A 125000-nucleotide genomic window follows, 5' to 3' on the forward strand; every position below is an offset into this window, starting at 1 on the left:
GTCTGTTTGTTAAGCTGTCTGCTGTTTGTCCCCTGGATCTTGTATATATTTCTACAATAGACATTTAGAACCTACATTCAAGTTGTGTCCTTGCCCCTCCACTTAAGGTTAAGGAGTTTACCAACACATACATGGCGCAGTGAACTTTGGAAGTGTCGTATTGTTTGAAGCTTATCAAGACTTGGACATCGGGAACCGGACGGTCATCGCCATATTGGATGAACGTTCAATTCAAGTGCTTTCGTGTCCCAACTGATTTATTCTATGTCGTGTGCAGTGTAGTGCCTCAAGTACTCAGTGAAGTGTTGTGCAGTGCATTGTGCTTTTATAGTGCCTTTTTTGTGTGCTCAGTGATTTGTTATATCATTTTATTGAGTACCCATTTATTCTGTTGTGGCTTTGCCGGAGCACCGACTGTCACACCCGCACTCATGCCATGTCACGAGATGACTGAGTCGACTTGGCAACGTCGCCTTGGATATGAGCTGCCGTAGGCAGACACTATCGTTCATTAGTCCCCTCGTTGGCTGACGTATTTCTCGCACATACGCACACACTCACGCTTCAACGAATTTTATCTATTATTCTCGTATCAGACGTTTTGGAATAATTTTAATAATTTTGTTGAAACTTTATTCTTGCGCACTGCACATCGACAATAATGACGGACTCGAAAGGTACGCCTGCAGACCAATTAGAAGAGCCCACAGAACAGTGTGGCAATCCAGTAATGTGGGCGACCACACTCTGAGTGTTGGGGGAGTGTTGGAGCATCAGTCTCTCCCTCCCCACCACTCTTAAGCCCCCGCTACCAGCCCCCATCTACCTCTCAAGTACTGGGACAGATTTCCTCGTTTTGATTAAGTTTTTAGAGGAATCTCGCTTGTATGAGGATGAGAGAAGAAGAAGGGAAGATGAAACAAGAAGACAAGACAGACAACGTGAAGAAGAAAGAAGAAGGGAACAAGAAGCAATTCGCCTTAGAGAAGAGGAGAATGCAAGGTTTACTGCCCTCATTCAAACTCTTGCACCAATCATCCATTCTCGTTCAGGTACCCTTACACCTGGCACAGAGGTGGTGGTTTCGAACTCCAGTCAACCCTCCCTTCCACCACCACAGAAAGCAACCGCGCAAACGCCACCCCCACTGAAGGCAGATGCAACATTCCAGATGTTCAGGGAATGGGAGACGTCGATGGGGATGACTATGCTGTCATGGTGGATCTTTCTAAGCTTCCACAGGGAAAAACAAATGATCCAGATGAGGATGTGTTTAACCCTGGAAACGCAGCGTGTTTTAGAACACACACTTCAAAATATCTCCCTCTACAGATAAGCCTGTAGATGAAGTCCTGGACGCCTTACAGTCACATATAAAGGGTTTAAGGAATGAAGTACTTCGCCGAAGAGAGTTACTTAGCTGCAAGCAATTGGAAGGGGAATCTTTCGCTGATTTCTATGTGAAACTTCGACGCCTTGCGGAAGAAGTTGATTTATGCCCAGGTACCGCCGTCGCATGTGAAGAGACCCAGCTGAAAATGATTATCTTGATGGGCATTCGAGACGCGGACTTGGTTCAGAAGTTGATCGCCTTGGATGCCAATTCTTCTTTGCAAGATTTCATCACCACCTGTCGGTCGTATGAGGCGGCTAAAACTGCAACTTCTGCCATACGTGCCCCAACTAATCAGCTGTGTGCTGTTTCGGCCTACAAGAGAAGCAAGAAGTCAAGCGGAAAGCATCCACCTTCGCCGAAACCCTCGAACCCAGCAACTTGGTGCCAGTACTGTGCTCGTCAGCATGATCAAGACAAATGCCCTGCGGCCAACAGTACTTGTAAAAGCTGCGACCGCGTTGGCCATTGGTCCAGGACCATGAAGTGTCCTGCCAGCAAGGTCCAGTGCCGTCTGTGTCACCGCATTGGGCACTTCAATAAGTGTTGTAGGGAGAATAAGAAGAATCTTCGTCAGGACAGATCTTCAAGCAACAGTGGTGCCTCTTCAGTCAACAAATCGCAAGATTCAAGGACCAGCTAGTCGTCGCCTAGGATCGCCTCGCACCCATTTCCAAGACGCCCAAACCTATCTGTGTCCTCTTGTCGTTTGGCGATGTTAAGTCTCGCATTAAAATGTTACCAGACACAGGTGCCGATGTCACTGTTATTGGAAAGCAGCACCTTGACACATTGGGTATCTCCAGGAGCTGTTTGCAGATGGGTATCTCCAGGAGCTGTTTGCAGACTCCTCCGCAAAGTGCGACGTTCACCGCGGATGGATCTCCAATGTCACCTGCTCTGGGTATATTACAAGCTACCCTTACACTAGGCAAGCGATCCTGTCTCGCCAGGATTCAAGTGCATGAAAATGTGGAATTTCCACTTTTATCCTATGGTCATTGTGAGGAACTGGCCATAATATCTCCTGATTTCCCTAAACCTATTTTAGAGGTCAAACACGTTAACAGAGTCAAGGAGCTACCCATCTCAGCGACCACATCACCTTCAGCAGCAAAGAAATACTTTCTTCAAGAGTTTCAAGATGTGTTGGTCTCGAAAGAAGAGTTGAAGACAGCTCCTCTCAAGCCTATGGCTGGTCCTCCCATGAGAATCCACCTTAAGGATGGTGCAGTGCCTTTTGCCATCCACACCCCAAGACAGATTCCATTCGCTTTTATTTAAGGCCAAGTTAAAGAAGAGCTTGACTCCATGGTGGCCCAAGGGATAATCAAACCTGCTGGTGATGACCCGTCAGTTTGGTGCCACCCTCTCGTCGTCGTTCCCAAGAATGGGACAGGAGTACGAATTACCGTCGATCTGACCAAGTTGAATAGCCAGGTTTCTCGTCCAGCCCATCCTTCACCCACACCCTACGCCGCTATTCGCAGTGTAGGCCCGAAGGCTCGTTATTTCACCACAGCTGATGCTCTCTATGGTTACTGGCAGATGGAACTGGCAGAAGAAGATCAGCATTTAACCACCTTTATTACGCCATATGGTCGGTTCATACATTGCAGAGGACCGATGGGCTTCGCAGCTACTGGAGACGCTTCTGCCTGCGAGGTGATATGGCCCTTCAAGGTGTCCAAAACTGTGTTAAGGTCATAGACGACCTTCTCCTCCACGACGGAAGACTACGCTACACCTTCATCGTATCCACGAAGTGCTCACCGTGCCGCAAGTTTGGATCACACTCAACAAGGATAAATTTGTGGTCGCTGCACCCTCCGTGAATTTCTGTGGGTACAATCTCTCAGGAGACGGCATCTCAGCTGATAAGCAGAAAGTCAGTGCCATCAAGGATTTGCCAACCCCTGCTAACCTGACAGACCTCAGATCGTTTATGGGATTGGTCAACCAGTTAGCGGAGTTCACGCCTGACATCTCCATTGCAGCCCAACCTTTACGTCCCCTGATGAGTCCCAAGAGAACATTTGTTTGGACCCCCGACCATGATGAAGCATTTCAACGTGTCAAGTTAGCTCTCACCAGTCCACCAGTTCTCGCCCTCTTCGACCCAGACCTACCTGTTGTTCTTCAGACGGACGCTTCACGCCTCCACGGCATTGATATGCCCTCCTGCAGGACCATGGTAATGGACACCTGCGTCTAGTTCAGTGTGGTTCTCGTTTCTCGCTGACGCAGAGACACGATATGCCACCATCGAGCTTGAGATGCTAGCCGTTGTCTGGGCAATGTCGAAATGTAGGCTATATTTAGCAGGCCTACAGAATTTTACTCTGATGACGGATCACCGGCCCCTCATACCTATTCTGAACAGTTATACGCTGGATGCCATCGAGAACTCGTCTCCAGCGCCTCAAGGAGAAAATCTCGCCCTACATCTTTACAGCTGTGTGGCGTGCGGGTAAGTTGCTGTGCATCCCAGATGCATTGTCTCGCGCCCAGTCAGCCACCCCACACAGGAGGACGAGATCTCGGGTGCTTCTTCCGCTGCTCATCTTCGAACTGTCATGGCTGTGAACGCCGTTATCCTTTCAGACGAGTCTCCAGCTCCAGGATCCCGACAGGATACTTTCAGGATCTTCGTGACGCAGCGAAAGCAGATCTGCGTATACTCATCTACTCCGATTGTCACATCAGGGGGGAAAAAAAATTTTCCTCGCAACAGATATGACCTTCACAATTCCTTACTTCCTTATTGGAAACTACGTGAAGATCTCTACGCCGATGGTGACCTTGTCCTGTATGGAGCAAGGGTTGTAGTTCCTGCCGCTCTCCGTCGTCGCACCTTGTCCCACTTGCATGACAGCCACAGAGGTGTGGAAGCAACCAAGCGCAGAGCAAGGCAGTCAGTTTTCTGGCCTGGCATTGACTCTGATATTGCCAACACAGTCAGAGCTTGTGAGGCATGTCAGACATTGCAGCCATCTCAGCCGCAGGAACCTCTAATGAATGACGACACACCAACAAGACCCTTCGAGTCCGTCTCAGCCGACTTCTTTGTTGTTGCAGGGAAGTCTTTCCTCGTCGTCGTCGATCGCCTGTCAGGGTGGCCTGTTGTCGCACCCTGCCAAGGCGATACTACCGCTTCCAATACTATCAGGATCTTCTGCCGCTATTTCCGTGAAGTTGGTGTCCCCTTCGCCTAAGGACAGATGGAGGCCCCCAATTCACCAGCGCAGAGTTCAAGGATTTTATTTTTGAAGCGATGGGGACGTTCGACACATGGTAACCTCACCCCACTACCCACAATCGAATGGTCACGCTGAAGCCGCTGTGAAGTCGATCAAGCACCTCATCCTCAAAACAGCCCCATCTGGCAACATTGATTGTGAAGCATTTGACCGAGGCTTATTGGAGCTCAGAAATACTCCTAACTTTACTGGACGCTCTCCTGCCCAGATCCTGTATGGCTGTCCTCTCAGGTCATGTATCCCTGCCCACCCTCAAGCATTCTCCAAGGAGTGGCAGGTCAAGACCGAAGATTGTGACCGCCGTGCTGCCGCTCGTTACAAGCAGTAAAGACCAAGTACGACAAGCATGCCCCACCCCGTTGCCCACGTTGAGGCATTCGGGACAGCAAGTTCGGATTCAAGACCCGACCTCTCATCGTTTGGGGACAAAGTTGGCACTGTCATGGGTCATGGAAGGTCAAGAGACTTATCAAATTCGTCTCCCTAGTGGTCATGTGTGGTGGCGTAATCGTCGTTTTCTTCGCCTGGTGCCACCCACTAATAGTGACCCCTTTCTCCCTGTCCCTGTGGCCCTAGCCAGGACCTAGAAAGAGAGTCCTTAGTCAGTATTCCTCCAGTAAACCCACGTCGTTCCCAAAGACTCATGGAAAAGGAGTCCGCTCGAGAATGCACTACGAGCCAGAGGGGGAGGGAGGTGTAGGTACATGAAAAAGACGCATTTCACATGTACCAGTATTATTACGTTATTATTATGTTCAAACATTATTTCACATGTTGCGCGCCATTAGAGTATCCCATGTTAAGTCCAGTAATATGATATGGCAACATTTAAGTATTGGCAACATTGTAATTATTGCCTCGTGAGGCAGTCTCGTCTCGTCTGTTCGTTTGTTAAGCTGTCTGCTGTTTGTCCCTGGATCTTGTATATATTTCTACAATAGACATTTAGAACCATACATTTCAAGTTGTGTCCTTGCCCCTCCACTTAAGGTTAAGGAGTTTACCAACACATACAAACTTAGGGGTTTTTACGCCGCGCCAGAGGTTGCCACAGTAGTATATGCAATTATGCATTGCATAAGCCATACTTTGCATATATAAAAGGCATCGAACTTACGGGTTTTTACGCCGCGCCAGAGGTTGCCACAGTAGTATATGCAAGTATTCAACCTATTGTGCATTGCATAAGCCATACTTTGCATATATAAAAGGCATTGAACTTACGGGTTTTTACGCCGCGCCATAGGTTGCCACAATAGTACATGCAAGTATTCAACCTATTATGCATTGCATAAGCCATACTTTGCATACATAAAAGGCATTGAACTTATGGGTTTTTACGCCGCGCCAGAGGTTGCCACGGCAGTATATGCAAGTATTTAACCTCTATTGCATTATAAGCAACTTTGCATACATAAAAGGCATTGCCAACTTACAGGTTTTTACGCCGCGCCAAAAGGGGTTGCCTTTTTACCGGTTTAGGTATTATGCAATTATGCAATTTGCATAAGCCTACTTTGCATATAAAAAAGGCATTGAACTTACAAGGTTTTTTACGCCCGGCCCAGAGGTTTGCCCACGGTATAATGCAAGTATTCAACCTATTTGCATTGCAATAAGCCTACTTTGCAAGGACATAAAAAGGCATTGAACTTACGGGTATTTACGCCGCGCCAGAGGTTGCCACGGTAGTATATGCAATTATTCAACCTATTATGCATTGCGGTAGTATATGCAAGTATTCAACATATTATGCATTGCATAAGCCATACTTTGCATATACAAAAGGCATTGAACTTACGGGTTTTTACGCCGAGCCAGAGGTTGCCACGTTAGTATTTGCAAGTATTCAACCCATTATGCATTGCATAAGCCATACTTTGCATATATAAAAGGCAATGAACTTACTGGTTTTCACGCCGCGCCAGAGGTTGCCACAGTAGTATATGCAAGTATTCAACCCATTATGCATTGCATAAGTCATACTTTGCATATATAAAGAAAGGCATTGAACTTACGGGTTTTTACGCCGCGCCAGAGGTTGCCACGGTAGTATATGCCCAAGTTATTCACCCATTATTGCATTGCATATGACATACTTGCATATATGAAAGGCATTGAAACATTACGGGTTTTTACGCTGCGCCAGAGGTTGCCACCGGTCTTAGTTATATTGCAAGTATTTTTCAACCCAATTATGCCAACGGTTTAGTATATGCCAGTATTCACCCATATGCATTGCATTTTTTATGACATAATTTGCATATATGAAAAGGCATTTGACTTACGGGTTATTTTTACGCCGCACCAGAGGTTGCCACAGTAGTACATTGCAAGTTATTCAACCCATTATGGCATTGCATATGACATACTTTGCATATATGAAAGGCATTGAACTTACGGGTTTTTACGCCGCGCCAGAAGGTTTGCCACGGTCGTAGAATATGCAAGTATTGACAAACCCATTATGCATTGCATATGACATTACTTCTTTGCATATATGAAAGGCATTGAACTTAACGGGTTTTTACGCCGCGCCAGAGGTTTGCCACCAGTAGTACATGCAAGTATTCAACCCCATTATGCATTGTATATGACATACTTTGCATATATGAAAGGCATTGAACTTACGGTTTTTTACACCGCGCCAGAGGTTGCCACGTAGTATAGCAAATTTTGCAAATTATTCAACATTAGGTTGCCACGGTAGTATATTGCAAATATTCACCCTATGCGATGCATTATGGGACCATTCTTTGCATATATGAAAGGCATTGAACTTACGGGTTTTTTACGCCGCGCCAGATTGTTGCCACAGTAGTATAGGTGCAAGTATTCACAACCCATTGCATTGCATATGACATACTTTGCATGATATAAAGGCCATTGAACTTACGGGTTTTTACCGCCGCGCCAGAGGTTGCCACTTGGTAGTATATTGCAGTATTCACCCATTATGAATTGCATATGACATACTTTGCATATATGAAAGGCATTGAACTACGGGTTTTTTACGCCGCGCCAGAGGTTGCCACGGTAGTACATGCAAGTATTCAACCCATTATGCATTGGCATATGGGACATACTTTGCATATATGAAAGCATTGAAACTTACGGGTTTTTACGCCGCGCCAGAGGTTGCCACGGTTAGTACATGCAAGTATTCAACCCATTATGCATTGCATATGACATACTTTGCATATATGAAACGGCAATTGAACTACGGGTTTTTTCGCCGCGCCAGGGGAAGGTTGCCACGGTAGTAATATGCAATATTCAACCCATTAGCAGCATAGACATACTTTGCATAATGAAAGGCATTGAACTTACGGGTTTTTACGCCGCGCCCAGAGGTTTTTGCCACGGTAGTATAGCAAGTATTCAAACCCATTATGCATTGCATATGACATACTTTGCATATATGAAAAGGCATTGAACTTACGGTTTTTGGACGCCGCGCCAGAGTTGCCACGGTTAGTATATGTAAGTATTCAACCATTATGAATTGTATATAAATACTTTGCATTATGGAAAGGCAATTGAAACTTACGGGTTTTTTTTTTTTAACGCCGCGCCAAGAGGTTGCCCCGGTTTAGTACATTGCCAAAGTATTCAAAACCCATTATTCATTGCATGACATACTTTGCATATATGAAAGGCATTGAACTTACGGGTTTTTTTTGGGTTTTTACGCCGCGCCAGAGGTTGCCACGGTAGTATCATGCAAGTATTCAACCCATTATGCATTGCTTATGATGCCATACTGCATTATATACAAAATGAAAAGCATTGAACTTACGGGTGGTTTTTACTTCCCGCGCCAGAGGTTTGCCACGGTTAGGGTACATGCCAAGTATTCAAAACATTATTATGCATTGCATATGACATACTTTGCATAGATTGAAAACGCATTGAACTTACGTTTTTTAGCCCGCGCCAGAGGTTGCCACGGTATATATGCAAGTATTCAACCCATTAGCATTGCATATGACATACTTTTGCATATATGAAAGGCATTGAACTTACGGTTTTTTTTTACGCCGCGCCAGAGGTTGCCACGTAGTACATGCAAGTATTCAAACCAACCCATTTGCTTGGCTATGACATACTTTGCATATATGAAAGGCATTGAACTTACGGGTTTTACGCCGCGCCCGAGGTTGCCCACGGTAGTACATGCAAGTATTCACCCCTTATGCATTTTGCATATGACATACTTGCAATATGAAAGGCTGAACTTAAACGTTTTTACGCCGCGCCAGAGGTTCACCCGGTAGTATATGCAAGTATTCAACCCCATATGCTTGCATATGACATACTTTGGCATATATGAAAGGCATTGAACTTACGGGTTTTTACGCCCCGCCCAGAAGGTTTGCCACTGTAGTACATGCAAGGTATTCAACCCCATTATGCATTGCATATGACAATACTTTGCATGGATGAAAGCCATTGAACTTACGGGTTTTTTACGCCGCTCCAGAGGTTTGCCACGTGTACATGCAAGTATTCAACCCATTATGCATGCATGACCTACTTTTGCATATATGAAAGGCATTGAACTTTACGGGTTTTTTTTACGCCGCGCCAGAGGTTGCCACGGTAGTATATGCAAGTATCAACCCATTATGCATTGCATTGACATACTTTGCATTATGAAAGGCATTGAAACTTACGGGTTTTTACGCCGCGCCAGAGGTTTGCCACCCGGTAGTATATGCAAGTATTCAACAACCATTATGCATTGCATATGACATACTTTGCAGATATGAAAGGCATTGAACTTACGGGTTTTTTTAAAACGCCCCGCGCCAGAGGTTTGCCAACGGTAGTATATGCAGGAGTATTCAACCCATTATGCAGTTGCATATGACATACTTTTGCATATATGAAAGGCATTGAACTTACGGGTTTTACGCCGCCCCCCCACGCCAGAGGTTGCCACGTAGATATGCAAGTATTCAAACCCATTATGCATTGCATATGACAATAACTTTGCATATATGAAAAAGGCATTGAACTTACTTTTTTGGGTTTTTACGCCGCGCCAGGTTGCCACGGTAGTACATGCAAGTATTCAACCCATTATCATTGCATTATGACATACTTTTGGCTATATGAAAGGCAGAATTGACTTACGGGTTTTTTTTTTTTTACGCCGCGCCAGAGGTTGCCACGGTAGTACATCAAGTATTCAACCCATTATCATTTGCATTGACATACTTTGCTATAATGAAAGGCAATTGAACTTTTACGTTTTTTACGCCGCAGCCCAGAGGTTGCCACTGCAGTATATTACAAAATATGTTATTTAACATTGCAGTGGGCACATAATCCACCTAGGGTGATTTGGTATCAATACCCATTCCAGAGGGTATCATGTGGCAGGAGAGGGGGTCCCTGTGACCCTCTGAACAGCTTTTGGCTCTCATCCTGACAGTAGGGCCTCCTGCCTCCATCAGGGAGATGAGAGAATCGCCAAGGATGCCTGATGAAAAGCCTGTTCAGAAGACTTGTCTTTACTGCTACAAAGAAACAACCCATGTGAAGAATTTTGACTGGTCATCAGTGGATGATGTTGCGTCGTGTTCCAGAGGCATTGCGATTTTCTTGGCCCATCGATGGTTTTGATTGCAGGATTGGTGTGTAGGAGGTGGGGGGACCTCCCATTGTTGTTTGCTGCCGGGGGGAGCAGCAGAACACCCTTCTTGCAGTCAAGCTCATCGAATGGACCAAGAAGATCGCAGGGCCTCTAGCACACGACGCAGCAGCATCACCTGGTGACAAGACAAAATCCTTCACAATTTTGGTGAATCACAGGCTGTTTCTTCTGTTTGTTTCTTTCTAGTTTCCTTTAGTTTTCTTCCTCTTCGTTGTCCTTCCAGCTTTCTTCTTCTTTGCCTTCATTGTCTTCTGAGGATCTTCAAACACACTATCTGCCAGGTCCTTGATGAATTCCCTGACTGCCTTGTATTTTCTTCTTTCATCAGTATCACATAGGAGATCATTAGCATAGTTGACCTTGTGCATGATATCCATTCTGCGTTGTCGCTCGTCTTTAGACCCTTGGCAGTTATCAGGGTTAAACTTGAGTGTCCGCTTCTTGTAGGCCCACTTTATTTCCTTCAAATTAGCATCCTCGGCAATACCTAGGATGTAGTATGGGCAGCCATGACGTTGCATTCTTTGCAAGGTTCTGGCGGCTGCAACCAAATCTTCTTGATCAGCTAATTTCTCAAGCTGCGTCATAGCTTGGCTGTGTCTGCCAAGCAACAAGAGACATAATCCCAGTCTTCGCCTGCAGTCCACTTGATCGTCGTCCATATCCAAGACTCTGAGGAAACATTCACTTGCTTCTTCCAGTCGTCCTAGCTTATAGAACATGTTTCCTTTGACCTTGTTTTCTTCAATCAGAGCATCATTCTTATTCTTTTGATTTGCCATAGAATTGTGTACCACGGTAACTGGTGGTTCTCGTTCCTCTAATTCCTCATCAATTTTTTCATTCTCCTGTGGAAGCGACTGAACTGTGGTTTCCTGGATATGTACTTTCTTCTGATCGCCTAGATCCTTTCGTGCGAGAACAGATGATACTTCTCTCTGTGAGACTTGCAATTTCTCCTCGAGTTGTGCCGTCGCCTGGAACAGCCTCTTTCTTTCAGCCTCATGCGCCTTGACCTTCTCTTCAAGGTACCCACAGTAGAAGTCATTGTCCACAGCTTGCTTCTGGAGTTCTTCCAGTTTTTCTCGATGGTTCTCACATTCTTTCTCCTTCCGTGCTAGTTGTTCGTTTTATATTTTACACATCCTTGGCCTTCTGGAAAAATGCGTCTTCCAACTCTTCTATTTTCTTCTTTAGGAGTTTATTTTCCTCTTCAGCGTTATGCTTTTCATCCACGAACTCGTCAAGTAAATCTTGATTCGTTTTCATCAGAGCAGCCTCGTTGAAATTCATATCTTCGAGTTCATCTAGGAGGAAAAAGTTCTCCGACGTTGCATCCTTCCAATCTTCTTTCAAAAGCGAGATCATTTCCGTTGCGTAGTAACAAAGGTTCGTCGTCGTTTTTACTGTGCAGTGAGCATCTTGACCAATCTGGAGAGCCTTCTGGTCTACAATGCACTGATGTGCTCTGCCAAAAAGTGCTCCCAGAACAAGAGCTACTGCTTGTTTACTAATAAATAATCCGAGGTTTCGGATCCAATTTCCATTTATGAAAGGTACCACTGATCCGGTTGGGATCAGAGCCAATAGGTTTCACAACAAGTTAAATTTACCAAGGGCAAACATGGTTACCTTTCTTTCCACCTGATCAAATATTCTGAATTTGGATAATGCCACTAGAGATCCAGGGAAGTTTCCACCCCAGATCTTCAATTTGGCTTACCGAGGCCAATTTTCTTGATTAGGGGATGAGTTCCACACGGAGGCCCTTCGGAAGGGCTTGGAGTAAACTGAAAGGATCCTGAAGGACTGCGGACGATTCCAGAAAACATGCAAATGGAGACGACTTTTAAAAATGAACCAGTAAATAATGTCTTCCTCGAGAAAGTAACTAAAAAGAGAGCTGGAAATGTTAACATTTTAGTCACAGATGATTATGAAACAAAATAAATTATACAAAATTGAGAATTGACAAAAATTTTGTTGTTAAGGTTTTTTAATGAGAGAAGCGTAAAATTCTTTGGCCTTCCGCTCTCTCATCTCTCTCTCTCTCTCTCTCTCTCTCTCTCTCTCTCTCTCTCTCTCACACGTACATATATGTATAATGTATGGCCATATACATATACGTAGATATATTATATATATATATATATATATATATATATATATATATAAATACACACAATATATATTCATAACATATATATATATATATATATATATATATATATATATATATATATATATATATATTATATATATGTAAAAGGCCCATAAAGCACCATTTCACGTTCCAACAATAGATAGATTTCAGACGCTTTCGTCTGTGCCCTCTTTTTCACTGGTAAAAATATTTTTCCAGTGAAGCACCTGAATTGCATTGTTGCAACGTATAAATAGTGTTTATGGCCTTTTATCTTCATATGTACTACTGTATTAGAGTAATCTATATATATATATATATAGTATGTATATATATATATATATATATATATATATATATATATATATATATATATATATATATATATATATATATGTATATTTATATATTTAGTTGTTCTTACATAATAATGAGGCTATGCTGAATATCATGCTTCTGTATTTGGCATATACTGGCTGCCGATGAGTGCAATTCTATCTTCATTGTATATCATTCCTTATACTCTTTTTCTCATGCCAGAGGCTGTAGTTTTCTGTAAAAGAATACTATTGAGATGGGTATTTGTCTGTCCATCCGCATTTTTTCTCTCCCCCCTCAGATCTTAGAAACTATTGAGGCTAGAGGGCTGCAAATTTGCATGTTGATCATCCACCCTCCAGTCATCAAACATACCAAATTGCAGCCCTTTGTCCTCAGTAGTTTTTATTTTATTCAAGTGTTATGAGTAATGTATAGTTTTTCCATATTAGTTATTATTATTATTATTATTATTAGAGTTATGAAAAGTCGGTTTGCTATTTCAATTAATAAATTCATGTTTAATACTTTACTGTATGGAATTGAAGTGTTGAGCTTTTATTTTTTTTTTTTTTTTTATTTTATTTTTTGAAATATCGTAGGTTACCAAATGCATTTAACTGTGGAATTCACGTTTGTTATTTAGTTTTTGTTTATTTATAAACTAAGGTTTTCTATATTGGGTATTTAAAACAGCCTAATGCGTAAATTCATTGAAGTTTTACTTTTTAAAACCAAGTCAATGCTAAGAGAGAGAGAGAGAGAGAGAGAGAGAGAGAGAGAGAGAGAGAGAGATGGTCTGTGTAGCATTAAAACATAAATTTTGGCGGTTTGGTTGCAATAAAACCATGCTTGATATTTCTCTTGAAGAAATTCATGGTTTGTATTTTGATGAAACCAGTCTTTTTACTTATTATTTTGGTTACGTTGAGTCCACAGTTGGCAATCCGGTTTAATAAAACTCAGCTCATGATTTAGATTTAATTGACCTACTATTGTTGTTTCCCTTTGAAAAATGCAAACTTTATTTTTTTATGTTCCAAACTTAAAAGTTTGACTTACTGAGCTGAGTTTCTAAACCTCATCGCAATAGTTTGATTTTATAAACCCAATCGTTCATCCCAGTCATGATATGTGTTTGCAGAACAAAGTTCGACATTTCGGTTTATTAACTTCAAGTGTAAATGTAGATACAAGTTTACTGAACCCAGGCTTGTAATTTCAGTTTACTGAGCCTCAGCATGTTTCGCTTTACTAATCCCAAGCTTAATTATTCCGGTTGACTGAATCTTAGCTTGAGTTGACTGAACCTTAGGTTGATATCTCTACTTGAACCTAACGGTTTCAGTTTGGTATTTCGTCTCACTAAACCCGGACAGGATATATTGGTACACTTAACTCAAGCTTGAAATATCACTTTACAGAACTTCAGCTTGATACTTCTGCTAATTAAAACCGGTCTTGATAGTTGTTTTCTGAACCCAAGCTTATATTTCGGTTTAATATGTCAGGTAATTAAACCCAAGCTTGAAATTATGATTTATTTATTTATTAAATAAAAGCTTAGTATGTCGCTGTACCAACCAAATCTTGACATTTCAATTCGCTGTGCCAAGACCTCTTTTTATATATATATATACAGCTTTCTGGTTGGTTTTTCACCTGTGGGGCCAAGGGTAACATTACTTTAGGAATGGCAGGAATAAGAGACTGGGAATTGGGGTTGGATCGGAGAACACACGCGTTTCAGGGGGAATTGGCGAACATTGCAGCGGCAGAGAGAAAGCTCCCAAATTGGGCATGAGCACATTCAAAAAAAAAAAAAAAAAAAAAAAAAAAAAAAATTCGCGTGGGCGGGGGTTGGGGGGTGGGATGACGGTGGGCATTGACAAAAACAGACGTGAGAACGGGATGCAACTACGTATGATCTGAGAGCGAGGGCATGGGCATATGGATCAAAATTAAAGCAGATGTTCGAAGAATTCTTAAAGGAAAAACAGACTTCCAAAATTACCGAGAAAGGCAAAATCGAAAGAGGATGAGGCTTTTTTGGAAATAGGAAGAGGTGGAGGAGAAATAGGAGGAGGAGGAGGAGGAGGAGATGGAAGAGGTGGAGGAGAAATAGGAGGAGGAGGAGGAGGAGTAGGAGTCAGAAGAAGAAAGGGTGGCTGGGTGGAAGCTGATTGAAGTTAAAAAAGTTCAGTATATCTCCAGGGCTGGCCCGAAGGATTAAATATTTTTACGTGGCTAGGAACCAATTGGTTACCTAGCAACGGGAACTACAATTTATTGTGGGATCCGAGAAGTGAATTTTTATCACCAGAAGTAAATTCCTCTGATTCCGCTTTGGCAGAGCTGGGAATCGAACTTCGGACCACCGGATTGGCAGCCGAGCTCGAAAACCACGCATCCAGTGTGGAACTATATGTTGATTGAAGTCACGTGATTACTATGTATACCACTGTTCGTTCGAATAGTAAAATTCATCAATGTCAGGTCTGGATAGTACTTGGACTGGTGACCACAAGGAAAGGCAAACGCCGTCGGATGATTCATTATTCGTCATCCTTGAGTTTCAACCGACTTCCTTGTGGGTTTTCATTTATTTATTCCTTTTTGTACTTATTTTTTTATATAGTTTTACTCCCATTTACGTATTCTCTGACTCATAATTACATTTAATCTTTTGAGAGGTAGGTTTTTATCAAGCTTTTGGTATTTTAATCCACACTCCTCCTCCTCCTCCTCCTCCCTATTTGTGTGTGTGGTGGGTGAAGGGACAGGGATAGGTAAGGGCCTCCTTGGGTTGACCATCCCATTGGCTATTGCACGTTGACAGTTTTTTTTTCTTTTGATACAGGTGTTTGTTAAAATCATATACCTTGAGAAAACTATCCCGCCGTTACACGCTATATTACTACAAACCCGCGTTGATTGCATTGTTTGTCATGAAAATCATTGGAATTTATCGTTCTAAATTTGACTGCAGTGTTACTAAAGACTCGGTTGTTTTCTACATTATATGTAATTTGGTTTTGCTATTTGTTTGTTATTTACTGCTCTTTACTGTGCTTTTTTTTCATAGTATTCACGACTGCGCGGAAAATAATTCCAAGTGGTGTATAAAAAAAGACAACCAAAGTAAATGGGAAATAACCAATAAATATACCGATGGATATATGGATGGAGAACTGAAAAGAAAAATTCAAGGCGATGGGGCGTTGCTTTGAAGTATTGCTGCAGTCTTTGTAAAGTAGCATTACAAATCTTTTAAAATATTATTGAAGCCTTATGAAAACTTGAGATTATCAACATTCAAAACACTGCTGGGAGGATGTTTCCATATTTTATCGTAAAGGGAAAGGTAAAAAAAAAAAAGAAAAAAAAAATTGAGACTACTTGTGGCACCCTGGCGTCTCAACAGAATGTTGATGATGGACAAAACGAGTTACACCCCCGTAGCGGGGTGTAACTCGTAAGGCTCTTTGCAACGTCCTTTTGTCCCCTAGCTGCATCCCCTTTCATTTCTTTTACTGTACTTCCGTTCATATTATCTTTCTTCCATCTCACTTACTACCCTCATGTTACACCTTTCAAACATTTTTACTCTGAACTCCCTTTCCATCGCTGAATGACCTCAGAGGTCCCAGTGTTTGGTCTTTGGCCTAATCTTCATATGCCATTCCTATTGACCACCATTGTTTGGAAGAAGGAAACCACCACTTCCAGCAGTTTTATGGAGACAATAAGGACCCTTGGAGGATTTTAGCTTCCGCACAAAAGGTACCAGAATGAGAAGAGGCTTCATGGATGACAAAATGAGATTTTCGTCAGATGAATCGAGTATTAGAATAAGCTGACTAATGCTAGGCACTTTTTCCTAGCCATCAGTAGAGTATGAACGTTGGTGTAACCTAGCAACCTCGTCTTATAAATCAAGTTTTTTCCTATATAAATTAGGAATTGAAAGTTGCATCAGACCTTTAGAGTCTGATATTAGCTGCATTTGGTTACAGGGTGCTTCAGAAACTAACAAAAGTGCTTGTCAGAAAGTCCGATACTGTAGAATTCATCATTCCTCTGTTTTGTGTCAAGATTTTCTCGAATTTCAATCCGATTTTCGATCATACAGACTAACATATCCAGGGATTTCAGTAATCGTATTTTGATAATCCTTCCTTTTAAATGATTACAGTCATCATTTACATTTCCCTTTGGGGGGGGATGGGGGGCGGAGGGAGTGGTAGTGCACCTCAGGGTGTACGCTGTAGGCACTACTGAAGGTTCTTTGTAGCATCCATTCGGTCCCCAGCTTCAACCCCTTTAATTCCTTTTACTGTAGCTCCATTCAAATTCTCTTTCTTCTGTCTTGCTATCCACCTCCTAACAATTATTTCGTCGTGCGACTGCGAGGCTTTCCTCCTGTTGCATTTTTCAAACCTTTCCATTTTCAATTTCCCTGTCAGCACTGAATGACTTCATAAGTCCCAGCGCTTGGCCTTCCTTACCATTATTTATATCCTACAAAATCTATATATATATTTCTTGTTTTTTCCTTCACGACTCTTCACTTGCAGTGTTGCAATGCGCAAGTTAAGAGACAGTGGCCATCATCAGTGCTAATTAGAAAAAGAAATGTTTAACATCTTCATTCTTCCTTTTGTAATTAATTTTTCTGGTTTAATATCACCCGGCAGTGTCCATCACAAATTCGTGGTCTTTTGTCTCTTTATGAAAGCATTCATCATCTCTCAGAGTTCTCGGTATTTTCGCACATTTATTCCCTCAACGTCCAGGTTATATAGATGTACAGAAAGTCCAGAAGTGAAGCGACAAATCTCAGAATTGATCGTACTTCTATAGAAACTCATGGGATTGCCAGTTATTATATTTTATTCCAATTATTGTCATCCTATTTATCTGATAATACGTATCAGTGATTAACTGTATAAGCGCACAAAGTATTTCCCCAGTGAATGATCAAAGTTCAGTAATTGTTTATTAATAGAAAAAAAAAAAAAAGAATTTCCCCAAAGAAACATCTGCGGCTTCCAAAGTGTGATATGAAGTGTTCATCATAGAGTGGCAGCAGGAACCCTGTGCATAAGCATTGGCCTAATATTTGTAAATTAACTTTCTACTTTTATTGCGTTATATCGAAAGTTATTATGATTTCTTTTGATAAAGCTCAGAGAAGTTTAGCATCTGATTAAATGAAATATAAATAAGACAAGTTGGTGTAAAAGAAAATTTGTACTTCGAAAACGAAATTAACGTAGACTTAGGTGTTTTCTACTATGGTAACTTTAGTGGTCACAAAAAAAAAAAAAAAAAAAAAAAAAAAAAAAAGACAAACATTCAGTTATGCTTGTTGGTAATATTCCTTTTTAAGGAAATAATGATTGAATCTTTTTCTTAAAATGAATAAAATAGTCTTAATACGTTTATACTGCTTACCGTGCACATTATAATGTAGTTTTATGTGACCCCTTTTGCCACAGTGCACATAGAATAACAATTATTTCACTTTGCAGTGAATGGGATAGACTGATTCGAATTCGGTTTTCTTATTTTTTCCATGATGTAAAGGTTGTTAGCGTATGGCTTCAAAGTAATTTAGATAGATTCTTTCAAATCCCGAGGAACTGCTGTATGACAATGAAGGGAAATCTTAATGTTTTAAATGTAGTACATGAGTAACAGGTGGTAATGGTCTGCAAATATTCATATTTATTGTAAGAATCAGTGAAAGACTTTACTATTACACGATGTTTTTGTTAGAATATGGTCAGAACTTTTTCCTCGCTTGAGTTTTCTGCAGTGTACGAAAAATTGTGAAGTGCCAAGGAAGTAAACGTAATGACCAATACAAATTTTAATGCCTGACTAAGGTAATAATCAATGTTTACTTACCTATTCTAATAATAGATTATGACAAGGAATAGAAAATGCACATTTTTTCTTGAAGCAGGAAAATAAGTGACTCAGGCATTCCCACTTTCTATTACTAGATGAAAACTTTCGTTTTCTGTTAATGATTCCAATGGGATACTCCTCTATCAGCTTGCTGACATAAACGACGTTCTTTCCCGTCAATATTGCTGAATAATTCAGTGGGGCTACGTCGACGAAGTACCATTTTCACGCACTTCCCGCTATTCCGTTGGCTCCACCCAAAATTACTAGGTTGTTAACCTATTACCTGATTACCCTCCCATTTTCTAATATATCTGTCTTATTATTCTAGGTCATCGACGTCAAATACAGGAAATGAAACCGTCACTTATTAGTTCGAGTCACGGAGGTTGCTTATCGTCGTCCTACCTTTAGTTTACATCAAAATATAGAACTGAACCCAATTAACCTATGCATTGCTAATGTGACAATCTTTAAGCCTGGAAGTTTAATGATTCAGTGGCACCAGAAGCTTACCATTAACTTCCAGATGAAAGCAAAGTGTAAAGTAAGTGGAACAATGTAACAAAAAACTCCTTACTTTGAACTGTTTTTAGATGGTCAAAATGATCTTAAAACCGATAAACATCTGAGATCGATATCTACATCTATTGGACCAAAGTCATCGTATCTCTTCTTTCCCATCGTTATCCCTACATTAAGGGGTCGGTTGTCTGATGTCACCAGGTATGGTTTATTGTTTGGCAAATGGATTTTTACGACAGCATGCCATTGCTGTCACCAACCACAGTTATTGACGGTGGGCCTTGCCTTTGACTAAAAAGTCCAGCTACAAGGCAGCAGTTTCCACAGTTACTGGTTGTGGGCCTAGCCTCCTATTCAAAAGCAAGGCAGCAGCTGTCCTTTTAGTCGCCTGTTACGCGCAGGACCTAGATGTTTATCATTTTATGAAAGTGCTATCATATAGACTTTTCAATGGAATTGTTCAGTCAGAAATTTTTACAAGCATACTTTTACACCATCACCGTAGTTGTGGATTTTTAGTTTTTTTTTTCCTGCCTATATTTCTCCACAATATTAAAGAGTTATCATTGGAATTTGAAGTAATTTTCCAGCTTAGCTGCAGATAGTTATTATAATTTACTTATCAATAATTTATTTTTTGTGATTGCGTTGGTGTGTGTAAATCTGTAGATCTATTCGGAATTTATAGAAAGTGTTCATAAAAATCATGATCTTTGTTTACACCGAATGTTTTGCTTCCAAGTTTCATTATTTACGAGGCTGGTTTATGAGCGAACCTTTACAATAAAAATGTCATTTACTCACGACAGTTTATGACTTCGAGAAACTTTTATTCTTATTCAGGTGTCTTGCATTTTTAAGGAGAAAATATGATCTAAATAATATACCTTGGGGCACAAAGACTCATGCATGTATAGATATAATATATATATATATATAATATATATTATATATATATATTATATATATATAATTATATATATATTATTATATACAATGAAGGTAGGGGAAGCACACCAACAGGTCAAGGAAACTCATATTTATTAAGTTGCAACGTTTCGAAGCCAACCAGCAGGCCTCATTTTCAAGCTAAAAAGTAACAATATCTAAATTAGTACAATAAAATTAAGCTACAATATTAAAATACACAATGTAAAAGTACAATAAAACAATCACAGTTAAAAACACAAATAAGGACCAACCGTTGAGTGTGAAGACAGAGGAAGGACTAACAAAAAACGTAAGCAGTTCACGAGAGGTAAAGAGGTGTAGACGTGGCATGGGTGTTCAGTGAGGGGACCAGTTTTTTAATAAACAAAGATTCATTAATTGTTAAAACCTTGTGATTGGAAGCTCTGCCCAAAACCTGAAAGTCTTTGTACTGGATCGAATACCTACATTTATCGTATGATCCCTTATGTTGGAAAATTCGGGATTCGAAAGCTTAGTGCCAGTTCTATAGCTGAGCTCTATGACTGTCGATTCGGACCTTGAGTAACCTATGTGTCGATCAATATAGGTTCCTCGATTACATCGAGGACAAGTAAACTTGTAAATGACACATGAGGTCATCAATGGATCCAAACGGTCCTTGAAGTTGAAAAGGCTACCGATATTCAGTGGGTTTGTAGGTATAATTTTGATTTTCATGGCAGGGAGATGACCAGACATTAAAGCGTGGAGTTCCTTATATAAAGTTGTATTATGAATAAAAGGAAGGCTAGCATAGAAACGGTAATTTAGGAACGTGAGGAGTAGGATGACGTGGAACAAAAATATTATTTAAAAATTTGGAGACATGCTTAAAGAACAACTGGGTGGGAAAGCAGTTGCTGTTAAAATATTTTTGCAAGAACGTGACTTCATTGTGAAAAAGATTGCCAACTAGAAGACAAAGCAAAGGCTCGGTGAAGCATGGTTAATAAGGCATTTATCTTAAAATCAAGAGAACAAAAACTATAAAAATTTGTACCAAGACCAGTGAATGTCTTTTTTCTAAAAACGGAAGTTGAGAAGCCATGAGAGGAGCGTGTAATTAAAATATCTAAAAAAGGCAACTGATTGTTGGTTTCGTGTTCAATGGTGAATTTGATGTTAGGGTGAAATGAGTTGATGAAAGTTAAAAACCTCTCGGCGTCAAACCGACTTCTAAAGAGTGCAAACGTGTCGTCAACGTACCGTTTATAAAAAGTGGATGGTAACTAAGGGGACAAGAATCAAGCATTTGCTCTTCCAGCGAGCACATGAAGATACCGGCAAAGATGGGTCCAAGAGGAGAGCCCATAGCCATACCATCAATTTGCGAGTAAGAACAACCATTAAAAACAAAAACGGTGTCCCGCACCGCCAGATCTAAAAGTTTCCTAAAATCATTCTTACAGAACCCATTAAAAAGAGACTCATCCGTAGGAAAAAGCTTACTTAAAATTATATCAATGGTCTGTTGTACAGGTACATTTGTAAATAATGACTCTACGTCATAGCTTACCATAATAAGGCCGAGTCCTGAGCAAGAATGGAATTTTTGAACTCGTATGAATTCTTTAGGTTATAGATTTTCAGCTAAGGGGGCAAGCATGGGAACTAGATATTTTGCCAGTTTGTAATTGGCGTTATTATAAGACGCTAAGATAGGACGGATAGGAACATTATCTTTGTGGGCCTTCGGGAGGCCGTACATTAAACCATACGATGACCCCGAGCTGTATAGGGACTGATAGGTATTTTCAGTAATAATGCCACGGTCTTTTTAAGCTTTTCAGAAATCGGTTAATACGATCTTCTATTTTAAACAGTGTTTGAAAACTCAGGAGTTCCCAACTTCAGGAACTTTGAATTACTCATTTAAAATTGTTTCCACCTTAGAAATATAATCATCCTTGTTGAGAATAACAACTCCCTTACCCTTGTCTGGACGGGTAATAATAATATCCTTATTTTTTGCAAGCGATTTGAGAATATTCATGTCTTCCTTTTTAAAAAAAGGAGCCCAATATGTAGACAGTTTAGTATAAGTTTTATGTGCTAGGCCTTGAAGTTTTGATCGAAAGTTAGGGACATCAAGGCTGAGATCGAGGTTGATCAATCTGGAAAAGAGGAACTCTAGACTTCCAAAAAACTGTACAAATGAGGGTCTGTAACATGGCAAAGCAAAATCCAAACCAAGAGAAAGGAGGAATTCCTCTCGTTTCGATAGGGAGTAGTTGGAGAAATTTAACACAGTTTTATAGTCTTGCTTAAATTTAGGAACAGAAACACCTATTTTACGTAGTTTTCTCTCGTGAACCTCTTGGACATGGAAAACAAAGGAATTTATACATTTATTAAACAGGTAAGTGAAAATGTAACGGTCGAGGTTAGATAGTTCGTTAATAACACTTTCATAGAGAGTATGATTAGCAGTGGACAGCTTGTTAATAGTATTTTGTTTACAAGAAATCTCCATATTGAGAAGGGTAACAATGGACTCGGAATAGAAATGAGTGTTATACAAGGATTTCTTATATAATTTAAATTTAACAAAATTTGGCGTTACTTTGTTAAGGACACAATATTGTAGAAATTCCAGGTCACATTCTGCCTTCCGAAGTTTTTTGGTATTGCGTTCCAAGGATCTGAGTGTTGTCTTGAGTGTTGGTCCATATTTGTGAACGATGTAGGTATGGAAGTTCTGACATCGGCTAAGTTTCAGTCGTATACTAAAAAAGAAGGCGAACAGAAAACGCAGAGGTGGCATCCTTCAGCGAAGAGGAGTCAGGGCGAATCGGAGGAAAAATCCCAATGAATATTAAACAGGCGGAGGTTTCTCTAAACCCAACTATACAATGAAGGTAGGGGAAGCACACCAACAGGTCAAGGAACTCATATTTATTAAGTTGCAACGTTTCGAAGCCAACCAGCAGGCCTCATTTTCAAGCTAAAAAGTAACAATATCTAATTAGTACAATAAAATTAAGCTACAATATTAAAATTACACAATGTAAAGTACAATAAAACAATCACAGTTAAAAACACAAATAAGGACCAACCGTTGAGTGTGAAGACAGAGGAAGGACTAACAAAAAACGTAAGCAGTTCACGAGAGGTAAAGAGGTGTAGACGTGGCATGGGTGTTCAGTGAGGGGACCAGTTTTTTAATAAACAAAGATTCATTAATTGTTAAAACCTTGTGATTGGAAGCTCTGCCCAAAACCTGAAAGTCTTTGTACTGGATCGAATACCTACATTTATCGGTATGATCCCTTATGTTGGAAAATTCGGGATTCGAAAGCTTAGTGCCAGTTCTATAGCTGATAGCTCTATGCCTGTCGATTCGGACCTTGAGTAACCTATGTGTCGATCCAATATAGGTTCCTCGATTACATCGAGGACAAGTAAACTTGTAAAGGACACATGAGGTCATCAATGGATCCAAAACGGTCCTTGAAGTTGAAAAGGCTACCGATATTCAGTGGGTTTGTAGGTATAATTTTGATTTTCATGGCAGGGAGATGACCAGACATTAAAGCGTGGAGTTCCTTATATAAAGTTGTATTATGAATAAAAGGAAGGCTAGCATAGACGGTAATTTAGGAACGTGAGGAGTAGGATGACGTGGAACAAAATATTTATTTAAAAATTTGGAGACATGCTTAAAGAACAACTGGGTGGGAAAGCAGTTGCTGTTAAAATATTTTTGCAAGAACGTGACTTCATTGTGAAAAAGATTGCCAACTAGAAGACAAAGCAAAGGCTCGGTGAAGCATGGTTAATAAGGCATTTATCTTAAAATCAAGAGAACAAAACTATAAAAATTTGTACCAAGACCAGTGAATGTCTTTTTTCTAACGGAAGTTGAGAAGCCATGAGAGGAGCGTGTAATTAAAATATCTAAAAAAGGGAACTGATTGTTGGTTTCGTGTTCAAATGGTGAATTTGATGTTAGGGTGAAATGAGTTGATGAAAGTTAAAAAACCTCTCGGCTCCTTTTTTTAAAAAGGAAGACATGAATATTCTCAAATCGCTTGCAAAAAATAAGGATATTATTATTACCCGTCCAGACAAGGGTAAGGGAGGGGTTGTTATTCTCAACAAGGATGATTATATTTCTAAGGTGGAAACAATTTTAAATGATAATTCAAAGTTCCTGAAGTTGGGAACTCCTGAGTTTTCAACACTGTTTAAAATAGAAGATCGTATTAACCGATTTCTTTCTGAAAAAGCTTTAAAAAGACCGTGGCATTATTACTGAAAATACCTATCAGTCCCGATACAGCTCGGGGTCATCGTGAATGGCTTTTAAATTGTACCGGCCTTCCCGCCGAAGGGCCCCACAAAGATAATGTTCCTATCCGTCCTATCTTAGCGTCTTATAATAACGCCAATTACAACTGGCAAAATATCTAGTTCCCATGCTTGCCCCCTTAGCTGAAAATTCTTATAACCTAAAAGAATTCATACGAGTTCAAAAATTCCATTCTTGCTCAGGACTCGGACCTTATTATGGTAAGCTATGACGTAGAGTCATTATTTACAAATGTACCTGTACAACAGACCATTGATATAATTTTAAGTAAGCTTTTTTCCTACGGATGAGTCTCTTTTTAATGGGTTCTGTAAGAATGATTTTAGGAAACTTTTAGATCTGGCGGTGCGGACACCGTTTTTTGTTTTAATGGTTGTTTCTTACCTCGCAAATTGATGGTATGGCTATGGGCTCTCCTCTTGGACCCATCTTTGCCGGTATCTTCATGTGCTCGCTGGAAGAGCAAATGCTTGATTCTTGTCCCCTTAGTTACCATCCACTTTTTTATAAACGGTACGTTGACGACACGTTTGCACTCTTTAGAATCGGTTTGACGCCGAGAGGTTTTTAACTTTCATCAACTCATTTCACCCTATCATCAAATTCACCATTGAACACGAAACCAACAATCAGTTGCCTTTTTTAGATATTTTAATTACACGCTCCTCTCATGGCTTCTCAACTTCCGTTTTAGAAAAAAGACATTCACTGGTCTTGGTACAAATTTTTATAGTTTTTTGTTCTCTTGATTTTTAAGATAAATGCCTTATTAACCATGCTTCACCGAGCCTTTGCTTTGTCTTCTAGTTGGCAATCTTTTCACAATGAAGTCACGTTCTTGCAAAAATATTTTAACAGCAACTGCTTTCCCACCCAGTTGTTCTTTAAGCATGTCTCCAAATTTTTAAATAATATTTTTGTTCCACGTCATCCTACTCCTCACGTTCCTAAATTACCGTTCTATGCTAGCCTTCCTTTTATTCATAATACAACTTTATATAAGGAACTCCACGCTTTAATGTCTGGTCATCTCCCTGCCATGAAAATCAAAATTATACCTACAAACCCACTGAATATCGGTAGCCTTTTCAACTTCAAGGACCGTTTGGATCCATTGATGACCTCATGTGTCATTTACAAGTTTACTTGTCCTCGATGTAATCGAGGAACCTATATTGGATCGACACATAGGTTACTCAAGGTCCGAATCGACAGTCATAGAGCTATCAGCTATAGAACTGGCACTAAGCTTTCGAATCCCGAATTTTCCAACATAAGGGATCATACCGATAAATGTAGGTATTCGATCCAGTACAAAGACTTTCAGGTTTTGGCAGAGCTTCCAATCACAAGGTTTTAACAATTAATGAATCTTTGTTTATTAAAAAACTGGTCCCCTCACTGAACACCCATGCCACGTCTACACCTCTTTACCTCTCGTGAACTGCTTACGTTTTTGTTAGTCCTTCCTCTGTCTTCACACTCAACGGTTGGTCCTTATTTGTGTTTTTAACTGTGATTGTTTTATTGTACTTTACATTGTGCTTTTAATATTGTAGCTTAATTTTATTGTACTAATTAGATATTGTTACTTTTTAGCTTGAAAATGAGGCCTGCTGGTTGGCTTCGAAACGTTGCAACTTAATAAATATGAGTTCCTTGACCTGTTGTGTGCTTCCCCTACCTTCATTGTATAGTTGGGTTTAGAGAAACCTCCGCCTGTTTAATATATATATTATATATATATATATATATATATATATATATATATATATATATATATATATATATATGTATATATATATGTGTGTGTGTGATGTGCGTGTGTGTGTGTGTGTGTGTGTGAGATGTGCGCGCGTGTGTGTGTGCGTGTGTTAACCAAATATTCTCTTATTTTGCAGGACAAACACTGCCTGGAGGTTGTCTGGCAAGATCTCCAATGGGTCAACATTGAGTGAGTAACTGTTCTCCATTTTATTTCAGCAATTCACTACCGACTTAAAAAAAATTCCTCAAAGACTGCGTCTTTTCTTTGGTTGTTTATTCGTTTGTGAAGTAGGATAATAATATTCCTTCATATTCTGTATACTGTAAAAGTAGGCTTTGATGATTATTTAATTAATCAATGATGTTTTGTGTGATGTGAAGGCAGGTGAGGAAGATTCACTTAGTTTTAATGGTTATTCCCATAATTTACAATGGGCGTCCGTGTGCTATGAAGGCAATTTTTAGAGATTCCCTTATATATTATTGTTTTCTGTGTGCTATGAAGGCAGGCGTTATAGATTCCCTTGTTATTAATACCTTTTTATCACGCTTTGAAGACAGGCACTGGAAATTACTTTGATCTTAATTGTTTTATGCATGTTGTAAATATGGCGTTGAAGATTCCTTGGCTATTAATGGTTTTATGTTAGTGCTGTACGAGCATGTGCTGAAATTTTCCAACTAAAAAATATATATTTGTTATGCTGTGAAAGCAATCTGTGAAGCTTTCTTTACTGTTTACTGTTTCTTGAAACCGTCCTTTATTTTAAATAATTTTCGTTTATCTTATTTATAGCAACTACGTATTGGCACGATAAAGCTGAATTAACCTCATCGTGTGCGAATTTCATCAAAAGCCCCCAAACGTTCAGTTGCAATCACAACCTCCCTAATGTTTACAAACGTTTTAATCCCAAGTTAATCCTGGACGGAGGGCAATTAAACCGAGAGTACTGTGCTAACTGCGCACTTTATAACTTATTCAGTGCGAATGAAACCTACAGTTGCTTGATGTTTGATTAAGCTGCCTTTATGCCTGCGCTGTCTCATACATACGCAGAGCCTGTTGGGGTATTGTATTTCTCAGCGGTTTTGACAAAGAAATATACGGGCGGAAAGGTTAGATTTAAGCCACTTACGTTAGACTTTAAGCATGAGGTTAACTTTTGTAATTTTCTATCTGTACACGTTGTTTCTCAAGAGATGGAATAATATAATAGTAGAAAAATTTTTCTAAGCATTTCTGTAAAAACTGCAAAATCGGAATTGGTAATGCCTAGTGTATAGGTGTAAAGGTATATTTTAAGAAAACGCACTTGGTTGATTTAAAACGCGCTTCAGTTATCTTGATATTCATTTCAGTAATGGAATGGAATGGAATATAGAATTTTGGCCTATGGCCAAGCGCTAGGACCTATGAGGTCATTCAGCGCTAAATTGATAGTCGAAAGATTTTAAAGGTGTAACCGGAGGAAAGCCTCGGAGTTGCACTGCGAATCAATTATTTGGAAAGGGTGGAAAGTAAGATGGAAGAAAGAGAATATGAACAGAGGTACAGAATAAGTTATGAAAAGGGTTGCAGCTAGAGACCGAAGGGACGCTGCACCTTAAGTAATGCCTACAGTGCACCGCATGAGGTGCACTGAAGGCACTATCCCCCTACGGGGCATTTCGGTAATGGTCTGGAAATGGACGATGCCACAACCAATCAAGGGCAGTTTTCACGAAGTGATTGTGGTGTCGTTAAGTATTGGGAATATCGATTACGAGAAGTTAAACCAAAATTGCCTCTCTGACGACTCATTGAGTAAGGTTATAGGTCATTCTCATAACATTATCAGTAAACAATGAAACGAACTATTATAATATGACGAAGAAAAAGATTTTCGAGCAATTCAAGAGCATCGGGGTCTGTTAACCAATTTTTTAAAAGTCTCGTTTACGACACATATTTTTGCAGTATTTTGATGCCAATATCTGCAAGTTTATGACTGCTTGTAGTATTGCTTTGCGAGCCATGAACGATTGTTTTGCTTTCCATTTTATTATATTATATTTATTAGCTCCAATATTTTAGCTTTTACTTGCTTTCAAAGTCTGTGATGTTTGCTTTTATGTTTGTTCGTTTTGAATCCTAACATACGTATATATATAGAAATAATAATAACCGGATATGTATAAAAATCATCGAGGATGAAATAAAACTTGACAGTAACCGAGAATGACAGTCGGGAACTGAAAGGTTGGGGTGGTTCGGGGACTTTCCTTTCTCTTGATTCCAAGATTTTAGAACTTTTTTCCTTCAAGAAGGCGATCCTTCGATTTCGTCGCGATTTTTGTTTCTTACGTTTGTTGTGAAAATATACATCTACAGTTTCTTAGATTTATAATATTATATATGCATTACAATCTATTTACATACATAAAATTAGTAATTATCAAAATAGTAATGGAGATATTTTGAAGTAAAAAATATTTTGCCTTTATCCCCAAGTGCTTTTAACAATATAAATCTTGTTTTGAATAATCTACTTTTTAGTGTCTTTATTCGCATCTTTTTCCTTTTTCTTTTCTTGATTATTTCGAGCCTGGGCTGCATGAGGGTGTGGAGTTTGACGTCAATTTGACATTTGTGTAAGATAAACATTAATCGTGAATTAAAGATTACCATGATAGTTACAGATGACTAAGTATTCATCAGAGTTAGTACATTTTCGTTTGAAATAGCATTTTATAACCAGTAATTTATTCTACTGCAAATTCAGGACAAAGTCATTTTGCTTAAAGCACTAATTAACAGACCAAGTCATTTACATTAGATCTTTCAAGCGGCCAAATTAATGTCCACGAGAAAATAACTAACTGGATGTCGCCTGAGACGAACGGACAAACAGAAAGAAAGGCTTACTGATGAACAGAGTGTGAGAGAGATTCAAACAGGCACATATAAGGACGCCTAAACCTATATACAAACTAACATTGAATGGCAAAGAGAGAGAGAGAGAGAAAATTTCGTTTATGACAAAATTGTAATCCAGAAAATACTGACTTACGAAGCAGCCAAGATTGTAAATCTAGATATCCATCTGCAATTTGACAGAAGGTGACACATGACAATAAACTGCTCAAATCTCAAAGCAAAATGTAACGTGAAAACAGCAACCAAACACCGTTTAAACGCTTGAACGAAAAGCACTGGTATCATTCGTCAAACACTGCATGGTAATGGACCTGTAAACTATGGTGCAATTTTGGCCTGTTGGCATTCAGGTCTCATTGTCACCCATTGCCGATTTGACTAGTTGTTGCAAGTTACTGTGTATTTTTCCCACAAAGCCATGGCTTTAAACCTAAGTAAGTTCGGTCTCTCCCCTTTTATTAGAGTCTAGGGGCCGGCACATTTTAAATTATAACCTTGCCATGAAGTAATTTTTCTTCGATAGCTATCTCAAGTAAAGGGGTATTAATCTTCTTGTCAAAACGGCGATTGTACCATGTACCAGTCCGCTGAAGTTGGTTGCTAGTTTCAGTAACAATTTTTGTCAGTTTGAAGGGGAGTTGCTCATATCATTAATCCTCTTCTTTAATCCGAGCATGGGATCGATATGACTAAATATCAGTATGGAATTTTTATTATCACAGGTATAAACCGAACACACCTGTCAAAAATGATAACGCACTGAGCGTTACGGATCGCCAAAGTCTATCAATTTTAGTTATCCTTCTGAAGATTCATTGAGAGAGTATCGTAACGTTGATAAATGGAATTCGCATTTTATCTTGATATACTCTTTAAAGTTGGTCAGACGATAAGTCGCCTTTGCCTTTGGTAATAACCAAGCCTAAAATACTGAATTGTGTGATACATTTGAAAATCAAAGAGCGTTTATTGCATCACCCTTTTGAAAAACGTTCGTCTATTCATACCTAACAACCAAGTCTACCAGGCGAGCTAAGTAAAAATGTATAAAAAAAAAATCATCGCATACAGAATCAACTCACAGTAACATAAAGTAAACAATTGAAAATATAAGTGTCGGGAGAAAGGTACTCTCATTACAAAAGCCACCTACTGTTAATTGTAATATTTCATTCAACTTCAGAGAAAAAGGTATTTTGAGTAATATCATACTATGTCGTAAGAGGCAAACTTCAGCTTGTGTGATGGTTTTAACGATTGTTTTTTAACTATCTCCGCCTTCGGTGTCACGGAAGACTGATTAGTATTGAAGGTGAAGTATAAATCAATGTGTCATTTTTACGAGGCTAAAGCATGAAATCCCTGAGTAGAGATCAATTATCAATGAAGGGGATAAAAACAAAACAGTGGGTTAACGGACTTGGCTGAAATTCTTGGAAGTGAGTGGAGCGGTAAAATTAAACCTAATGCTTTGTAGGCTTATACACGCATATATATATATATATATATATATATATATATATATATATATATATATATATATATATATATTTTATACACACACATTTGTATATATATATATATATATATATATATATATATATATATATATATATATATATTATATATGTATAATACACTCATCTGCACACGCGTGTGTATGTTCGTGTATGTATGAGGGATTTGGCTTCATAAACTGACGTTAACAGTGACGGTAATGAGGTATGCATATTAAAAAGCCTCCTCATAGAGGACAGACGCTAAAAGAGAGAGAGAGAGAGAGAGAGAATGATAAACGTGCAGCAGGGTCCTTTCATGAATAATCATTAAGATAAATGAAGGCTAATAGGCTTGTTAGTGAGCTGGCTCTTAACCTTGACTTATATATCACGAAAAACAGATTTATTTACGCGAGAATTTCCCCCCTTTTGAGTCGACAGTTTATAGGTGTCTCATTGTGCTGTTGTAACTAATTACTAGCTTCATAAACATGTAAAGAAAGGGAATAACTTACGTGTGTTTTCACAGTGTAGAAAGAGAGAGAGAGAGAGTGTGTGTGTGTGTGGTAATTCAGCATTATGAAATATGAACGATTTGGCAATAAATCAGATCAGTTAACCCTTGAGTTAGCGATCAGACTATAAGACTAGGAAACCTTGATGCAAATAGTGCTTACGTTATAATGTTGTCATTCCTGTATGATTGTATATACTTAAGTTCAGGGACCAGAATTTTTCGTTAACTAACCTTGGTATATTACCCACCTGTATACAAAATTTCATTGGAATGCATCTAGCTTTTTTTCTAGTAATATTAGTAAAAACAAATACATCGCCTATACACAAATTCCATTGAAATTTACCTATATCTTCTTATTAATAATAATGGTAATAACAGATATGCCTATGCGGTTGAGTACATAACCTCGGTTCATTTTCTTTTAAAGGAATGACAGATAATAAGTATTAAAAATTCGTGCAAAAGGAAGACTGATTAATCATTGCCAAAAAAAAAAAAAAAAAAAAAAAAAAAAACTGAAACTGAGTGTTGTGAGTACATAATCCCGGTTCATTTTCTTTTATAGGAATGACAAATAATAAGAAATAAAAAATCGTTCAAAAGGAAGACTGATTAATCATTGCTTAAAAAAAAAAAAAAAAAAAAAACTGAAAATGAGTGTGGAATGGAACAGAGAGATTAAGCTATCAAGCTCAAAGCTGCAAAAATAAATTGAAATAAAAAGTGAGCGAGCAGAGCGGAAAAGCTTTTATCATTAATCATCCGTGTAGCAGAGAAGGCCCCACCATGTAGGTCATGGGCTGATTAATAATGAACCGAAGCAACACAAACAGCGATGCAAATCACTGGCGTCAAATCACGCCATGTGTTTTTAAACAGGAGGAGGCCGCGTTATGAAAGCAAGATAAAAGAGAAAAGGAAACTATATCGAAACTTTCCGATACTTCATGAAGTAAACAATGAATGTGTATGATTTACTCCCCGTAGCGAGTTTGTGCTGTCAGTGCACCTCACGTGATGTAATGTAGGCATTACTTGAGGTTCTTTGTAGCGTCTCTTCGGCCCCGAGGTGCAACCTCTTTCATTCCTTTTATTGTACTTCCATTCGTTTTCTCTTCCACCTTACTAACAGTGGTTTCGTTGTGTAACTGCGGGGTTTTCCTCTTGTTAAACCTTTAGAATTTTCTCTACTGTCAATATCCCTTTTAGCGTTGAATAACCTCATAGGTCCCAGCGCTTGACTCTTTGGCCTAAATTCTTTATTGTTATATGATTTTCTGGTTCTTTTGGGCTTCTATCTCAAATTGTCTTTTTTTATTATTAAACTGCTAGGAGGTTCATGCTAGTTTTATCATTGTGTAACGTTATTATTTTATATTTTATTTGTGAGTTATTTTCCAGGGCATATCATTGTGGACACAACATTTCGACTTCAGTGGCTTATTAACTGCTTGATATATAATTTGATGTTCTTCAGTTATTCATCATTTTCAGCGATTCATTATTTATATATGTATAATTTTCCCTCAAAAGCACGGACCAATGACACACGGAAACCAGTGTCTGAATGTAGCCCATGGCCGTAGAAGGTAACGAAAACACTCGATAAGGAAAGAACAGGACATTTTTTTTTTTTCAAAGTCGGACATTGAATAAAAGAATATAATTAAATATTCTGGATGGCAAATGCCGAACTGCACTTGACTACATTGTGCATTCTCTTAGTGCTTACCAGTTCATCTGTGCATCTCTGCATTAATCCATGCAGAAAGAAGCGCATCATGAATATTAATACTTGACGACCGGTGTTCGTTATTCTTTATGCATTCAGATGATACATTACTGACTTCATCCCGATAATGAGCTGCTTAGTCGCACGGGTGTCATTTTGCGTTAGTGCCAATTATATTCATCGTTGCCCTGATAATTGCTCGCATTATGAGAAGTGGACCGTGCGGAGATTAACGGCATCTGGCATAATACTTTCTATCTCTCTCTCTCTCTCTCTCTCTCTCTCTCTCTCTCTCATTTTTAAAATTTATTTGTTTTATTTTTTATTTTATTTATTTTTTTTATTTTTTGGCCGAAATAGTTTCCTTAAGTATAGGTTATTAAACAAACCAAGACGACACTCGAAAATGGATATTAATTTTTTTTATGGAAGTGAACCTCGAAAAAGTGAACCTCTGAAAAAATAATCCGCTCAATCCTGCACATAATTACTAGTGTATGATTTTTTTTCAACAGATTAAGATATTTAGGTAACGCGCCATCTTTTTATTCACTCACTTCCAAGGTAAACAATTCACTCACTTTAAATATCTATTATTTTCTCACTTTGAATGTAAATGATTCACTAACTTGAAATGTAAATTATTCACTCACTTTCCATGTAACTTATTTGCTCACATTAAATTATTCACTCACTACATGCAAACTATTTGCTCACTTTATATGTAAATTATTTGCCAACTTTAAATGTAAATTATTCACTCACTTTACTTGTAAATTTTTCCTCACTTTAAATGTAACTTATTCACTCACTTTACATGCAAATTATTTGCTCAATTTAAATGTTAATTATTTACTCACTCTACATGTAAATTATATGCTAACTTTAAATTTAAATTATTCACTTACTTTAAATGTAAACTGGAAACTAACCTTAAATACATATTTTACTTATCATAATAGTATGTATATTTAAGGCTTATATATGAAAGATTTGAGTGCATCTTTGGTGATAACCAAAATATACGTAACCTTTATCTAGTGAAGAACCGTAATTAGGTAAAGGAAAAAATACATTATCTTGCTTCAAGCACACAAACGCAAGAATTGTACCGCCGTGCAAATAAAGAGAAAAGCAAATACTTCCCAACGATTTGCGTCACCAGTTCACAAACTTGTGCAGACATAACTTTTATTGCCCCAACATTGATGCAATAATGATTGCAATTCCGTGCCTTTATGATGGCAATTATAAACAATCACAGTTGTGGTAAACAATGGAATTCCTGGCTCAGTGAGCTTACTGCTTGAAAATATGTAAGTTTCTTTTCATTCATATTAGAGGATTCAAAGGATACAAAAGATATCAATCTCTAATTTTAAGTGAAATTAAATGAATTTTAGGATAAAAACCTTGCATGCTGCGTCGTGAATGATTTTATTAAATAAAAGGAAATATGTGGCAAGTCGTCCCAACTGATTTTATGTCATTTTAATGAGGACTGAATATAATAAGAGATACAAACCTCTTCGTCATATTTTTGTTTTTATTTGAACTGAACAATTTAAAGGATGCATATTGTTCTTCATTTTTTTCTTAACAACAACTGGAAGTAAAGCATGGAAACCATTGTACATCAGAGGTGCCTAATACTCAAATGTTGACAAGAGGTTGAAGTTCATATATACTTATATACCATATATATATATATATATATATATATATATATATATATATATATATATATATATATGTGTGTGTGTGTGTGAGTGTGTGTGTGTGTGTGTGTGTTAACGGGATATTAATCTCGTTATTTATTTGCTAAACATGTAACTCTGAGCGTCAGGCATACCGACACATAATCTCTCTCTCTCTCTCTCTCTCTCTCTCTCTCCAAGCGACCAATGGCTCGCGAGTTTTCTTTCTCTCTCTCTCTCTAAGCGATCCCTCTCTCTCTCCACCTCTTTCTCTCCATTCTAACAGGTAATCAAATGAGAGACGAAGTTATATAAAAATAACTATTTATTTAACAATGGAAAGTTAATCAATCAAGTCTAAATCAAGTCTCACAGACTAACTTAACTCAGTTACCCGCCCCCAACATTAAAATGTCTAAACAGTAATTGTCACACCAATTGTCTATTCTCCCATCGGGACCCTCGGTCCCCCTTTGCCAGAACACATAGTTCCTCGCCAGAATCGTCTGTTTCAAAGACACGAGAAACACACTCGTAAGTACACATAAGTTTAAAGACATAGTTAAAGATTAGATATTCTTACAAATGTCAAACAGACAACAAGCCACCCCTTTGGCTAAAGTAATGCAACTCACCCATGCAGCCGGAATATTTCACTCACTGAATACAAATAAACTTTCGCAGAGCTCCCCCGGCATCTTGCCTTTCTCCCACAGACGTCTCTATGCCAGTCTCCCATAGACTTGGCTGGTGATACATTAAGAATAGAAGAGGCGCACACACACATACGAATGCACACTTCGACAACGCCTCATATTACTGGCTACAACTAGTTTCCCAAAGGCACTTTGAAAAGAGCCCATGAACTGACGAACATTGACTCCCCTAACTATGCAGTTTCATATCACGCCACCACAGAAATCATTTATCAGCTTTTCTCGGGTCGTTGCTTCGGCTCTGTTCTCCACATTCCAAGAAGGTCACAACGAACATATTGGCAATATATAATTAATTATAACCCTAGGACTTACATAGCTCGTCCACGCACACTTGCTAGCTCCCGCCTAGCAAATGGTCGAACAAAACAGCTTACATAACATAAAAACATTGGCCGGCTTAAAATAAAATATAAGTAATAACTGCACATCTCTGACAGCACAAAGTAAAGTCTATCGCGCTTTATCTCCAAATAACACTAGAATTTTCTCTCTTCTTGGATTCTTGAATATCCCTCTTTGTCTGCAACTTCCTGAACTGACTGAAACATGCTGTAGGAAGACGGAATGCCTCCCTCATTGTAGAAGACTTCTAACGGCTTCTGCAGATCCCCAAAAGCGCTGTAGAACTTGTAGACTCGTAATCACCATGGACAAACGACAGCAACCACTCTGCACGGCTGGTGGACGTCTTGCTAGAGTTGGGGAACGACTTTTATGGTGTGTTAGTATGTCAGTCAAGTCATTGGTCAATCCAAGAAAAGAATTAACCCCAGACATACTACTTCTATCAAACAATGATCTCAAAAGGTCAGAAATACTAACTGAACGTCTCCCAATTAACTCCATTTAATACGACCACTAAATCATAAGTCATTATTATAACTCTCAAAGAAAAAAAAATATCAAGTTCTCTAACTCAATTCTCCAAGTCACACATCAGCACACACCATCCAAAACTCACAGTAACTCCACGGACTTCTGCACTCACATTTCAAACTCGAATGTTCTCATAAGTAAAAAAAAGGAAAAAAAAGACAATGAGCCTAAGGAAAAAAAAAAAATCACATAACACGCCCAGACCCAAAAAATGTTCTCTCAAGCTCTGATATTACAGCAACTCACAAAATCAGTAAAAATCTCCAACGTTTAATAGCAAAAAACCCCTTACTGCTCATATAATTAATTACAATGAGACTTAATGTCAAACTCCCATTTACGTAAATCTCAACCCCGATAAATTACATCTCCCGATAAATTACATCTCCCGTCCAAAAAGAAATGCTATTTAAGCTCAATCCCCAATTACATCTCTCGTAGGAAAAAGAAGAAGAAAAAAAAGATAATCACAAGTAAATTTCCCCCATCACAAAACACATAGTATATGCATAACATACATAATCCCCGTGTTTTTCCCCAAGAAATGCCCCATGTATAGTTACGGAATTTGCCATCGCAACTTTCATCGACTGACACGGACAGAAAGCAAACTCTCACACATGCGCTTTCGTGAAATGCTATTGTCAACATTTCCAGATATTGCAAAAACTCTGAGCAATCACCACCAGAGGAAAAGGAACCAGCACAGCGCTTGTCAGCAGAAAAATCCACCTGCGGACACGTATGCTCGACTGCAGCATAAAAAATGTCTAGTCAGACACACAAGTTTGGAAACTCATGATTCTATAGAAAAAGGTCTAACTGACACGAAGTAAGCACATTTCACAAAATTAACTCCAGGATATGACTAATGTGTTCAAAAATTTGTCTTAAAGACGAATTCTCTCACGTGACACTGCCCAATTATATGCCTCCAAAAATAATACACTTGTGAACATAAAAAATGCACACATCTCCATAGGACCACAATGCAGTAATGCCACTCGCCTCCAAATAGTCACAAAACCAAAAAAAAAAGAACCACAGAAATCTTCTCTTGGCTCGAGAAAAACTCCATAACCACAAAAAAAAGGTCACCCGCCAAAGAATAATTCCACCTCCATATATTAATATGAGACACCATATTAATAATAACACCACTCCGGTGATAAAAATATTTCCTCCATTTGGTTAATAACCAACCCCCATAGCCACATGTTAATAAAAAAAAACCACCACTCCAGGAATAACAAAATGTTCACCTGTTTCGGCAAATAAAAAATATTTACCTCTATTTCACCAATAATTCCACGTGTAATAAAACAAGGCTCCAAAGAATATATCTCCAAACGGGAATATAAAATAAATGAAATCCCATCTCCAAAAAAAAAAAAAATATGCACTCAAAGCATCTAACTCACACACTCACAAATATTGCCCCATGTATCTCCAAAAATGTGTCTCCATTTGCAACAAAGATGGCTGCAAAATAATTGAACTAAACATAGCTCTCACCACCATAGGCAAACATCAAATGGCCAAAAATATATCTCTAATATATTATATCTCAAATTATAGCTCCAAAATAATATACCTCCAATTATATTTCCAAAATAATATATCTCCAATTCTCCAGAGAATAACTCAATGTTATAGTAAAAAACTATAAAACACTCTCCATTTAGCATAACTTCTGAATAAGGGCAAAAACTCGGGAAATAAAATTGTCTAGGAAATTCTAGAAAAAATCACCAATGTGCCACAACTCATTATAACAGAACTCCAAATACACAGTGTCTAAGCCAAGACTTCTCCATATGCACTACGACATAGGCCACTAGAAAACTTAACCAAGTTTCCTATCTCTGGCAAAATTGTCACAAATACGACAAAGGTATTGTGCAAGAAAACTCACAATTTCTGGAACACAAATATCCAGAGAAAAAAAAAAATGTAGTGCCATTACGTATGCATTAAAAAAAAAAAAAAATTCTCCCATATATTTCTCTGCAGCATCAAATAGCTGAAAACACAAACACGTTCCCGAACAATGACTCTAAGTCACGAACTGAGACATTAAAAAAAAATATTTACACAAACTGGAGATAAAAAATAAATTCAAATTCACCCATGATATAAAAAAACTTGTGTCAGCGATGGCTAACTTCCAAAAAAGGAAGAAAGAAAAATCAACGGCATTGTTAACTATCTCCCATGACTCACGTATGTCAAGCAATTATCTGCTGAACTCATAAAAAAGAAAAACAAAAATAATGTGTTTTTAGTTCCTCCCAAATTCAAAAAAGATTTCACCACCTTTGATAGCATTATAGCACCCACGTATTAGTATAAAAAAAATCAGTATCAGAAGTATCATTATCAGCAAAACCACCAAAATTGCTATCATCAAAATCACTAGTATTAGTATAAAAAAAAACATCACCAATGTTAATGCTTATCCATTCTCCAAAAGTTCAGCACAAAATTCACCAAGATTCAGCAAAACTCGTCACTCATGAATTACTGAAACATTCTCCAAAGTTACAAAATTCAACAACAAATAATTAACCCCAAGATTTCTCCCATAACTCATTGTAATAATTCTCCATAAATAATTATCTGTAATAATTATAAAATAATCTCCCATGAAATATCTCAAATCTCTCGTAAAACAAGTCAAGTAATGATAAATCTACTTAAGCAACCCTCCCGTGACATCTCAAAAATTAATAAAAATTAATAATAATAATAATAATAATAATTCTCCATAGTAATAATTTTCTTGCAAAGATCTCAAGTAAGGGTGCAATTCAAATAGCATACACCAGTATTGCCAAACCCCATGATATCAATCAACACCAGACGCAACACCACTCATCGGCATTTTAAAGTAATCTCTCCAACACAATAAAAAAAAAATAATAATCTGTGTCCCCATTATATTTGTGTCTTCCAAAGAATAAGGAAAACTTACACCACATCCCATGCATGTCATTTACTTTTCTCTTCATTCACGAGAAAGAAAATCTCTTTTCTAAAAAAAACCCTATGGGTATCTCACGTCATCAACTAATCAATCAGCTGATACCCTGGCATTGAAAAATCATTTTCAAGGGCAAATTCTTCTCCCAACACCCCGACAAAGAAAAAAAAAGGAGTTCACCCCCACTGAGAAAAAAAAGTTTCACCCTCCCGTTAGAACACCCCCCTTGAACAGTGTCTGAGTATCCCCCCAAGGTATATACCAGCAATAGTAGCAGTACCCTCCTGGTAAGCAATGCCCTTTTGCATTCGTTAGCAGAAATTTGCTGAGCCCGCAGGAATGGGTGGGCGCTCTTTGTCTTCAAGAAAATGCAATACAAGCACAGTTCGCAGGCATGAAAAATATTCATATGCACTCACAAAGACGGATGCGTCTTTTTTAAACACGTGCCAATAATGAAAAACACGTCACTTTCTGCTACTATGGGGGAAAAAATTTGACATCTTAAACCAGTCCCATTACACTGAACTATTTCGAAAAACCCCAGGATTAAAAAAAAACACACCGTAACACTTACATCTTCAAAATAAGAGAAAACCACCCCGGAATCCGCGCAGGACACACTAATAACACATGCGTGGCATCTCGGGATGCATTCGATATCACACGCAAAAGTCACATTGAGTGAGGCATCTGCTTCTGGGCAGACTGCCTGGGCCAAATGCTGAGTCTAATAAAATCCTTCCCCTCCCTTCACAGTTACCGGACGGATATTTCTCATTTTCTCTCCCTTAATAACTGACATCTTAACAATTCAATAACTTTCCACAATTCCACAAAAGGCTTTGTCGTTCGAAAACTATCGCTAAACCATAACCCCTCTATGTTTAACTGGTCACCTATCTCTTCATTAGCGTACCTAGGCATAAAAAAAAACCTTTTATACCGCTCGTTACCCGCTGCCACCAAATCTGTTAACGGGATATTAATCTCGTTATTTATTTAGTAAACGTGTAACTCCGAGCATCAGGCATACCGACACATAATCTCTCTCTCTCTCTCTCTCTCCAAGCGACCAACGGCTCGCGAGTTTTCTTTCTCTCTCTCTCTCTAAGCGATCCCTCTCTCTCTCCACCTCTTTCTCTCCATTCTAACAGGTAATCAAATGAGAGACGAAGTTATATAAAAATAACTATTTATTTAACAATGGAAAGTTAATCAATCAAGTCTAAATCACGTCTCACAGACTAACTTAACTCAGTTACCCGCCCCCAACATTAAAATGTCTAAACAGTAATTGTCACACCAATTGTCTATTCTCCCATCGGGACCCTCGGTCCCCCTTTGCCAGAACACATAGTTCCTCGCCAGAATCGTCTGTTTCAAAGACACGAGAAACACACTTGTAAGTACACATAAGTTTAAAGACAAAGTTAAAGATTTGATATTCTTACAAATGTCAAACAGACAACAAGCCACCCCTTTGGCTAAAGTAATGCAACTCACCCATGCAGCCGGATTATTTCACTCACTGAATACAAATAAACTTTCGCAGAACTCCCCCGGCATCTTGCCTTTCTCCCACAGACATCTCTACGCCAGTCTCCCATAGACTTGGCTGGTGATACATTAAGAATAGAAGAGGCGCACACGCACATACGAATGCACACTTCAACAACGCCTCATATTACTGGCTACAACTAGTTTTCCAAAGGCACTTTGAAAAGAGCCCATGAACTGACGAACATTGACTCTCCTAATGATGCAGTTTCATATCACGCCACCACAGAAATCATTTATCAGCTTTTCTTGGGTCGTTCCTTCGGCTCTGTTCTCCACATTCCAAAAAGGTCACAACGAACATATTGGCAATATATAATTAATTATAACCCTAGGACTTACATATACGTATATATATATATATATATATATATATATATATATATATATATATATATATATATATATATATATATATATATATGACTGGTAAAAGTGTTCTGTAACAACAGAATTCCATCTAATAAAAGGAGCCCATAAAAACACCAAAATGTAGAGAGAAAAGTACTATATTTCAGAGACTGCTGTCTCTCTCTTCAGGTATATGAATGAGAAAAGTTTACAGAAAAGGTGGTATTTATACCAAGAGATTCGTCCACAAGTAAGCCAATTTAGGTCACCCCCGCTGATAATCTTCCTTTAATCTTCTTAAGCGTTGGTTGAATGAACACTGCGTCGACGATGTCCGATGTCCAATTCCCTTTTGAGATGTTCATTACTTGCTTCTCTTTTATTAAGGCCGATTCCATCATTTGACTCTTGTACCGGCAGTTGCTGCTATAAATTACACGTGACATATTCCAGTTTATTCTATGGTTATGTTCATTTATATGGTTGAAAATAGCTGAGTTCTGTTGTCCATACCTAACTGACCGTTTGTGTTGTATTAATCTCTGGGGAAGTGATTTACCTGTAAATCCGATGTAAGATTGGTCACAGTCCTGGCATGGGACCTCATATACCCCAGAGTCTTTGGGCGATGTCTTTTGTTGGACGTTAATCAGGGATTTGGCTAAGGTATTTGGGTAGGTAAATGCAAAAGGGTTGGATTTCCCAAGGGTGTGAGTTACTCTCTTAATCGTCTCCAGGTGGGGAATTTTTATTTTATTGTTGGGTGTGTCTCTGGTCTTGTCTTTAGGGGGTCGGTAGAAAATTACGTTTGCTTTTTGAATTGCTTTCTCAATTATATGGTCAGGATACTTTAAAGATGAAAGTTGCTTGCGAATTAGTTCAAATTCTTTTTCCAGGAAATCTGGGGAACAAATTCGTAAGGCTCTTAAGAACAGGTTGCTAGCTAGACCTATCTTGATAGTATTGTCATGATAGCTAAAGTAGTGAATATATGAAAGTGAGAACGTTGGTTTTCTGTATATGGTAAATTTGTATTCTGTCGTGTCTCTGATTATTAAAACATCAAGAAAAGGAATTTTGTTGTCTGTTTCCCATTCAACTTTAAATTTGATGCTGGGCACTAATGCGTTTAATTTTGAGAGGAATTCATTAAAATTACCCCACTTATTATCCCAAAATGTTAGTATGTCATCCACGTATCTCATCCACAGCATGTTTTTGGGTTTTATTGCATTTATTACTGTAGTTTCAAAGTATTCCATGTACAGATTGGCTAAAATAGGACTTAAAGGACTACCCATACTACACCCGAATTTTTGCTTGTAGAATGATTCCCCGAATGAAAATACGTTATTAGATGCACATAATTCAACTAACTTTATTATTTTGTCAAGTGCCAAAGGGAAATGATCTGAATAGGGGGATAATTTTTCCCTTAAAAACTGAAGAACGTCCTGTACTGGTACTTTTGTGAATAGGGAGTCTACGTCAAGGCTTAAAAGTTTTATGTTGTGAAGTGGTATATGTGCTTCTCTGAATTTGTGACAAAATTCAGAGAAGCACATACGTATACAACTTCACAACCTAAAACTTTTAAGCCTTGACGTAGACTCCCTATTCACAAAAGTACCAGTACAGGACGTTCTTCAGTTTTTAAGGGAAAAATTATCCCCCTATTCAGATCATTTCCCTTTGGCACTTGACAAAATAATAAAGTTAGTTGAATTATGTGCATCTAATAACGTATTTTCATTCGGGGAATCATTCTACAAGCAAAAATTCGGGTGTAGTATGGGTAGTCCTTTAAGTCCTATTTTAGCCAATCTGTACATGGAATACTTTGAAACTACAGTAATAAATGCAATAAAACCCAAAAACATGCTGTGGATGAGATACGTGGATGACATACTAACATTTTGGGATAATAAGTGGGGTAATTTTAATGAATTCCTCTCAAAATTAAACGCATTAGTGCCCAGCATCAAATTTAAAGTTGAATGGGAAACAGACAACAAAATTCCTTTTCTTGATGTTTTAATAATCAGAGACACGACAGAATACAAATTTACCATATACAGAAAACCAACGTTCTCACTTTCATATATTCACTACTTTAGCTATCATGACAATACTATCAAGATAGGTCTAGCTAGCAACCTGTTCTTAAGAGCCTTACGAATTTGTTCCCCAGATTTCCTGGAAAAAGAATTTGAACTAATTCGCAAGCAACTTTCATCTTTAAAGTATCCTGACCATATAATTGAGAAAGCAATTCAAAAAGCAAACGTAATTTTCTACCGACCCCCTAAAGACAAGACCAGAGACACACCCAACAATAAAATAAAAATTCCCCACCTGGAGACGATTAAGAGAGTAACTCACACCCTTGGGAAATCCAACCCTTTTGCATTTACCTACCCAAATACCTTAGCCAAATCCCTGATTAACGTCCAACAAAAGACATCGCCCAAAGACTCTGGGGTATATGAGGTCCCATGCCAGGACTGTGACCAATCTTACATCGGATTTACAGGTAAATCACTTCCCCAGAGATTAATACAACACAAACGGTCAGTTAGGTATGGACAACAGAACTCAGCTATTTTCAACCATATAAATGAACATAACCATAGAATAAACTGGAATATGTCACGTGTAATTTATAGCAGCAACTGCCGGTACAAGAGTCAAATGATGGAATCGGCCTTAATAAAAGAGAAGCAAGTAATGAACATCTCAAAAGGGAATTGGACATCGGACATCGTCGACGCAGTGTTCATTCAACCAACGCTTAAGAAGATTAAAGGAAGATTATCAGCGGGGGTGACCTAAATTGGCTTACTTGTGGACGAATCTCTTGGTATAAATACCACCTTTTCTGTAAACTTTTCTCATTCATATACCTGAAGAGAGAGACAGCAGTCTCTGAAATATAGTACTTTTCTCTCTACATTTTGGTGTTTTTATGGGCTCCTTTTATTAGATATATATATATATATATATATATATATATATATATGTATATATATATATATATATATATATATATATATATAGCACGTGTGTGTATGTATATACGTATATATTGTGATATTTCGGTTTTTTTATTTATTTCTTTACTGTGTTGTGCTTTTCAGGTTTTGTTCATACGAACATTCCTCTGTTCTTTTAGGCTTGTTTTGTAAGAATGTTTACATGCTGAGAATCGTGATAATTATAATAATAACAATAATAATTAATATCGTTACACCATGTACACTACTTACCACTGCAGCTCTAAAGCATTGGCTTCAATAATGTTCATTCTCAGGCTAAACCAAACGCTCTGTAAAGCTAGATCACGAACTGGAAATTTACAAATGACCAAAGTTGTGTTACGGAAAACTAAATTCCAGGGAGCTGGAATTCAGCCGAACACCTGGAAATTTATTTTCATCAAATAGACACATTAATCCTTTGTCATGTATGGGGTATTTCTTCTTTCCTTCGAATTCATAACACTTAACTAGGCACTTCTGTACCCTGGGGCACAACATATTTGTACCCCAATCCATTATTTTTTGGGGTTAGCTTTTGATGACAACATCCGAGAAAATAGTTGGGAGTTTATGAAAATATAAGTTGCGCAATTTATCTGAATGAAGCACATTAATCATTATCTCTTGTAAATGTTCACGTGCATGCGCAATAACTGTGCACGTTTAAACGTTCTCATATTCCATATTTTCCATTATAATGAACTAATTGCGTAGCTCGTATAATGAAGCAAAGCGGATGGAGAACGTGTCTTTGTGCGTATATCCAAAAGAAGAAAAAGTTCCATATTGGAAGATGTGAATTACGAGATGTTTGTATTCTCTGTCACACGAAAGTCAGCCTCTTCTATGTATTATTCCACATACTATTGATTTCCATTTCTGTTCGGGGATACGCTACATTTAGTTTCTGGTACTTGGATTTTATGAACTGGTTCAATACTTTATATATTGAATGTCGACAGAGCGATTGACTTGGACATCGGTAACTAAATAATGCATGTAAGACTACTCTTATTTTTGTCACTCGGAATAAATATGCGGAATGTACTGAAGCTGACAGTAGGGTTGATAAAACTCATAAGCAAAAGACAAAGATGTCTGGAGGCTCATCAAGATTCTTTTTTAATTTTCGGTTCTCAGAAATGATTTGCATCGTCTGCTGCGTTCTATAGCAGGTTATTGTATTCTGTGTGGGTTTTAAGAAAGAAATAGGTGGGAATGATTAACACATTAATTTGCCTGAACCTTCAACACTGGTCCTTGGAGTTGTTAAGTACATCATATGTTAATTATTATATATATATTATATAATAAGGATATACCTATATATATTATAATATATATATATTATGGTAAAAAACTATAACTATTATCATATATATTTATTATTTAAGATATATTATATATTATTATTTAATATATATATTATATATAATTATTAGATATATATATATCATAGATATATATATATATATACATATATATGTAAATATAATATATATTAATAATATATATTAATATTATATTATAATATAAATATATATATATATAGTATATATATATATAAATATACATACATACTTATATATAAGCGAATTCCACTGATGCTGTTTGAGACGTCTCAAACAGCATCAGTATTCAGTGAGAACTGGGCAAATATCGAATGCATTATTCGTACATATGAGAGATTTAGACCATCCTATTAACTGGAGTCAAGCAAGAGCCTTAATCCCATGTAATGACACAGTTAAAAGGAATATCATTGAATCTTGTTTCATCAAGTCAAATAATAGAAATGTTCTAAATTTAAGTCTTGGTTTGTTTAAACTTGATGCTTTCATAATGAAAAAAGTTGTAGATAAATATAAGCAACAAAATTAATATATTCAGTTTTTACATGTTTTGGACTGTAAAGAAATTTGTAATTTCGGTTAGGGTCAATCTGTTTAGGTTTGGGACCGTGTGATATCCGATAATCCTGGATTATCTCTTTTAATTTTTACCCTTTTGACAATTAACCATCTGGTATTCTTGATCTTATGTTGTACCTGAGACCTTTCTCTCCAATTGTACCTCATTAACTCCTTGACAATGTCTGAGTAAAGACGAAAGCGCTTGGATTTCTGACTATCATTTTCTTGTGGAATTCGCTTATTTATGAAGTCAAGTGCATCTACTGTAATTTTTTAAGCATATACGTATATATATTTATATTTATATACGTTATATTATATATATATAATCATATATATATATGATTATATATATCATATTATATTATATTATACTATGATATATATATGTGTGTGTGTGTGTGGTGTGTGTGTGTGTGTATCAGTAAATAAAAAAATCATACATAGCCGCTCCTCATATTAGGAAGATGTAACGTATTTCAGACGAGAGCTTGGAACAGCCGTTTCTAAACCTCTTCTAACTCCAGCATTGATCATTTCAGTGCACTGGGCAAAGATTTTCATTTATTATTTATCTGTTTTTTTAATCTTCTGGCAGGCTTTTGAACTCTTCCAGGACCCGGTTTTCCCGACCCTAAAGCTTTCATCTCGCAAGAGGCAAATATATCGTTTCCATAGGTGTAAAGCCTAGCTCTTGTTCCGCCCTTCTTTTTTTTTTTTGGGGGGGGGGGGGGGGGAGGAGAGGGCGGTGTGGGCTCCTGGGCTGAGTAAGGGTTTTAGTTTCTTCGTCCCAGTTACCTCCGTATTTCAGATTTCAGAAAAATTATGCATCAAAAAGGGCTTTCGGAAGGGCAGGTATTCGAGTACTTCTCATAGGAGGCGAGACAGGAAGTTGTAGCGATAGACTGTAAAATCAATTTAAGCCACTAATCGTACCATAATGATAAAATATAATTTTCTTTTAAAGTTGGAAACCTCTCAACAGGATTTGGTTTACTACGGTTTACAGTGGAAAATAATATTTTTCACCATTAAATGACCATTGTAGTTCTTATGCTCGACTGTGATATCGAATCAACTAATCGATATCACCTTATAGAATATGAAAGGTTACGTAAAAAAACGAATGTTCATACGGGTGGAAAATTTATTTATTGGACTTTTGTACAGGTTAAAATAACAAATCCATTGCATATAATTTGTATGTAATTATATACAGTTTATTTATAATTTGTAAGCTACAAGATATCATTGCAAATCAATTGCTTAAAAGAAGTTAGTGTAATATCACAGACCTAAAAGCACTGCAAAAACCTTTGTAGTAAAAGATAATAGATATGAGATGAGGCAAAAGACAGTAGAAGAGATTACTATTATTTCCACAATCTCTACAGCGTGGCAGAGAGTCTCTCCTTTTAACCTAAAGACTTAGAACTTTTTTTATAGCTGATACATTTCAGGATAGATTAGAACATGTGGTAAAAATTGCTTATAAAACTAAGCAATTGTTATTAACCTTGAAACCTGGGTTAAATTCTAATTTATACCACATATTTTGTATGCATATTGGTGTGTGTCTGTTCATCTTCGTTTATTCGTGATTAAATTTGTCTTTACTTGTGGATATTGAATGATTTAGAAACTTGCTTTTGTGATTATTGGCCTTTCACGTTTTCCCTAATTAATTTTGTTTTTGCCATTTTAGAATAACAACAATATAATGATGAGAGCAACACCATTAATACAACTCTTAATATCATATGCATTCGATGAAAATTAAAATCCACTTTATTTATTTGTTAGAGTGCATTAAAATTTAATAGAGGGCATGCCCAGCTGTCATCACCATTACCAATAATAATAATAATAATAATAATAATAATAATAATAATAATAATAATAATAATAATAATAATAATAATAATAATAATAATAATGAAATTGATACTTTTGTGTTTTTTATTTATTGAAAAGATATGAGCAGTCTATTATTGGAACAATAGTATTGTAATTTTTAGTAAATCTCATTGTCTTGGTGTACGTAAACGGTATTTGGAGCTTAATATTTGAGTACACCGACGAAGTGCTCCTTCGTTTGGATTGATAACTATCTTTGCTTATCATATAGTTCTTTATGTACAGAGTTGAAACTGGTAGAAGAAAATCAGATACGAGGTCGAAAACTATTTACAGGATATGGTCTATAAGACTATACAGTTCTATGTAAAGTAGAATATACAGAAACAATGATTGATATAGAAGGAGCGAAACTCTCTCCTCTGTCATTTAGCTAACCAGCTTCTATATCAAAGTCAGCGCTATTTAAGTTTACATTAGATGACTTGGTAGCTACCGTACTAATTCGGCACTTCTTCGGAGTTCCGAATTTTCATGTTTTTGATTAATGGTAATGATAAAAATATTTACAGTTTCATCTGAGAACCAACTTGATTACTCGTTCTCTTTATCTCTAATAATTCTACTTAAATTTTAATACATTTGATAATTTATAGTCTCTTGTTGGATTACAGTCACAATTCAGTGGTCTAGTATAATATTCATCCATATTGATGACAGTGATAAGGTCCATTTCTAAAATCTTCTTATCCGGAAATCAAAGTATAAGATTAATTATACCTCGTACATTACAGTCTTTATTCTTGAAATTCAGCAGTTGATAGACGATTAAAGCATATTATCAATTTTTGTGTGCCATTTCTCAGGCATTGTTCATGTCGCTTATTTTCAGTAATTTAGTGATCATGGTAATTGTGGTGCCATGTAGGAATAATGGTGCCATGTAGGAATAATTATGCAATTTCAGAAGTTCAGAAGTTTCAAATGGTTTATGTATGCTCGGTGAATATATTTTTGATCTTTACTTACTGTCTTGTTTTGACCACACTCAACCGTTTTCTTTGATTCCGTTTTGGGCATTAGAGCACCAAACTCTCTTATTATCATAATCAGCATTATTAGTTAGCTGAATGTGAATGTATCAGGTGTTTAATTTCTAAATCAAAATCTTTATTCGTAAATTTAGTAGGTTTCAACAAATCCGGAATTATAACTTCTAAGGGAGAATTTCGATTATAGCCTCTCCTTTTTAGCATATAATAATTTCTGACTACAAATTTGGAATGATTTAGCCATGCGTGTCATCATTTCAACCAAGGTGTGTTGGTGTGTGCTAGCAAAGAAAAATTTAGACGTAAATTCAGTGTTAGAGAGAGAATAAAAACGTATCACTGAGTTAATAGACGGCAAATTGTACAGGCACCAATTCACTGTCTTATTTGTCGTATCTGCACCGTAATTAAGTTGTCGTCACAGTTTTCTTTATAAACTGTGACCTTTTGTAATTTAGTCTTAACGTTATGGTACTTTTTATAGCCATATTTCCATAACAAATGGCATTGCATGAAGATGTTCGAATACCATGAGTGTTAAACGACAATGATTTTATTTATACTCTGATGCATACCTGACAAATTCCGCTTTTTTTTCTTTTTTTAGTACTTAACAATTTCGTAACACTTTAGATTTATACCTACTTTATACCACTTGTAATATATTTATAATGTCTGTTTTTTCAATCTCCGTAGTTCATTATTGTCACAAGTGACCGTTTTATTATCTGAAGGCATGCTTTGCAAGCTCATGACAATTTACGCGTTTTTTTAAACAATACTAATGATAAGAATTATTGATCGGGAATCACACTTTCGCGACATAACATTTCCAGAAGTCAGAGTTCCAATTCCATCTAATGGAGTCAATTTTCTTTACGAATTCCTGTATATCTATTAGGTATACTTCATATGGCGCAGTCCTTCACTTTCGTACTTGATAATAATGCAACAGATATTATTTGTCATAGTTCTTGACTCCAACTTTTGATGATATTATTATTAATGATAATAACTTCAGTCAAACACTGGTTGCTTTTCGGAATCAATGTCCTAAGTAACTCTTCTGTCATACGATGTCGCCGACGAACTTGCTTATGCTGTCGCTACTGTTGAAGTTGTCGGCGAAGTCTTGCAGGGTGTGAACTGTGTAGAGGCAGATGTAACCGCTCCACCTCTCCACCCGGAGCCGCTGCGTGGCCGCCCTCAGCTGCTGCAGCTGGTCCGAGTCGTACGTGATCACCTCCAGCATCACGACGTACTTGAACGTCTCCTTGGGCTGCCGCCGTCTGACGACGTGCTCCTTCTCTCTGACGTACCTGGCGTTGGGCAAGGAGAGGTTGGATCTATAACTCGGTTTGTTTACTTTTTAACTTTCTCAATTTAAGTAAATTAGTAACTTTCTTCGCTTATTCAAAATGGACGAATCAAATCCTTCATAAAACAAATTGCAAAATAAAAGATTTTTAAAATTGATTGACTGATAAATAAAAATAATTGCATAAATGAATACACTTCATTTCAATAGTTATGTGCCATTTAGTTATGCAATAATTAAGGAAACAAAAATGAATGCTTAAGATTTTCGTCCTTATTAGTGTTTAACAGCAATGAACCTTTTTAAGTTAGACAGCTAATATCCATATATAGGATTACAGGGAGAGAGAGAGAGAGAGAGAGAGAGAGAGAGAGAGAGAGAGAGAGAGAGAATGGAAATCAAGGACATAAGCTTATAGAAAGCAGATGAGAGAGAGAGAGAGAGAGAGAGATGCAAATCAAGGACATAGCTTCTAGAAGAAAAGAGATATATGATTTAGAAATAGAAGGTTAACACTTTCACTCCCTTTTTTTTTCTTTTTTTCAAATAACTACTAAAAAGCAATAACAGCCACTGAACAAAATCACTCACAAACTAATGGAAGAAACCGGCAGTTTCTTCTCTTGTAAGTAAGTGTAGGCGACCCAGGCTCCCGACCATCTGACCCATCCCACGAGCAGCTGAGGATCGGTCGAGTCCTCCAGGGATTTGTATCCTAAGACCAGCTGGTTCTTCACTTTCGACTCGTGGTGTTTCTTGTCGAGGAGGGGGGATATCCTCCCTCTCTCTCCGTGGTCGACGATGAGGGTGAGCTTCGCGTGCTCGTAGTAATAATCTGGGGGAAGTAAAATATATTGATGTGAATGCAGTTTGTCGCTATTATATATATATATATATATATATATATATATATATATATATATATATATATATACTATATATATATATATATAATAAATATATATTATATATATATATTATAGTAATATATACGCATGTACATAAATACATGTGTATATGTATACATACATACATACACATATATATGTACATAACTATATAATATATATATACACATGTATATACGTACATACCTATTATATATAAGTATATGTACATACTATATATATATATATATATATATATATATATATATATATATATATATAAAGTTATAAGCCACGAAGGAAAAATAAACAACGGAGTTTCTGCAGGATCTTTCGACTCGACGTCCTTTACTCAGCAGATCTTTCGAGTCGAAAGATCTTGCAGATACTCCGTTGTTTATTTTTCCTTTGTGGGTTTATACCTTTATGGATTTATCACATTCCAAACTTTCGTGATTCAGTTATATATATATATATATATATATAGATATGTATATATATATATATACATATATATATATATATATATATATATATAATATATATATTATATTATATATATATTATGTCTATATATACACACACACACACACACACACACATATATATATATATATATATATATATATATATATATATATATATATATATATATATATATATGTGTGTGTGTGTGTGTGTGTGTATGTATACATAGTACTGAATAATGATTGATTCTAAAAAAGCAAAAACTTCTTGCGCAGGTCAGGTGCGTTTCCCTGTTCTCTGCGTAAGAGGTTTTCCCCTCCTAATTAATCTACTTTTCAGACTACGTAAGGGGCATTTTATACAGTATGCCTTGTGCGGCGTACTGTAAATGTTACTAAAATTCTTGGCGTCGATTCCCGCTTCTCATTTTGATCGAAAATGACATTGTAAGAACAGTAATGGGTCAAACAATTCAAAAAAAATTATTAAAAAAGCACTAAGAAGCAATCACAGCAATGGTCATCAGTGGGTTGACTTATCATTGATTCATTTCTGTCCTTTTAATGGTTGCTGTAAAAGTTAATGGTATCAGTTACGCTGGTTTCATAAGAATGCTTGAACTAAAGACCATTGTTTTGTCATTTTTTTTCTAAAGTAAAGTAGCATAACAATGCAAAACTTCTTTAGTTTTCTAGTGTTCCTTCCTCCATCGTCAAAATAATAATAATAATAATAATAATAATAATAATAATAATAATAATAATAAAATAATAATTTTTATAATTTTTCTTCAAGGTTGATATCTGCTAAGAACTGGCCGATGTGCATAATCGGCCACTATTTAGCAAATATTAGCCTTGAAGACAAGACAAAAGTAATAACAATGGAAAAGACCTTGTATAAAATCAGTTCCACTGGTGCTCCCATTCTATGTAACAGAACATGCCTGAAAGAGGGTCTACACCCTTCAAATAATATAATGATAATAATAATGATAATAATACTTGACATTAAGCGCAATCTCACCTTGAAGTAGGGTGAAGTTTGTCCCCAGAGCCTTTTTATCTTGTTGAATCCCCTCGCTGGGATACATGGGCAACCGGACACCGCCCAGGATGTGTGCCACAGGATACCACAGCAGAGGTTCTGGTAAAAGAAAGAGTAATGGTAAAAATGACCATACATTCTCGCTCTTAACGTGAGGAAAAATGAAACTGAGGTGTACTGTGTGATCCTTGATTAGAATGATATTTGTTCCTGTATGTAACGCAATAGGGTAAAAATTCTTAAAAGACTAGTACCATACAATTGTAATGTCAAATTAAGGCGTCAATGACACTGATAAGGAGATGAAAGTAACATTTTGGGAACATTTACTGTGAGGGAATTACCAGTTATAGAGCGCAGTATAAACGAAAGGTAACTAAATACAATAATTCCTGCATGATGTACAATAATTTCAACAAACTTATCCAAGTGCCGAATAGTTATGCAATACAGTGACGTCCTAGAGAGAGTGAAAGAGGGAAAGGTTGCTATTTGATAACTATATATTCGGAAGACCATAAGTCTCATAGACTTGCATGACCCAACAGTGGAAAGATAATAGTTGGCTGCGTGTTGTTGATTGGGTTAAGATATTGTTATACCCCATTCTCTTTCTATTACAGAGCGCCATGCAAGACTCAGTAGAAGCGTTTTTTGTTTTTTTCGTTAGAAGGATTATACAAGTTATTCGTTGACAAAAAAAAAAAAAAAATTAACTAAGGGGGTTGGATTATTCATCTTCGGCGGTGTACGAACGGACTTGTTAGAAATGTATATGGACTTAGTGACAAATAACAGCTAATTAACTTTGGGAATAAATTCCATCGATAATCCGTTAACAGTCAAAACTGTTGAAGAGAATGTCGCTATTAATAGCACCTGGAGTTTCAAAAATTCCTTCGCGTTTTGTGACTTGAAACGCAAAGCTCGAATTATCCGTAATCCATATACGATCTATTACGCCGGTGAATTATATCATTGAGTGAAGTCTGTAAGCGAGACCTTCCCTGGGCAGAATAGTATGAGGTATGAAAAAGGATGAAGGGAGGCAAAGGCACGAGAACAATGGACCTTATATTTCCATAGACGTCATTCTGCCATGAACGACAGAAATTCGATACACTCACTCACTCAAATTGACCATGGGCTGGCAGCTTCTTACCGAAACTCAGTGCAGCAGACTTTAGGAGGCTGATTTATCAGTCGTAATGAGGCCTGAGAAGCTTAAAAATGGCGAGGGGGTTCTACGGACGTCGAAACTGCTGCACCGAATTGAACCAAAGTCGGACCACACAGGTAGATTTGACAGGGGATGGGTTTAACCGAGTGTCGTTTTGATCCGAATATCCGGCCGGATATCCGCCTATGCGAACTTCTTTAATATTAGTTGTGGAGAAAAAAGAAAGTATTATCCTGATAGAATCTTCCACGAGGATTCCAAATATGCTCTCATTTTTTTCTATGATGAAAAATAACTATGAAATTACGGTTAAAGAAATGCTGGCCTACGGTTGCCTGCGGCCTGTCTGCCTGCTAGTATATATATAAATGTGTGTGTATATGATAAAAGGACCTCATTTAGACACGATGGTATCTAATGGAGATTTTACTACAAAAAAGTTACAAGCTTTTAAGGACTATCGATCCCCATCGTCTGGTAGCCAGCTACCGAACGATGGAGACAGATAGTCCTTGAAGGTGTGCAACTTTCTTAATAAAATCCATTATGGATACCATCCTGTTTAGATTGGGCCCTTTCAGTCTTTGATTCTGTGTATGGATGCATAGCACAATTTTAAATATATATATAATATATATATATATATATTATATCTATATATTATAATATTATATATATATATTATTGATATATATATCAATGTATATGTATGTATCATTTTTTCGTCTTACCTCCCATCTCCTCTGAAGCGTCTGTCTCTATGGTGTTAAGGACGAACCCTTCTGTGAAATGGGTGTTCGCCTGGAGGGCCTGCGCCAGGAGTCCCCTAAGGTCTCTGTAGTGGTCGTCCCACGTGATGAAGGACAGGACGGCGTGTGGCTTGTTGGACGTCCTGATGGGGGAGACCACCGTCATAGGGAAACGGGTGTGGGGAGGAGGCACCACGGCAACAGAACTTGGTCCGCCGTTGAAGTAGTTGCTGTAGGGAACAGAAGAAAGGAAAAAGTGAGACAGGAATTACAGGGGAGAAAAATCATTTAACTGGGAACGAGATTCTTCTTATAATTTAATATAGTTTCGCACCCCGTAGGGTGGGTAGTACCGTCAGTGAGGTGCACTATACTCTGTTTTTTTCCATCTGTTCATCCGCCTGTGGTGTTTTTGTATGGTAACACTGCGTCCCGGGCTTTAGATAGTTACGCTATGTGTAAGTTTTAGGTAAATAAAAGGATATCTGGGTGCACATTTGCAACTGAAAAGTGTTTTCATAATTTACTGTATGCGAATTACACCGTTAATATTCGAAACAGGATAGTATTATAATCGTTGAATGTAACTATCTAAAGCCCGGGACGCAGTGTTACCATACAAAAACACCACAGGCGGATGGACAGATGAAAAAAAAAAACAGAGTATAGGTATTGCTTAAGGATCTTTGTAGCGTCCCTTCGGCCCCTAGCTGCATTCCCTTTCATTCCTTTTACTGTACCCCCGTTCATGGTCTCTTTCTTCCTTCTTACTTTCCACCCTTCCCTAACGATTATTTCATAGTGCAACTGCTTTGAGGTTTTCCTCCTGTTACACCTTTCAAACCTTTCTACTCTCATTTTTCCTTTCAGCGCTGAATGACCTCATAGGTCCCAGTGCTTGGTCTTTGGCCTAAATTATTTATTCCATTCAAGTATAGTTTCGCTGAATAGCAGCACCAACATGCGGTAAATATGTTTCGCTGTCGGACTTTTCATTTCGCGAGGTCCTTCGGAACTTCAGGAGTTCTAGCGAAGATGCAGTGTATTCTCCTTGCATTTTGATAAATTACTTGCATTCCTTTCTATTTATCTGTTAATTCATTTTTCAATTGTTCAATTAGTGATCTCTTGTCTTTGCATTTCAATATTTCCAATCACCTCCTGTTGCTTCTTTCTAATGAGAACTTTATTCTTTGGAAGGTTGATTTGAGAGTCCATGTCCGTCCCTTTTGGCCTTGTCCCATATGAATAGGGTTCATCTTCTGAATAATAATATTGGTAATGATAATAACAATGATGCCTTTTGTCGTTGCTAAATCAGAGCCATGTCATAATTCATATGCTTTTTCTGTGATAAAATTGAAACATTTCCTTATCTTGACATTATTGCACAAGAATGACCTCTAGAATGGGATACTTCGCTCTTTCATCTGTCAACAGTTTACATCAATAGGCATGATATGCATGTATTGGGCCGTTCAGTATTACAATGCGAGCCTTGCATGTACTAAGCAACTTGAACAAGTGAATATTGAATGAAATTACTCTTCAAATACGTGATGATTGAGAAAGGGGGGTGGGGGACTGAGAACGAACAGAGGGGGTGAGGGGAATTGGTGTGATTTGCGTGATGGAGGTTTGGGTATGGGTAGGTGGATGGTGGGGGAGTTTTGAGGGGGGTGTGTGGGTTTCGTTCCGGGGATTTTGTTAAGGGGTAAATATTCCGCCTCATGGCACGGTAAATATCAAATCGAGCGTGAATGTCGATACTCTGCAGACCTTCACGTAATCTACTATATTGACGATCTTCATCTCTCCTTGTCCTAAATTATCATTTCTTTGCTATGGTAGATAGACCTTCACACATATATATATATATATATATAAATATATATTTTCATAACTACTATTTATGCTTATGTCTATCATGTATATGTGGTATATATATATAGTATATATTTTTTCATTGAATTTTATGGGTAATTGATTATCTATCAGCTTTCTATTTAATTTTCTATTTTCTATACAAGTACTTTATGAGTACTAAAACGTTGAATAAGAAGATCATAAATAATCAGTTAGCCATAAAGTTTAATGAAAATTGCATATGAGAAAAACTTTGCCCAAGAGGCACACACACACACACACACACACACACACACACACATCCATATTATATTTAAAGCCCTTTCCATAACGGGGTGTCTCCAGAAGAAAAACAACGCAACTGTCTCGCTACCAGTAAAAATGTGGGCTCTTATTACTCTATCAAATATGATTATCGGCATTTAACTGTAAATTTTGGATTGTAAGAAAAGGCTCATTTCCAATGAAAAGTTCTGCGAAAAAAAGAAATCTGTTTAATGACAAAGTTTTTACTTATTTGAGAAGAATTCCGCCGTCTGACTTTATAAACCAAGCATCAACCCAGGCAGGAAAAACTGAGTGTAACACCTAAAATATACGTGCATGCAAATTCCATTTTATTTTAAAGAGATAAGTTAGTTATCAATGCGACAGCTTTCCGCGATGGAAAAAAAAATTGCCTGTCAGCCACAGGATTGTCATTTCCATTTTGTCATGAAATGGAAGTTTGTTTCCCATCTAATACTTTGCTGCTACTGAAAAAATGTATCTTTTGTTAGATAGTTTGTTATTGGTTAGAAAGGTAGCTGTTAACAGTAATATTTGTCAATCATCAGGTAATTTTTTATTGATGTGAAAACTGCATTATCAGAAAATTAAGCTCATCTGAGAAAGTTTGTAATTAAGAAATATGTTATTGATAAAAAAGTTGGATAATGATCTGAAATATCATCATCAATCCGGAACTTTGGCATTAATTAAAAATTTGTTATCAGTTAGAAATTTGTTCTTAATTAACAAGGTTTTTAATGAGAAATTTGGCCTTAATAGAAAGGCTTGCTATTATTCACACATTTTATCAATAACTTCATCAAATTTCATAGACCGCATAATCCTGCCGTGCATTTGCATAAGGGATGAAGTTACGAGCCTCATACTCTTGTCTAGCAGTCCATTTAAGTTTTACAAGAAAGCTAGTGTGCCGCTTTGTCTGTCCGTCCCTCCGCTTTCAGATCTAAATGACTACTGGGGTTAGAGGGCTGAAAATTGGTATTTTGATCATCCACCCTCCAATTATCAGTCATAGCAGATTGCAACCTTCTAGCCTTAGTAGTTTTTATTTTATTTAAGGTTAAAGTAAGCCATGGATCGTGCGCATCCGGCAGCTCTTTCCGGAGCCATGGGACGCGCACTCTCATTCCACCGCATCTGATGAGCAACTGGAGAGCTGCCAGTCTTAGTTGATGGTTGTATACAATATGATACGTTGTACAGAAAACTCGGTTGTGCCGAAGAAACTTCGGAGCATTTTTTACTTGTTTTTAATAGTCCTGAGATTACCCGGTAACTGGCCAGGCGCAGATCGCTATCCTCTGTTATCGGGAAATATTTAAATCTTTACTTCACTGTTCCTGAATCACTAATAGAGTACGTTTAATCGACGGTATGGTTCGCAATAACAAGACTCGTGATTGTTTCATTCTTAAACTTATGAGTAAAATTTAAAAAATTAAAGTAAGGAAAAGTCGGTGTTAGACCGTTCAAGTACACGGAGTAAAATCGTGATCTGATACAGGTGCAAAGTTTGTGATATAAAGTTTTTTTATTTTATTTTGTGACTTGGTCAGGTTATCAAGGAAAGTTAACTTCTTTCTCCGTTGGAGGGACATAGATCACAGAGTAAGTTAATTTATGAATATATATAATATATATATATATATATATATATATATATATATATATTATATATATATATATATCTATATATTATATATATATATTTTTATACATTATATTGCATGCTATATGATATGTATATAATATATATTTATATATATTGCATGCATAGATATTTATATATACATATATATATGATATATATAATTATATATTATATAATATATATATATATATAAGATATATATATGTGGGAAAATTTTCTCGAAACATGCATGTCAACTTTGCTTTTAGTTCATCCGTCTCCTTTCGTGACAGACGATTTTCTGGATCTCCTCTGACCTATGAATTAAGCGAATGCAAATGCACAAGTGGAAGTATACCGGTATCGTGCAAAATGAACCGCCATGACAAAACTCTACTTGGTGACGTCTCACGCATAGGAAACACTACAATAAAATGGTGAATTTCTTAAAAGTGATTTACGATCACTTGAAGCTTCTTTTATAAAAAAAAAAAACTTTCAAAGTAATTGTCCCACTTCTTTTATGTCAACGGATGTGCTTATCCGGCTACGTTTATTCAGTTTAGTCATTTGCTATTCATCTGCTACATTGTCAACTCGTCTTGTGTTATTTGGCATTAAGATAGTTGTATTATTCCTCGCTTCGTTTAATTCCTCGTAAGTTAAGTATACGTATTGATAATGTTTCTTACGAAATACTTGCAGCATTGACAATATGACTCATCCACATACACACATACACGCACACGTGTGTATATATGTATGTATATATGAATTTAATATATATATATATATATATACATATATATATATATATATATATATATATATATATATATATATATACACACACATATACATATACACACACACACACACACACACACACATATATATATATTGTGTGTGTGCGTGCTTGCGTGTCTGTGTGCGAGAGTGCGCGTACAGCTGACACCATAGTACTTCCCGTGTAATAAACACCAAAAAATGAACGTTCCATGCCAGTACTTCTTGTATGAACTGGATACTGACTGCAGTTATCCTTCTGTGAACTAAATAGTGGCGAAAGATCTCTTTTATTGGTCCTTAAGTTCATAGCTATGTGATTTCTTCACTTGGACACTTATACTTGCGTGCGGTAACAATGTCATTGATTTTTGAGAAAAAATAAAATTGGCAATTTAATTGAAAAATGCATTCATATGCGCTTCCTGTTCGTCAGATATTTCGTCGATTTGCCTTAAATGGCGTCGTATGAGACTGCATTAACAAACGAGGTGATATGAATCCTTAAGAAACCAATAATCAATGCGGAAAGGTGATATTCAGTCTCATTGTTCGATTGCACTTAATTTATTAGAAACCCTTCTTATTATTTCATCACTTTGAAGATTATGGCTTATTGCATTGGGTTGTGACTTGTGAGTTGCACGAGTGTTGATTTGCAGCTTTGAAAGCGTCCTGCGATTTCTCAGTTTTTTTTTGTACTTAATATTGTTGTACATGTATGAGTAAGTTGTCAGTTTGAGGATTTACTTTAATTCACATGGCACTTATTTTTTTTACTATTGTCTTTCTTTTTTCACACGCAAGTAATTTATTCACTGTCAGCTTGTTTCCATCCGTCTAAAGTCTAATAAACTTTTCCCGCAGGAAATTTGCACTTTTTGAACAATAATTGAAAATAATGAAGTCTAAAAATAAGATTGGTACACGCTGAATGCATACTTAAATCAACAAAGAATTTAGAGAGTAACTTTGTTGTATTTTAACATTTTTCTTTTTAACATTTCAGTAAAACGTGTTCACGAAAATATTGCTCGGTTGCCCTCATTACGGGTTTTTTTCCCCCGGTATTTGAGAAACAATATTATGCTAAAAATATTGAACACCTGGTCTCCGAAAAAATTATTTTTCAGTGCCTTTTATGAATGACAAATTCGTTGTCAAAAAAGAAAAAAAAAATTACATTTGCTTGAGCAATCGACAAGGAATGATGTCAGGATTGATTGATTCTGAGTTATCTGGCGTCACAACAACCCGGGTCACCGACGCCGGAATGATGTCAGGAGGCTTTATCGTGTTTTTATCTTATTTTTTTAAAATTTCATTATCTTCTTTCTTTGTAATACAGTGCATTATGGGATGTCCTGCTTCAATTTACCTTTTGTTTCCTTAAAACTGTGAGTGATTATCTGGTAAGTACTTAATTAAGTGTCCGACTGTCCTTGTAAGTAGCTGGATAAAAGATACATGCCAGGTTAACATTAAAGAAGCAAGAGAATGTACAATAAAAGAGCACAGAAGAAAGCCAATTCTGTGATCATTTTTTAAGGAGTCCTCCCTGTTTCAGTTCATTGTGTAGTTCTTGATCTTTCATATTAAGTGATATTCGGGGTCTAACAAAAATTTGTTACATGCAAGGAATCGTATGGAAATTCCAGGATTTTTCATTCGAGAATTCTTAATCAAAATGAATTTAAATTTTACTGGAAATAATTCTACAGGAGTAAAAATGAATAAATGTTATTTATTCTTACCTGCTTTTTTTTTTTTATCTAAATCTGTGTAACACGGATTAATCAAAAATACACTCTTTCTTTTGGATTTTCGAGTATGCACATAGAAATTCTCTTAAATATATATTGGAAGGTTAACCCTGCGGTTTTTTCAGGAACGATACGATAGTTTTCAAAAAAATCTCCAAAGTTTGTAGCTTGAAAAAAAAAATGAAGCCTTCTGGGACCGATATCGGAGTCGTTCCATATATGTTTATGACGAGAAATATAGGTATGTGTACTTTTAATTTCTAATTATTATTATTATTATTATTATTTTATTATTATTATTATTATTAATATTATTATTATTATTATTATTATTATTAGGAACGATACGATGGTTTTAAAAAATCTCCAAAGTTTGTAGCTTAAAAAAAATGAAGCCTTCTGGGACTGATTTCGGAGTCGTTTCAAATATGTTTACGACGAGAAATATACGTATGTGTACTTTTAATTTTTATTATTATTATTATTATTATTATTATTATTATTATTATTATTATTATTATTATTATTATTATTATTATTATAGATATTTTGCAAACTGTCACTTTCATTATCTCTCATTTATCCTGTTTTGCGCATTAATCACGTTTATTAGCGACTTGCAAATGCTTTACGTCACAAAGCATGCCTTTAAAGAAATGGAGTTCCAGCACCTGATATTTCACACACGAAGAGTCAACGATACTACGTGCTGTGCACTGAAAAGCGCAGTCAGTCTGCGTTTAAGACACGATTAAGCTAAGCAGTAAGTGGCGGCATTGGAAGATTAACGTTCAAACGCAGAACAAAGAACTGAAGTTGTTCAGAGGAACAGTTACAGTTCTTCTCGTCGTTCCACCTCTCTACCTTCCTTTCACCATTCCTCCACTTACCCCCTTCTTCCTTCCATTTCCCCTCCAGCTCTCCTCCATTTCCTCTCTGCCTTCCCTCCTCTTCCCTCCATTTTCCTTTCACTGTCTCTCCTCCTTCCCTCCACCTTCCCTCCATTTTCCCTCCACTTTCCCTACTTCCCTCCATTTCCCTCATTTTCCCTCCACTTTCCCTCCATTTTCCCTCCACCTTCCCTCCACTTTCCCTCCTCTTCCTCCCTTCCCTACTTTGTTGCAACCCTTTCCCTCCATCTACACTCCCTCGCTTCGCCCCCAGCTCCTACATTCCTTCTCTCCCTTCCTTAAATCTTCATCCACGGCCCCACTGTACGCAACAAATGCTCCTTCCCGCGCCCGTAGCAACCACCCCCGCTCCGCATTCATTAGTGACGTTTCCATGACGTCAGTGAATACAAAAGACCAGCGTGTCGATTATTGGAAAGCAAGGGCTTGCCTTTAGATCACTGTATTGTTAATTCAAGAGTATACGTCCTTGCGTGTTCAATAGCGTTTATGTGAGTGTGTGCGTGTTCATGTAAGTTTGTTTCTACCCGCTCGTTGTGTCATTATCGTTGTGCATTATACTTACATGCATATATATGGGTGTATAGTTATGTGTATATGTTTATATGCGTGTATGTATGCATGTATGCACGCACACTATATATATATGTGTGTGTGTGTAGTCTGCCTGCAAGCTTATATAGATATGCACTCAAATATGTTGACATCTGTATATTCAAAGTAGCATTGGAATATAAAAGAAGCAAGAAAGGAATACTGGAGTCTACACAAGACCCCCTCTACTGGTTTCTCGTTAAAACTTAAGTTACGACGAAACCTGTTTTCGTTTTTATATTTGGCTCGCATTTTGCCAGCACAGGTTCTTGCCCCTGAATAATCCATAGGTTTCCGACATTGGTTTTTGTAGGATTTTAGAGAAGTCGATGTTTCTGTACAAAGAGCTTTCGTCGGCATTAGAATGACGATAAAAAGCTAATATGTAAGGACTTAGAATGACGATAAAAAGGTAATGAGGCTAATAAGGACTTTCTGTTCAATACTTTACCTATTGGAGAGAATGTAATATGTTTTATTTTTATTTCGACTTACCATTTGAGCTGTAACAGCCTTTGTCTGCTAAAGGAAAATAACTGTTGTAAGAACGTATTGAGGTATAATTCTTTCTAGGTCCTCGTGGCATATCAGTCTTGAGTTAGATTTTACCGATTCGTTATAAAATCAGTATTGCGATTTCTACCTAATTAGAGGGACTGAATGACTAATGTTGGCTTTCAGGCCTCATTGTAACCAGTTACCAAATGGACTGCGCTGCTGCGTATTGTTTTGTTTTAGTCAGACGGAGGGTGTTTTTCAGTCAGGGATTAGCCTAGACTCTAGAGTCTAATATTGCTGTTTTATTCAAGCTAAGGATTGATATATACGCTCATGGTATAGTTTAACAGTAAAGCGAGCGCTCAACTTCAACTTGGCAAGTGTATTCGTTAGATAAACGCTTCGTTGAAACCACTTTACGTCAAACCGTTGAATATTTTCGAGAATTATCCGTGTGTTTGTTGTTCTCGAATCTTGCCTCTCCTCTTCCGTGTATGATGAATACACTCAATCTTTCATACGTTAATTCCACTTCGTATTGATCCTGAGACCGGATAGAAGCGGAGGGTTGATCGCAGAGCATGTTGAAGGATTCTGAAACTTTAAGCAGACTGAAGGACCGGAAGGGTCTTGTTTGAGCATATTTCTTCTACGTACTAAAACTGCAATAATTTTAAAAAGATGACAACATATTACTGTAAATCAAGACAATTGTTAAAAGTTAAAAGTAAAAAGAAAAAAAGCTACTCCAGCGAACTTGAATCAAAAGCCACGTCGTTTCGAACAGGAAAAACAGCAACTCCATGATACGTTTTCCAAAAACAAGAAAATCTTAATGATACCCAAGTTTTCGTACTTTTTTCGTAATTTTTGACACCACGTCGATATGGAATCACAACTAAAAGTGATAAATAGATACTGCAGCTGACAACTGTTGATTATAAAAAGCGCCATTAACTGCCACTCTCAATATCTGTCACATAGTAGTATATACCTTAGAAGTAATTCACTAAAGAAGCGCGCAATGGCTCGATAGCACGCGAGAGAGCCGGCATTTCAAATGTAGCAGAGTGGCTTGGTACATTGGGATTTCACGCCGCAGTTAGAGCTTACTAATTGTTAGGTACAGTAAGCTGAAATTATTCTTTTATTTTGCTTTTATTTTATGAATTTTTGGTAAAAAAATCCGAGTTCTTATGTTACTGGGCTGTAAACCTTTCTGCCAAGCAAACGCCACCATAATCAGAGAAAATTATGAAGTGTTCAGGGAAAGAAATAATAATTTAAACTAAACATATAATGATAAAAGATAGAAAGGGGAATGAAGTGCAACTTGAGGAATGGTCAGTGTGATAGGGGAGGAGGAGGAGGAGGAGGAGGAGGAGGAGGAGTGAGGGGGAAGAGATGGGGGCGGAATGAATGCGTGGGAGGTGGGGGAGGAAAAGCGTGAAGAAGGTTGGGAATAGAAATTAGGGCCAAGGGTCTTAGGTTATCGAATTTCCCTTAAAGGTCAGATACAGTCTCCAACCCTAAGAGCAGGTACTTGGCGAAAGGGATTGAATTTGTTAAAGAACTAAGTAACCGTTTGGCTCATTAACTCGGTGAAATATGTTGATCCAAATAAGCAGGATTCATTTACGCTGGACTCTCTTGTAGTTCCATTAGCAATCAGCTCTCTCTCTCTCTCTCTCTCTCTCTCTCTCTCTCTCTCTCTCTCTGTTTATATTGTGGCGTTCCCTGCAATCCAGTATGCTTGTGTGGATATGGGCAGTGTATTAGCACTTAATCGTTAGTCAACATTGGGGAACTCTCTCTCTCTCTCTCTCTCTCTCTCTTTCTCATTAGATGGAATAAAAAATACCATGCTCTTACTCTCTGTTTCTCAGTCCATTGAATATTTTACTGAGATTGTTTTGAAGAATATGCTGTTATTCAGCATAATGCACTGTATTTTAAATGACTTTTCCAGATGAAAATGAACACAGACACACAAACATACACATACAAGCATAAATATATATATATATATATATATATATATATATATATATATATATATATATATATATATATATGCTTAAAAAATCACAGTAGATGCACGTGACTTCATAAATAAGCGAATACCACGGGACTATCATCTTCCCGTGGTATTCGCTATATATATATATATATATATATATATATATATATATATATATATATATATATATATATATATATATAAGGTATAAAAGCCCATTAAAACACTGGTTTAAAGCTTAAATTTAAACCAGTGTTTTAATGGGCCTTTTATACTTGAGACGCATCCTGTTTTAACAGTAGAATATATTTACATATGTATATATATATATATATATATATATATATATATATATATATATATAATATATATATCTTTGTATATATGTGCGTGTTCTTGCGTGCGTGCGTATGTGTGTATTTGTGTTTGTGTGTCTGCATTCAATCTCATATGGAAAAGTTTAAAATTTGAAGGAAGGTATCTGCTCGATTATATATATATATATATATATATATATATAATATATATATATATATATATATATATAATATGTTTATTTGTACAAAATACAGCTTTTTATGTACAAATATTGTATGTAAGTCAATATTTACAATTATATGTTAGTACTGTGTGAGGATATTCACATACATGCACTTATCACATTCTGCAAATCTTAATTTCCCTCTTAATATCTGAATTCTCTTTTGAGACAAGAGATAAGAAGTCCATAAACTCAAAACAAGACTATATACTTATATTGCTGTAATGTCCACAGTTGCTTTGCTTTTTCATTGTTTATTTTATAGCCGTAAATATTATTGTAAAGAAAGTGCTAATCACTTAAAGGGAAAATAGAGTAGGAATTTTTGAATGTTTATTCTAAATTAAGGGGAGAGTTATTTTTCATACTGAAATTTAAGTTAGTGTAATTTTTTTATAAACGGACATTTTATTTCTGCAAATTTCATTAGTCGTGCCTTTTCCTTGTCTCGTTTCCTTCTGTTCTGGATTAGTAAAGGGCCTAAGGTTGCAAGTCCCATTGGCTTCTGCTCTTGATGGATTTGTGAAAATTAAGGACTCAGTATGGTAACTATTCCTGCTTGAAGTGATTGTTGGGGTTGTTTTGTTATTTATTAACTAGTCCCATACCCCAGCTAGCACCACCCAATTATCCTGGGGGGGAACTAGGGAAGTTATGAGGAGTCGGTGGTAGCCATTCTCTTGCTAGTCATACGTCCCAACATGAATTAACTTCTCTGATTGGAAGACCAACGACGCACGTTACTTAGCATATGTTCGTGTTTTATCTATTACTAAACGTCCAGCAGCTTAGAAATAAGACATGAAATTTGTTAGCCATATAAAAAAACACACTAAAATGCATAGCTACACTGACAGTTGAAAAATGCATGGCAGCGCTGGATTAGTTGTGTTAGTCTAAGACGGAATTTACTGGCCTAAACTATTTCATAGGAATGCATACTCATTAATGCTAATTCCAGTTATGTAATTCTATTTATTTCTTCAAGCAGTATAATTTTCTTCTCATTAACTTCATCGGAAAAGAAAGTTTATCTTGCAGAGTTTATGAGGTTTATTTAAAGACTTTGGGTAAAGCAAACCAATGTTGACTGAAAATATCAAATATATCGGCAGACAGCTGTCAATTATAGGAAAGCTGTTCTTTTCTATCTTGTCTGTCGCACACTGGACCGGTAGGAACTCAGACCCCTTCATTTGACACCAATATGAGCGTCCCTGACCTACTTTTCAAGGTTACACGCCTATTGTGATTATAATTAATATTGTTGTTGTTCAGTGGAAACTATCATTGCGTTTATTAAATAAAAAATATATTGTATTTATTACTTATTAAGGTGGGTGTAGAATAAACGAGTTTTGATGTCAGCCCTTCCCTAAAGTCTTTTCCAGACTTGATCCCTGAATGGAGACCTAGAGCCTGACCAGTTCGTTCTCTTAGCCCTTGTCTATTTTACACACAGCATTATGTAACGTTATATGGCCAGGAGGTGTCTAGTGCGAACTTCAGTGAGTTATAATAAGGAGCAAGATCTGCTTCAGTAAGTGGCCAGATTCTTCTTAGTGAAAGTTACGCGAAGAGTGCCAAAGTTAGAGTATTTTACCAGTTTCACTTTTAATTTTAAGAGAAAAAATCCTTTTAAAGTTCTTCGTTCATGACCTAAACCTTGTTCTTTTACTAGCCTTTGTCCTCGAAAAACGACCATAATTGAAAAAAACAAAATCACTTTGATAAGTTTAATAGGCTGTCCTGCTGTTCATACACTAGAGGTTATGATCACGCACTTCGAATCGGGGTTTAATTTCAAACAAATTGGTTCAAAAGTTGAACAAAGCACAATTCAGTTTTGCACATAAAACGTTCTTAGCGGCTAGTCTCACAATGTGTTGCATGTTTTAACTTTGTATTCGTGGTTTCAGTATCACATACAAAGAATCGTCTCTTGCTATTTAGTGAAATTAAAAGCCAAGTATTATATTACAGGAAAGTGTTGCCCTTAAAGAAAGACCAGAATTAACACTATAGTCAGAGCTTTAATACATGGAAACAATGGTTTGTTGAAACCAAATGTCTTTGTTAGCATGAGCGGGAAAACTGAAGTGAACATTATGAAAAATTATTGGGAAACAGTGCGTCACTAAGAAATACTATGTAAAACACACTCATTATTCAGCTTTAAAAGACGCTGGACCCACTGTCGAATTCGTCTCAGAATCATTTAATTTCTTCTTGGGATCATATCCAGCTTGACGAAGTGTTCATTGAACTCCTTTCATACCTTTCTGACACACTGAGGACAGACAGACGGGAAGGCAACAAAAGAAAGTACAGACAGATAGAAAGGCGTAGAAAAAAGTAATGTTCGTTAATGCGATGTTATCTTCAATGAGGTAAACATGAATAACAATGTTTGTTACTGTGGTTTGTAACCCTACTGTCTATCACATAGATAACAAGAGAGTTAGGTAACTTTATCAAAACACAATTATTCTTAACGTATGAAGACAAAGAAAAATGTTTGGCAAATGCAATAAAAGAGTAACGGAGTAATGACCAATATGGTTCTCTGAAAATGGGGAGCCGTTTGATAAAAATACAGTGGATGTCATCGACTGATAATAGGTATTATAGTATCGTCCGTTCTTGTCAAGTTTCGTAAATTTTTTCGTAAGCTTTTTTTACGTCAATACCCGAAATAGGTTGCATCTCCTATTCAGCCAGTTATTTGACTGGGCATCACAGATCTCATATTATTATCCTTGGCTTCTGTAGGACGTTCATTCGTCACAGACCAACTGAAAATGAGGCATGACGGTATGGAGATCTTGCAAGATCAGCTATTTACGGAAGGCATTTGATTCCAAGTATGCCAGTGGTATACTTTTACGGAAGGCATTTGATTCCAAGTATGCCAGTGGTATACCTCGCCCTTAAGGCACTATTTTTTTTATTTTAAAGTGATGGTTACTAGTTTGGAAGCGATACAATAACAACTATTTAGTTGGGGAAGTTGTTGAATTGCTCGAAGATAAAAGAGGTCAAGAGGATGCTGAAATGCACGAAGATGCAAGAGAAATATCAGAGAAACATAGATAGCCTTGAAAAAAAAAAACATAAGAGACATATCTCATGTACCATTCGCTCATGAAGAACTCTGGAAGAACTTCCCCGAGTGATGAAGTGATCGTATCGTTCGAATAAAGATAAGAGAGATAGCACATGAAACCCTTGGCAAAAGTAGAAATCATATTATTCGTTGATTTTCAGCTGAATGACAGAGATGCTCCATGTTGAAGATACGACCAAATATAAAACTCAAAGTTAAGTCAGGATTGACGTTTGTATATATATATGTATATATATATATATATATATATATATATATATATATATATATATATATTATATATATATTTATATATATATATATATATATATATATATATATATATATATATAATATATATATATATATGTAATGGGGGGATTCCCCCCCCCCATTATTCATTAGGTAAGCGTGTGACACGAAACGGAAGGCAAACCCACACACAGCATTACACACAGCCCCTCACTCCCTCTCGGCAATCCCTCTCTCTCTCTCTCTCTCCAAGGAATTTCTCTCTCTCTCTCTAGCACCGACACCTCTCTCTCTCTCCACCTCTTTCTCTCCATTCTAACATTAACATTTATTAACAACGAATAAATAATGGGTAATCAATCAAGTAATCAAGTCTTACAGACTAACTCAAAAAACCCCGAAATAGTAAAATGTCTAGTCACCAAAAAGTCTACACCCATCTGGGAACTCTTTGTCCCCCTCCATTTCCAGAACCGTCTGTTTCAAAGACACGAGAAACACACTCGTTAGCAAACATAAGTTTAAAGACAAAGTTAATAAAATGGAACATCTTACAAGATATCAAACAAGCCATCCCTTTGGCTAAAGTAATTCAACTTGGCTAAAGTAATTCAACTCACCCATGCAGCCGGAATATCTCACTCACTATTCCAAAAAACACTTAGGCACCACCATCGTGGCTCTGCCTTCCTCCCACGAATCTTTGTGCAAGTCTTCCCATAGACTTGCGTATGAAACTATTAAAGGGAAGAGGCACACACGCACATACGAACACACAGTTCGTTAGCGCCTCGCAACACTAGTTGCATCCAGTTTCACAAAGGCACTTCGAGAAGTGTTCATAAACTGTCGTGCATTGACTTGTCGAACTAAGCATTTTTATCTCACGCCATCCCCAGAAACTCATTCATCAGCTACTCTCGGGTCGCCGCTCCTGCACTGTTCTCCACATTCCATAGGTCACAGAGAACACATGGACAACATATTATTAATCAAAAACCCTAGGCCTTACATAGCTCGGCCACCCCATGCTAGCCCCGCCTAGCAAAATTGCTTATAATACAAAACACACTGGCCGGCTCAAAATAAAATATACAAGTAAAAACTGCACGTCTCTGGCATTATAAAATAAAGTCTTATCACGCTTTAATCTCCAAATAGCACTAGACTTTTTCTCTCATTTTTTCTGCGTTTTCGAATTCTTGAAAATCCCTCTTCACTTGTCTGCAACTAGCTGCACAGACAGTAGACTGTAGCTAACTGTAGGAAGACGGAATGCCTCCCTCATTGTAGAAGACTTCTCACGGCTTCTGCAGATCCCCAAAAGACACGCTGTAGAATTCTCTTGATCACCCACGTGGAAATTTTTGTAATCACCCTGGGTAAAATAACAGCAACACTCTCTGCACGGCTGGTGGACGTCTTGCTGCCGTCGGGAAACGACTTTTTTGGTGTGTGTTAGTATGTCAGTCAAGTCTTTGGTCAATCTAAGAAAATTAACCCAGACATACTACTTCCATCAAACAATGATCTCAAAAAGTCAGAAATACTAACTGAACGTCTCCCAATTAACTCCCTTTAATATGACTACTAAATCATAAGTCATTATCAAAACTCTCAAAGAAAAAGAAACATCAAGTTCTCCAACTCAATTCTCCCGTAATGATAATTATACTTAAGCAACGCTCCCGTGACACATCTCAAGTATAATGATTATCAATAATAATAATAATAACTCTCCATAGCAATAATTCTCTTGCAAAGATCTCAAGTAAGGGTGAATTCAAAATAGCTTACAATAGTATTGCTGAATCCTATGACATACAATTTCTCCAGCATACACCATTCACGGCACCGGGCAACACCATTCGGCACTTCAAAGTAATTTCTCCAACACAATAAAAAAAATAATCTGTGTATCCCCCTTATATTTGTGTCTTCGAAAGCACAAGGAAAACATACACCCATACAATGCATTTCAATTCTCTTTTTATTTCCTTTTCTCTTCATCCAGGGGAGAAAAAAAAATCTCTTTTCTAAAAAAAAAGACTCTACGGGCATTTCACTTCATCAACTTATCAATCAGCTGATGTCCTAGCATTTCATTGTCAAGGCCAGACTTGTCTTCAACAGCCCGACAAAGAAAAAAAAAATGGATAGGGGGAGTTCACCCACACTGAGAAAAAAAAAGTCTCTCCCCCCGATGAGCATTGACACTCCCCCGAGGCAGACCAGTAGTACCCCCATCTCCCCTTAAACAGTGTCTGAGGACCCCCTCCCAAGGTATACACTAGTACCCATCTCGCAATACCCTCCCTCGAGGTATTTAGTACCCACATTGCAACGCGCCTCTCTGCGCGGTAAGCAGAAAGTGCTGAGCCCGTAAAATTGTGGCCGCTCTTGTCTCCAAGCCAGATATGCTTATCCAAGCACAGTTCACATGCAAAAAACACATCTCTATACACTCTTATGTGTTTAAAACAAAGACGAATGCGTCTATTATAAACAGGCGTGAATAAAGAAAACACGTCACTTCTGCTACTATGGGCAAAGAAAAAAATGTTTTGACCTCTTGAACCAATCCCATTTCATTGAAATATTTAAAACAACCCTTCCCTTCAAAACAATAGTTTTTAACACTCACCACTCCATAATGGGAACAAATAGAACTCGAAATTCTCGTAAAACGCGGCAGTGATATATGCACTAATAACAACACCCTCCCTCACGGCCATCTCGGGATGCACTCGTCATTACACAAGCAAAAGTCATATATATAGATATAGATATAGTAAAAAAAATACTAAAAAAAAAAAAAAAAAATAAAAAAAGATAATAATAATAATAATAAAAGATAATATATATATATATATTATATATATATATATATATATATATATATATATATATATATATATATAATATATATATATATATATACATATATATTTATAATATATATATTATATATTATATATATATATATATATAATATATATATATATATATATCATATATATATATATATATATATATATATATATAATAGTATATTATATATATATATATATATATAAATATATACATGTGCGTGTGTGTCTGTGTGCGAGTGTGTATCCTCAACCGTGATGTTTAGTAAGCCTGCGTTTCTTAGTGCTCCAAAGTTTCCCCAACGCTTATCACCTTTCATTCATCACGAGACAGGTTCTGAAAAAGAGTATTGGGTTGTCCATTTCACTGACATCAACACCTTGAGTTTTTTGATGGCGTAATGGGATACGTATCAGCAGTGCAAATATGCATTGTATTAGGATTCGTTTACTGAAGCTATACAAGTGACGGGCGTTTACCAAGCCCCAATAAACGTCTGAGCTAATTGCATTTGCATCGTGTTTCTTCCAACAATGGGAGCTGGCGTTCCTGACGACAACTTTTTCCTTCGAACAATATTAATGAGGCCGAGGACTTGACTCACGAGCAACTGTAAGGCAAAGCGAGGGGCAATGACCGTATTATGGCGTGTAACCCTAGCCTGTGGCGAGTGTCATTATTCCAGTGCTTTCCATATGAAACGTCGACCGAATGGCCTCGGGGTATATTACAAAGCTTCGTGGGAAACGTAAAATTTCTTACGATGATTGTCAGCCAAAGTAGAAGTGTCCATTATCGTTGCACAGCTTACGCTGAGCTCGAGGGACATGTAGGATTTATGTTTATTTCTTTTACACATTTTCCTTTTTACTCTCATTATCCTCGCACTCCAGAAACAGCGAATCTCACTGCCTCTATATCAGTAGAAAAGAACTGTGGTGGACTACATCAAATGTTCCTTTCACTTACTCTGGTTGCTTTTGAAATTATTCGTGACCTGTTGCGCTTCTCAACAAGATCTTAAGGTTTATACTCCATGATATTACTGTTTGGAATATTTCTAATATATATATGTGCTTGTGTTACATGCATTCACATGAGCTTCATTTGAGTAGGTAAATAGTTTTAGCTCCTTTTTTTAAAAAAATTATATATCGTATGAGTATACGTTAAAATTGATAAATTTTATGTTAGTTGACTGTTGGTAAGTTATTCATTTAGACTGTCATATAGAACTGCGGTTACGCTGCGAAAACAGACATTTATTTTACCGTTGATAATCATCCGATCATTTTTACTCTGGACTAATCAGCTTTGGCCAAACATAGTTTCCTACGCAATTTTTTTTTATAACGGCTCAGTAACGTAATGTCATATTTTAAACGTCTTAGCCTAGTGTCGTTTATCATTTATGTATTATTAAATGTTAGTATAATCTAGATACAAATACAGGTATGCTCTCCCTGTCCTGTCATTGGAAGCGTTCAATTTGAAAGAAAATAATTTGCAACAAGGGGTAGAATTTATTTTGACACGTTGTACCTTGTCCTTTCCATGCCACCAACTATCTTCACTCGACAGAGAAAATTCCTCAAGCCAATTTGCATTCCAAAGGTGACTGCGCACGTAGAGTACACCTTTTACTCCTTACTCCAATCTGATATACTACGCTTGCAGACAGCGAGCGGCGGTGAGGCTCAAAGTCGTTGTGTTGCTGACATTTTTCAGTTTTCCGTGTCTCCCTCCTGAGTCATTATCATTCCAAAGCTGTTACTTGACTGGTTGGCCTCTTGTTTGTATAGTATGTGACAGTAAACGTGATTAACTGTTGAAAGCTCAGCCATATTTCTATTGCCCACGTATTTCTTTTATTATACTTGCAATAGCAATACAATATAGTGGGATAAATTATGTCTCAGGTTAATGGCAATGAACGAGAGCAACTGTTAAAAGCTTTTCCATTTTTGTGTTACCAATATATTTCTTTATTCTACTTGCAATAGCAATATGATTAGCGGGATAAATGATGTTTACGATTAAATTCTTCACAGTGAATTATCTGAAAATATTGTATCGTGGTGTCGTTTGGGCGCATTGTTCGCACAAAGGGGTTAATGCATAGCGAGTTTGTTTTCTTCCCCTTCCCAGATTGGCATGCGTGGCGAACTGTAGCAGCAGATTAGCTTGGAAACCAGTTCCGTCTGGTAAGGTTGGGGGAATTATTGTCCGGTCAGAGGCGTTCTTTCAGAGGACGTTGTTTACTTTGCACCCAGGATGTAGACAGATAAATCTTTCACGTATCGCTTTGTGGTAAATGAATAACTCTTTAGAAAGACTCACGAGCGAGAGATATTTTCTGGAAAGTTTAAAATAGTTGTTTTACAATAGAATGAAAAATGGTTAAAAGCTTTTTAAACGTCAGTCCTGACATGAATTGTTGTCCTGACATGAATTGTTTATTTACTTATCCCTGTCTCAAGCCAAGTTGTACCGTATTTGTACTGTTGAAATGGATAACACCAGCGGAGACTGCAACAAACTTGAGCGGACTGGTGACAATAATAATAGGTTAACAGGTCCTTTTGAGTTTCGCAAGCCAGGGGACAAAGTACTTAAAACGTTGCGAATTTCTACGATAAATGTAAAAAAAAAAAAAAAAGTTATTTCTTACACCAGTAATATTGCATAGTGTACGCCGTTATTCATTTTGTTATGACAGTGTCCTTGAGAATGTTGGTGGCCATAATAATGAGACCTAATATCGCACCTGTCTTTAGCGAATTGTTGCGGTTATTCAGTCGCCTGCTCTTATTGGAACAATTTACTTTTGAGAGATGTCCAAGAAAAAGTATTGAAACCATTAACTAAGAAAAAATGAAAGAAGCAAAACTGTACAGACGGCCAACGAAGAATTGGCGTAGTTTCTTAATTCATTGTTCGTTATGGAAATATTGCCATATGCGGGTGCCAGATTATTTACTTAACAATAAATAGCATTTCCTTTCAAAGGTGCTATACTTGAGATAAATTACATTAGAATTGAGTAGACTTATTCAACGTATTAAAGATAAGTATTTTGCAAAGTAAGGAAAATATATACCGATGGGTCCACGATTTCTAATTTTATTCTCAACTCTAGCTTCGTGACAGCATACCGAAGATTTTGAAGTTGGCTTTGCTGCCGCTCGAGTCTTGACTCAAAGTATCGTACTGCACTGGGGTGTTGTCATTTCGTCTCATACAGCCGATAAATAATACATCAAAGCGTTAACATTCTGTGAAAACGATGTTTAATTAAACTAATTTTGTCCTTTAATCAATAAAATAATTTGCATGACACATTTAGTGGGCCTAAATTGGACTTTTGATTTTCCCACATGATTAGCCTAGGTCTATTTTCAACAGTATACTCTCTCGGATACTAATATTAATGAATATTTAAATCGACAATATATATATATATATATATATTATATGTATATATATATATATATATATATATATATATATATATATATATATATGTATATCTATATTAATTTGTTTATTTATTATTCCCGTTATTCTTGTTTTATTAGCCATGTTCGCCCTTCTTCTTATCCTTTTCATAATTGCTTAACATAATTAACTCAGATCTTATTCAGTCTTATTTTTTATCGAATTCCTTGCATATCATCCTGTTTCATTTGGACACGTTTTAAAGCTGTGGGAGTCAAAACTGACGAATACATTAAGAAAGGCTTACTTTCATTAAAGCTTTCTTAGGTTGATCAGAATAGAAATTAATTCAAATTAGTTTCACATGTATACCTAGACCTACTACCATAAGCATATTATAAGTAGGTGAAAGGATAAGAAATATGAAAGGTGACGTTCCCGTTTAAGTCTATTTCATATGTTTGTTTTTTTTTTCCAAGTAAAACCTACTGCTTTAATCAAGGGTTGCTTTTTGACGGCTACAGGGTGTAACACGAGTGTATGCACAAATTTTGGGGAATGAAAGATAAAGTTTCTTTGAACAGAAAATATTTTATAAACATCCATTTTAAGGCGTCCGTTGTCGGTGCGGGGAATTTTAAAATAACCGTTATCATTAGTGATGCTTTCACGCGATACGAGTTAGTCGGATCGAGTAAGCTGAGATGGAGAAGAGAGCGGAGGTGGCGTATAGGAGTGATGGAAGGATTAGGCCGATGTTAATAAAGTATCTCCCAATAAAATGTATTCTTCAGGTTTTGAAGAAAAAAAAATGCATGCATCATTGAAACTGTTTCCCTCCCTAACTGAATCTCTCATCCATCAAAGATAAGTTTGCTTATTCATTAGACTTATTCATTAGACAAAGATCTCAAGTGTAGATTTAAAAATCTCTTCCTCTCCATCTAAAGTATTCATCAGACACCAGTCATAAGCGTAGAGCTAGTTATGATTCCTGGTTCAGCAATGTCGTGACGAGGCACTAGAATTCAAAGTTCACTAATGAATGTTGCTCAGCAACATTTACACTACTGTATTGTCTTACTCTCTTGTGGTGCTTCGAGGTGTTCCACCTCTAGGCCCATGTTCTAAATTTTGCCGTTCTTTAAACAATTTGATTCATCTATGTATGATTCTCTCTGGTTTATTAAGTTTTCTTGATATCTCTCCAACAGGAACTTGCACCGAATGCAGTGCAATAATTGTCTCTCGCTCATCGAGGGATGTTTCCTAGACCGATAAATGACACATTGACATTAGAGTCCCGTGCACATAACATCAAAAGCAATAGTGTGAGGTCGCCTCGTTAACACTGTTAGGATATAGTTTTCTTTTTGTTTTTGTTTTTAAATTTTATAGCATTTTGTGAGATTCCAATGTTTTCCGTAAAATTTAACAAATGGAATAGTTCAACTACCTTCAACTTAATATTGAAATGATAATTTAAGGACTATGTTTATGCGATCCTACTAGTGATAGGTGTCTCCTATCTATTTGGTAATGTGTATCTATGGTTGTGATATGACGTTTTTTATTACTTCGTTTCATTCACGTCAATTTTGCTATATGGAAAATAGTTTTACACAATAACATAATATAATGTTCTAAAGATATCAGTGACTGTTTTTAACGTCATTACACATGATTTCTTCCATCTTTAAAAAGAAAATTAGATAAATAAGGCATGAATCGTGCGTCAGGCAGGTGAACGAAAAATTATGAAACTTTGCCATCAGTTTTTTTTTGGCCGACAGTACATAGTATGCGTTACACAAATGGCCAGGGAGCTGCATAGTATTCAGTATCGCCATATCTTATTTGTAATTTATCACTAGTTTTTGAAGAATGGCAGTAGTCGATAAAGTTCATTGAACCTTCTTGATATTGGAAACGTATTCAAAACCACAAATTCCACTTGATTTGCATTCAGTTGAGTGCAACTTAAAAGTTCTCGTCACTCACCCACTCTGTTGGGTACCTGGGCCTCAGTAAGATCCGTTGCCAATCCTACCAAATTTCTAAGGGCTTGCGTAATGAGCTTGGAAATTTGGTGTCAGTAGGATCTGCTGATCTTATGTGGTCACCCACCCAACTTACCGACGCAATCCAGAAGTGAGGATGATTGGAAATAACACTTCCATTGACAATGAACTTTTTCATACACCCGGTCTGATTTTAGAGACACATAGAGCCCCTTTGCCGATTCCAGAGGCGAATTGAAAGTTTTAGTAACATTTCTCTATTTCTTTTCATGGAGAAGGTACATTTAGCCTAACCTGCCTTGGGAGGGTGGAATTGTAAAGCTCTAGCGTCAAGGAACAAAATATTCTATTGGAAGCTTAAAACACCAAGTACCAGTGGTCATCGCTGATTTGATTTTAGATCAGATTTTGTTTCTATGAATTTAAAATTTATTATTCTCTTCAACTTGTTTTTCACTGTTTCTACGGGATATTGTTCTGAAAATTATAGGGTTTTAGGTCATCATGGTTTATATAATAGTAATAATATGTGTTTGTGTGTGTTGTATGTGTGTCTGTGCGTTAATTAGGTTAGTTAACGATTAACCTCTGTTACACCGGTAGTAAGAGGGTTATGGTATGTGGGATTAACGTACTGTGCCTCAAGGCAAGAAGGGCATGAGAAATAAATGCTTTAAAAGTGGTGAAGTTATTTGTTTGGGGCTCCGAAACAAACAGCATTTACTTCTGGAAAAAAAAAAAAAAAAACACGGTTACAGGATATGATGCATAGTTTTTGGTGGTTTAAATGACTGGTTGTAAAAGCAAAACGAGAGAATATAGCATGCAAAGCTGAGATGGAAAATAGCTGATCAGATGGGTATTTAATTCGTAAGTTCACGGTAAAAGTAGGGACGGATGACTTAGAAAGTGCTGCTTTGGTATTGCGACAAAAGTATAAAAAACAAATGAGTAATTCAGATGTCAAAAGCCCGTCCACGTGCGTCGTAAACTTGCTTTATATCTTGCTCGAAACACAACTTAAAGGTGTCTACATAAGCGCTTGACGTACCTCGTTTGAGCGTTTAAAGTCGTAAACCTGTTCAGATACATAGTAGTGCGAACGTTTCCTGAGAGTGAACTTTTCTGGGAAGGAACGCTTTTTTTTTCAAATATAAATGTTGTTTATTCTGTGAATATGTTTTGAACTTAAGCAGACTCGTTCATATGACAAGTTTACGAACATTTTAGCGGCGAGCTTAGTAGCAAGTGTGCTTCACGTTACTGAAGGTAGTAGTATTTAGGATTGTTTCAGTATTCACGTGTACGAAGTCATAATCGGCGTAGAATCTGCTTGGTTAATTTTGTGGTAGAAGTTTTAAGGTAAAGGAATCCTAACAAAAAACAATTGTATGGGTAAATAGCTCAATATATATAGAGATCCGTGTACTAATGATGAGAATGCTTTGTATTTGTATGAATGAACAGTGAAGTTAGTTCATCCTTGATTTTTTGCATGAATAGCAGTGTACAAATGTGTATGCATAAAAACAACATACAGTCACCTGCACACACACACACACACACACACACACACACACACACACACACACACACACATATATATATATATATATATATATATATATATATATATATATATATATATATATATATACACACACACGTGTGAAGGTATTTATGTACGTATGTGTTGGTAGGTTCTGTGTTTATACCAACACGCTTATAAACGCTTTACTACAACCATGCATGAATAAAACGTAAACTCTCTCTCTCTCTCTCTCTCTCTCTCTCTCTCTCTCTCTCTCTCTCTCTCTCTCTCTCTCTCTCTATCTCTCGCTCTCCTCTCTCTGCTCTCTCTCTCTCTTCCGGTGTTATACTACGTATCGAGCCAATAAATCATCCTAAAAACTATGTTGCATTTTAAGCTGCCGCTAAGCGGGCGGTTGCCCAAAGTGGTGTCGCCGTTAGAAGTTCGGCCGTGTCAGTTCCAAGTCATGCCAACTTTTCTTCCAAGTTAGAAGAGAAGAAGAAAAGTGGAGGGAACAGTTAAGAGAAAAAGATGGGGAAATTGAGGGAGAGGAACAGAGGGTACGGAGAACTAAAATGGGAAAGGGAAGCTAAATAAAATCATATAAAAAAAGAGGAAGAAAATTGAAAAAGAAAGCAAGAGAAAAGTAACACGTTAGTTCTCGTTATGTTGTATTTTTCGGTTTTTGTGCAAAAAGACTATTGTGCCGGCTTTGTCTGTCCGTCCTCAAATCCAAAAAGCTACTGAGGCTAGAAGGTGCAAATTGGTATATTGATCATTCCCCTCCAGTCATAAAACATACCAGATTTGCAACCCTAGCCTCAGTAGTTTTTATTGTATTTAGGGGTAAATTTAGCCATAATCGTGCATCTTGCAACAGTATAGGAAAGGCCGCGGCTCATACAGCATTATACGGAGACCACCAATTGGTAAAACTATTTTCGTTGGCCTTGATCATAGGCTATAGAGTCTGTACAAAAAACTTGTTTAATTTCGTTTCATTTTTAATATAAATTATTAAACGTGTAGACCCAAACTAAAACGTCGATACTTGAGATAACAGGGATATTCACTGAAATTAGAATAACCCTACAAACATGACCAGTTTGTTTAAAAGGAACATTTACACACTAACAACAAGTGACTTTGTTCTAGAATTTCATAATATATATATATATATATATTATATATATATATATATAAATATATATATTGTATATATATATATATATATATCTATATATAAATTATAATTGTATTAAATATATAAATATATTGTATATATATTAATAGATAAAGGGAAACGTGAATTTTTTTGGTTTATTTCTAAGAAACTTTCCCGGAGAGAAAAAGAATAAGTATAGGTTGATTCAAAACCAAAGTGAAGGAAAGTCTGTGCAAATAATGTCATTATCTTTAATAGAAGTTGCACAAGAGAGATATGTGCAAACAACATATACACTTATATATATATATATATATATATATATATATGATATATATATATAATATAAATTATATATATATTCATACATACAGATACACACGAATATATATATTATATGGCTATACATATTGTATATATATCTATACTTGTTTGTGTACAGCCTCTCCGCATTCTATTCATTAATTAATCTGAATCAGAGCAAACCAGAATACTGCAATGGTTTGCATAAAATATGTACGTATTGACGCGTTAAGAATGCGACCGGTATTGAACGTCGTCTATAGTCCCATATCGCGAGACGTGTTAATAGTTCTTTTTTTTATTATTAAGATAAAAAATAAAAATGGCTCGGCAAAGCTTCATTTGGGTTTCTCAGTCCTTAAAATTTCAATTGGAAATAAATTTATTATTATCATTATTACATCAGATTCCTTTGGTTTGAAAAGACGTCTCCTTAACTGGTTGTTTATTGGCATTGTAAATTTGTAGCTTTTTGTTTATGTATGATTTTGACTCAATAAACAGTAACGTTATGTGGTAACCGTTGTGCGTGCATAGAAAGATTCTTTATCTGGGGAAGACAACAAACTATAAAGGAAATTAGAGGAATGTTATCGTAAAATAACAGATGCGATCAGTACATGGGTATTCAGTTGCCAAAAAATCTTATACACACATACACACACACATATATATATACATATATATATATATATATATATATATATATATATATATATGTATGTATGTTTGTAGACGTTTGTGCGTATGAAAATTATTAGTATATATTTCAGTGCGTGAAAATTCATAGCAATTATTGTTTGCATTGTTCAAAAAACACGACGAAGTAAAGCAGATGAGAGAAATGTTGGTGCTAAGAAGAAGAGGTAACCAACTAACTGCTTGAACAGAAACCTCGCAATGTCTTATGGGCACAGAAAATAAGGATTTCTTGAGGTTTACGTTGATCGTAATGGCTGGTTTACTTAAGGCAAAAATGACTAAAGAGAGGAGGTTTTAGAAGACTTTTTCTTTACTAACAGTCGGTACCAAGCAATTAGAAGACATAATTCTCCTTAGATATGATCAGCGCAGCAGGAAAAGAGGGTGTTACAGGACTTGTATTCTTAGCTGACAACAAAACCACATTATAAAATGAGGCAGGGTAAACGAATAACAAATTATAGAGGGCTGTAGATAAATTTTGTATTCTGGAAGCGAACAACTTGATCTCCACGCGAATGATAGATATAAATTACATCTTTTTATTATTATATAGTTTTTTTTATAGATCGTTACCTCGCCACAGTACGAATTCCAACTTGAAGTGGTCACACATTTCTAATGGGCATAATATTTCATCAAGTCTAAAATTCCTGATTCTAAGACAACCCTCGAATACTGAAAATTAATACCCATCTTGACATTTCCAATGAACGTTTACTATATGAGGACCACAGAGAATCATCGATGACAGCCAAAACGTATTGAAGTTATATCTATTTTAGGTCTTGTAGGCTCATAGCCTTGTTTTGTCGTTTACTTCTTTAACCTTTTCCTGTGCATCTTCTTCATTTTCCATCTTGTGCTGCTGCCGTCCAAGTAGTTGTTACAAGCACCATCACTCTCCAACTGACATCTCAAGATTTATTTCCTTAGTCGATGATTTTGCTTGTCCTGCCAAAGTACTCCTATAAAATTCACTTAGATTGTAACTACTACTGCTACTTTTACTGCCACTAATAGCCTCTTCCTCCTGATCAACAATCACCCTTGTTTCTGTTCATTTTTCCCTCTTCATTGACATCGTTTATTCTTCTGGTGTCTTCATATCAGCTCCCCTTAACTCGATTTAATTTTCATCCACTGGCATCTCTTCTTCGTCTTATTATTTCTTTTAAGATCCCTTTAATAACTCCGCTATATTTTTTCTTAGACTATAAAGTTAATTACTTCTTCGTTATTAAAGCTATGATTTTATTTATTTTCACCTTCGTCTTCTGTACGTTTATAAAACGTCACAAGGAAGCAAGGGAACAGAAAGTGTGTAACCTAAGGACGAAGGAAGAAAATTCAAGAAGAATATTATAAAAATAGTTAATAGAGATAACATACAGAATTAACTCTTATTTTGCGTTAGTTCTTTTGCGAATAGCGTTATGATTACGTCATGCATCATCCAAACCAATAGCTAAATTTTCTTCTAAGTCAGTCAGTCATTTGCATATTTCATCTGTCACAAACTGTACTGTGCTCTCTCACTCAACCGTGATGAATGGATTGGTCACACCTTCAGTCAGTCACCGATTCGTCTAATCGATCTTCGTTTGATAACCCATGCGTGGATTTAGTTATTCAATTCTATCAATCTCCAGCCAGTCAGCCGCATCTCTGGTCTGTGTAAATCAATCTTCTCCCCCTCCTCTATACTCAATCAATCATCCAGCCAGTCATTGCATTTTCCTACATACGTTTCCGAAGGGCCTGGAATCCAACGATTTCGACCCCTACTGAGGAAAACAAAAGGTCAGTGGAACAATTTAGAGTCAGCTGGGCTCTTAAAAGTCTCTTTGTAACCCCACGGAAATCTAAATTCTCGTTTCATTGTTTCCGTTTTGCATATTTGCAAGTCTACAGGTGAATGCTCAAGACTTCAGCGGAAGAGTTAGTGCTGTAGGGAACTTGTTCGAGAGAATGTGAGTTCAGTATAATTTCTAAAATCATTCTCCAGTTTGACTTCTGTAACATGGTAATCAAATTCATATCGGTTCATGAGTGCAGCAGTTTTTTTTTTTATATATTTTAGTTTTATTTAGTTTCCATTGCCTTTCTTCCTATTGCTGCAGAAGCCTGCTAGGCCATTTATAGACTTCCAACTTGTTACTTGTGAATCTTTGCTTGTGGAGAATGATATATTATTTTTATATTAGCCTGATCTTATATTTGTTCTGGAACCAAAACTTACATGTCAAAATCACTTAACACGGAAATGTTTGACTCTGCCCTGAAGGTTTATACACTCAGGCTTGTCTCAATCACCGATAAGAAAAGGGAAGGTTAAGCGGTGTATTAATGCCTCCTCTTCTGAAAAGACCAAATGCTACGGAAAGTTACAGCAGACCTGAACAGTCTGATGCAAACGGCAATGAATGCAAAAGGTGCCCAGTGTCCAGCAGCGTGATATGAGAAAACCTTTCACTAACAAGACTTGGGAATGACCTTGAAATGCCCTTGAACGGCTCCATGATGAAGTAATTCCAGATTTATGAATATGAACACGGATTCAGTCCTCAGACCGTTATTGTTAAGAGTGCTATCAAAATTGCGCGTAGTGAAAGCTTTCTGGGCGGTACATGAAACGTATTAGAGCAGTCGACGCGAAACGCAGGTACTTCGTTTTCTCGGAAGAGGCTCAAATTGTGCGTGATCTGTTCGCGAAGGGGAACTGCGCGTCTATCATGATATGAGTCCTCCCTAATGGCTATAAAAGGTAAATTTCATTTCCCTAATGGCTATAAAAGGTAAATTGCATTTCAAATGAGAAGTTAAATCAAATTTACGTTGCACAGAACCGTATCGGTATGGGTGGCAACGTTTACTTACTATTTGGGCTTTCAGACCTCACTACGACCTCTCTCTCTCTCTCTCTCTCTCTCTCTCTCTCTCTCTCTCTCTCTCGCTTAACTACTCTTGTCAGGGATTGATAGGCCATATATGCTTAAATCATCGTGACAGAAACTGAATACACAAGCTTTATTAAAATCAAAATCCAATTACTCGAAAAAAAAAAAAAAAAAGTTTCAAAATTATATCGAGTAAGTTTCGAAACGTCTCAAAATCTCTGACGAGTGGCCAAAACTGAAGTTCCAGAATTGGAGGGGACCAACTAGACTTTCCTCGTATATATTAATCTAGACTTTCCGTTGATTGATTGATTGTGAGTTATCTGGCGTCACAACTACCAGGGTCACCGACAACGACGACTTCCCGTTGAGGTACAAAGTGTAAATAGTAGCATGGCATGCTATGATACGGCCTCCATGTCAATATAAAAACGTAGCTTTGCATAGCCTTAAAGAAAATAAGAAAAAAGATTGCTCTCCTTATGTAAAGTTGAAAAATAAGGTCACTTAACATATATTTAGGAAATAATGAATTTTCATTTCGCATAAAGAATCAAATTTGTTCACTCTGGCATAAAAAGTAACAACGAATCATTTATAATATAAATCATATCCAAACTTAAAACTGAAAAGGATTATAGTTGCATCTCTCTCTCTCTCTCTCTCTCTCTCTCTCTCTCTCTCTCTCTCTCTCTGCTCGGAATCCGTAAATTAACTAGGATGCACGATATAATTCTAATGCACCATTGTAATGAAACTTCACTGGCTTTTTTTGGGTTTATGGCGCAGCGTTTCTTTCGGCACTAAACGGTTCTTTATGATTACTGGGTATATTGAAGGATACCCGAAGGGAAATTTACTTTGTTCCATTTACAAAAATAGATAAATAAATAAAATATAAAACTCGTAGTAATTTGAGCTATGACTAAACAACGTTTATTTTTATCTATTTATCTATTTATTCATTCATTTATTTTTACGATGGGCATGTCAGAGGTCAGAAGAGTCACCCGAATAATGACTCGCGTGGGTGGACCTGTTCTTGAGTATATATAATACGGAAAGAAAAAATCAGTTTATTATTGGTGGCGCGTAACATGACGTGATTATACATCCACTGTATTATATGACTACCTTTGAAGGCCAGTGTGTAGCGTTTCACTCCACCCGTTGCACCATTATCAGCAATATTGCTGAACCTTACTATTCTTATCAGCCAGTCTTTAATTTTAGTTTCTGTTTGGCAACTTTGGCGGCTACTGAGTTTAATTGAATCTAGGCGTTCACGCCATTTGATAAGCCGAACACTCGCCGCTAGCTTCTCTTCTGCTATAAAAAAGAAAATCATTACTGACGGTGAGTCACTAAATGAAAAGTTGTGATGACTACGCAGCAATGAACTTCCGAGCTTAACGAATCAAGTTTTATTGACGTTGGGTGCTATGGCGATGGGACTTAGTGTGCCAGGGAAATTTAGGTTGTTGTTTCGCTGTCCTACATTCCGTACATGGGGTTGAAGAACGTTGCTCGCGCTTTTATTGACATTTCATATCGAAGTTTATACGTTTGAGGAAATTTCCCATTGTTTTTTTCGACTTGGTGCCAAGCGCCTTGAACTTGTGATGGGGTTTGATTTGCATTTTTGTCATGGAAATTTTAATGCTTCACTTTGTTTATTTATTTGCTTATTCATCTGGTCTTTATGTACTTATTCTTCTTATATATCTAGTATCATTTCCATTTTCATATGCGGTCAACAGGGTGCTTGAACGGAAACATTCTCTCTCTCTCTCTCTCTCTCTCTCTCTCTCTCTCTCTCTCTCTCTCTCTCTCTCTCTGTTAGATTTTATGATATGCAAGCGCTGTATGTAGAGCGGTCAACTCTACTGCTTTTATCTGAGCCGATCTATTAAGAATAAGGTAAAGAATGAGAAAATTGCTGGGCCTAACCATGAATAGAATAACAAACCTGCTTCCTAAAGGTTATTTTATTGGTGATTAATTTTGGGAGATAATGGGGTCAGAATTTCTGCGAATCATACAAATCGGCGGTATGAAAGGAGGAAGATTTATCAGCGAAAGTAATCGTATAACCAATATTCCTTTTAAATGAGGTGACAGTACTGTCCATGTGTATGAAGAATGACTATTCAGTATCGATTTGCAGCAGGGTTCTTGTCAGACTTTTATAAATTAAAAGGTATTCGGTGGTTGGAACGCTCATACTCATTCTTTGCGTATTCTGAGCTTATCTGTACGAATGGGGGTAAAGTATAATCTTTTGATGACGCTGATTAATGCATTTCAGAGTAATCCAGTTTGCAGTATACTGACATACAAACATTCTATTGTAAACTCATTTCTTGCTTTTTTTTTTTTGGTATACATTCAAGGACGAAATAATACCCTTTTTTTGACTGTAAATCTCGATGTAGTATTGAAAGTATACTTAATAATGTCCTTTGCTTTACGAAGACTACTGTCATCGTTAGTGGTGATATAGTACATGTTCATTTGAACACTTCTAGGTTTTGTTCTCTTCTTATTTTCACCCCTTTATTAATGCCTTTCTTCGGGTGTTAATCATTCAATCCTCGGTATGCCTTGTTCATTCACCTGTCAACCAACTGTGCCATTCGTACTTAGTCTACAATTTCTCCTCCTATCTCAACTTTGCTATTGAACCTTGCCTAGACTGGTCTGGTCTCGCATAATTTTGTCAATATTTTCCACCTATTTTTGTACCTTATCTTCCGTCAGAAGTTATATGCAGTCAACGTTTAGGATGGTCAAATTAATTCGTATTTGTCTCAGAGAGATATGGCTTATTTCATATTGCCAATCTGTTTCTGAAAAATTCGGTGCTTTATTTCGACAACGTAAGATATTTTTCCCTTCCATCCTAGTGACTAAAAACTTATCATTGCTCTTCAAGCTATCTGGGATATTTCGCCCACATATTGGATGCATTTTCTTTTATTTTCCTCATCGACACAATTCAGTAAAATGAAATTCGTCTCTTATCAAGACGACACCCCCACCCCCCGCCTCGCCTCGCCTATCCTAACATCCTTTCCCTCTCCACGGTAGTGGTGTCTTTAATAGTTACAAGATTATTATCACTCTTTCGCCTAACGTTCCTTTGAGCAGAAAGGCACAGGAAGCTCGTCCTCTCGGGCGGTCTATCTCTGATTATTGACCCTTGGAATTCTCCCAATTTCTTTTTCCCCGATTCCTGCAGTGACCCACTGTTCAAGAAAATGGTCCATTGCTTTACTTATTTTTTAGGCTAAATAAGGACATTGGATTTCATTGCCGATCGGCGTCTGTATAAAAGAAAAATGATACAGTGGTGCTCAAATAAAAAGACGCAAAATAAAACTTGACTTTTCTTAAAAAAGAAAAAGAAGATACCGCACATGATTCCTGACGTGACAATCAACCTACTGGAACCTATACTCCTTAGTGATTAATAAGGACACAACGTCTTACCATGGACAGTGATTTGGCCCCAGGGAACCGCCTTTTATTCATTGTGTGGCATCTTGTCAATCAACACCAATAAAACAAATATAAAAATAGAGAAAGGTGTTTCTCCTCCTTGATAATGATGTCGCTATAAAAATACACTTTAATTGAGGCAATAAACTTTAAAATATGGAGACGCGTGAACTGCGCTGGTACTTCGAATTATTGTTTTTTTATCTTTGTGTTTTTTAAGATAAAAAACTAAAGCAAATCGTGATCATAGTCATTTGGTCGTCCTTATGACTTCTTGATCAGACATACGTAGTTAAGTATACAAAGTGAAATAATTTCTCTAATAGACTACTTCAGGTTTCTTCCGCATTCCTCAAGTTGAATTTAAGTGCACTAGGGACACAAATATTCAGAAAGTCACAGAAAAAAAATTGCTGTTAATTGAAAATGAAGGTAAATTTACATGAGACGAAGTGTCGGTTATTAAAATTTATCAGTGGATATCCAATTATTCTCAAATTAATCGATGAATTTAGATCGAATGCATTTGGGCTAAATTCCTAAAGAGGAAAATAACTAGACTTGATGAAGTAGAGGGAATTGATGAACTTGAATAGAAGGAAGAAGCAATAGGTATATATAAAGCCCTTTCTGCTGAATTACTTTACGGATTCTCGGGCTTCATCAGGACCCTTTGCCGCTTACGCCAGACTGGTAAGGTTTGTTGTAAATGTCAGTAGTGCGTGGTTTATTTACAAGACAGGGTAATTAACCCTGCACTTAGCTCTTCTCTTTTGCCTTGGCTTGTGACGAAGCTTACTGTATAGAGTCTACGGATTTACAAGCAGCGTTCCATTGGTAATGATTAGGGCGAGCGTTCATCAGACTCCATTATGGTCTGACAGAAGCAAACTGTAATTAAGCGCTAACTAAACATAAAATAGTTACCATTAAACCTGGATGAGGGATTTTGGATCATCTTTAATTACTGTTGTCTTTACTTACTTAAGGACTAAAAAGTAAAGCTACTATTCAGAGCTATTTAATAAGCATATTGATAGTTGTCCTTGCCTAAATTATCTGAAAATAAAGATGTTCTTATAGATGGGGATTAATTGGTTCTAGTACGTATTCTGTTTGATTTTCTACTTATCTTTATATGCTATTTATTTTTGTTCTCTGTTCTCTAAGAGAATTTTAAATCAATTATGACACACTTCCGCGTTTTCAGAAATCCAGCCTTATAACCATGGCGTTGTGGCGGTCGTATTCAAAGATATTTAATTCGGCATATTAAGCTTTACAAATGACACTAGAAAGAGTATCATATCTTTAATAGTAATCCACAGACCGTGAACAGTTTCAAAGACAGACTGGATTTGTAATGGCGTAGTGAAAGAAAGGGCAAATGGCCATTTAGGTCTTCTCTTTCCTTGTGTTTGCAGGTATGAATGATAACACTAACGAGTATTTTAACACTGTAATAAATCTTGCTTGACTGGAATTGAGCAAAAAAAGAACTAACATGATAGCCCATAAAATAGTCAAATCTGTCTCTATAGTAGATTCACATCAACCGTGCATGCGATGTCTAGGCCCGTCCCTTACGACGCTCCTGATTGGCTGTTGATAAGCCAGTCACAGGGCTGGAAACTCTCAGTCTCTCGAGAGAGTTCACAAAGGCAGGATGTATATTCCACCTCTCCTGAGGGATACGTCTTTCAAAAGAAGTGGTACATAGTACATCCTGCCTATGTGAACTCTCGAGAGAGACTGAAAGTTTCCTGCCCTGTGACTGGCTTATCAACAGCCAATCAGAAGCGCCGTAAGGGACGGGCCTAGATCTCCCATGCGCGGTTGATGTGGATCTACTATAGTAAAATGGTGGTCCCTCACTGTGGCAATGTATTCAGTAGAGAAGTTGACAGACGTTTATGACGATCTGAAGTCCAGATAAAACAGGACACTTGAGCCTTGATTCGAGGCAATATCCTGGTAAACCAATTACTGAAAATTGCAACAAAAGTCGGTCTGGTCCAAGCAGGAGTGGGTCACATTATTTCCGAAAATGGGGTTCTGGATGGGGAGGAAGCGCTCCCCCCAGGAGGCGCAGTCGCCTTTTATGCAGTTTCTGCGAAGTGGTAATGCAGAGAAAACTTCAGGTTTAAAAATTATAAGTATGGAAGCTCGAGCTTTTTTTTGTGAAACTCGAAGGAGAAGAAGAAGAAAATATGAAGAAGAAGAAGAAGAAGAGGAGAGAGAGAGAGAGAGAGAGAGAGAGAGAGAGAGAGAGAGAGAGAGAGAGAGAGAGAGAGTACACACATGGTGTTCGGTTGAGAATTCATTCCTGTAAATTTATAATTTATATCGCAATCTGTTTAGAGTGCAAAGCTATAACTTTTAACAGGCGTCTTGCAAAAGAAAAAGAAAATACGATTTTCACCAGACGGGGGAATTCAAACACGAACTTCATCAACTGCAACTTAAATTTAACACACGCGGTTGCGACACTTACGTAGGAAACATAATTTACAAAGTAAACATCAGACTGATTCAAAATAACTTTCAGGAAACTGCTGTCAAAAATGGCTGGAGAATTTTGCTGGTGTTCATCCATTCACTGAAAGCATTAGCGAATCATGAATTGTATTATTCAGCTGTTCGATACGATACTGTATTACGGAAGAATAAGCAGGCGAATGTAAGCTAAAAAGAAAGATATTCAATACATTTGCTCGTGCGAGCTCCTGCTAACGCTTCTGAAGGAACAGCCCAGTAAGAATAGATTGACTTCAGAACTTCAAGTTAAAAAAAAAAAAAAATTGATTAAGCTTTGCCTTGAGTCTGTGCAGTCATGCTGGTTATAAACCTTCTTTGATATCGGTCGTTTGTCGAACTTCCCACAAATATTACTTAATATTGCTCGTCATATTTAGGTAAGGTAATGATTTGATTAAAATTGAGTGGATAAAATATTTTCCTTGTTCAAAATTTTTTTACATATTATTTGGGTGCATGAGTGGAGAAGACCTTTGAAACTGCTTTGGAATAATCTCATTCGGGGGCTTTGCTTTAAGTGTAAGGAGCAGTGATAAGTAAGAATTATAAAGTGGCTACTGAAGTAATATATATATATATATATATATATATATATATATATATATATATATATATATATATATATATATATAGTAGAATCAAAAGAACCAAGGTGATATCTGTGATGATTTTAAGTATGTTAATTTTTCAAAGCCACATATATCAGAGTAACTAGAGAAACAACGCAATAATTTCCTGTCTGTATCGTGTACTATTTGTCGTGACTGGCATAATTTCTGTCGTTCGTTAATTTTTTTTAGATTATTATTTATTAACCTGCAATAATGTCCCTTTGTAAATAGAAATATTTTATTTTTCATGGCAAACCATTATAACTCTGTCAGAGGGACGAAAATATTTTAACACAATTATTATTTAGAATTATTTTCCTCTTAGGTAGGTAATGACATCATTTCATTTTCACACATCACGCGAAGAGAGAGAGAGAGAGAGAGAGAGAGAGAGAGAGAGAGAGAGAGAGAGAGAGAGAGAGAAGAAGAGAGAGAGAGGAGGAGAGAGAGAAGAAGAGAGAGAGAGAGAGAGAGAGAGAGAGAGAGAGAGAGAGACTCTACTATGGCAAAAATTCCATTATGTTACTCTTCTCTGTTAGTACAGAATACATAGTGCGTGTGTTTGAGAGAGAGACTTTATCTGAGTAAAAATTTCCTTTCATGTTACCCTTAACATTTGGAATATAATGTGTGTGTGCGTGTGTGTGTGTGTGTGTGTGTGAGAGAGAGAGAGAGAGAGAGAGAGAGAGAGCCAGCCAGACTGACAGACGTACACCCACGAGAACACATTATAAGAGCTATAATGTGTCTTTAGCGACACTTGCCGGAGACACTGGAACGGCACTGATTTGGGGGACTGTCTTGACCATAAATCTGCTAAGTAAACTGTCGAAGTCTTCGGGCGGAAATTCGCATGATCGCCTTTTGGAGAATGAACGGGTTACGTGCTAACGATGCACAAACAAATACATGATAGAAAAAAGTTAGTTTAAAGGAACCAGACCACAGGAAATTTGGGCTGACAAGTTTTTCCTGTAGATTTGTATCTCAAAGGAAAGAGGAAAGTTGGAGCTCGTCAGAGTTTAAGAAGTTGGACAGCTAGATGGGTAGACACCAAAGAGGCCGAATAGAAAGTAAGAGGTAGAACGCAATGCTGCTGTAGGTTTCAGGGTTAATCTGTGACATCCTTTCTTTAGCTTCCGTTTTTCTTAACTCTCCACATTTTTATCAACAAGCTTTCTTAGGTAAACGCCCGCCTTAATCCATTTTAAAATATCTGGGTCTCTTTGAGATGTGGTCAGGGTCTCTCCTCTGTGAAAGTGAAGTGTGGATGTTTAATGGAAATGAAAGTAAAAAGTTGAAGCTGTCTGGGTGAACGGTGTACGTATGAAGAACTGAAGTAGAAAAGTAGAATTGGTAGAATGATGGCGTAGGTAAAAGAATGGATCAGTGTTTTGAGATGGCAATGGGGAGAAGAAAAACGGACAGTGGATTTTGTGAAAAGAGTTCATGATAATGGAGTGTCAGGAGGAAGGAAGCGAGAAGGGCCTAGAAAGAACTCTATTTCATCTAGGTATTAGAAAGTTATGGCCTTTAATATCCATTGTAAGCAGGTTTGTAAGGGGCGTTCAGTGAACTTCTATATATTCGTATGAAGTGGCTACTATTATAGTAGCTTTTTGCACAAGTGGTTCATTCATGATTGAGACGGTAAAGTACGCTTGCGGAAGTGACCGTTATGTTGAAAGAACTTCCTGTCGCAAATAAATAAATAAATAAATAAATAAATAAAAAATAAAAATAGTTTTTATGGTTTTGCATGATTTTGTTTAAGCGTGTTTAGTCACTCCATTTTTGGATTGTACTGGAATTTTCTTTAAAACCACGGATTTAAAAAAAGATGCCGAAGATAGATACAAATAAAAGAATATCTCCCTTAGCAAGTCATATCTTCGGGTAATACTGTATTAAGAGCTTCAAGGTTAATGTCACAAGTATATTGCCGTTATTGAAATAGGTGAAAATGACGCGAGGAAGCCATTGCGCTGAATTACTGGCAATTTTATATTGATGGCCCATTAACAGCTAATTGCCTTTGATTTCTATAATGGATCTGAAGCTCGAAGAACCTTTTAATCCAAAAGGGCAAAAAAAGAATAGTTGAGTTCGTCTCTGCTTCTTCCTTTTCTCTCCAAAATCACGAATTAAACGCTGACTAAGTCTCCTTTGAGGCCTTTTATTGACCCAGTGACCTTGGCACTATGAATCGAGAAGGATTGTTTCACACTTTTTTATGAAGTATCCAGATAGTAATTTCATTTAAGTTTTGGGGGAAAATAGTTTCGACATAAACTAGACCCAGAAGAACTGCATAATAAAAGTAGTAATATCGGGCATAGTTGATTAAGCTTTTCTAATTAATATTGCTGCTTAAAAATGCATATATTTATCTGTTTTTTACTTTTCTCAATTCTAATTTATGTTTTGGTGTCCTCGTCTTCATTTGTAGTTTTTTTTACATATAATTATGAACATTCCGCTCTGAAAATTGTTATTTGCAACTTGGTGCCGTTATATTCTTGCTCATTTGGAATACTAATAATTATAATAGGTCACTTATGAACTGTAAGAATTCCATGTGAGAATGTTTTCAAAGAAACAAAGTGTTCAGGTTCTGTGCTGAGTGGTATTATATAAAGACAAATATTTCAAGTTCATTTTTCATCCATGCAGGCATTAGGTTACTACAGATTTTAAGTGCCTCATTGGCGTGGTTGGTATGGTGTTTACGTCCCACCTCGGTGGTCGCGGGTTCGATTCTCTGCCATTCCATTGAGGAGTGAGAGATGTGTATTTCTGGTGATAGAAGTTCACTCACGACGTGGTTCGGAAGTCACGTAAAGCCGTTGGTCCCGTTGCTGAATAACCACTGGTTCCATGCAACGTAAAAACACCATACAAACAAACAAACTACAGATTTTATCTGCCGTTACAAGAAGTATAGTACATGTATTTCTTTAAGAGCCAAGGCCATTTTGACGGGCAGCCTTATGCTGTTTTCTTGCCCAAGCCCGATAAAAGCAAAAAAATAAAAAATAAAATAAATAGTAATAAATAAATGAATTAATTAATAAATAAAATGAAAAAGGAAAGAATCTAAATGAATGGATACTAGAAGAGTGATGGGAGACGGAAGCCCGACGAGAATTTCAAAGTTTAGCGGTAATAACAATTAGATTAATGTATATATACTTTTTATTTGCCTTCGGAAGGGAACTCTCTTTTAGCTTTCAGTTTCAAATTGCCTTAAGGGCAAACTGTAATAGGAAAGAAATTTTAAGTTAAAAGATAAAATTAGTTAGAAGGGAAATAATCCAGAGCTTTAAATTGCCGTTTTGCCAGTCGGTTATTACTTGAAAGTCAGTTCACATCCTAAAATATGAGTTCAGATATATCTAACCTTTCGCATCCATACTAAATACATTTTCATTTGCTGAATATTACAGGTATTAGAATGTAAATTCTAATACCTGTACGTTAACTTTTTTTCCGTTGGTTGTTTATTTCATTGTTGTTTGTTTCTCCTACACTGGTCTGCTGTTGAATCATAAGCCATCTAGGATTACTCAAACCGTCTCAGTAATTCAGTAACACTACTCTTATATTGCATTCACTTAGCACTTTGTGATGAATCGTTTTCATGATTGGGTTGAAGCAGAACTAGTAAAAGTTGTATTTTTTGAATGAAAATTGTGTTTTACTTACGGTTGTGTCATTTTCTTGCTTTGAGCTCTTTCGCTGACGAACTTAGTCCCATGTTCTAGTTTTTATATATAAATATTTATTTATTTTTTCATCTAAATATTTCATCTCACAGAAATTATATAATGTAAAAATATGTTAAAAAATGACACCTAGCTGACATCAGTAGCGCGATTTGAAAATATATGAATACGTAATGAGTTTCTGTAAGTTTGAAATTTGGTGATAATTAATCACAGAAATAACCTCCAAGACATCTATAAAAGGGTAAAACGTCGCCATATTTAATTTGATCTCTAAATTTTATAGACTGGTGCAAAGTATCAGGATTTTAGGATATGAATTGTCTTCTCAATATTAACCGGTTCACGAACATATTTTAAACAGTATTTGCCAGGTCTGGATTGTTTGCTTCCAGCTGCCTTTGATGTTTTCGACAAAAAAATTTCTTTCTATTTGCGTTCAGTCCTGTAGAACATTTGAATCTGAAAGAGAGGAGGGACTCTTCCCCTCCGAAAGCTAATAGAAGAGTCTCCATCATTTCAAGTTTTATCTGAATATATTTATATAGATATACGAGTATATATAACACTCACATATATAAATATGTAGTTATATATATATATATATATATATATATGTAATATATATAATATATATATACATATATCTACATACGTACACATTATATGTATATCTATATACATAAATGGAAGTGTGTGTCTGTGTATGTTCCGGCTTAAGACTGGAATGCCGCGAGCAATTTCAACCAAACTTGGTATACATATGATTTACTATCTGGAAAAGATTACTGTTGGGGTAAGTCATCACCAGCATGAAAGGGATTACCAAAGTGGGTGGCGGTTGGAAACCTATGAAATGGGGCTGGTTCTTCCTGTAGACTTAGTCGCTAAACAAACTCTATGGGTTTATCATACCTCGTTTCGGTATACATATGACTAATTGTCTGGAAAAGAATACTGGTGGGGGTAAGACATCACTGGCACCAAAGGGGGTGGGGAAGGGGAGGTATGGCATGTAAAAATATCCGAAAACAACGGATATTATTGTCTAATCCTTAGTTTTCAAGGTAGCTGAGATGAATAGTGACACTCCCGATGACCTTTAAGTCCAAGTTCAGCCCCGATAGGAACTGGGGGTTGATAGGGGGTGAAATACAAAATGTAAAAAATACTAGGGCAATGTAATTGAAGCAACTATTTTAACAGGAAGGAGAGAGAGAGAGAGAGAGAGAGAGAGAGAGAGAGACGATGGAGAGAGAGAGGAGAGAGTTAGGGAGGAAGAGGAGAGAGTTCAACGGTTGTCAGTCAGTGTTTTCCTGTGTGTGTGTGTGTGTGTGTGTGTGTGTGTGCACGTGCGTGCGAGCGTGTCAGAAACGAATCGGTAACTGTAGCGTGCATGCCGAGAGTCACTAATTGATTCTCCGTCACGTTTTTCTCTCCCACGTAAATACGCTCAAGCTGCGGACTAGTTGGGCCAAGGAAGTGTGTATATCTGTAATTGCTTTGCTGGTAAAAAAAAAACCAGCAACGTTTTAATTTTTCGGTCGATTGATTTATTGGTTAAATCGTTTCGGCGCCGTGAGGGAGACACTGAGCTGCATAGGAAGTCATTGGGATGAAATGACTGGAAACTTTTCCTTTACGTAAAGTTCGTCTCAGCTTTGGGAACAATTGATTGCATATAGCCTCTTCCAGTCATTAATAAATTCAAATACCTGATATTTTTAAAGATTTAATTTTCCAGTTCCTCTGTAAAATAATGTATATATGTGTTAAATAGAGAGAAAGTGACTTATGGGGCTTTAAGAACATTTTAGGTTTCCCTTTTCTATAGCATCAGCTGTATTATTAACACAAATATGAAGATTTAACGCAGAGGCAAAAGTAGGTAGGTGAACTATAAAGAATAAGAAAAGATTCCATCCAAGAAAACATTAAAATAAACACAGTTCACCGTAATTGGCGGTACAGGAAATCTCTTAAATTCCTAGCGTTTTCCAAGTATGTAAAGTCCCATCTGAACGACCCCTTCTTTCTTATGATAGAATTATTGTTTATTTATTTAAATAATAGGATTGGCTTCTGCGGCGCTAAGTTATGACAGTGATTTCATCATTATCGGATGTGATGAAAGAATTCACACACACATACATATACGTATATATATAAATGTATATTGTATATAAATATATATATATATATAATATATATATAGATATTAAATATATATATATATATATACATTGTATCAATATATCTAGATATATATGTACGTATGTATGTATGTATGCATAATATATATATATATATATATATATATACTATATATATATATATATATATGTATATCTATATGTTTATATGTATGTTTGTATGTATGTAATGCTCATATGCAATTTATAAGTATCAGGCACCTTAGTCTCTGCTTGGGACAGGGTGGAACTAAAGACCTGGCGGAAATGGATGTCAGTTGTTCCTCTCATTGGTGCAGTGAGTCTGATAATGACTGAAACCATTTATACATCCACACACACAGGCTTTATATATACATATAAACACACCACCTATATATGTATATATAGATATGATTATTTTATTTTTTAATATATATCCACAACACACAACACTACACACATATATATATATATAATACATATATATATATATATAATATATATATATATATACGTAGATGTATATATATATATATATATATATATATGTATATATATATATATATATATATATATATAGTATATATATCTATAGATATCATATTATCTATATATATATATATATATATAATAATAAAGATATATATATATATATTGTATTATATATAGAATAATAAAATATATATATATATATATTATAATATATATATAATATATATATTCTTATATTCTTATATTGAACTATCTTTGTGAAGTAGATTATGCAGATTATTACTAATAAAAAACCTAATATGACTGGTAAATACGTCTCTGAAACTTCCCTGGTTTACTCATTCAACATCTGCTTCCCTCTAAATTCCATACAATCAGTTGTTTGAACTTGTGTTTGCTTTCCTTATTAGGACGAATAATGTTCCGAAATGTTTGGTTTCGGCTTATTTCTGGGTATCGATCATTTCAGTGTCTGCGGGTAAGGCCCGCAATAGTTTTGGTAAGAGGCCATAATGTCAAGAGTCAGCAAGATAAAAAAAAACACCAAGAATCACCATCCTTATCCATTTCAAAATATTATCAATTATGTCCCATTAGCCAAAACTACACAAAATATAATTGAAATCAGTCGATCATTGAATTGTCGGTACAGTATTAGTGAAAATCAAACTAGAAAAGACAAAAGGAGCCTGAATCATACTCTTCCTACATGCTCAGTTTTTTCCTAAGTGGGATTTATGTACAGTAAAAAATAATGATCTTTCATTAAAGCAAATAGCTTGCTGAAAGAATATTAGTGAAACTGAGGATCGTTAAGCTTACTTTTTATGTATGCAATGAATTTGTATCAGATTCGTAATTTGCAACCCATGATAGCATCTGAAGGCGCTTTACATTGGTTTGAGAGTAATTGCTCGATTTGAATTTCTCACAAACACTAATGTAGATATGACTACATATGAGCATTACATTTTATATCACACACACACACACATATATATAATATATATATATATATATATATATATATATATATATATATATATATATATATGTGTGTGTGTGTGTGTGTGTGTGTGTGTGTGTGCGTGCGTGTGTAATGGAGAATTACCTCGGTCCAACTGTAGCTTTGGAATGAAAAATACTATGAATCAAGATCGAAGTGTAATTGAATGATATCCCAGGTCAACAAAGTCCCTCTTCAATGACTACTCAAGCACTTGTTTGAAATATGATTTTAATTGTCGTGTCATTACGCTTCTAATTTACGTTTTTGTTTGAGGTTTCCCATTGACCTCTGATTCCGAATGGCCTTTTCCCTGACCGTTTCTGTTTGGTAACTTAAAGCACGATCACAGCGTGTTCAGTTTCTTTCTTTTAATTTAGGGACCATTGGGATTGGGACCCAAGTGCCTTTATGTTGCCCAGACACGGAGAAAATGGAAGAAAAAGGTAGGATAATAGAGTGGTGCTTAACAACCGCCCCCCCCCCCCCCCCCCTCTATCACCCTCGGGAGAAATAGTGAGATCTGTCTTTTGGAGGATGAATGTTTCGCTTGAATGGACCAAAGTCTTGAAGTCCACACTAATTTCATTGTGTGTGTGTGTGTATGTTCTTTTTTTCCCAACTCCTTGGTATCATTTATGAGCAAGCTTTATGGAAGATACCGCGCTGGCATAAGGCCTGCTTAATACACGCCAATCACCAACCGCTCACTCCACTTCTGTGGCCGCTCACATAAGACCTTATGAAGCCGGTTGCAAATTTAATAAGTTTTTCATTGTAAGGGCGTTAATACTACCCATACCCCTTCCCTTTTGCCATAACATAAAGCTGGCATAAATGTGTAAACTCTTACGGTAGAGGTTGCTGTTTACAAATAACGATTTCCACGCAGGTCCGAGCATTCTTCGGGTGACAAATATTAACGTCTCTCTCTTAGCACTTCTGTTTGCATGTTATACTGCAATGATATTGCGTGCTATTAGTCATTCCAGTGTGAAAGGATGCTTATCAACCACGCTGACAGGTTCGCTTTGGGAAAACGCCAGTAATTGTTGGTTATAGCCGCTGATTTCAGTGGGTCTCAATGGGATCCTGAATACCAATAGAGTGAGGGTGCTTGGCAAATTCTCATCGATTTTATTTTTATTTTATTTTCTTTTATTTTTTTTATTATCGAACTTAATAAACTTCAGTGATATATGAAAGGGTCGAGACGGCAAGTCCAAAACTAAGGGACCTTACATACAGTTACGAAACTCTTATAAAGGTACTTTCATGTACATGAGGTTCCGGGGTGACCTTATAAAGGTACTTTCATGTACATGAGGTTCCGGGGTGACAGCCTGTCCCTAGGGTTGTCGGTTACAATTCTAACCGTGGTTTACCTTCCGTAGACTTCATGCTACGCAAAGGAAAATTACAAGGATACAGCTGTCTCGTGCAGCATGTACTATCAGTTAGACCCTAAGATCTTACTGTGATCCAAAGATATTTCCTAGATGAATAAGACTGAAACTAAAGGAAAGAAAATATAGTAAAGTGTCTTAAATACCAATAATGAAAAGTTTAGAATTTTATCCTTGAAACTAAAGGAAAGAAAATATAAAATGTCTTAAAATCCAGTAAGGAAAAGCTTATAATTTTATCCTGTATAGTTAAAAAGGATAAAGAAGATTTTTTTCTCAGTGATATTTATCAGATTGTGGACCATCTCAACAAGAAAACGATATTTCTGGTCTGAACTTGAGCTTTCACGAACTCTAAAGAAGATCAGTACTTTTCACTTTAATTGTTTCCATATGAAATACCAGACGTGTCCAAATGTAAGCCAATATATTACAGTGCCACGAGACTGTAGAACAGCGTTACAGAAATATTCAGTGAGACGCTACATGCCACGTGAAACTTAGTATACCTTACAGCTGTAACCTGGATTCTTAGCTTCAATCGCAGACGGTGTAATTAGCTTAAGTGAAAGGAATTGTTACTCAAACCTTGTAAGGATCTGCTGCGTCCGGTTATGGGTCACTATGAGGCCCTTTCCCATCTAAAAATAAATACCGATATTGAAGCATGCAACAGATCTGTTATGGGTCTGAAGTGAGCAGCACTTGGTTACAATTAAAAATTTTTATCAGTACGTTTAACGATTAAAAAAAATGCATTACCCAGTAGGACAGGTAACTCGGTGCCCTCTACTAGCCCAGACCTGACGAAAAGTGGAAACAGAATATGACAGAAAAAGAGCTAGGCATAGCCCAGAAGGAAGACCAATGTTCCTGCCTTTTCAAATGATGAGGAATATGAGAAACAATTTCTGCTCAAAGTGCTTCAGCAAAGCTCTAGGGCCAACTGAAGTTTCTGCTTCAAAGGTTGGCTAGAAAGAGTGACATAAAAGTATGACGTCACACAATCTAAATACGTACTTTACTTTAATCTCTAAACTGATTTATGATTAATAACAGCATCAGAAAATACTGATCAATATTCTGTTACCACTTCTACTTGTATAACTACGGCTCCTTTCGTTTCTACTGCTGCAACTTCTGACGATGACAGTGATAAATAATAATACCAGTAATTATTATTTTTCTTATCATTATTATACGAACTCCGAATGCCATAAGACGTCTATGTACGCAAATAAAGTGATTGTCTGTGAGTTATTGGTCACGCAAAGGAGCATCCAGTCACGTCAGTTCGGTTTTATATATACATTACGTCACGAACCTTGTGTAACCGGAATAACCAGACCCGAACCCATACGGACGGTTATTTTAGTTACGCAATGATAAAGGTAATCAGAACTCGACTACTTAAACTACTGCCACTACTGTCTCTTCTACAGCTACTGCGCTAAATGATACTGCTGCTGTTAGCAAGACTGCTGATGCTTTTAATCACATAATAATCAATTATCGATAAACATCCCGAGATTCATAACCGTGTTCTGACATTGCACGTTTTCAGTATATCGCTTTCCGATGTTCAATAATAATAATATTATTATGTGGTACTAGTAGTAGTGTTTGTACCTGTAATAATTTGATTATTTAATTGCAGTATCGCACGCGAGAAGCCTTATATCATTTAGAGCCAAATACATAAAAATAAAGTAAATAAAAAAGATATTCTACAGATATTAGAACAGTTTGTTTGCAAATCATGTATTTAACATTTCCCCGTCTAACTGAACTTTTAAAAAAGTTCAGTTTAAATCCGCAATCAGTTACTTATTTTAGCTGAATTCGGTGTAACTTGCATCAAATGTACAACCATGGCGGAAAGATTGAAGCTGTTCTTTGTTCAAATTCGTGTTTGTGCACCTCAGCCCTAACGGACATGCAAGACGTCAATATTTATACATAGAGGAAAAAAGTATTAGTTATCGGTGCAAAGTTTTTTGGTACTTACTTAAAGGCGCAACAGAACTTCTTGTGAGACTACGATTTCACGCCTTTTTGTCTTGAGGTTGGACTATCCAGTTTCGTTATCCGTAATAGTGTAAATAATCGCAGACGAAAGAAAGTGGCGCGCTGTCTTTGAACTTAAACACAGGAACCAGTACATAGTACAATGATCCCGTAGGGGGGCAATGCCATCAGTGTACCCCTTGCGGTGCATTGTAGGAATTAATTAAAGGTCTTTTCAGCGTCCCTTCGGTCCCTAGTTGCAACCTTTTTCATTCCTTTTATTATACCTCCATTCTTACTCTCTTCTATCATGCTTCCCTATGAATGACTTCATAGGTCCCAGCTCTTGTTTTTTTTTTTCCCTAAATTCTATATTCGTTCCTTCCTCCATAGTACAATGACCGTGCGAAAAATACGACGAAAATTTAACTGATTGTTTACCATTTTCTTTTTACTAATCTGATCATTCGGGATGAAATGTTGTAATATGACTTCGTTTCAAATAGTCTGCGCTTATCATCTTTGAATTCTTCGATAACTTAGCCAAGGGAAACACCAAGTACGGAAACTATTAGAGTTGCTTACTTGGGTATTTAAATGATAGCATAATTTACGCGGATATTAATAGCATAATTTTTATACGCTTTATTTAGTATGCTTTTTTGTGTTTGTTAGTTAGTCTTGGTCAAAATCTTGTAACTTAATTTTCAACCCGTTCCCTTCGTCCGATGGACTTGAAATTTTGCAAGGTTACTCAATCCCGATGACAGTACAACCGTGTATGATCAGTTAGTCAGCAGTGACCTCTAGTGACCCTACAGTAACCTCTCCTAGTATCTCAGGAACTTCGGATTTTTCACAACTTCCTTGATTCGTGCGTTAGCCACAATCATAAATCGGTTACAATTTCTGTCAAAACGACAAAAGTATAAAAAATAATAATAAAAAAAATTGAACACCCTTTTATTAAATTGCACTAAAAAGTGAAAAATAAATTTTTGAGGCAGCAAGATTTTCTCACAATTAATCATGTTTAAAAAAAAAAAATAAAATAAAAAATCATGGGCGCCAAACATGGAAGGAAATGCTACAAGAAATTAATATTATATATATATATATATATATATATATATATATATATATATATATATGCTATATATATATAGTATACGTATTATATATATATCTATATATAGATAATAAGTATATATATATATAGATATTTATATATATATATCTATATATTTCTTTTCTTGTAGCATTTCCTTCCATTTTTGGCACTCACGCTTTTATTTTATTTTTTAAACATTTTTAACCGTAATAAAATCCTGGTGAGCCTCAAACCATTGATTTTTCACTTTTTAGTACATTTTAATAAAATCGTGTCAAAATTTTAATTTTTTAAAATATAATGTTAGGGACGTGAAAGGAGAAAGATCCATCGATTCAAACACATAAAAAGCTGATGACTTAATGACTTTTGATTTCACAAAGCAGCGGCCTCCATTAGAGCATAATCGAGTGACCACCAAACATGGTCTGAAGGACGGAGAGCGAAAGTCAGATATATCGGTTATCGTCGGTTGAGGGGATCCTGACTCTCAATTAGATATACATCTGATTGTTCAGTGGCGTCCGGGAGACTCCGAGGGGAATCTTTATTTATGATTTTGAGCTGCATCCTGAAAGTGTAGCCGTCAAAGCCAAGCAAATAATTACAACTGCAAATGAAGCTCATTTGAATTCCTGAGCTGCGAGCCTGATTAAGAAAATTGAACTGGCTCTCGCTCTCCAGTTTCCGACGAATATTTGAATAAGTGATGAAGGCCGCCGCCAGCGGCGAAAGTTCGATATCCCGTGGACAGAGACTGACGGGGCGAGAAAAAAAAAAAAGCTCTTTTGCTTTCAACGTTAAACAGGAATGAAGCCTCAAAGGTCAGTAGAGGAAGCCAGGAGAACAAGTTTTATGGGAATTTACTGACAGACTAAAAGGAGCTAAAGATGAAACGATGCGCTTATCTTGGGAGAAACAGACCATTTTGCTGACCGATTCATTAAAAAGTCATGATTTTTTAATTTTTTTATTTGAAAGCAAACAAATTGAAAAATATGTTTTGGAGGTTAATAAAAACTTAAGCATAACTTGAAACCTAAACGATAAATCAGTAGTAATTCTGTCATGAAATACATTTTGAGGGAAAAAAGGATTGAAAAAACATCTAACAAATAAAAAAAAAAAAAAAAAATAAATAAATCACTGATATTTTTATTTTCATTTTTTAAAATAAAAGAATCACCAACTCTGATAAGCAGATGTTACTAATATCTGTTTAAGTTAAGCCATATTCAAATACTCAACTGAGCAACGCATTCATAATTTCATTGTTTACTCTGTTTTCCTTGTTGTGTTATCGGATAATCCAAAGTTTATTAGTGGAAAGAAACGAAATATGGACTCCTTCACTTGCGCTGGGGAATCGATTGTAAAATTTATCTCGAAATTCAGACAAATTTAAGGATAATCCACCCCATCACCACCGGTCTCTGGCTACAAAGGTTACAGAAGCATAATTGCAGATTCGCAATAATTACTGAAACACAATAGTTTCAGGTACACAGGAACGTGCTTACAGATACACAATTACAGGACAGCGATTTTGTTACCGACCAATAACACAATAAGAAACCTGCCTTTACCGTCATCGAACATAATACTCAAATCTTTATGCAAAGTCGAGATGCACATATTTCTTTTCCATTAAAAGTAGATCCGTTGAGTCGCTTCATACGAAGTCGGAATGCGTGATCAGTCACTAAATGCTTTGTAAGTTCATTATTACTATGAGATTCAGGGTCTCTGTAACACGGTTTTTTGGACTTTGCTCCTTGTCAAAGCATCGGATGTAGCTGAAAGTTGACATATGTATATTTTACAATCACACACAAATTTTGTCAGCATTATCAATAACCTAAACCCGATAGTTTTAATTTTTATAGAGTAAAAATGATCTAGCCGACGCCATGGCCAATGATTACGAGCCAAGAGTCGAAAAACATTCATTACGTAAGCAAGGTAAACACACCTTTTGACGAAATGTTGCCCCGCCCATCCATCAGATAGAAACTCCATCGGCTCTGAAACTCAAAGACTTTATGAATGGTGGAACGATACATAGATGTGGGTGGGGTATCAGTGCTAGCGTAGTAATACTACGGTAGCAGTAGTGCCGCAACAGTATAGCAGTAATATACATGAATTAAACGTTTAGGCCAACTGCTGGGATCCTTGAGGATCATTTAGCACTTCTTACAAATACTCGAGAAATTTGTTTTTATAGACAGATGTTAAATTTTCTAATCCAACAGTGCCCATGGTAGCCTTCAGTGTTATCCTGAATTATAACGAGGCGAAAGTGGGTGGAGCCTCATGAAGTCATCATTCTGACGATAATTATTGGTGAAGGTTTAAAGCCAATATACGGTACCGGATATTTTTTTTCAGTAAATAGGTAGATAGCCAATAAATAAAAATTGCTTGACATTGGATATAGCGGTTATCAAATCAAGCTTGTCTACTATGTTTTTGAAAATTACCCACTATTCCCTACATCTTGTCAATCTGATTGTGACCTATGAAGTAGACTGTAATTTCTTAGGAAACCTATTTTGGGAGTTAGACTAATAATCGAAGTGTTTTTGTATTTATTAACATATTATGTTGGTTTGTTCATTATGACAATTATCAGTGGAGAGGTTCCAGAATTCATAAAGGTGTACTGCTTTGCTTGTATTTAAATTTGTATGTCATTGTTGCCAGAGGTTTAGCCTTTTTTACGTATAGCCAATCATCCATCGAGAAGGAGGGAAGAAATGATGTCATAAGTTACGTAACGAGTGCGTTCGAAACCTTTTACATTATAAGTACAAAATTTATTCAACCTACGTAATGCAGAATACAGTCAAAATTTATGTGTAGATATAATATGTATTCTGAATAAGCGTTATATTTATGAAATGCATAGATAAAAAGTTATTGCGAAAAAACCGTGTTACAGAGGCCCTGCCCTGAATCTCATAGTAGTTGTTATTTTATAATTATTCTTGGAAGAAATTTCGAAATTCAGGCTTGTTCGTAAGGTAGGCTACGAGTGATCTGAGTTTGTCAGCGTGTTCGCTTATGCATTTGCATGTAAATACTCAAGAAAGTTCCCTCGAATCTCCGGACTGTTTGAAAAAGATACGTGCAATGTTCTTTCGGTAGAGTCTGTGCAAAATTTGCATACACAGCGTTTTTATAATGTCCTGAAGATTGGCGTGCATGTAAAACTTTATTTGGCGATAAAATATCACACTAAGAAACGTGGGAAAAAATAATTAAATATATCATCAAAAACTAAAATTGAAGCCCGAATAAATGGGAACCGTGAAGAAATCTTAGCTGGCCCAAGTTCGGAAAATAGGATATAAAAAAGAAAAGACTGCGTCCTTACCACAGAAAACACCCAAAGACCTACTTTATCAAAAGTGACACCGTTAATTCACAAACTTGACGACAGAACTATGACAAATTTTATTTAAATAATCTAACCGCACCAAGAAAATTCGAGACTTGTATAAAAAAAAAATCAACTTATTATTTAAGGAAGGATTTTTGCAGCACAAAGTTAGTTGTACACTTATGACCAGGCCCTGAGTCCAGATGAAATATTAAGGGGTTTACTGTTAATCGTTTTGCTTTGTAAAAATAAACTAATAGCCACTAAAACTTGCAACAGACTTCGCAGCTGTCTGTTAGAGCAGCAAATGTTTCACTGCGGGCCTAGAAATTAGAATCGAATGTTTTATTGATCTATTATATATATATATATATATATATATATATATATATATATATATATATATATATGTATATATATATACATATATGAAGGGTTTACCGGTATATGAAACTTTTTATAGACAGTAGGTAACTGTAAAAAAAATGAAATAAATCAGACGGAGAAGTGTAAAATGAGGACAGAGATTCCTTAACGTAATCTCATAAGTTGAATTTTTTTCAGATCCAAGTTTTGTGTTTTCCATATAATACGTTATTATTGTTAACAAACGTAGTTTCCCCACATTTCAGTGCATTCTCGCATTTATTACGGCGTCGATGACCATGGTAATTGAGTCATCAATTAACAATCATGACTAAATCAATTATATATGTTTGTCAATACTCTTCACGACAAGAAGTCAGACGCCGGGAAAAGAAATGAAGAGAAACGAAGCCTCTGGTTCTACCCGTCCGCCAGGAAAAGGGAGCAAGAGGACAACGTAGTAAGCCCCTTGTTATCAAACACCTTATCGCCCCCTAATAAGATAACTACGATGCGAAAGAAAGGCACGAAAGAAGCCATACTCCCATGTCGCCCTCCTACGAGGCAAGAGAAGGGAGCTGGCATTGAATTGAAGCCAGCAGAAAGGAAATCGAATGGTTATTAAATAATAAAAGTGCCTCTGATCGACTAGGCCGTAACGGCATAGAAGACCCACGGAATCTCGAAAACGACGTCCTCAAGCCCCAATGACAAAAGGATACGTTTATCACGTAGGCAGTCATTGGTGGAGAGGGTTAATTTACTGATTGATTTAGGGATCACTGACTGGCGCCGTAACCGCTATGGTCATCTTAGTGGTTACACACTCCAGAGGCTCTCTTGGCTCAATGTGCCTCACGTATGATCCTTATTAAAGAGTACGGCAAGTTTCATTTAATATTTTTTTTTATATGTTAAACCTTCACTTAACAATCCACTTTTATCTGGGTGTCCGACTAGCAAGGGTGTATACACTTTGTTGGCAGGGAAAAAATTATTTATTAATACAATGAAGAAGAGGGGAAACACATCCTGCTTACGGTACTTAGAATACAGTTATGGTGTTTGATGTCAAATCATATTTCTTATTTTAGTGACTAGTAGATTTCAGTTACGCCATTTATTCAAACCATGTATTATTTAAGTCGTCAGCGGCTGCAACCACTGTGATTACTGTTGTTGTGATAAAGATGGCAATTATTATTGGCATTGAATAATTTCTTGGTTTCCTCTGGAGCTCATTTCTGCTATAATAAACGGCTCACACACACACACACACATACATATATTATATATATATATATATATATATATATATATATATAGTATATATATATATATATATATGCATTTACATTTTGGTTATGGGCAAAATCATTAATTAGTTAATCGGTAATCATTTTAAGAAAAATCTTCTGCGCCGAAAATATCGACTTCCAAATATGATACAATTTCCGACTAATAGTATAATCATCAGACTGTCAGTGTGATTAAACAAGAGTTGGTTCAGGACAATGTCCACGTGAAAAGAAAAGTAAAAATATCAGATCTTTTAGAAGAAAGTTAACTGAAAGCTTAACAGAAATCAGATAAATACGAAAGTTTAAATTCCAAAAATATTTAATTGATGCTCGAAAAGCCATGACAGTTCCGATTGAAAGTGCAAACGAAATTTTGAATACCACAACGAAACAAGCTGAAAATTTATTTAAAAGATAACCGAACACTCAAGGAAAATCTGCTAAAATTCTCATAGTCACCCAAATAACTGAAAACTTAAACGAAAAAAGAGAAGAATTTAGAAAAAGCGGTAAATATGAGGCTCGGAAAAAAAGTAAAAAATAATTTGCAATGATTGAAATTTGACCTATAAAAGCAAAATAAAGCCATAACGATATATGTTCAGATGGGACTGAAAACTACAAAATAATTAGAAGATAAACCAAAATCAGTTGAGATTTCATTTGAATAACAAAGATATCTCAAAGTTAGACCTGGAAAATTAAATATGGCTGAAAATTAAACCGATATCAGATAAATTTAAACTTTCAGCGGCAAATACGACTGAATACCACAGCAATAGCAATAAATTTGTATTTAAAGTAGCAAGTTAAAAAGTAGTGGTGAAAGCGGGACCATTAATTAAGAACTCAATTGTTGCGATAGCGAATGTAACTCATAGCAACCCGACAGCGACTTTATGTGACGAATCAACTTTACATAATTCCTTAGAGTTCTCTATTTTCCTTAAGGCCTGTCCACACTAGGATGCATGTTTGCAAACAATGTTTTCTAGTTTGAACAGCCCTTTTGGATTCACCATTAGGATCCTCTGTATTCCATAGGATTCTCTATTTTCCTTAGGATCCTCTATTTTCATTAGGATCCTCCTTAACCAGAGTAAATTTATGGTGAGGAATTATGACCTTGAAATGGACAAATATAAGTGAAAAAATCATAGCACTAACAATTTGTTGATGTGACTGCATAGTAGTACTCCCTCCGGTGAGATAATGTAAATTTGGAAATATATCCTTTCTTAAGAAATGATCACATGTAGATGCATATGTATATACATATGTATTCAACACATACCTATACAACCCGTTGGTAAACATAATGCGCAAACATACTACGGTGTATGTATCTATATATAAATATATATGTATATATATATATATATATATATATATCTATATCTATATATATATATATATATATATATATATATATATATATATATATATATATATATATATATATATATATATATATATATGTATATAAGTCATATCACATTACCGTGATTCATATACATATATCGAGCTACAATGTCCTTTAATATCTAATTCGCTCTACCTCGGAATTAATATATTTTCATATATATGAAAATATATTAATTCCGAGGTAGAGCGAATTAGATATTAAAGGACATTGTAGCTCGATATATGTATATGAATCACGGTAATGTGATATGACTTATGTAAATTGCTACGTGTTGTCAAAAGCGCTACTTAACTACCGGAGTCGAGGCGGGTTGATGTTGTCTCCAAACCAACGAATACTTCAGCGCGAGAAAGTATTTGAGGTGAGAGACGACATATACCTTTAAGCCTCTCGCGGTTGGGTGGTATCGCTTCCACTGACGGTCCTGGATTTATAATGTACCTGCGTTCGCGCCCAAGTACAGGTAAATCTATTATCGAGAAAAAATTCCCCTTCGGTTAAGCATATATGAAAATATATTTCCGAGGTAGAGCGAATTAGATATTAAAGGACATTGTAGCTCGATATATATATATGTATATATATGTATATATATACAGAAATGTATATACTTACACACACATATACACCATTGAAAATTACACTGCCTTCCTTCCTTACCTGGAAGAAGCATGTATCTTGTGGGACGTCTTGAACTGCGACCTCTTCTCAACGGAGCACATATATCGAAGGCACTCCGCCCAGTAGGTTTCGACGGAGGGCGAGATGAACATGTTGAAGCAGCTTGTCCAAATGCCCGGGCGGTACCCCTGCATCGGGTTCTTCTTGGTGGAGTGATCCACCCGGGGAGTCCGCCTCTGTATCTTATTCATTTTGATGCTTGTCCTTATAACCGCAGCGTTCCGATAATCGGTACCATCGTCTATGACACTAAGCATCGCACGGAAGGCCCGTCACGTGAGAGAGGTGCTTATTTTGATCTCCTTCGAACCTTTTTTTTTTTTTTTATCAATTTTTTTTGAAGCCTGTTTTTTTTTTTTTTATTTCTAAAAGCCAACACGTGTCGTAATTTTTCTGTTTTCTATGAGATGTCTCTTGGTTTTTGTTTAGCGCTGCTTTCGTTCAATAAACTTTGTGTGTTCAATAATTTTTATTCATGAACTATTTATTACAAAGCCTGTTACTTTTTATTTTCCAAAAGCCAGCACACGTCTTGTTTTTTCTGTATTTTACGTTTTTTATCGTTCTGTTTAGCACTGCTTTCGTTCAATAAACTTTGTGCGTGCAATTATCTCTATTATTCCCTTCCACTCTTTTAATAATTTCAAATTCACCTGCTATAGTGATCACTTTCCGTATGAATATACTTTCCTGTACTCAATTAGTTCCATCTACCTTCACTGAAATTGTTACATTTTCCATCGTTATTGAATACTCTATCTCATCGAAAATGTTTGTGACGTATTCCTGGGTCCCCCTTCGCCACCCACGGTGGGTTCCCCGGACCCAGCATCTATGACGACACGATTTATGACGTAACCGATGACGTATTTTCTCCGGCGGCCCGAAAGTTCGAGCGAGGCGCCCCTCAGGTCATTTTGCACCCGGGTCATGACAGTGACTGAGACTACTAGACTGGTCATCGTCAGACCGTGACTATGAGCCCACCCACGAACACACGCACACACACGTCAGTGCCATGTCTCTCTCTCTCTCTCTCTCTCTCTCTCTCTCTCTCAGAACCCCCTTGTGTGTGTCTCTCTCCCCCTCCAAACCCCTACGTTTCTCTCTCTCTCTCTCTCTCTCTCTCTCTCTCTCTCTCTCTCTCTCTTCTACACCTTCGTGCCACTTGCTGCCCCTACACGCATGCGTGTGTAAAGACACGCGATTTTTAAAGGCGCCGAGTTTTCATTGTGATTTGATTTTAATGGAAGTTTATTTGACGAGTGAAATTGACCTGTTATTTATTCACCTTCAAGTTTGTCTTTATTTTTTCTTTTTTTTTTCTTTTCGAGTTATATATTTTTTTTGTCTTTTCGAGTTGATATTTTTTTTGTCTTTTCGAGTTGATGACACACACACAGGACGAGAATTCTGCTGATTGTTTTTTTTTTTTTTTTTTTTTATAGGAAAGTGACATTACTAGAAGAGTACTTGACACGAATGCATTCGCAAATAGAAACTGCGTACCTAGAACAATCGGCCACTAGTAACTAGAAATGGTTACTAAGCTGACCTAAGTAAATAGGGCGCGTTATAGCATTTTTTCTAGAGGCAAAATATCCTGTAGTTACTGTTAATGTTTATGAGAAATTATCTGCTTCTCTCTTATATTATTCATCGTTAAATAAATTCTGCTTTTCATTTTCATTTTTTCATAAGGACATTCTGTTGTATGGGGGTTACTTAGCAAGATAATGACCTATTAGGCTTGTTTTTGTGTAAATATTTGTACGTTTTGGATAAAAATTAAGATATATGTTTATGCCTTGAAGCACAATTATATCTATATTTTTCCAATATGTGAATATATATATTATATATATATATATATATATATATATATATATATATATATATATAATTTTTTTTTTCCTCTAAATAGCAACGAAACTTCACGGGTAATAAACCTTTCACTTAGACGAACCATCCTATAGGGCGGGCTACCCTCTCTCATCATTGGCCGCTGTGCAGGAGTGTAGATATAGGTCACTCGGTTCGAGTTGTGGGAGAGTATCCGTGACGTCCTCTACCGTCGGTACTTGCCGTCACGACCCTCTTTTAGATTACCGTCATTTGTGATATTATGGGTACGCTAATGATAATAATAATAATAGGAAGGAGACCGTGATATGATAATAATAATAATAATAATAATATTAATAATAAGAGCCTCCACTTAACACATTCCCTATAATTATGATCAAACACATTCCTGTAGTTATAATTAAACTATGCCATGAGTTTTTTTTTTTTTTTTACAGTACATTCGTGCTGGCGCTATAGCCATATATAGGTGTTTAGCTTAAGATTAATGTCTCCGTTGCGGGAAACTAGACTTTTATGAAGCTTAAAATAAACTGCCATTCTTGTCATTACGAAACACGAAAGCTCGCAAAGTCTGAGTTAAAGGGGCAATGTCGAAATCAGGCACATTGCCGTTTTTACAGATTGTGAATATTTGTTCTGCTTAAAAACTTGATTAATATTATTCATTTTCTTTCGTTGAATTATATTTCTAACGTACCATAACTTAAATTTTATTGTCTTGTCTCAGATCCTTAAAGATTAGTCACAAGGTTGTCGCTACTATAGTAGATTCACATCAACCGTGCATTTGATGTCTAGGCCAGTCCCTTACGACGCTCCTGATTGGCTGTTGATAAGCCAATCACATGGCTGGAAACTCCCAGTCTCTCTCGAGAGTTCACATAGGCAGGATGTATGTTCCACCTCTCCTGAAAGACGTATCCCTCAGGAGAGGTGGAACATATATCCTGCCTATGTGAACTCTCGAGAGAGACTGAGAGTTTCCAACCCTGTGGTTGGCTTATCAACAGCCAATCAGGAGCGTCGTAAGGGACTGGCCTAGACATCAAATGCACGGTTGATGTGAATCTACTATAGTTCTGGGCTAGTTTTGTACGGCCGGAACTTTGACTTTAGGTCCAACCCTTCTCTTTTATCCGGGGCTTGGACTGACAAAGGCGTATGGATTCTCATGGGAAATATCATTTGTTATTACTGACCAGAACATTCTTGGACAAATATCTCTGTAGTCCTGAGATGTAAGAAATAAATAAATAAACGAAACGTAAACTAAGAACGTATTCGTAAGTTCGTGATTACATCTATAATAATAATGATAATAATAATGAGACTATGATCTTAAAAGTGAAAGACACCACGGTTCCATCCTTTACCGTAACAGACGACAGCAATCCTGCATGGCCACAGTGCATAGACGGGTAGACAGTTTCAACCTAAAGAGCTCCGGGCTGTATTTATATAAATGTGTGGCCTAATTGCGACGGCCAGAGACTTCGTTCCAACGGCTTCCGGTTCCTTCCTTGTCTCTCGGAATTAAGACCGGATTCGGGAGAGCAATTCCGCCACAGGACTTGATTTTTCCACGCCCATTGAACAACCAGGTCGTCGTTGGCCTGAAAGGAAGGTTGACTGGTCGCGGTAGAATTTTATGTTTTTTATTTTATTTATTTTTTTTTTTTTTTTTTGCTATCTCTGTCATATAGAGATGTTATAAGACATCTGCATGTTCTGGTTTGTTGAGGCTTTTTATTCCAACCGCCTTTTTGAAAATTCGTCCAATGAACATTTAGAGATAAACGAGTATGTATTACATATATATATATATATATATATATAATTATATATATATATATATATATATATATATATTTATATATATATGTGTGTGTGTGTGTATGTATATATATAGAACGAGAGAGAGAGAGAGAGAATTCTTGAACATAAGACATAATAAGAATCCCATAACAAAATTTGAGAACCGAGACTTGAAGAAATCATGAACGCGATACTATATTCCACTATATACAGTCGCTCAATTCAGTATTCTAGTAGCCTATCGTTTTCATCGTTTGCCTACTTTTAGCAATTCTCTTAATTAATGGTTTATATAGCGGACAATAATTCGTGATGACATTTATTTCCTCATGGTCGCGTTGGGTTTCATTGAATCAGATTTAATTTTTCGACATCAAATTCATTACATGTTTTTACGAAACGAGTAAATTGTTAATAATGAATTACAATCTTTTGAAATTTGGTAACCCACGAAGTTGAACATTTTGTCAATTTTGTTTCCTTTTTAAAGCTTTTTCCTAAGAACTGGAGCAACACCAATGCCACCTAGTGCCTCGGGGAACATTCATGGGTTAGATGAAAGCAAGACGACATTGTAGTTTTGTGGAAATGTTTATCTAGTCTGTTAAAGTCACGTAGTTTGAAGTTGAATAAAGAAAATGTCGAGTGGGGCTATGAAATATTAATAAGTATTCTAAAACTTGTAATGCGCCATTTCCTCTCAGTTAACTTAGTACACTGACGCCGTGATGAGATTTCAGAATCTCATCACGGTATGTTCTTTCCTGAACAGCTGTAGAAATGCCACTGGATACCGGTTTTCACCAAGTTTTGATAGTCCATTGCCTACTTCTTTTTAAGAAATAGCTATGTGGTATTGAAGGACTACTGTTACAATATTACACAATTAATTTCTGCGGCACCTTAAGCTTCATATAGTCTAATAATACAAAGATTTTTCGTTTTACTTTAACAGGGAAAATCCTCAGAAAGGAAGTAGTCGCCTAGTGGCACCAGAATGAGAGAACATGACGTTCTTCAAACTGCGACCTTTTTCAGAGTCACTGGATAAAAGATGACTGCTCGTTCTATGTATTAGCGAAACATCTCTGATTACTTGAAGAAGACCCAACATGGTGATTCTTAGGTCTTAGGTCTTATTGTGACCCACAGACGTTGTCATCATGACCCCTAAGGCCTATTGTAAATTTCTCCAGAGACATTTTGTTCACAAGGCAGGGGTGCTAACCTTGGGGCTGGCAATAATAATTAAATTTCCCTAGGAAAGTTGACCTGGGGAATATTTTCATGTGAGGCAGTTTAGCCCTCAACTCCGAAACCCGCTCATGCATACATACATACACATATAAATGTATATTATATATGTACATATATTTTAAGTTTTCTTTTCATTTCGAAAACTTACTTGTATATATATATATATATATATAGATATATATATATATATATATATATATATATATATATATATATATATATATATATATATATATATATATATATATATATATATATGTATATATGTGTGTGTGTGTGTGCTATCCCATTGCCGTGATTCATATACATATATCGAACTACAAATTTCCTTTAATATCTAATTCGCTCTACCTCGGAATTAATATATTTTCATATATGTTTAACCGAGGGGGAATTTATTTATTAAGCGATAATAGAATTGGCGATCGACAGGCGCGAACCAGCGACCTCTCAATTCCAGACCACCCCGCCACCGCAAGAGATCTCTTGCGGTGGCGGGGTGGTCTGGGGCTTCACTGCCAGTCCTGGAATTGAGAGGTCGCTGGTTCGCGCCTGTCGATCGCCAATTCTATTATCACTTAATAAATTCCCCCTCGGTTAAACATATATGGAAATATATTAATTCCGAGGTAGAGCGAATTAGATATTAAAGGAAATTTGTAGTTCGATATATTATATATATATGTATATATATAATAAATTAGAGTGCTTCTCAAAGCTCAGCCTTTTTCTTTTACCCGCGCAAAAGACTGGCACGATTAGGTAAACTTTCTTAGTACAACTGAATTTTCGATATGAAAAGAAAACTTAAAATAAATTGCTTCTCAGGACTCATGTAAGCAAAAATGAGAAAATGCCAAAAAAGGGTAATGCAAAGTCGCAGAGCAAGAGTCTTTAGGTGGAGAGCTTGAAATTGGTAGCAATAGAGAGAGGAGAGAGAGAGAGAGAGGACGAGAGGAGAGACGAGAGAGAGAGAGAGAGAGAGAGAGAGAGAGAGAGAGAGAGAGAAAGTTCATAGGAGGCTATTGCATTCCTGAATGTTAATCAATCCGAGGTATTCAGCAGTAACTGCGTTTGATTATGTATGAAGAGTTCTCACAAGAGAACTTCAACTTCACTCTGCATGAAAGCAATGCCTGGTATGCGTGCGCATTCTGTATGAATTCGCGTATTCCTAGAATCGCAGTGACCTTATATATATATATATATATATATATATATATTATATATATATATATATATATATATATATATATATATATACGTATATATATTTGTAAGATTCTTAGTTTTTTTTTCTGGAAAACTTGCAATCATTAATAGGGCATAAACGAAGAAAATCATTCGTTTCATAAAGGTTTTCGAGTTCACATTTTGAAAGTCGAAGCTAACACTTCATCCACTGCACTGCATAATCCCCAACTTATAAATTCGATCAATTTGCTTCCCATTAAGGTGTTTTATAACAACGGTCCTGTATTTATTCATTCATTTCATATCACTATTGGACGACCTATTTTCACATTATGAAGCAAAAATTTAGCATAAACTCTAAACTATGTTCTCAGGCACATTCTATTCCCTTTCATTATTTCCGATTTATGTTTAAACAGGCCGAGTGAGAGGCGCAGTTCCCTTCATTTCTTGGTACATGAAGCCTTTACTATAATGGTTCTTATTCCCATTAGCCTCCTTTAAAGCCGAGATCGCAAGCTCGTTCTCCGGATTCTTGGCAGACAACTTGTGCGCTATTAGAATAATTTCTGGAAATAATGTCGCACATCATTGCGAGATATATCGATGGCACACGGTTGACAATTGCCTCGTGCAAGGCGAAGCTTCGGGCGACTAATGGCTCTCGCGTATTCTAATCAGTGGCTTTCAAGCTCTGTCCCTTTTATTCTTATCGGTTTTAGTGAGTATGAGTAGCTTAGTAGTTACTAAATTGTAAGTTCAACTTACTACTTAATTGCCTTTCGGAATATGCTTGAATCTATATACTCTTATTAACACTTTAGTCAATGTTTTATTTATTAGTCACCACATGCCTACTCTCTCTCTCTCTCTCTCTCTCTCTCTCTCTCCTCTCTCTCTCTCTCTCTCTCTCTCTGTGACACAGGAGCGTAAACAATACCAGTCTCACCTATACGGTCGATTTTAGTTAAATATTTAGCCTGCGTGAGGCACTTACGTATAACATTGCTATCATGGTACTCTGCATCATAGAGGGTATCACCCTTTGTCTACTACAGTCGTATATTGACTTATGAAGAAACCCGAGAGCAGTTCAAGGTGATTTACGTCTCTTTAATGATATATTGTTGGCTACTTTTCATTCATAACCAGATGTGATGAGCCGTTTAATACCATTTGTCTATTCATGGTTTCTTGGTAAAGAGGGAGGTTTTAGACTGGAGGGAAACGAGATGACCTCATTTTAGTAAAAGAATGATTAGGGAGAAAAATCCCAAAGCTTGGAAGCAAAAGGGAAGAAAGATTAATTAATTATTGTTCACTGAGGAATATGTGATAGTGACCTTGCGGGTAGCGCTATAAGTCGTGACGGGGTATTTGGGGGAGGGGGGGGGGGGGGGAGGGGGGGGGGGGGGGGGGGGGGGGGGGGGGGGGGGGGGGGTGGGGGGGGGGGAGGGGCTCTCGCACAAACCGAACCGGGACCGGGCCCAGAACAGTGCTTTGACAAAATAAAAGGTATGCCACCTGGCTGCGGAAAAATGATTTTAGTAGAGGTAAAGAGTTACCATTGATTTCGCAAAATGACTTTGATTAACTTGAGGCGATGAAGGAAATGAATAGAAAAGCACTTAATTTTTGGAATGATATTGCCAACAGGGATGGGTCCGTCCTACGTATAACTTTAGTAACTGGAATGAAGAAAGGAAAGGAAGAAGTCCGAACACTCAACAAGGCTGATAAAAATCAAAAGATGTATCAGATTTCATTAAGCAGCGTCTCTTATCTGAAACGAACCGTTCAGTTTGCCATCTTTCTGCATTGCATTTTTATCATACATACGAATGATAACAATGCTTTCATACTGTTATATAAGTGCTTGACACAAGTAAATAGGAATTTTAATTTTTTCAAAGAAATCTTCGATTATTTCTTATTAAGTTGTGAAAAAAAAATTCAAGAGCAGAGGACTTCCTTATCTTCACGCAAGCTCATCAACAATATATTTTTAGTGCTCTTAATGGGTCATTTTCCCCAATTTTTGTTTCAAATTCAGTTCTTCCTGCCTCAAGAAGTTAAAACCTACGCACCTGCATCTTGAATTCAACAACTAAATATATTGACTACCTTTGTCAACTGTATCTGGCGAAGTTATGTAGTCTGAACCATTTCGATTTGACTTGGAGTTCCGACAACTATCCTAAACAGGTGTCGTTAGAGGTTGGTATTGCCATCAACAAGTTATCCATCTGCTATTGATCCAGTTACTGAGATTAGTGATGTCAGAGGCCTTGCAGTCTTTTCCAATTTGGTTTATGTTTAGGGTAAATCATTTCCTAAAATGGTTTCTTCTTTCACTGATATTTTTAACTTTTATAGGTTAGAAATGCTGTGACTGAATAACAACCAGAATGAACTGATTTGCTCCTGGACGCTGATATCACGGAATACTTATTACTCTGAATGAGTATAAAGTATAATAACCTCCTGTATTTATTTGCCTGGAAGTGCTCGATATGGCGAGCTACAAAAAATCAGCTAGCGTTTATTGGCGTGTTACTTGAACCTCGGTATTGAACATATCTGTGAATATTTGAGCTCCTACAGCCATAATCCTTATGCAACGTCAACGATCAATCGTTTGTAAACAAGCTCTTTTGTTCAATGAAAGGAATAATAAATAAATTAATAAGAAATGAGGTAGTTCGAATCGTAGCTCTGTACAGCATTCTCATTACTATTCTAAGCAACAGCACCTGTCGAGTGGTCCCCGGATCCATTTGCATTCTTTGTTTACATGCAACCAAATATAGATATCCAGAGAACTTGGAACGGACCAAGACGTTGCGTTTCTGTCCAATTCAAGGTTGGTCACGGACTTCTCATATGTGATGACAAAACTGCCATGTTAAGAGAGGCAGGTTTACTTATTCAAGGAATAGTGTCAGGCAGAGAATCACTTGCAAGAGTGAAGTGGTTGAAGGACGTGTTAAACTTGTACACTTTCAAATTCAAAACTTTCACACAGCATCTGTTGGGGTTGTAAATCTTAAATGTAAGCAAAGGATAAGCAGAGGGAATAAAATAATCCAGGGCACTTTTCCTCAACTAGCGGTCCTTAGTCTCTTCCTGGTCCATGACTAAATATTTGGTGGTCTGGGGGATGTTCACTATGATTGGTAATAAACTTACAACTGGTACAGATTTCCTTAAATTTGATGGGTATGCAGTACGATAAGTGTTATCAAAATGAATAAACCATCAGCCGTTTCATTTTGTTAATACTAAATTTAAGAATTATATTGTCAGTCAGCATTTTAGACTAGTTTCTAGAATGAATATTCTGGATTTGCGCAGCTATACCTGGTTCTAGCCCAGTAAATATTTCATGAGTCATGCTTAGCTCTTAACTATTTATATTATTTTCAGCTAGTAAGTAACATTCAGGAATTTTGTTTTTGTTACATTTCTATAAGGTGATTTTATTCTATTTGCGGGGTTTTGACTTACAACGTTTTGGTTGTGATGAGGTAAAGTTTTGTTATAAATGTCAAAATTTGACATATATTTTCTGTTAACAGTCTCGAGGGAGTCATCTCGCAGATTTCTCAAATTCTTTTGGCACATAATAAGTATTGCGATATTATTTCTCTTCGACTGAAGAATCTATAAACATTTTTCCAGAGAGAATTTTGCTTGTTTTAATATTCCCTAAACACCGCGTATGCACAATCTACAAAACAATAAACAGCTTGACATAGGTATTTAAACGGAGGGCCCTTGATATGCAAACAGAGCAAGATCGAATGTAAAGTATAAATAAGGAAAGCAGCATGTGCAGGGGTGGGGTTCAACACGCTACTGATGAGCATTCTGAAAAAGTATGGGGAGCTTATCAGATGATGATGTGAGAGTTTTCTGCAGAGTGGGTTTCTTTCATGATGCAGAAGTTAGAGATTTGAATGAAGTAGGGCCAGTTGTCCTTTTTTGTTTGTTACGACCAAGATGAGAAGAAACGACTTGCATACTAATGCGCATATATAAATATATATATATATATATATATATATATATATATATATATATATATATCATATACACACATACATATGTATATATATATATATATATATATATATATATATATATATATATAGTATATATAATGTAGTACATGTGTGTAAAATAAGTGTAATTGCATTATAATATTATATATATATATCATATATATATATTTGTGTATCATTTCAAGCTACAAATGTCCTTTAATATCTAAATTCACTTTACCTCCCAAATGATATATTTTCATATATGTACCGAAGGGGAATTTTTTAATTGATAATAATTTCGTCCCCCCATGGGATCGAACCACCGTCCAAGTGGACGGGGACGAAGTCAGGACAGTCAGTGACGCGTCTCTGTTGGCTGATTGGTTAGCGTCACTGACTGTCCTGACTTCGTCCCCGTCCACTTGGACGGTGGTTCGATCCCATGGGGGACGAAATTATTATCAATTAAAAAATTCCCCTTTGGTACATATATGAAAAATATATCATTTGGGAGGTAAAGTGAATTTAGATATAAGGACATTTGTAGCTTGAATTGATATATAAATGGATCACGGTTCGATGTGATAATTATTCATATATTTGTGTGTGTGTGGTTGTGTGCGCATTTATTACGTTACGTTTTATCGACTGAATGACTTCGGACGACTTTTTCAAGCGTAACGACCCAAGTCACGACCGATAACTTAGAGAAAAAGAAAATGACTGAAACTCGCTATAAGTTTCAAGATTCTGGTGCTAACGGCAGCAGGTCCCTGAGAGGAGAGGTAATCACCAGAGTAGCGGTAGAAGTTCGGCAACTGATTCCAAGAGCGCAGATTTCAAACAAAGGTATTTAATAATGCAAACATCACTTATCATGTTCTTTTCTCTAGAAAGATATTAAGTGTAATTGCATATTGAGATAGACAAAACACAGCTATAGAAATAAAAGCGTTACTGAAAAGAATGAAGGAAAACATAACAAATTCACTTTTAGACAGTAGTGCAAATGCAATGTTGGTTTACATTTAATACCTGAAAATAACACATTCAAAAACACATATTCACACTTTCCACTAAAGGGACATTTTGTACAGCTTCAAACTTCAAGTCACCTATGATTTTGTTTATCAAACGTTTACTCTATTGAGGCTCATAAATGACATCAGAGATTGCATTCATGAACATTGCTCATAACTGAGATTTGAAAACCGAGTAACGCGGATCACCTCTTTCTTTTTCATGGTTATTGGGTTACGAAAATTACTTATAACATCAATTGTCTGGTCTGATGACATCGGCGGAAAGTAAAGGGTGTCAATTAATTCTTTTGTTTATCCAATTATTTATTGACCATTTCTGTAGAGAATTTCGTTGTTGAAGGCGGCTATCAGCATAAGGAACAATATTACACGATGAACAGATTTCGTTGAAGGAATTATGCAAGCATTTTATGTTCTGAATTGACCTCTTCGACAGATTGAAGTATGAGCTATAGAGAGCTTTCATAACTGCGGACAATCATACCATTAAAACATATCGTGTGACGTAACACCAGAAAACTTCAGGTATTGACGTTATTGATGATGGTCCGTTACGAATTTCTTCCAATGCCTTACTTCAGACTCCAGAAATATCTGGAAGTTTTGGAATGTATGGCATCCGATAATCAGTGTCCTTCAATATCTAAAGAGCTGCTTGTAACAAATCATTAAAAAGAAGTTTATAGATATATACAAATATGTGTTTGGAGTTCGTAGATATATACGTACAGGTAGGTGTGCTTGTAGGTCTAATTACGAGCACTTTAATTTTAACGTAACCGTATGCGCCCTTCACTCCTTTCTCTGTCTTACGGGGTTCTCTGAGGAAGAAGACCCCCTGCTGCTGGTATATAAGGTCAGCTTAATCCAGAATAGCAACCAGTAGCAAATAGCTTGCGGGAAATGCGAATTCGTCGATGAAATCATTGATAAATCATTTAATACCATTCACTTCTAGGAATTCTCTACAATCCTTTGTGTCTGCTGGGTTAGCTCTCGGTAGTCAGACGTAATTTTTTCCACGATCGTGTACAAACGCTTAAGATAAGTTTACAAGAGTGATCTTTGATGCTTGTCTCTGCCGACTAATATAATTGTTTTATTTAATTTCGTCCGTATTTATTTTAAAGAAACTGTGTCAAGACGTAAATTTCATCTAGTTTCTTATGAATATTCAGCCATTACAACTATAATTCGGCCCCTTGGCAGGACACGTAAACCATGTAATACCATAAGTCAGCAACGGACAAGGGATAGAGGTTGAGCTTGGGGTTAATGCCATTGTCATTAAATATACGAAACTTGCCATAAATAATAACACTGTGGTACATTTAGCAATAGGCCACATTGAGACCCGAAAGCTAGTAGACTAAGAGTCTACCATCAACTAGACCACTTGAATATTCCCTCCTCGTTTTCGTCTTCTCTGATTAATATAACCTTCCCTCTGTTGAGAGGCCGCTAATCTCCCTTTTTGAGGCTAGGAACAGTGCTTCATATTACCCCTGTATTTTATTCGAAGCTTGAAGTAGGTAAAGTCATTAAGGTGGCTATTCGTTTGTTTTTGCACTTAAAGATGTAGATATAACATTCTAAAATTTTAGGGCAAAGCAGTCGGAAGTCTTATAAATGGGCAGTAGAAGAGAGTGACCGCTATGGCCAGAATGATATGATCGAGATCATTAATCTTTACTTAATAATGCATTCACTTTTCTGGCATCGTTTGGCACCACAGCCGCTCCCAGAAGACTCCTAAGGTCTGGCGCAAGTTTCAGGAAAGGCCACGGAAGCGTATGCGTTCCAACTTCGTCTTGACATCCACCCTGTGGTCAGTGGCCAGACAACCAAGCGCCAGAACAAATTTTATTTTTTATTTTTTTTCCGACCTTCAAATGAACGCTTTAATACGATGAAAACTAAACAAGGCTATTTTGATCCATTTTAGAACTATTTTCAGTCTATGATTTGTCTTCGGGGACAAAAGCACACGAGAAAACGGCTAAGATAGACTGTTATCGGATGGCTCACCATCTGCTGGTTTCCCTCTGCTACCGCACTTTGGAATTCCCCTTCATTTCCTGTCTACCATTTTCTTTGGATCTCCGCAACGTAAAGGGTATTATAGGATGTCGGTTTGCGGGCTTTTTCGTGGAAAAGAATAGTAGGTGTTCACCGTAATCTTTCATTCACCGTAATTTCGTTAATCAAATTATGGGAAATGATAATTCCGAAAGTAAGAGTAACAAAGAAAACTTTTCCAAGGATTAAAGAAAAAGAAAATCTGCAGTAAAGTATGGAACACTAAAACCCCTTAGTAATCAGAGGTCAGATGGTCAATTGTCAACGCGTTTCAGTACTAAGAGCAAAGGCGTCAATGACCTCTGTTGATGCGACGCCAATTATGCCGTAATTCAATCAGATGTAAACAAACATATTGCGTCGTGAAGCACCTCACTCGAGAGACAATATAACACGCACTCTAAGTCTCTGCCGTCCTTCCAGTGACAAACGAACGGAATGGAGTCGAATCCGCAATGTTCCAGAATAACGTTTGTTTCACTGTGGCACCGGCGCTCACCAAGTTAGAACATACAAGCGACTGACAAGTGTTTCAATTTCATCAATATGGCAGCGGCCGCGTCTAGGAATGTCACGTGACTGCTTGTGCTCCACACCGTACAAAATGAAATTAACAGTGATTTCCTCGTCGATGACGGCCGACTCTTCGGCATGGGATATAGGACTTTGGGTATTTTGCAATACCCCTGCTACCGTTTATGGGTGGGCACGCGGTCATAAGAGATCGAGAAAATGAATGATGTGACCGAAGTTTTAATTGGAATCAAGACTATAGAAAAAGAATATTTATAAAATGGAATATATAATGGTATTCATGACTCGTAGTGAAGAAAAACTGTATACTCCTTAGAGAGAGAGAGAGAGAGAGAGAGAGAGAGAGAGAGAGAGAGAGAGAGAGAGAGAGGGACTAGCAGCCATGCGCAATGAAGCTATCATAAAACCTAACTCAGTTGTACGTATGTGCAGATATACTACGCTATGCAATCTATACACTGGCACAAGCAGGAGTCGTTGTACATTCGTTTGGTGGTACGTCTGAATTACTTGTTTTTTCTTTATGAGTTTATAAGGAATTATTGCTTTTAAGTTTTCATGCAATCGAACGAAGCCTTTTTTTTTTTTTGTTGTATTTCGCTTTTTCCTAATGTATTATGAACGAGAACATACATTTTGTATATCTATCTTTGATTTTCGTAATTCATAAAATTATTTATTTTCATAATGCATTTATTTATTCATTTTTATCATATGTTAATACTCTCAAAGCAACATTAGTCATTAATGATTCATTTAAGCTTGGGCGATATCCTAGCTCAGAAAAGGACATTGATAAAATATGCTTCTTCATTTCATAACGCCTCTTCCTCAGTTCATTAAAAACAGAGAAGAGGGTCATAGCCCCTTACTAAGTCAAACAATTTTGGGGCTGAGTTGCAGGAGTATAATGCCTCCCCGCGTAACTTACGGTGAGGAATGTGAGATATCGAAATTGCTTCGTATTGCATAAAAGGTATTCATTATGTACTTACATGTATTCGTGTTGTGCACACACACATTATATATAATATATATGTGTGTGTGTATGTATGCATATATATATATATATATATATATATATATATATATATATACATATTAATTATATATACATATATGTGTGTGTATGTGTGCGTGCATGTGTGTTATTTATGTAGGCTGCGCACTCGCACGCGCTTTCACACACCACAGGTACAATAAAGTAATTTAGCCATTCTCATTTATAGTGTACAAAGGAGTATCATAGTGCTTGAACAATAGGCACTGCGTCGTACACCACACTCGGCGCCCATGAAATATGCACAAACAAACTCTTTGCAAATAAGTAGTCTCGACGGTAAATTCAAGACGAAATAATAGTCTTTTATGAAAAGAATGATAATGAAAAAAAAGCATTCAACTTGACATGTTTTTACAGTAGGCCGAAAATAATTTCTTCCTCTCGTCCACTCGGTTAAGACCGTCATTTAATGTTGCACCTTTGTAGAGCATTGCAACGGATATCTGGACTTTGACTGTGCCTTTACAAACAGAGCTTTATAGTCGGCCGTGAAAGGTGAACTATGCCATTAACCATGCCTTTAAAAATGGATCTATTAAGTTAGATT

The 125000-nt window shown here is 36.6% G+C and overlaps 2 protein-coding genes across 2 annotated transcripts; both read right to left on the reverse strand.

Annotated features, from left to right (window-relative positions):
• Positions 1 to 10497: 10497 nt before the first annotated feature.
• Positions 10498 to 16359, reverse strand: LOC135225103 (zinc finger protein 526-like). The gene is made up of 3 exons (XM_064264360.1): positions 16347 to 16359; positions 14791 to 14955; positions 10498 to 11432 (listed from the first exon to the last, which is right to left on the reverse strand). Exons 1-3 carry the CDS (start codon positions 16357 to 16359, stop codon positions 10498 to 10500), a joined length of 1113 nt encoding a protein of 370 aa, XP_064120430.1.
• A 30864-nt stretch (positions 16360 to 47223) lies between these two features.
• LOC135224307 (uncharacterized) lies at positions 47224 to 110473 on the reverse strand. The gene is made up of 5 exons (XM_064263172.1): positions 109533 to 110473; positions 54617 to 54864; positions 52685 to 52804; positions 50895 to 51138; positions 47224 to 50304 (listed from the first exon to the last, which is right to left on the reverse strand). The coding sequence occupies exons 1-5, from the start codon at positions 109808 to 109810 to the stop codon at positions 50055 to 50057; spliced, it is 1140 nt and encodes a 379-aa protein (XP_064119242.1). The 5' UTR covers positions 109811 to 110473; the 3' UTR covers positions 47224 to 50054.
• Between the last annotated feature and the right edge of the window lie 14527 nt (positions 110474 to 125000).

Source organism: Macrobrachium nipponense, chromosome 12 (assembly GCF_015104395.2).
Source record: "Macrobrachium nipponense isolate FS-2020 chromosome 12, ASM1510439v2, whole genome shotgun sequence".
Classification (NCBI taxonomy): domain Eukaryota; kingdom Metazoa; phylum Arthropoda; class Malacostraca; order Decapoda; family Palaemonidae; genus Macrobrachium; species Macrobrachium nipponense.

Coding starts and splice junctions, on each gene's coding strand:
- LOC135225103 (XM_064264360.1), bottom strand. Junction 11,433..14,790: donor TTTCGATTTTGCCTTTCTCG/GTAATTTTGGAA, acceptor ACGAACAACTAG/CACGGAAGGAGAAAGAATGT.
- LOC135224307 (XM_064263172.1), bottom strand. CDS start 109,810: ATGCTTAGTGTCATAGACGATGGTACCGATTATCGGAACGCTGCGGTT. Junction 52,805..54,616: donor CGCTTCAGAGGAGATGGGAG/GTAAGACGAAAA, acceptor TTCTTTTACCAG/AACCTCTGCTGTGGTATCCT. Junction 50,305..50,894: donor CCGGTTTCTTCCATTAGTTT/GTGAGTGATTTT, acceptor GCCCAACGCCAG/GTACGTCAGAGAGAAGGAGC.